The sequence below is a fragment of the Dendrobates tinctorius genome, unplaced genomic scaffold (genome assembly GCF_039654945.1).
Source record: "Dendrobates tinctorius isolate UK_male_01 unplaced genomic scaffold, ASM3965494v1 ptg000011l, whole genome shotgun sequence".
NCBI lineage: Eukaryota > Metazoa > Chordata > Amphibia > Anura > Dendrobatidae > Dendrobates > Dendrobates tinctorius.
Genome location: NW_027361679.1, coordinates 53275488 through 53402967, shown reverse-complemented (window position 1 = coordinate 53402967; position 127480 = coordinate 53275488). Strand labels below are relative to the sequence as shown.

Below are 127480 nucleotides of genomic sequence, written 5' to 3'. Positions count from 1 at the left end.
CTAGCTCTAACCCTAACCCTAATGGGAAAATGGAAATAAATACATTTTTTTTAATTTTATTATTTTTCCCTTACAAAGGGGGTGATAACGGGGGGTGTGATTTACTATTTATGGCGGTTTTTATATTTGGCAGCTGTCATACGCTAAAAGACGCTTTTTATTGTAAAAATAGTTTTTGCATCACCACATATTGAGAGCTATAATTTTTCCGTATTTTGACCCACCGAGTCATGTGAGGTCGTATTTTTTGTGGGACGAGTTGACGGTTTTATTGGTACCATTTTCGGGCACGTGACATTTTTTGATCACTTTTTATTCCGATTTTTGGAACGCAGAATGAACAAAAACCAGCGTTTCATGAATTTCTTTTGGGGGGGTGCGTTTACCGTTCTGCGTGCGGTAAAATTGATAAAGCGGTTTTATTCTTCGGGTCAGTACGGTTACAGCGATACCTCATTTAGGTCGCTTTTTTGTGTTTTGTCGGTTTTATGCAATGAAAACTATTTTATATAAAAAATAATTATTTTTGCATCGCTTTATTCTGCGAGCTATAACTTTTTTATTTTTTCACTGATGATGCTGTGTGGCAGCTCCTTTTTGCGGGACAAGATGACGTTTTCAGCGTTACCATGGATATTTATATGCGTCTTTTTGATCGCGCGTAATTGCACTTTTTGTTTGGCAGTATGATAATAAATCATTATTTTTTGCTTCGTTTTTTATTTTTATTTTTTAAGGGGTTCGCTAAAGGGGTTAACTAATGGGACAGTTTTATAGGGCATGTCGTTACGGAAGCGGCGATACCTAATATGTGTACTTTTATTGTTTTTTTTTTTTTATTTCCAAAAAATGGATTTATTGGGGGAATTTTTTTTTTTTTTTTTTTTAACTTATTTGGCGATTTTTTTTTTTAAATTATTTTAACAATTTTTTTTTTTTTAACTTTATTACATAGTCCCAGGTGGGACATCACTGTCCTGTGACAGATCGCTGATCTGTCACATCACAGGTCACTGTGACAGATCAGCGATCTGTCACAGGCACTGTTGCAGACTTCCTCATGCCTGCGCTTTGCAGGCACTGAGGAAGCCAGCTCCCTGCAGGCCCCTGAAGGCCCCCGTCGCCATCTTGGATTCGGGGGCCTGCAGGGAAGGAGCCCCCCGCAGCAGCGCTGCACATTGCGCTGCCGTGGGGGGCTCAGGGAAGCACGGAGGGAGCCCCCTCCCTGCCGATGCTTCCCTTTAACCCCCGGTACACCGCGATCATGTTTGATCGCGGTGTGCAAGGGGTTAACGTGTCGGGGTTGTCCGTGACCTCCCCTGACACATTGTGCCGGGTGTCAGCTGTGATAATTAGCTGACACCCGGCCGCGATCAGCGGCGCTCACCACGTGGGTGCCGCTTATCGCTGAGACGTACTATCCCGTCCATGGGCATAGGGGCCCGGGTCCCATGGACAAGATAGTACGTCTGATGGCAGGAAGGGGTTAAAAGTCAGACATGACAGATACAAAACCCTGTTGGCTCATAATGAAGCCATGATCTTCCCCACAACAAGCAAATAATGAACAGTTAAAGTGGCTATTTAGTAGATAACATACACAATGAGAAATATATACATATGCACCATATAGAGTACAATATTTGGTGGAACACTCTGTGTTGAGCAGTAAAGACAGCCCATGAATGAAACGCATACAATGCATATACAAGTAAAGAATTTAGCTGAATTTACCCTGATGTTACCAACATCCGTGTATTAAATAAGCAATGGAAAAAGGCCACAACAACATACATGTAGGTCTATCAAGAGTCTGGCATAAACATAGTCCACGGTGAGAATAACACCTGGGGAAACAATTGAAATAGAGCTCAAATATAGGTGAAATACCCAAAAAGATGTAAGATGTTAATACATCATACACAGACCTGATACCATACCAACAATAGAGCCACTAGTTGGGGGAGCTTGTGGAAATGTCCGACGCGTGAAACCACCCAATGGTGGCGACACACGTCGGGCATTTCCCCAGGTGTTATTCTCACCGTGGACTATGCTTATGCCAGACTCTTGATAGACCTACATGTTTGTATTTGTGGCCTTTTTCCGTGGCTTATTTAATACACGGATGTTGGTAACATCAGAGTAAATTCAGCTAAATTATTTACTGATATGTGCATTGTATGCGTTTCATTCTTGGGCTGTCTTTACTGCTCACAGAATCACCAGCCTCTGTTATGAATGGGTCACCGAGGAGAAAAAAGCAAAACAAGCTAAGTCACAGAAAACCAGAGAGGTTGGTAACTATGCAGATTGCAGATCCCTGATCCTACCACACAACTAGCAGCAGCCGTGGAGCGTACCTACGATGTTCCTAGATGCTTCGTCACAGCCGGAGGACTAAATAAGCCTGAAGCATGAAAAGGGGAAAACTAACTGCCCCAGAGCAGACCCCAAAGGAATAGATAGCCCCCACATATGTATTGACGGTGAAATAAGATGAAGGCACAAACACAGGTAGGAAAATAGGCTGAGCAAGCGAGGGGCTCAAACTAACTAGAAAGGAAAGGAAAGGAAAGACACTGTCTGCAACCTGCAAAAAACCCTACAAAAATAATGTCCAACACTTCTGATAGCAAAATTAACCTTGAAGTCACTAGACTTCTCCCACTATATCAGCACTCTGAAATATTCTTCGACAGAGCAAAAATAGACCAAACTAGTTAGGGACAAAAAGCAAATTGGCAAAATACTGATAAATATGAGTGGAAATTCAGCACAGCCCCCAGCCGGGGCTGGCTGACCACACGAAAAACTGAATAGACCAACAAAATCAAGTGTGAACATTAGCAGAAAAACTTAGCTTTAGATGACTGGAACAGAGCTGAAAACCAAGAGCTGACAAGCCAGAAGGAATCACCAGCAGCTGAATAGGGCGTCGGCTGTCTTAAATCCAATCTGAGACTCCTGAGGTCCAATCGTCATCCTCATTCTCAGGTGGCAGATCTCCACCGATCAAATCAGCCTCACTACCTCCTGTTACCACCAGAGGGAGTCTGGAAGGAGAACTCACAACTGGTGAACCAGAGAATGAACTCACAACAGGTGTGTGCAGGGGCTGGCTGGCAAATTTTAGCCTGGGGGCAAGCACAATGCAGTGGCCCACTGTGACGCAGCCCGCGGCCCTTCTGTCCCCCTTTTTTCGAATATGAGCTGCCGGCACCAACATCAGGGGTTTATCTACAGCATTCTGTAATGCTGTAGATAAGCCCCCGATGTAACCTGAAAGATAAGAAAAAAGAATTATATTATACTCACCCAGGGGCGGTCCGGGTCCGGCGCCTCCCATCTTCTAAAGGTGACGGACTTCAGCACCCATCGGACCAAGACCGTCCCCGCCCCCGGTGAGTATAATCTAACCTGTTTTACTTATCTTTCAGGTTACATTCGGGGCTTATCTACAGCATTACAGAACGCTGTAGATAAGCCACTGATGTCGGTGACGGCAGCTCATTTTCGAAAAAAGGGTGGACAGATTCCCTTTAAGGTTTGAGTCTCCTGTAGTAGCACTTGAGTAGAGCACATGTGTGACAGTGGTACACCTAACAACCCATTTCATAAAAATGGTTGAGGAACAATAAATACTTATCAATAGAAAAAAGGCTCTGTTAGTGTATCACCACCGAAAACATAAGTAAGTGCTCAATTAAAAAATTTATTTCTCTCATTTGCTTCATATCAGCGTGTCAGCCAGTGGTCCACAGCATACCATATATTGATATCAGCACAAATCCTGCCATGCTGCAGGTCCAGCTCTCTGAACCCTCGGCACGCTATACCACCACCATCAGTACATGGTAATACTACCGTAATTTAACTAAATTATTGGTAGTGGTTGTAGCAGTGCCTATACAACCAGCCGATATGTCAGTCCCATATTTTCAGCGCAGTGATATATATATTTTTAAAAAAAAATTAAGAGACCACCACATCAAGACCCTGTCATGGGCAGCCCAATCTCCAGACCTGAACCCCATTGAAAACCTCTGGAATTTAATCATGAGGAAGATGGATAGTCACAAGCCATGAAACAAAGAAGAACTGCTTACAAATGTGTACCAGGAGTTGCATAAGTTCACCCAAAAGCAGTGTGAGAGACTGGTGGATAGCATGCCAAGACACATGAAAGCCGTGATTAACAATCATGGTTATTCCACAAAGTATTGATTTTTGAACGCCTCCTAAGATAAAACTTTAGTATTGTTGTTTCTAAAGGATTATGAACTTGTTTTCTTAGCATTATTTGAGGTCTGCAAGCACTGCATTTTTTTTCTTATTTTGACCATTTCTCATTTTCAGAAAAAAATACAAAATTTATTGCTTTGAAATTCAGAGACATGTCAGTAGTTTATAGAATAAAAGAGCAATTTACATTTTACTCAAAAATATAAAGAGAAAAATCAGACAAACTGAAAATTTCAAAGTGGTCTCTTGATTTTTGCCAGAGCTGTACATACTGTATATATATTCTTTACAATCAGCTATAGTGTGCTATGCGCTACAGTACTGAACCACCCTCAGGGATAGCGCCCATTTGTCAAATAGGGATAATATTGGACATGGACCCCACTTACCGCAGGGCGCAGGCACTGGGCAGCAGGGACTGGATTAGGAGTGGGACTCTGGCCTGTGGGCTGTGACACACCGTAACCTAGAGGGTCACATCCACATTACAGAGGGTCACATCCACATTACAGAGCAGACCTGAGCTAAGTGCGACCCGGGGACCACATCTGGAACGAGACGGCTGTGAGTCTGGAAATCAGAGGTCCACGGGCTGCATGATGCCCACGGGCTGCATGATGCCCACCTGGCCTCTCGCTGTTTCCATGTGCGCCGCGGTGCTGCTGACTCCTTTGGTGGAGGAGGGGCCGGCCATTTCCTCCACCAGTGTGTGAAACAGCTGACACAATGAAATGACGTCATCACGTCAGCTGTTTACTCCGTAGAGTCTGCGCACCGGAGGCAGGGAGAGAAGCACAGTGACGGGGAACGGGACGAGGTGAGTATGTGGTGTTTTTTTTCCTTATGTGTATGGGCCATTTGGGTGGGCATGGGGAGGATAGAGGGTGACGACATGGTGCTGCACACCTGGGGTGGGTGATGACATGGTGCTACACTCCTGGGGTGGGTGACGACATGGTGCTGCACTCCTGGGGTGGGTGACGACATGGTGCTGCACACCTGGCGTGGGGGACGACATGGTGCTGCACACCTGAGGTGGGTGACGACATGTTGCTGCACACCTGGGGTGGGTGACGACATGGTGCTGCACACCTGGGGTGGGTGACGACATGGTGCTGCACTCCTGGGGTGGGTGACGACATGGTGCTGCACACCTGGCGTGGGGGACGACATGGTGCTGCACACCTGAGGTGGGTGACGACATGTTGCTGCACACCTGGGGTGGGTGACGACATGGTGCTGCACACCTGGGGTGGGTGACGACATGGTGCTGCACACCTGGGGTGGGTGGCGGCATGGTGCTGCACACATGGGGTGGGTGACATGAGGGGGTGATATGGTGCTGCTGCACATGGTGTTGCATATGGGGGTGACATGCTGCACATGGGGAGCTATGCATATGCACATGCAGTGTATATAGGGAGGCTGTGTGAGGCTCATGCAGTGTATATAGGGAGGCTGTGTGAGGCTCATGCAGTGTATATAGGGAGGCTGTGTGGGGCTCTTGCAGTGTATATAGGGAGGCTGTGTAGGGCTCATACATGTATATAGGGAGGCTGTGTGGGGCTCATGCAGTATATGGGGAGGCTGTGTAGGGCTCATACATGTATATAGGGAGGCTGTGTGGGGCTCATGCAGTGTATATAGGGAGGCTGTGTGGGGCTCATGCAGTGTATATAGGGAGGCTGTTGGGGGCTCATACAGTGTATATAGGGAGGCTGTTGGGGGGCTCATACAATATACAGAAGGGGTTGTGTTCAAACGATATATAGGGGGGTGTCAGCATACTTAATTCTGCTCAATATATTAAATTCTGATACAATTAATATTAATAAAATTATCAATAATATAATAAAATATCAATATTGAGAAGAATTAATTTTGCCCTATTGGTTCGACCTTCCACGACAGTCATGATGTCTCATGTAGCCCCTTTGGAAAATTAATTTCCCACCCGTTATATAGGGTCACAGCCACATTACAGAAGGTCACATCTACATTTTAGAGGCTCACATGATGTGAGCCTCTAAAATGTGGATGTGTCTCTCTACAATATGGATGATGTCACCCACATCCACACCCTGGCCATATCCACATTTTATAGGGTCACATGACTCACATCCACATTTTAGAGGATCACATCCACATTTTAGAGGGTCACATCCACATTACAGAATCTGTAATGTGGATGTGGCCCTCTAAAATGTGGATGTGACCCTCTAAAATGTGGATGTCACCTACATCCACATTTTAGAGGGTCACATGCATATTTTAGAGGGTCACATCCACATTTTAGAGGGCAACATCCACATTACAGAATCTGTAATGTTGATGTGGCCCTCTCAAATGTGGATGTGGCCTTCTAAAATGTTCATGTGACCCTCTAAAATGTGCATGTCACCTACATCCACATTTTTGAAGGTCACATCCACATTTTAGAGGGTCACATTACATCCACATTTTAGAGGGCCACATCACATCCACATTTGAGGCTACTTTCAGATATGCGTTCGGAGGTGCAGCGCAGGGTCGCCGCTAAGCTCCGTCCCCGGCAGCGCCTCCTTCGGTCAGCTCCTCCTCTGATCGCATGACTCTGCATGCGATCAGCCGCATACCCTATAGTTAGCGTTGGTAAAGCTGGTCGTGCGCTGGTACACTTTTGCCGGCGCTTGCTCCCTTTCGGCGCAGCGCTGAGCGCACAAAAATGCAACACGGCGCGTTTTTGTGCGCTCGGCGCAGCTCCAAAAGGGCGCAAGCACTGGCAAAAGTGTACCAGCGCATGACCAGCGTACCCAAAGCTAACTATTGGGTACGCTGATTGCATGCAGCGTCATGTGATCAGAGGAGGAGCTGACTGGAGCAGGCGGGCCGGGGACAGAGCTTAGCGGTGGCCCTGCGCCTCCGAACGCAAATCTGAAAGTAGCCTTAGATGGACACATCACATCAACATTTTAGAGGGCCACATCCACATTATTGATGTCTGAGACTGTGGATAAAACACATTTTCCCATACTTGCTGCTGGAGGAGCCTGCCTGGGCTGGAGGACACACGTCAGGACCCCTGTGTGAGGTAAGCTAAGTAGCAGCAATCGATTCAATCAGCAGTGCACTCAGTGGAGCGAGTGGACTGTGGCCTGGCTGAGGCTCTCACTGTGTGAGCAATGGCGGTTGCTCTCTGCCTCTTTACTCAGATCTGGCTGGGGTTCAGAGACATGCTTATGTAGCACGCTGTACACATGACCCACCCGCCTCTCTAAACCTCGGCCAGATCCTCCAATCACAGCGTGCCGCTGGCTGCCATGTCATTGCTGTCTCAGTCAGCCTGCAGTCTGACTCTGTGCAGTGACTGAGTGCCCCCCCCTGCCCGGCCCCACCCCTCCCCCATGTGTCTGTACTGCTACAGTACTAATGCTATGTGTGCTGCAGCCCGCCCGGCCCCGTCCCGCCCCCCTGTGTCAGTTAATGCTATGTGTGAGGTGGCGCGCCCACCGGCCCAGCCCCCCTGTGTCTCCTAATGCTATGATAATGTCACATAGCATTAGAAGACACAGGGTGGCCGGGTGGGTGGGCGGGCTGCCGCACACACACAGCCTATGTGTGTCTGGCTGCCTGCCCACCCGCCCAGCAGCCCTGTGACATCTAATGTTATGTCTGTGTGGCAGCCTGCACACCCGCATGGCCACCCTCCCCCTGTGTCTCCTAGTGCGGCCGCTCTCCTCCTGTCTCCTCTGACATGGCCGCGGCGGCCATGTTTGCTGTGATGCTGACAGTATTATATGTATGTACAAGCTGGGCGGCCCTGTCTTATGCCAATTAACCGGCCCGGGGGGCAAATGCCTCCCTGCCACCCGGCCCAGCCCGCCCCTGGGTGTGTGCCTTTACAAATCAAGTCCTATCAGTTTAATTAAACACAGCTGGACTCCAATGAAGGAGTAGAACCATCTCAAGGAGGATCACAAGGAAATGGACAGCATTTAACTTATATAGGAGTGTCTGAATAAAGGTCTGAATACTTATGACCGTGTGATATTTTAGTTTTTCTTTTTAAATAAATTTGCAAAAAATTTTTACATTTCTGTTTTTTTTCAGTCAAGATGAAGTGTAGAGTGTACAATAATGAGGAAAAAAAATGTAATAAAAAAGGAGTGAAAATGTAAAGGGGTCTGAATACTTTCCAAACCCACTGGAGATGAAATGTCAAAGCAGTGGACCCTTGTCCGATGGTTACATGGCAACATGGACCTGTTTTTATTTGGGTTGGGTAGTTTAAGGGTTAATGCTGTCTCTAAGTTTCTTCTTTCAGGTTCTGAGGAATTGTTTTATTAATTGGCTGGTTATTAACCAATAAGAAATCGAGTTGTGTGAATTGACCCGGTAACGGGCTTTGATTGGTCTGCCTTTTCGGCGGGAGTAAAGGACTATATATACTGGAACCTGAGGTGATTTCATCACTTTTCAACTTTGAAGTTAAGAAGATGGACGCTCTGCTAGCACAGCTGTTATCTCGTGTGAGGGAAGAAGGAGGGGAGTCATGGTTACGTGACTGCTTATCTCAGCCTGTGTTATCACATACCTCAGCACCTGCGGGGGTTTCTGTGGAGAATGCCTCCGATGTGATTGTTCCTGCAGCTGAAGCCATGGAGAGTGGTGAAAGCAGTAGTGGTTCCAGGAGGCGGAGGCCAAGAGAAGCTTATTCCCCACCGCCCCCTACCCCTCGCAGACACCGTGCTGCAGTGAGGAGGTCCCTTGTGGAGGCTCAGCGGGCCAGGGCCCCATCTAGAAGCAGAAATGACAGGAGGAGAGGATCTCGTTCTCTATCACGGGACTCTGGCGCCATCTTGTGTTCGGCCAGGGATTTGCAACCTCAGGAGAGGTTTATTGAGAGGAGAAGAGATGATTGTGTTCTGCCACAGGCTGAAGCACAAGCCCAGGTTCTGCAAGTACCCGCGGGAAGAGGAGATGTTGGAGTTGATTGTCGCTACGCCCGAGCTCATTCTAGCCAAGGGCAGACTGGGGCTGCCAGAGAATCAGAAGCCCCGGATCTGGCTGCGGTGTGGATGCCTCATGATCTTCAGGCTGAGGTTCAGCCTCCACCTAGGTGCCGGACCTCTTCGACTTCACAGGAACCGAACATGGAACGACCTGCTGCTGGTGGTGAGATTGACGCTTTTTCTTCTCTTAATGCAGATAGGGCTTCTCCTGCTTTTGTTCAGGACTTAGTTAATAGGGTTGTGGCCAGCGTCGGACTGGCCCACCGGGGAACCGGAGGATTCTCCGGTGGGCCCTGGCATCTGGTGGGCCCTGGCACCTGCTGGCATACAGGGCCAGCAGTTGCCTAGGGCCCCCGCTGCTCCAGGGGCCCCAGCCAGTGGTGTGTCGCACACCATGCAGCTGCTATGGGGGCCCCTGCCAGCGGAGCAGCAGCGGGTGTCAGGAGGCAGGAGCCCCTGTCCCCGCTGCTAAAGAGAAATGAATATTCACTGCGAAGCAGTGAATATCATTTCAGGTCTCCACACCCCCAGAGGCCCCGCCCCCAGAGGCCCCGCCCCCAGCCCAGTAAGCCGCTCTGCAGACTACAGCTGTAAATCAGGGCCGGCGCCGCCCTCAGTCCTCTCTGCTCCTGGCTCACAGCCAGTGCGCGATGACGTCACTACATCGCGCACCCGCTGTGTGTCTGGCAGAGGGGGCAGCTCCTGACACTGAAGCCGGGATCAGCGTGGGAGCGAGGAGGAGAGGTGAGTATTGTGTTTTGTTTTGTTTTTTTATATCTCTCGCTCTCTCTATCTGTCTCTCTCTATCTATCTATCTCTATTTCTCTATATATCTCTCTATCTCTCTTATATCTATCTTTCTATCTCTATCTATTATCTATATCTATCTATCTCTATCTATTATCTATATCTATCTATATCTATCTCTATCGCTCTATCTTTATATCTATCTTTCTATCTCTACATCTATCTCTATATCTATCTATCTATCTCTATATCTATCTATATATATATCTCATCTCTATATCTATCTATCTCTATATCTATTATCTCTATATTTATTATCTATCTAGCTACCATCTATATCTATCTATCTTTATCTATATATATCTCTATCTAATATCTATATCTATCTATCTCTATACCTATCTATCTATTTATCTATCCGTTATCTATCTCTATATCTTTTCTCTGTATCTATCTATCTCTATATCTATATCTCTCGCTATCTATCGCTCTATCTCTATATCTATCTCTATATCTATCTTTATATCTATATCTATAAATCTATCTCTATCTATCTCTATATCTATCTCTATTTCTCTCTATATCTATCTCTATATCTCTATAGCTATCTATCTATATATCTCTATCTATCTCTATATCTATCTCTCTGTATATCTATCTATCTATCGCTCTCTTTATCTGTCTTTCTATCTCTATATCTATATATCTATCTATCTTTATCTATTTATCTCTATATCTTTTCTCTGTATCTATCTCTCTCTATATCTATCTATCTCTATATCTATTATCTCTATATCTATATCTATTTCTCTCTATATCTCTCTCTATATCTATCTATTTATCTCTATCTCTATATCTATCTCTCTGTATATCTATCTATCTTTCTATCTCTATATCTATCTCTATATCTATCTATCTTTCTCTATCTATCTATATCTATCGCTCTATCTCTATATCTATCTTTCTATCTCTACATCTATCTCTATATCTATCTTTCTATCTATATCTATCTATATCTACCGTATATCTATCTATTATGTCTATCTATCTAGCTATCTCTATTATCTATATCTACCTATCTCTATATCTTTCTATCTTACTCTCTCTATATCTATCTGTTATCTCTATATTTATTATCTATCTTTATCTATCTATCTCTATCTATTATCTATATCTATCTCTATCTATTTATCGATCTCTGTATCTATCTCTCTCTATATCTATCTCTCTCTCTATCTACCGCTCTCTCTATCTCTATCTATCTCTATATCTATTATCTCTATATCTATCTACCTATCTATCTCTATATCTATCTCTATATATATATATATATATATCTGTTTCTCTCTATATCTATCTCTATATCTCTCTCTCTCTATAGCCATCTATATATTATCTCTATATCTATCTATATATTATCTCTATATCTATCTATCTCTATATCTGTTCTCTATATCCATATCTATCTTTCTATCTAACACTATATTTCTATATCTATCTCTATATCTCATTATCTATCAATCTCTATCTCTATCTCTCGCTCTTTATCTATCTATCTATTGATCTATCCATCTATCTCTATATCTATCTCTATATCTATCTATTATATCTATCTATTATCTCTATTATCTATATCTATCTATCCATCTATCTATCTATCTATCTATCTCTATCTATCTCTTTATCTATCTTTCTAACTCTATATCTATCTATCTCTATACATATCTCTATATCTAGCTATTATCTCTATATCTATCTCTATATCTATCTGTCTCTATATCTATCTCTATATCTATCTATCTATCTCTATATCTATTATCTCTATATCTATCTATCTCTATATATCTCTATATCTATTTTTATTTATAGCCATCTATCTATATATATTTATCTCTATATCTATCTATATGTGTCTATATTATTATTATTATTATTATATCTGTATATCTCTATCTATTATCTATCTCTATCTATTATCTATCTCTATCTATATATCTATCTATCCCTATATCTTTCTATCTATAGCCATCTATCTCTATATCTATCCATTATCTATTTTCTATCTATCTCTATATCTATCTACCTATCGATCTATCTATCTATATTTCTTTCTATATCTATCTTTATATCTATCTCTATCTATCTCTATCTATCTCTATGAATCTTTCTATCTATATCTATCCATTATCTACTTTCTATCTCTATATCTATCTATTTCTACATCTATCTTTCTATCTATATCTATCTAACTCTATATCTATATATCTATATAGCATTATACCCTATGAGGAGGCAGCATTATTCCCTATGAGGGGGGCATTATTATACCCTATGAGGGGGGCATTATTATACCCTATGAGGGGGCAGTATTATACCCTATGAGGAGGCAGCATTATACCCTATGAGGAGGGCAGCATTATACCCTATGAGGGGGTGCATTATTCCCTATGAGGGGGGCAGTATTATACCCTATGAGGGGGGCAGTATTATACCCTATGAGGGGGGCAGTATTATACCCTATGAGGGGGCAGTATTATACCCTATGAGGAGGCAGCATTATACCCTATGAGGGGGTGCATTATTCCCTATGAGGGGGGCAGTATTATACCCTATGAGGGGGGCAGTATTATACCCTATGAGGGGGTGCATTATACCCTATGAGGGGGTGCATTATACCCTATGAGGGGGTGCATTATTCCCTATGAGGGGGGCAGTATTATACCCTATGAGGGGGGCAGTATTATATTCTATGAGATGGCTGCCTTATATTCTATGAGATGGCTGCATTATACTATGTGAGGGGGCTGCTTTATATTCTATGTGGGGGCTACCCCAACTCCTGCTACATAATTAAGACATGTACAACCTTATACCCGGATATTAGCGTGTTTTACCGCATAATTGGTGGTCTGGTATTTAACTCTATGCAGCTACATAGTGGGCCCCAAGAATGATTTTCTCTGGTGGGCCCAAGGTGTTCCAGTCCGACGCTGGTTGTGGCGGAAGTTAGAAGTTCAATGGGGGTTAGTTCTCAGATGTTACCCTCAGCTGTCGGAGCTGTGGGGGTGGATGAATCCCTTTACCGCGAGGCTATGACCTGCGATGTCTCCCCTTTGGGCTTCCATCTCAGTCAGACAGTCAAAGATAAAATATGGAATAAGGAGTATGTTGACATTTTCTCATTGCTGCCTGGTGGGAAGGATTATAGCTCTCGGCTTGAGAGGAAAGAAGCAGACGGCGATGAGATGAAGAAAACTTTTAAATCTTTTCATATGTGGCTTCAGGCCTTCAATATTTTTGCCGCTGTTTTAGGGGAAAAACATCCCTCGCTATGCAGTGGGCTGTTTCAGCACTCAGACTCTATCTTGGAGGCTTACAAAAGCTTTGGAGGGGGTCGCATGGCTTCATTATGACGAAGCGTTTCGTCAGAAATTGGCCGTGCACCCCTCGCTGTCGTGGGGTACTAAGGATGTGGGCCTTTGGCTCAACCTTATGCTGCCTCAGAGGTCCGCAGGACCTAAACAGCAAAGCAGCTTGCCTTTGAAAAAGGGTTTCTGCTTTTCTTTTAATGACTCTATGTGTAAGTGGCAGGCAAACTGTCGGTTTCGCCACGAGTGTTCCTTTTGCGGCGGCAGTCACCCCACCGCAAAATGTTTTAAGAAGGCAAATCAGCTGTCTCAGCAGCCACAAGGTGGTGGGAAGGACTCAATTTTCAAGAGCTCGGACGCCTGTGAAGGTACTAAATATGGTCCCGTGGTTGGACCGTTATCCCGACCGCAAGAAGGCCGAGTTAATCAGTAATGGTTTTTTGTTTGTTTTTTTTGTACCTGGTTTTTCTGGTATTGGTTGTACGGTCTCAGGTAATTTGTCTTCAGTGCGTTCGTTTTCCTCTGAGGTTCGGGCTCATATTGAAAAGGAGTTGTCTTTGGATCGGATCGCGGGGCCGTTTTTAGAGCCTCCGTTTTCGGGTTTTCGGGTATCCCCTTTGGGTGCCGTACCCAAGAGGGATTCGCATGCGGTAAGAGTGATTCATCATCTTTCTTATCCAAAAGGATCGTCATTGAATGATCAAGTCGATCCGTCGGAGTTTCCGGTTTCATACACGCCGTTTGATGTAGCAGTGGACGCTCTGCGTCGGTTTGGCCGTTTCACTCTTTTGGCTAAGGCGGACATCAAGTCGGCTTTTCGTCTTCTCCCGGTCAGTCCAGAGGGTTTTAATTCGCTGGGTTTTTCGTTCGACAATTTGTTTTATTTTGATAAATGCCCTCCGATGGGATTCTCGCTCTCTTGTTTTTACTTTGAATCTTTTTCGACGTTTTTGGAATTGGCGACTTTTGAGGAAGCGCATTGCGGGTTTATTTTACATTATTTGGATGATTTTTTGTTTTTCGGTACGGAGATTTCGGGAGATTGCTTTAAACTGCTGGATACTTTTCAGCGTTTAATGGAGTTTTTTGGTGTTCCTCTGGCGCCTGAGAAAACAGTTGGTCCTTGTACGTGTCTGGAATTCTTAGGTGTGATTTTAGATACTTCCGCGATGGAATTGAGGCTTCCTCAGGACAAAGTTCAGAAACTGGTTTCCCTGATTGATTCCTTGCTGCTTAGGAAAAAAGCTACTTTGAGAGAATTCCAATCTCTTTTGGGATCTTTGAATTTTGCCCTGAGGATCTTGCCAATGGCTAGAGCATTTTCCCGTCGGCTGTATGACAGTATTAAGGGAGTTCATGGTGCAGGCGATCATATTCGGTTAACAGCGGAGCTTCGTTCGGATCTTGGTGTTTGGAGGAAGTTCCTGGTGTCCTTTAATGGGATTAGTGTAATGCAGGAGGATTTTGTGGACTCCGACGCATTGTCGGTTTTTATTCGTTCTTTTCCTTCCTCTGATTTTGTGATCTGTTTTTGTTCCACGTGGGATTCATGGTCGTGGCCGTCGGAATGGGTGTCTTCTGGGATTGTTTCTGGCTCTGCTCTTCTGGAAGTGTTCGCAGTATTGGTATTGTTGACGCGGTGGGGTGAATGTTTAGCTAATAAACGTGTCCGGGTGAGGCTGGAGTTGGTTGGTTCGGTCTTTGCAATTAACACTTTGGCTACTAAATGCAGTTTCATGGCTAGGGTTTTGAGGGAGTTGGTTTTGACCTGTCTTTTGCATAACATTTGGAAAAAGGCTTCTTTGCATCAGGAGCAAGGTCAATTTTTTGGTGGTTTTGTCTCACGACAGCGTTTGGAAGACTTTCTGTGTCAACATCCAAGGATGGAGCGAGAAAGTGTCCCTTGCCCGCAATCCTTGTGGGGTGTGATGGGGATATCATCCAGTCACTGATACGTAATTCTCTGGCTCCTTCGACTTGGTGTTCTTATTCAGCATCTTGGTCTGATTGGAAGATGTTCTGTTCAGTACATAATTATCATTGTTTGTCCTACGACGCTAGTTTAACCCTAGCCTTCTTGCAAGAAAAGGTAAAGTCTGGTGTCAGTTCTTCCGGTCTCCATCGGATTTTGGCTGGGATCTCCTTTTTCATGCAACTTTACGGTCGGACGTCTTTACATGGGATTTTTCCGGTGCGCCAATTTCTAAAGGGTTTAAGGAAAGCGAATTTTCGTCCGGACTGTAGACGGCCTATATCAGTGGACCTGCTGATGCGGTTATGGGACACTTTGCCCAAGGTCTGTTTCGATTCATTCGAAACTTGCGTATTCTGGACGTGCTTCGTTTTTGCATTTTTTGGTGCGTTTCGGGTTTGCGAGCTGGTCGCCTTGAACAAGGTTTCGCCGTCAGGTTTACAGGTCTCTGACGTTACCGTTTATTTTTCGTCGGTCATTATTAGGCTCCGTCGTTCCAAAACAGATCAACTGGGTAAAGGCGTGTTGATTTGGCTTGGGGCCGTTCCAGATTCTCCGCTTTGCCCTAAGGTAAACTTGGTACGTTGGTTTTCTTTCCGCCCTAAAGTCAATGGCCCATGGTTTTACTTAAGAAATGTTTGCTATTTTTGGGTCTGGGACACCTAAGAATTACCCCACATTCTTTTAGGATCGGGGCCGCAACTGAAGCAGCCCGTCTTGGGCTGTCAGAAGACAGGATTAAACGTCTGGGAAGGTCCAAGGACTATATGGATAGTAGGACATTCTTACGTTCATTGGGCTCATCGTAGAGCAAGTTTTCGGCCTTATACAAACAATTTGTCTTTCGATCCGGCTACCGTCCGTATTTTTTGGCATGGCGTTCGTGGCTTGCGCTGGGGGGATCTGTGCCAGCTTATTAGAGAGCTCTCATCCTCCTGTCCTCTTCCCGATCTGTTGATTGTTCATCTCTCGGGGAACGACTTGGGTAAGATCCGGACTTGGGATTTGTTTTGGTTAATGCAGAAGGATATGAATTTACTCCGTTCTATATTTCCCGGGACTTTTCTGTTTTTTTCCGAAGTCGTTCCCCGTTTGATCTGGAATGGTGGCCCGTTAGGTTTTGTGAACGGTATCAGGAAGAGGATTAACAGGAGGATGGAAAGATTCAGGTCTAGTCTAGGTTTTTCTCTTTTCGCCATTTGGATTTGGAAGGCTTTTTGCCGGGCCTATATCGTCCGGATGGTGTTCATCTGGGGGACATAGGCCTCGATATCTTTAATTTGGGCCTCCAGATGGTTGTGGAGCAGTGGCTGGTTGTTTTGGGGGTGGTCAGCCATTCGTGATGTCTGCCCGTTTGGGTACGATTGCTCTTTTCAATGAGCGAATTTTGGTTATCGGATTAATAAAGGAATTATTTATGGAATTATTTATTAAAGAATTAATTATTTGGTGGATTTTGGTTTTTCCCATGGATTTCAGTAACCCTTAATAAAGTTTACATGGCCACTTTTCTCCACATATGTCTGGATGTCTCAATTATTTATTATAGAGTATTTAAGTTTGTTGGGTCCTATGTTGCCATGTCAAAGCAGTGGACCCTTGTCCGATGGTTACATGGCAACATGGACCTGTTTTTATTTGGGTTGGGTAGTTTAAGGGTTAATGCTGTCTCTAAGTTTCTTCTTTCAGGTTCTGAGGAATTGTTTTATTAATTGGCTGGTTATTAACCAATAAGAAATCGAGTTGCGTGAATTGACCCGGTAACGGGCTTTGATTGGTCTGCCTTTTCGGCGGGAGTAAAGGACTATATATACTGGAACCTGAGGTGATTTCATCACTTTTCAACTTTGAAGTTAAGAAGATGCCCGCCCGCCCTCCCCAATTTTATGTATTTCTCTCTTTTTCCGTCATGAAAACTTTATTAGAGTTGGGTACGATTGCTCTTTTCAATGAGCGAATTTTGGTTATCGGATTAATAAAGGAATTATTTATGGAATTATTTATTAAAGAATTAATTATTTGGTGGATTTTGGTTTTTCCCATCGATTTCAGTAACCCTTAATAAAGTTTACATGGCCACTTTTCTCCACATATGTCTGGATGTCTCAATTATTTATTATAGAGTATTTAAGTTTGTTGGGTCCTATGTTGCCATGTCACTGTGGCCTCTACACAACACAGGGCTGTGGGATGGAGGCGGTGGGGGGCACAATGTGAAATATAAGGAATTGTTCCTATTTTCATTTCATGTGCATCACTGTAGATTTGCACCCATCAGCCATAACATAAAACATACCTGTCTAATATTCTTGGTACTCTGGAGACCTGAGTCTCCGATTGTTATTGTAATATGTTTTTCTTCATATATTATTTTAATGACATCATGTCCAGCAATTTTGCATATTGAATAAAGAAACATTTATTTATTTTTTTGTTTATTCATTTTTGTATTTGTTGCTGCATCAGTTCTTGTTTTTTTCTAGGTGTTCACAGTTTTTTAAATAGTTAGATGCAAAACATTTAGGGTACTTCAGTAGGATCTTAAAAAATGCTAAGTATGTTACTATGCAAAACTAAACTTATACTAGATCATCTAATTATGTCAAACTTAGTGCTGCAGCAGCCGATGACATCATCGCTTACACTCTGGCTGATGATGTCACAATGGCGATGATCACAATGGCGATGATCTCACAATACTAGGTGTCTGTTAGGTTAAGGATTCCGATGTCTCTTTTCTTACTTTACCTTGAACTGTTGGAGAGTGAAGGCGACTTTTGCGCACTTAGCAAATTCGTTATTATTGATATTAATTTATCATGGGACGAATAAGGAAGTGTGGTGAAAAGAGATGCATGGAAGAGAGTTTTTCCCAGAGAGGAGAAACTTCTCAGGACATTGTACAGGACGTACCTGTTGAGAAGACAGATGATCCCTGTACATCATTTTCTGGACATCCTCCAGAGAAAAAGACCCTTAAAAAGGGTAAAAAAAGAGGGAACACATCTCCTGAGAAAGGAGATGAAACCCCAAATAAGAGAGGAAGAATGGTGGAATCTGTGAGTGGAAAGGATGTTATCTCTGAAATACGGATTAGCTTAACAGCTAAAACCTGGAGCTCTGACATACATCAGGAGAGAGTTGAAAATCAAAGTTGTAGAGAACAACTTAAGAGAAAGAGGACATCTGACACTGAGACCACCACAAAGAGAAGACGTGAGAGTTACAAATCCATCGATCAAGCTCCAGAAGGTAAAGTCTATAGTTATTTAATCACAGGCCATATCCATGTTTTATATACAGTGTTCATTTATTTTACAAAATGTAACCTAATGACATAATCTTATCCCGTACATCTTACCGTGTATATCAGAGCTCTCCACCTTCTATACTTGTGGCTCTCCTGCCACAACATGGTGGTAACCAGGTTCATCATGGTTCAAACTTCATGATAGATTTTAAAAAATTGCCAAGCTATTGTAGTGTTATATGTGAGTTTGACTGTAAGATTAATTGTTGGTTCTTATATCTGTTTTCCGTTCTAGGTGTAATTGGTGCTCAGACCACCAGCCCTTCAGAGCAAGTGACTGCCTGTCTTTCCCTGGAGAGTTTTAACTTTATCAGGAAGCTTGGAGAAGGCGGTTATGGCAAGGTGATGCTGGCAACACATCAACCCAGCGGACTTCAGCTGGCGCTCAAGATGGTTAAGAAGAGGAGATTGCTGAAGAAACCTAAAGACATCCGCATAGAGAGAGATGTCCTGAAAATCACTGAAGACAGCAGATTCTTCACACATGCCTATGCCACCTTCCAGACAGCGGTAAGAGACTCCTCATGTTCTATAAATTTTCTCCTTTCTCCCCATCTTGTCCATTTGCTTCCATCAGATTGCAAATGTAATCTTTGCTTGTGCAAATGAAGAGACCTGCTGCATGCTTTGTGTGCCTGTATGTCCTGGGCGCCATTACTGATGGCAATCATTAGAGGAGTTTTCACCCTGGACACCTCTCCAGTGTGTGCAGACACAGAGACATGTATTCTGAGCATACAGTATAGGTCCCAGAACCATAGTAAATGTTATCAGGATGGATAAAATCTGCATTATTTACCATCTTTTCCCTTTCTTTCGCACAGGACTATGCATTTTATGCCATGGAATATCTGAGTGGTGGCGACTTGACTGCATTTATCGATTCCAGAGCCCCCCTGGATGTCTGCACAACCAGGTAAGAGAGCAGCTGCTCTGTGATATCTGTGGCCGCTGTCTCCCCTCATAGTTATTAGTGGTTCAGTAGAACAATTAATGCTGATAGGATTTCTTTCTTCCTTATTAGGTTCATTGCAGCAGAAATCTTGAGTGGAATAGAGTTTCTCCACAGTCGTGGGATTATTCACCAGTAATAAGTTATTTCTTGTTTTATACATAGGGAAAGATTTACTATGGGAAATAGTTAAATGTGCCAGAATTGTGGTGTTATTTGTGCCAAAATTCTGGTGAACATGTCATGTACCACATTTCTGAAAAGTTTTAGACACTTTTTGGGGCTCACTTGAAGAGGGGACAAGGCTTTTATGGAAATGGGAATAGTTTGATGGGAATCCATGTGGCTTACAATGTCACAATGTGCAACTAAATTCTAACCAGATTTTTGTGAAAATGATTGGCTCTAAGTAATGAAAACAATAGTGGTGTAACATCAGACAAAAGTCTCTGAAGATGCTCCTAATGTGTGACACAGCCACTGTGATGAATTTGGTGCGTTTTCAGCAAGCCTGGTATATGTCTACACAAGATAGGATTAGTGACTCTGCCCCCCAGTGTTTAGTGAGTGGTCCTGTGAAGCCCCCACAGCAACGCAAGCACTACAGCTGATCTGTCTGACTCACAGAACTATTTTTCTTTCTTTTTTAAGGGATTTAAAACCAGGCAACATTCTTCTGGACGGTGATGGACACGCTAAGATTGCTGATTTCGGCATTGCTGCTATGAATGTATTTGGCTCTCAGAAGATCAGCTCCATTTGCGGCACTCTTCGCTATATGGCTCCTGAGGTGACTATGTGCCTAATAATATCTCTTATTATTCACCTGCAATTCTCACTTAATGTGGAGCTTGTGGAATCACAGATCTATCACCACAGCGCTCACATTTACTAACGTTATCTAATAGATGGACTGTGTAAGGGCCCCCATACATATTAGACTAAAGTCAGCCGAACCGGCCAATATCAGAGGGATCAGCTTAGGGCAGCATGGTGGCTCAGTGGTTAGTACTGCTGCCTTGCAGTTCTGGGGTCAAATCCCACCAAGGACAATACCGTGCTTGTGTGGTTTTCCTCTGGGCTCTCCGGTTTCCTCCCATACTCCAAAGACATACTGATAGGGAAAGCACTGTATGTAACGCACTGCGGAATAAGATAGCACTATATATGAAAAGCATAATAAATTTAAAAAAAAGTTTAATGTGTACTGGGGCTTCTCGACTTGAGAGATAGCCATCAACCAAATGATCTTTTGGCTGACATGTCATATTTTTGGGGGTTTAGGTGTGGAAAAACACAACGAGTAATCATGGACCACGGTAGTTTTCTCTCTCCCAGGATGAACAATGTACTAACTTACTCTTCTAATCTTATATTTCCACAGATGATTCGTCGACAGCCCTTTAATAACACGGTCGACCTGTTTGCTTTTGGGATCATAGTCTTCCAAATGGCCACAGGATCTCACCCGTTTTACTCTGGTCAGTGTCGTCGAAGGATTGCCCTTTCAGTGGCAAATGATAAACCTTGCTATCCGCACACCATGGATTCTCAGATCAGGGATGTCATAAAGAGAGTGAGTAAATAGACACTTATACCTGGAGACATAGGAAGGATAGATCAGTCTTGAGTTTTGATAATACACCGTACATTTCATCACCACTGTGTTGGGTATTTCAGCTTTATCCAATAGAAGGAATTGGGACAATGCTGGTGCCCCGGGACAGCCTCTCCTATATGTACAGTGTTCTTATCTACAGGCCAAATTATACAATAAAGGGGCTGCGGTGCTCACCAAAACCTCTTCACACAGCTAATCATCAGGATTATTAGGTATGGTCCCCCTGACTGATTGACTACTGATGGCCTATCCTGTACTATCCTATCCTGTACCATCCTATCCTGTACCATCCCGTCCTGTATTATCTTATCCTGTACTATCCTATCATATCATGTCCTATCCTGTACCATACTATCCTGTACTATTCTATCTTGTCCTGTCCTATCCTATCCTGTCCTGTACCATCCCATCCTGTACTATCCTATCCTGTCCTATCTTATCCTGTCCTATCCTGTCCTGTACTATCCTGTACCATCCCATTCTGTACTATCCTATCCTGTCCTATCCTGTACCATCCCATTCTGTACTATCCTATCCTGTTCTATCCTGTACCATCCCATCCTGTACTATCCTATCCTATCCTGTCCTGTGCCATACCATTCTGTACTATCCTATCCTGTACTATCCTGTACCATCCCATTCTGTACTATCCTATCCTGTCCTATCCTGTACCATCCCATTCTGTACTATCCTATCCTGTCCTAACTTATCCTGTCCTATCCTGTCCTGTACTATCCTGTCCTGTACTATCCTATCATATCCTGTCCTGTACCATCCTGTCCTGTACTATCCCGTACCATCCCGTCCTGTACCATCCTGTCCTGTACTATCCTGTACCATCCTGTCCTGTACTATCCTATCCTGTCCTGTCCTATCCTGTACTATAATATTTGATTCTAGCAATGGTTGTTTTAAGAAATTCCTCATTCTATAAGAAAGTGAGAAACTAATTCTGTAGCTACTGTTTTTCTGAGAATATTTATATTATTACCTGTGATATAATAATTGTTCTTATATATTTGCAGCTCTTGTGTAAATCACCAAGGAAGAGGCAGGTTGTTTGCAGCAATCTAAAAGGACATCCATTCTTCTCACCCATAAACTGGGAGGAATTAGAGGCGGGAAAGTCCCGTCCTCCATTTACAATGACACCTGTAAGTGCACAGCGTTATTTTATTATAATGTCACCTCCTCGTCTGTGTAATGTGATAATATGTGTAAGAAATACCCAAATAATGAGTAACAATCCTGCATAGTGTAGGCCAGAATGTGTTTATCCTCCCCTGCTGGTAAATGGGTGGAATTACAGTATGGGGCAGAATGGACAGGCTTTTATATATTTATCAAAAGTGTAATTATTGGCCCTAATTCTTCAGAAGGCCTCTTAGTGACTAACTTGGATCTGTTAGGCTGCGTTCACACTGTGCATTTTTTTTTCTACGAAAGAGCCATAATGCTCTGGACATTTTTGGGGAAAAACAACAAAAGTTTGCATTATTGTTGACACTGAGTCAAAGGAACCCAATGTGGTTGCAACGTGTGAACACAGCTTTATGGTGCAGTTGTAGCAGATGTGGATACCGCAGATTGCCAGGCAGCACCAGGAGTTGACTTGTTCTCAAGCTGCAGGTACCAATGCATCGTGGCGATTATCGGCAATCCAAACACTGCTATCACAGCTCATCCACATTCTGTATAGGTGCCCTCGGGAGGGGACAGATATAATTAAATACCTAATGAATTAACTAGACTGATTTGTCTTTCTTCTATAGATCCCAGTTATGGAAACCAGCGAACAAATTGAATTGTACCAAGTGATATCTGGCACTGAAGCTCAGGAACCACCTATAACCCCAGAGGACCAGCGGCTGTTCTGTGGCTTCTCCTACATCAGCAACAGGTGGATGAGCATTAACAGCCGCGGAAATAACAGCAGTGGAAATATAATGTAGTCCCCTCCCCCAATACCTGACTACTGAGTCAGGGAGGCGTGGACCTGGGTGTGGTCTGAAGAAAGAGGAAGAGTCTGTTGGAATCCCACCCCCGAGATCTTCTATCTACTCTGTTACATATCAGGGACCCTACTCTCCTGTATTCTCATCTGGCAGGCAGGCTACTTGGAGATGTAGGACCATCATACAACAGGACGGCACGGTGGCGCAGTGATTAGCACTGTTGGCGAGCAGCGTGGTGGTCCTGGGTGTAAATCTGGAACACCATCTGCACAGAGTTTGTATGTTCTCCCTGTGTCTGTGTGGGTTTTCTCCGGGTACTCCGGTTTCCTCCCACAACTCAAAACATACTGATAGGAGAAAAAAATAAAATTATTAATTATTGAACATCATCATCCTGTATCTCGTGTATTTCTGTATTTATTACCAGTGTGTGATCTATAGAAAGGTGGTAACACTGCACATTGTCATGAGTTTCATATACTGTTACTTATCCTCTAAATTACACATCTGTAAGAATTAATTGATGTCCACAGTGACATAAAACATGTATTTCTAAATAAGTAGGTTTTGGGCCTCTAGTAGTCTGCACAGCTACGCTATAACACGTAAACTCACCGGCTCCTTCCTACAGCCCTCCCTATATGTTGTTATTGCTTATTCCTGAGAATGAGGTTGTGTTGTTACTAGAACTCCGTGTTTTCTGTTACTACGTGTGCTATGAGGAATTTATTTAGCTGTATATGTACAGCGGACGTTAGTTGTGAGTGCATGGAGCAGAGACCGCGTTCTACAAGGCAACAGTGGGTTGGATTCACAACTGACTCGCATCTCTAACTGACTGAGGTGGCATTGTTACCATAGCTCCCAAGAGTCCCGGATATGGTGGGACAGACCCGTTTTTGAAAGAAAGATCCTAAAAAGATACTATAGCAGCCTGGCTCCCATTGTAGTGCCCACCTGAGCCTCCCGATGCAGGACATATCATGATCCGCTCACATGACAGGCATCCCCGATTCCAAGGTGATCCCGCTGTCCGCGTTGTCGGAGGAGGACACGGTTTCTTTCTTTCTCTCTGTTCTTTCTTTCTTTCTCTCGCTCTCTAATCTTTCTTTTTTTTCTCTCTCTTTACTTTCCTTTCTTTCTTTCTTTCTTTCTTTCTTTCTTTCTTTCTTTCTTTCTTTCTTTCTTTCTCTCTGTTCTCTTTCTTTCCCCTCTTTCTTTTGCTCTGTTCATTATTTCTTTCCCCTCTTTCTTTCTTTCTTTCTTTCTTTCTTTCTTTCTTTCTTTCTCTATGTTCATTATTTCTTTCCTTCTTTACCCTCTTTATTTTTCTTTCTTTCTTCTTCTCAGTTCTTTCTTTCCCCTCTTTCTTTCTCTCTGTTCTTTCTTTCCACTCTTTCTTTCTCTCTCCCTCTCTGTTCTTTCTTTTTTCCCCCTCTTTCTTTTTTTCTCTGTCTGTTCTTTCTTTTCTCTGCACTCTGCGCCATTACTTGGTAACGTTCATATTATAATGCTGAAAGCCTTCAATTTTAGGGTCAACAGAAATAAAATAACGACGTTCCCTTTAGAAATCGTCAACAGGTCGAGCCTAGAGGCCAGAGTGCGTATGATTCAAAATTCTCACAGTGAAGTCCTCCTTTTTGTTATTTTTATTTTTTTTTTCTATTTAGTCACAATATTATATTTTAATTAATTTATTTTTTTTTGTTACGCATTTCTTCTCTGCAGCCTTAAAAGATTTTCCCTTCCTATAATCACCACTAGGGGGAGCTCATGAACCTTCTGACTATTGGAAGCTCTGCGCAGTAAGCTCATAAGCTCCCCCTACTGGCAGCTATAGGAAGCCAAATGGTATCATGTGAAGGGACTAAGACCAGGAGGCGAAGTGACTCATAAGTGGAGAAAGAAATATATTTGTCAGATTAGACATATCACAAATGTCTTTTATATTTGCTTCCGCTATTGATTTCTGCAAAGTTTGCTGAAAGGACTATGATCATTTAAATGATAAACTTCTGGCTGACTGCAGACATCTCTAGTGGAAGCTTAGGAGATATATAAAGAAATGTATGCAGTGAGCTACTGAGCTCCTCCTAGTGGTGATTGCAGGAAGTTAGAAGTTTTTCACTTATCTCTGAATATGGAGATGATTTTGAGCTCTGTTTTAGAAAAGCCGAATGCTGACTGCTATAAATATATTTATCTATCTATCTATCTATCTATCTATCTATCCAGTGGGTACGGAAAGTATTCAGACCCCTTTAAATTTTTCACTCTTTGTTTCATTGCAGTCATTTGGTAAATTCAAAAAAAGTTCATTTTTTCTCTCATTAATGTACACTCTGCACCCCATCTTGACTGAAAAAAAACAGAAATGTAGAAATTTTTGCAAATTTATTAAAAAAGAAAAACTGAAATCTCACATGGTCATAAGTATTCAAACCCTTTGCTCAGTATTGAGTAGAAGCACGTTTTGAGCTAGTACAGCCTTGAGTCTTCTTGGGAATGATGCAATAAGTTTTTCACATCTGGATTTGGGGATCCTCTGCCATTCTTCCTTGGAGATCCTCTCCAGTTCCATGAGGTTGGATGGTGAACATTGGTGGACAGCCATTTTCAGGTCTCTCCAGAGATGCTCAATTGGGTTTAGGTCACTCCTTTGTTATTTCAGCTGTTTGCTTAAGGTCATTGTCTTGTTGGAAGGTGAACTTTTGGCCAAGTCTGAGGTCAAGAGCACTCTGGAAGATATTTTCATCCAGGACATCTCTGTACTTAGCCACATTCATGCTACCTTCAATTGCAAATAGTCGTCCTTTCCCTGCAGCTGAAAAACAACCCCATAGAATGATGCTGCCACCACCATGTTTCACTGTTGGGATTGTATTAGGCAGGTGATGAGCAGTGCCTGGAATTCTCTGCACATACCGCTTGCTTAGAATTATCACTAAAAAGTTCTATCGTCGTCTCATCAGACCAGAGAATCGCATTTCTCATAGTCTGGGAGTCGTTCATGTGTTTTTTTTTCACAAACTCTATGAGGGTTTTCATATGTCTTGCACTGAGGAGAGGCTTCCGTCGAGCCACTCTGCCATAAAGGCCCGACTAGTGGAGGGCTGCAGGGATAGTTGACTTTGTGGAATGTTATCCTATCTCCCTACTGCATCTGTGAAGCTCAACCACAGTGATCTTGGGGTTCTTCTTTACCTCTTTCACCAAAGCTCTTCTCCCACAATCGCTCAGATGTAGGAAGACTTCTGGTGGTCCCAAACTTCTTCCATTTAAGGATTATGGAGGCCACTGTGCTCTTAGGAACTTTGAGTACTGCAGAAATTCTTTTGTAACCTTGGCCAGATCTGTGCCTTGTCACAATTCTGTCCCTGAACTCCTTGGCCAGTTCCTTTGACCTCATGATTCTCATTTGGTCTGACATGCACTGTGAGCTGTGAGGTCTTATATAAACAGGTGTGCGCCTTTACAAATCAAGTCCTATCAGTTTAATTACACACAGCTGGATTCCAATGAAGGAGTAGAACCATCTCAAGGAGGATCACAAAGAAATGGACAGCATTTAACTTATATACGAGTATCTGAATAAAGGGTCTGAACAGTTATGACCGTGTGATATTTTAGTTTTTCTTTTTTAATAAACTAGCTGAAGAGCCCAGCGCTGCCCGGGCATAGTAACTAACTGTGGTTAGTTATAGCAAATTATAATTATCCTCCATCCCATAGTCCCGTGCCCATATACCCATCATACATATCCTCCATCCCATAGTCGAGTGCCCATATACCCATCATACATATCCACGATCCCATAGGCCCGCGCCCATATACCCATCATACATGTCCTCCATCCCATAGTCGAGTGCCCATATACCCATCACACATCCTCCATCCCATAGTTCCATGCCCATATACCCATCACACATCCTCCATCCCATAGTCCCATGCCCATATGCGCTGCCCGGGCATAGTAACTAACTGTGGTTAGTTATAGCAAATTATAATTATCCTCCATCCCATAGTCCTGTGCCCATATACCCATCATACATGTCCACGATCCCATAGGCCCGTGCCCATATACCCATCATACATATCCTCCATCCCATAGTTGAGTGCCCATATACCCATCACACATCCTCCATCCCATAGTCCCATGCCCATATACCCATCTCCACAGGAAGCGCCGCAGGAAGCTGACGACGAGAAACAGTCCTGGACGTTCTCGCGTGATCAGCGATAACCAGCGGGGGAGCAGGTCGTTGGTAAGTATCACACACAGCGATGTCGCTAGCAATATCGCTATAACGTCACAAGTTATAGCGATATTGCTAGCGATATCGCTTAGTGTGACAGTACCTTTACAATGTCACAACGTGCAACTAAACTGTAATCAGATTTTTGACTACCCCTGGACATAAGGAGGGGGCTGGGGAGGACAGAAGCTGTACACAAGGAAGGGGATGGGGAGGAGAGGAGGTGGACAAGTCAGTTCCTGTGTGGAGGGCTTCGTGAAGACTGCACCCCAGAGAGAAGGACCCATTTTATCCTCTGGTGCTAGAGTTTTGGAATCTCGTCTCCCTGGACATTTTATCCTGTTACTGGACTGCATTCTTGTTCTGGACTATGGCATCCTCAGTGTGTTCGATTGTTTATGAACCTTCTAATTTTGCCTGGTCTTGGGATTGTTCACACTTCCCTCGCTCTGTTGATTGTGTGGTATCGGAGAAGGACCCCATGACAAATGGTGGCAGCGGTGGGATCAACAGAGCGTAACCCAATGGAGAACAACCCACAGAGTGAGTACAGAAATTGGACTGTATCAAGTGTACAGGAGAGAACCAGAGACCTGGGCCTGAACTGCCAGGGACTGACTAAAGAGGCCTTAATCGATCTACTGGTGGGCGCTAGCCCGGCCACCTCCTCCCTGATGTATGAAGGACGAGCACTGGAGACAGGGATCCCCATCCAGAAAAGCCAGTGGTTGGTGTGGTACGAAGAAGATATGGCGGTTATGGGCCCTGGCCTCTCTCAGGAGTACAAGGAGGAGCCTGCCCGCCAGGCACAGCGGAGACAGGAAGCAATGGAGCTTGAAAGAGGGAGTAACGCAATGTGGAGTGTAACCCCAACGATCTGGGAGCCTGTACGGATCACTCGGACAGAGTTTAAGCCATTTGATGAGGCTTCCGGAGATGTGGAGGGGTTCTTCAAGGACTTTAAGCAGCAGTGTGCTGTGATGGAGGTGTCCTACTATAGCTGGATCCGTTTGTTAGTGGGGCTCCTGAACGGAAGCATGGCGGAGGCTTACCGAACCATTGATACACCGCGGAATCGGGATTATAACATTGTAAAGCGGACTATCCTGGATTACCATGCTATCACCCCAGACTGATATAGGGCCAAATTCCAAGACCTCCCATGCACCACGGGGGGATCGTTTAGGATGTATGCACATAAGATGTCCCAGGCATGTCGGAGATGGCTGGAAGCAGAAAACGCCTTTACTGTGGAAGATGCTATACAGGCGTTCCTTATAGAACAATTTCTTGCCAAGTGCCCTGCAGAGGTACGGGAATGGGTCAGGGAGCGCACGCCGTGTACCGTGGAGAGAGCTGCAGCCCTGGCCGATGAAGCCCTTACTATCCGGCCGCAATGGAGGAGGCTTCTGGACAATGAACCACGGCCTGCTCCCGTGCCCCGTCCACCTCCAATTATATCTGCCCTTCCACCTAGTCATAAGCCGATGACAATCACGCCTCACAATCCTAGGCCCCAACAGTTCCGACCACGACCTGGGGGTATCACAGAGAGGAGGTGTTATGGGTGTGGGCAACCTGGACATTTGCAGTCTGGCTGTCCCTCCAGGATTCGGAGGGAGCCCCACGCAGCCCCACCTCATCCAGTGCATCTTGTGCACTCCACCCGCCTGAGGAAGAGCTACCACCACCCCCACCAGAGTGGACCACCGACCACAGCACCATAGATACTCCTCCTGGAGTGTACGGACTCCGGCCTCTGTCCTTTAGCTACTCAGAGCAACGGCAACGCCACCTGCAGATGTCTTAATTGATAGATACAAAGTATCAGGATTTAGAGACACGGGGGCATTCTTGACTATCGCTGACCCCCGTGTGGTTCGAACCGAGGCAATTTACCAGGGTCCATGAATTCCCATTGTCCTGGCGGGGGGTGCCAGCAAATATATACAGCGAGCTTCTGTGAGTTTGAATTATGGTTGTGGAGAAAAACTGTGTTGGATTGGAGTTATGGGAGGACTTCCTGCAGATATCCTCCTTGGTAATGACATTGGGGAGTTACAGTGCCAATTTGTGGGACCAGTCACCCGACTGCAGGCCCTTCAAGCACTACGTCATCCGGACCTCACCGGGGAGCATCCACCACGAACCACATCAGAGTCGGTAAGCAATACGTTCGCTGCTACTACATTGGGAGAGTCTTGGGACAGAGAGGAATTTAGGAGAGAAATAGAGGGTGACACTACCTTAGCAGCCCTTAGGCGAAAGGCAGAAACTGGGCACATGGGAGATAATGGGGATGGCTTCACTCGAGAAAACGGACTGTATTATCATGTAACAAAGGGCAGTGACCAGGGCAACCCTGACGCAACGACCAGGCAACTCGCTGTCCCTCAGAAATACAAGGCACAGCTACTCCAACTGGCCCATGACATCCCCTTGGCTGGGCATCAAAGGAGAGAAAGGACTGAAAAGAGGCTCACCCTTAGTTTTTACTGGCTGGGCGTCTCGCAGTCGGTAGCCCATTATTGCCGCACCTGCGATGTGTGCCAGTGAATGCGGCATCCAGGAGCTCGACATAAGGTACCCCTGCAATCCCAGCCCATAAATGAGGAACCATTTCAACGTGTAGCTGTCGACATCATAGGTCCTCTGGCCCACCCCAGCCGGTCGGGGAAAAAATATATCCTGACCTTGGTGGACTATGCCACAAGGTTTCCTGAAGCTGTGGCCCTGTCCGGTATTACAGCAGTAAAGGTAGCCGAGGCCCTTGTTACCATCTTTACCCGGGTAGGGTTTCATAGTAAAATATTATTGGATCAAGGCACTCAGTTCATGCCAGATCTGGTCCAGTCCCTATGACATACCTTATGGTGTTCGAGCCATTCGCACCACCCCATACCACCCGCAGACCAACTGACTATGTAAACGCTTTAATGGAACCCTAAAAAATATGCTGAGGGCTTTTGTTGATGTTGATGTTGAAAAAGACTGGGAAAAGTACCTGCCACATCTCCTCTTCGCCTATCGGGAGGTTCCCCAAGAGTCCACAGGGTTCTCTCCCTTCGAACTACTGTTTAGCCGGAAGGTCCGTGGGCCTCTCACTCTTCTGAAAGAACATTTGGCGGGAGACATCTAAGATACCGGAATGCCCATCTTTCCCTATGTTCTAGAGTTCAGAGACCGTCTCTCCCAGCTAGCTACCTTGGCTAAAGAACATCAGCGAATGGCTCAGTCCAGACAAAAAACCTGGCATGACCATAATGCTAGGAGCCGGGAATTTATGGAAGGACAACAAGTGCTCATGATTACTGCTTCCCCTGCCAACAAGCTTCAAGCAGTGTGGGAAGGCCCTTATCAGGTTGTCAAGAAAATTAATGACACTAATTACGTTATTGCCGTGGTCTCTAGTGGTCGACGACAGAAAACCGTCCACATTAACATGCTGAAAGACTACCACGACCAATCTCTGCCTGTTCTAGCTGTCTGCCACCCCCCTAGTGATACCGCCGCCGACGAGTATCTCCCCGATCTCCTCCAGGTTGCCCAAGCGGGAGGATCACTGGATCAAGTGCCCCTGGGCTCCCATTTATTGGATATACAAAAGTACGATATTGTCGCCATACTAAGGCCGAGGGCTGCAGCTTTCTCCTCAAAGCCGGGGAAGACTACTCTCACCAGCCACCATGTGGAAACCCCGGACAACGCCCCATCCAGCAAGCTGCCTACTGGGTTCCAGAGGCTGTTCAAGGCATAATAAAGAATGAACTGGAGGAGATGAAACGACTGGGAGTTATTCAGCCATCTCACAGATCTTGGGCCTCTCTTGTCATCCTGGTCCCCAAGAAGGATGGTACAACACGATTCTGTGTTGATTACAGAGGATTAAATGATGCCACCAAGAGTGATGCTTATCCCATGCCCAGGATTGATGATCGATTGGATCATCTGGCCAGTGCCCAATTTGTGACCACGTTAGACTTGAGCAAGGGGTACTGGCAGATACCCCTAACGGAGGACACTCGGAAGCGCTCGGCCTTCATTACTCCATTTGGGTTTTTTGAGTTCCTGGGAATGCCCTTTGGGATGAAAACTGCCCCCGCTACTTTCCAGAGACTGGTAGATCGACTGTTACAACAATGCCAGGACTTTGCCTGTGCTTAATTAGACGACATTGCCATTTTTAGCACAACCTGGGAGGAACATCTTAAACACTTGGGCATAGTGCTAGACTGTATCCTTACTGCAGGACTGACCATTCACCCTGATAAGTGCCAAATAGGGATGGCATAGAGTAGGGGGTGGGACCCTAAGGCCTGAGCCTGCCAAGGTGGAAGCCATTAGCAACTGGTGTAGACCCCAGACAAAAAAGCAGGTACTTGCATTTTTAGGAACTGCTGGTTACTATTGCAAATTTGTTTCTAACTTCAGCACCTTGGCTAAGCCCCTAACCGACCTGACCCCTAAGAACATGCCTAGGAATGTGACATGGACGACTGCATGCGAGGATGCCTTTTCAGCGTTAAAGACCGCCCTCGTCACTGCTCCTGTCTTCGCTGCCCCTGATTATAAACACAGGTTCCTTGTGCAGACGGATGCATCCACCTTTGGGATTGGGGCAGTACTTAGCCAAGTGAACACCGCCGGAGAAGAACATCCTGTTGCTTTTGCCAGTCGGAAACTACTGGATCGGGAAGTTTCCTATGCCACTATTAAAAAGGAGTGCTTTGCCATCGCATGGGCGCTAAAAAAAATTGCAGCCATACTTGTATGGCAGAGACTTTACAATTGTTACAGACCACAACCCCCTCACATGGCTGAAACGCGTATCAGGGGACAATGGAAGATTGCTGTGGTGGAGCTTGTCCTTACAACCCTACAGCTTCTCCATCCAATGCAAGTGGGGAAGCCAACACCAGAACACCGAAGGTCTGTCTCGACAAGAAGAACCATAGGCTTCCCAGGCCGACCTACCCCTGCCACTGTACAAGAAACTATAAATAACTGAGCAATGTGGACTAAAGTGAGCAGGCCAGAGGTCTCTGTAGACTTCATAGCGTGCTCACTTATTATGGGGGGGAGAGGTTGTGATGGTGTGATATGCTTTGTGGATATCGTTTTGTGTATATTTCTATTTCACTGATTTTCATAGTGTTTTTCTTGTTGCCTTGTATATATATAGCCTGACTGTATCTGTCTCTTGATGAACCCCTGTATTTCCTTAATCCCCAAGGCTCCTTTGTCTCCTCAACCTGTCTGACTACCCATGGACATAAGGAGGGGGCTGGGGAGGACAGAAGCTGTACCCAAGGAAGGGGGTGGGGAGGAGAGGAGGTGGACAAGTCAGTTCCTGTGTGGAGGACTTCATGAAGACTGCACCCCAGAGACCCATTTTATCCTCTGGTGCTAGAGTTTTGGAATCTCGTCTCCCTGGACATTTTATCCTGTTACTGGACTGCATTCTTGTTCTGGACTATTGCATCCTCAGTGTGGTGGATTGTTTATGGACCTTCTAATTTTGCCTGTAAAAAAGGTCTTGGGATTGTTCACACTTCCCTCGCTCTGTTGATTGTGTGGTATCGGAGAAGGACCCCGTGACAGTGATGCTTGTATAAAAGTTATCAACGTACAGATGGTAACCTTTATCAAGCAGAGAGTGGACCAAATCCACACTATTTTCCCACTCACCCCCAGAGCAGGTGGACATTCTGGGGGCTGGATCCTACTGTCCTTTCCTTGGTAAACTCTAAAGCTGAGAGTGTACCCTGAGGTACTCTCACACAGCTTGTAGAGTTTTATCCCGTACCTCACCCTTTTGCTGGGCAGGTACTGACGGAACTGAAGCCTCCCTTTGAAGTGGTTGAGGGATTCATCCACACAAATTTCTCTTTGGGGAATGTACACTTCAGCAAACTTGTTGCTGAAGTGTTCGATGACCGGCCGAATTTTGAACAGTCTATCAAAATTCGGGTCATCGCGGGGAAGGCTGTCGGTATTGTCCCTAAAGTGAAGAAACTTGTGAATCGCCTCAAAACGTTTCCGAGTCATAACCATGCCAAATACTGGAGTTTGATATAAAATATCAGTACTCCAGTATTTGCGAATTTATGGTTTCTTCACAATCCCCATGTGAAGGAACAGTCCCCAATATTTAATCATTTCTACAGAGTCAACGGGACTCCAAGTAGAAAATGATAAAATTGGGTGTTTGGCCAAAAATTGCTGGGCGTACAAGTTTGTTTGCTCCACCATGAGACTGACAATTGACTCTGAGAAAAAGACTTTGAAAAAGTCTATTTCCCTGAAGTTGGCAGTCCCAAACTGGATTCCTGATTGGGGAACAAAATCAGGAATCCGTGGAGCAAAATTTTCAGGGATGGGGGTCCAGGAGGGAGAACTAGTGCTAGGTTGGGCGTGACTAGCACTAGGTTGGGGAAAAATCATTCTTGGCTGTGGGACTTCCTCCAAGGTCTCTGACTCTTCCTCTAAGGCCTCCGACTCTTCCTCCCTGGGCTCCAGACGATTTCTCGTCTTGCGACATCTCGGTGGTGGCAAGTCTGTGTCGCTGGAAGAGGAAGAGTGGGAGGAATAGAGAAAGGTGGGTGCTCATCCTCACTCTCAGTTTCGGAGGCAATAATTTTATATGCCTCCTCAACTGAGTAGACCCTTTGGGACTGGGATGACTGAGATGAGCGGGACATTGTGCGTGTGGTGTGTGTGTGTAAAAAAGCTTTATTATAGTGTGCGAGTGTTTGGTGAAACTTTTTACTGGAGGAATGGGCTGTCAGGAGGAGGCTGTCAGGCGTGCAGGGGACAGGAGGGGACTGTCAGGCATGCGAGGGGCAGGAGGGGGCTGTCAGACGCGCAGGGGGCAGGAGGGGGCTGTCAGGCGCGTGGGGCAAGAGGGGACTGTCAGGCATGCGGGGGGCAGAAGGGGGCTGAGGAGATGGAAGTGGAGATGGAACCAGCGCCAGCAGCAGGAGGGGTGATCGGGGGGGCAGGGGGTGATCAAGGGTGATCACTGGGGCTGGGGGATGATCACCGGGGGCAGAAAGGAGCTGTAAGGTGCAGGGGGTGCAGGAGGGAGCTGAGGAGAATTAGGTGGAGATAGAACCAGTGGCAGCAGCAGCAGGGGGGGTGATCAGGGGTGAAGGGGGATGATCAAGGGTGCAGGGGGATGATCACCAGGGGCAGAAGGAGGCTGTCAGGTGCGGGGGGCAGGAAGTGGCTGAGGAGATGGAGGTGGATATAAAAAACAGCAGTAGCAGGGGTTAATCAGGGGGGAGGGGTTGATCAGGGGGTGATGGGGGTGATCACTGGGGCTGAGGGGTGATCACGGGGGGCAGGAGGGGGCTGTCAGGCACAGGAGGCGGCTGAGGAGCCGGCAGCAGCAGGAGGGATAATCAGGGGTGCTGGGTGGATGATCAGGGGTGCTGGGGGATGATTACCAGGAGCAGAAGGGGGCTGTCAGGCACTGGGGGGCAGGAGGTGGCTGAGGAGATGGAGTTGGAAATAAGAAACAGCAGCAGCAGGGGTTAATCAGGCGGGCAGGTGTTGATCAGGGGGGCAGGGGTTGATGAGGGTGATCGCTGGGGCTGAGGGGTGATCACGGGGGCAGGAGGGGGCTGTCAGGAACAGGAGGCAGCAGGGGGGATGATCAAGGGTGCTGGGGGATGATTAGGGGTGCTGGGGGATGATCACCAGGGGAAGAAGGGGGCTGTCAGGCACGGGGGGGCAGGAGGTGGCTGAGGAGATGAAGATAGAAATAAAAACCTGCAGCAGCAGCAGGGGTTAATCAGGGTGCTGGGGTTGATGGGGGGCAGGGGTTGATGTGGGTGATCACTGGGGCTGAGGGGTGATCATGGTGGGCAGGAGGGGTCTGTCAGGAACAGGAGGCAGCTGAGGAGCCGGTAGCAGCAGGGGGGATGATCAGGGGTGCTGGCGGATGACCGGGGGTGCTTAGGGATGATCAGGGGTGCTGGGGTATGATCACCAGGGGCAGAAGGGGGCTGTCAGGCATGGGGGGGCAGGAGGTGGCTGAGGAGATGAAGTTTGAGGTAATAAACAGCAACAGCAGGGATTAATTAGGGGGGCAGGGGTTGATGGGGGGCAGGGGTTGATGGGGGTGATCACTGGGGCTGAGTGGTGATCACAGGGGCGCAGGAGGGGACTCTCAGGCACAGGAGGCAGGAGGGGGCTGAGGAGCTGGCAGAGCTGGCAGCAGCAGGGGGATGATCAGGGGTGCTGGGGGACGATCAAGGGTGCTGGGGGAGGATCAGGGGTGCAGGAGATGATCAGGAGTGCAGGGGAGAGTGAGCGGAGGTGTGGGGCTGGAGTTAGGCGGCGGGGAGAAGACGGGATTACCAGAAGTCAGTGGTGGCAGCGGCGGTGGCAGCAGCGGCGGCAGCGATCGCAGGTCAGGGCGGCAGTTGGGCACCTCGCTCCTCAACTTCCACAGACTGGATGAAGCTGAAGAAGGAAGCAGCCATCATTTACTCCGCCCCTCCACTTCTGATTGGAGGGCTAGCGTCACATGGACGCTAACTCCAATCAGATCGGAGGGGGGGTGACAAAAAGGTCACCAGGTGTGATCATAGACCCGGGGGGGTGAAGCCACCCCCCTGGGATCAAGTCTAGGTCCCTCTGTAACGGCGGGTCGGGTGAACTTTCATTGAACCCGGTCACCCGACCCGCAGGAAGGAGATCTTTTCATGATGCCACATAGGGGTCATGGGTCATATTGGCACAACTTTTCATGACACCTAAGTGGCGTCAAAGGTCGGGAAGGGGTTAAAGGACTCTGTATTGGGATGTCTTGCAGGAGACTGGAGAAGAGGGAAGTCTAAAGAAACGAGGTGTGGATGAGAAAAGTCATCATGGCGTCTGAACAAGATGGAGACTAAGAGAAAGAAAAGACTCCATCAGAGAAGAGGTCACTTCTAAGGTACCAGTATGTAATTTTTTACTTGTTGATACTAACTGCGTCTCATCAGTACTGTGGTTCCTGTATAGTCTGCAGTCTGATAAAGACTTATAACTCCCAGCATCTCCTTACCATTGTTAAGGACATACTGGGAGTTGTAGGTTCATGAGATACAAATGTATATGGGCCTGACTTAGAAAGATTCAGCTCATCAATTATTAATCACATGATGTCATAGACCTAATGGAAAAGGGAAGAATTAGCTGGGTAGAGATGCAAAATGGGCGCCTTCGGCTTCATCTGCCTTGGGCACCCAAAATACTTTGTTTCGGCCCTGGTAACGGATAAAGCAAAATCCTACATGACCTATCAGTGTTCTACGATTTGGGTTGAGGACACTTATTGTATGTGGGCTGGTGAATTTTGTGTGCCAGGGCTGCTTTTTAGTCCCAACTCGGCCCTGAATCCCCTCGTGTATCTGAATGGGAGGAAGAGTGTGAACTTGTGCTAATTGTGCAGTCACACTTTGTCATCTCTGCTCCGTCCTGTCTTCCAGCGCAGGGTTAAATTGCTCCGACTTCATATCTGGCTTCATGGCTTGATCATAGATGCTGGATCCTGATCCCCAACAAAATCTCACCAACCGAAGATTGTGAAAGAAACACACAAAACACTTTTATTGGATGTTAAATTGACCGAATTTTATTCCAAATCTCATCATTATTATTTCTTTCAGTGTCTGAAATTTAGAATCAGCCAATTACTATGAAAGAGATACTGAAAATGGCAGAACCACCGACTCACGAAGAATCGTCCTTCAGCACTCAGGAGAGGAAAAAACCCCTGTGGTGGAAACCTCTAGGGAACCATGGCTGCAGGACTGCCCTTCCCTTGGGCTTAGAAGGTTAGTGCCAACATGTAACAGCAAATTGTACCTGAATTTGTACATTGTGTCATATTTGTTTTGGAGAAGCCTAATGCGACCTCTCCAGGCCGTACACATAAAGTGAAGGCGGCGAGTACCGGACGTGAGGGAGATCTGGCTGCAACATCTGTCACCCCATTGATCTGGCTGGCTAGGCGCTATGGCTGATCTGACTGGCTAGGCGGTATGGCTGATCTGGCTGGCTAGGCGCTATGGCTGATCTGACTGGCTAGGCGGTATGGCTGATCTGGCTGGCTAGGCGCTATGGCTGATCTGGCTGGCTAGGCGGTATGGCTGATCTGGCTGGCTAGGCGCTATGGCTGATCTGGCTGGCTAGGCGGTATGGCTGATCTGGCTGGCTAGGCGGTATGGCTGATCTGGCTGGCTAGGCGGTGTCCCCTTCCTCCCATTGTGGAGTGATGAAGCTCCAGGTCTCCAGACACATCAAGTATGGCTCCGTCTACGGCTGAATGACTTGTGGTTCTGGAATCTTCTCCTGCATCATAGATGCATGTGTTTATGACATCAGCGCAGTTGCCATAGTTATCACAGGTGTTTTATACTGTGGTTTCATTGGCTAGAAAGTCCCTCTCAGCGTTCCAAAGAATTAACCCTTGAATGACTGGTATTGTGCCTTTCTCCAGAAGCCTAATACAAAGAAAAAGCAACAGACCATAACAGGGATCACCACAAAATACAAAATGTTTTATTTGATACATGCAGACAAAACCGATTAAAAACCATTAAAAGTCATAGACATGACAGATACAAAACCCTGTTGGCTCATAATGAAGCCATGATCTTCCCCACAACAAGCAAATAATGAACAGTTAAAGTGGCTATTTAGTAGATAACATACACAATGAGAAATATATACATATGCACCATATAGAGTACAATATTTGGTGGAACACTCTGTGTTGAGCAGTAAAGACAGCCCATGAATGAAACGCATACAATGCATATATCAGTAAAGAATTTAGCTGAATTTACCCTGATGTTACCAACATCCGTGTATTAAATAAGCCACGGAAAAAAGGCCACAAATACAAACATGTAGGTCTATCAAGAGTCTGGCATAAGCATAGTCCACGGTGAGAATAACACCTGGGGAAACAATTGAAATAGAGCTCAAATATAGGTGAAATACCCAAAAAGATGTAAGATGTTAATACATCATACACAGACCTGATACCATACCAACAATAGAGCCACTAGTTGGGGGAGCTTGTGGAAATGCCCGATGCGTGAAACCACCCAATGGTGGCGACACGTGTCGGGCATTTCCCCAGGTGTTATTCTCACCGTACTATGCTTATGCCAGACTCTTGATAGACCTACATGTTTGTTGTTATGGACTTTTTTCCGTGGCTTATTTAATACACGGATGTTGGTAACATCAGAGTAAATTCAGCTAAATTCTTTACTGATATATGCATTGCATGCATTTCATTCATGGGCTGTCTTTACTGCTCAACATAGAGTGTTCCACCAAAGATTGTACTCTATATGGTGCATATGTACAGTATATACAGTGCTTTGCGAAAGTATTTGGCCCCCTGGAACTTTTCAACCTTTTCCCACATATAATGCTTCAAACATAAAGATAACAAATGTAAATTTTTGGTGAAGAATCAACAACAAGTGGGACACAATTGTGAAGTTGAACTAAATTTATTGGTTATTTTAAATTTTTGTGGAAATTCAAAAACTGAAAAGTGGGGCGTGCAATGTTATTCGGCTCCTTTAACTTAATACTTTGTTGCGCCACCTTTTGCTGCGATTACAGCTGCAAGTCGCTTGGGGTATGTCTCTATCAGTTTTGTACATCGAGAGACTGAAATTCTTGCCCATTCTTCCTTGGCAAACAGCTCGAGCTCAGTGAGGTTTGATGGAGATCGTTTGTGAACAGCAGTTTTCAGCTCTTTCCACAGATTCTCGATTAGATTCAGGTCTGGACTTTGACTTGGTCATTCTAACACCTGGATACGTTTAATTGTGAACAATTCCATTGTAGATTTTGCTTTATGTTTGGGATCATTGTCTTGTTGGAAGACAAATCTCCGTCCCAGTCTCAGGTCTTTTGCAGACTAAAACAGGTTTTCTTCAAGAATGGTCCTGTATTTGGCTCCATCCATCTTCCCATCAATTTTAATCAATCAGGACCCAGATTATATAGGGGATGGGAGTGAATAACCGTGCTCAACTGAGAGCCCTAGCTCCCAGAGCTCCCAACATGGCCGATTAACCCCTGTACTGCCAAAAGAAATTAACAATTTAAAAAAGGTGAAGTGCTTCTTTTCAGCGCAGGAGTTGGAGCAATCAGACGCTGTGGTCTTCTGCCTCCTCTCTTTTGCGGTAACCTCATGACACAAGAATTATGTGTTCCAATTTGTGGTATAATAATATTGTGTTGGGCACAGCTTAGTTTAAGCACAGTGATTTTTTTCATCACTTCATTCTGAAAGTTGTAGGAATTTTAATTTACCCTCTGTGTAGCTGTATGAAGGCATGTTTTTTAATTAATTTTATTCAATGAAAAATGGGAAAAAATATTAAATTTCGCAATTGTTGTTTGAATTTTTTTTTTTTAGGTATAAATTACTTGTTAACATTGCTCCAGTACAATTACAGCCATATTAATTGTACATGTTTGACTTTCTTCTTTTACTTTTTGATGAAAATTTATTTTTTTTGTTTAAAAATATTTTGATGAAAAAATAACAGCCCCAATTCTACAGTCTTCGCCTGTTTCAAAAACTGTTTGACATGTCGCAAAATGTTTGCGCAAGGTGTAATTGTACAACAATTTGCCGACTTTTGTCACCAGTATTGGTAATCTTTGCTTATGTTTCAGGTGCAGCTGTTGGTTGTTTCTGGTATTGCAGCTGCCTCATTCACTTTAGTGAAGCTGACCTGTCATACCAAACACAACCCACAGACACATACTCTGTTTTTGAAACGAGAATTGTAAAGTTTTTGTAATGCTGGACAACCCTTTCGATTGTATTTTTCCTACAATTAAAACTTGCCAAGCACTGGATATGTTTACACTGGATAATAATTGGAAACTTTCCCTTAAAATATCATCAGAATTGTCATCAGGATTTTGATAAGTAAACTAGTAAACTACAGGCATTGTCAGGTTGGCAGTGTTAAACTGACTAAAACGATACCTGGGGGTGAAGAAATCCATCTTGAGGTTCTTGTGTAATGAGTGTAAGAAATTAATTAATTAATTTTCAGTTAATGTCCTGTCACGGAGCATGGGCATATCTGTAGGCAGAGTCTCATCTTCCTGCTCTAAGCCAGAGAAACCAAGGAAAGACCTACCCACAAGCAGTCCTGAAGCACAAACAGTCTGTCTCTCTCTGTCTCTATGATGAGAAACATGTTTGTGCTTTGGGGCGGCCTGTAGGCAGGTCTTTCCTTAGTTTCACTGGCTTAGAGCAGGAAGATAAAACTCTGTCTTCAGTCCTGTCCCGGAGCATGGGCATATCATTACCTGAAAGCTTCTAACACTGATTACACAAGAACTACAAGACTGATTTCTTCACTGCAAGTATCATTGTAGTCAGCTTAACCTGACAATGTCTGTAGTTTACTTAGCAAAATCCTGCTGGTTCGCTTTAATCTATTGATCATTCAGGAAATTGTTGCTCCATGCAGTGGTGTAACTTGAAGCTCATGGGCCCCAATGCCAAAGCTACAATAGGGCCCCCAATTATTGCAAATCTTTAATAGCATTGGTCTTCCTATATAGGCCAAAGAGACTTTTTGAGCCTCCTAGGCTCCAGGTGAGATTGCAACCATTGCTCCTATATATATGTTAATTATATGTGTATGATGGAAAATTGGAAACAAAATTTTCATAACATCACAAGTGATTTATTCAGTATTGAGTGTGAGTGCAGACCTACACACACTTACACGCCTTGACATTTTATCAATGAGGTTTTTAATAGTTGACTGAGGATTGTTCTGCTACACTGAATGCACTTGAGTATGCTAATTATTAAGAGCTTTCAATGGCATTCCAGATGCGCTCGATGGGAGACAAGTCTGAAGATGATGCAAGCCATTGTGGCATGTTTCGGCCATTCCAGCTGCTTACAGTAGCGTGAGTAACATGTAGCCTGGTGTTGTCATGTTTAAAAACAGCTCCTGGGACATGTTGGAGAAATGGCAGTACCTCTGGTTCCACAACCAAATCAATATTATGTCAATCTAGTAGTGTACCTGGGATAACGAGGACAGGGGTACTGCTACCATATATTATATCACCCTACACCATAACCTCTGGAATAGGACTGGTGTCAGTGTTTCCTCATAAAGGCCTCTTTGGCATTGCCCATGTGGTCTTAAGACCAATCTACGGCTATTGCGTCCAAGACAAAAGGACTCATCGCTGATGAGACCAGACCTCCATTAGAGTCTCTATTGCTGTCTTCCTCTAATAGACATGGAGAGCGGATGCACTTTGTAGTGGTTTGTGTGGACTCTGTTTGATGTCTTGGTATGTGACAACCAATTTTCCTTGCAGTTCAGAATGGATCACTACATGCCATTTTTCTAATCTGGCGATCCATCCTTGTAGAGGTTTTCTCTATGTACCTCTTGGTTTTATTCCAATTAGCTGTTGCTCTCCCAACCACTGGAACACTGCTGTTGAACAGTGCTGACATCTTAGCCTATATCTAAGGGATTGAGTACAATATCCCTTTAATGCTACCTCCCTTTTAAAGAATTCTAATAGTAATGTGTATTGTAAATTAATGTATAGTTTTGATGATGTTTCGGTACTGTTACACTACTGTGTATTACTTCCTGTTCATTGGTACTGCCACATTATGTATTACCTCGTATTATGTTGCATGCCATATTATGCCTTTTTATTTCTGTATAGATTAGGGGAAAGTTTGTGTATCCTTTGGGAACATTATAGGAGGGCACTTATAGTATATAGTATTCATAGACTGGGTAAGTGTAGTTTTGTAAAGGGCCACTAGATGGGGGTACATTAGTGTGCCTTGTTAGGTACAGTTGATAGATAGTTCATATAGGGTTAACTGTAGGAGGAGCTGCTGTGGGTTAAGTTAGTGTAGGTTGTAGGAATAGTTCAGAAGGACGAGCACAAATCCACAAGGGCTCTAGGCCCAAGACACCACAGCAGCTGCATAACGTTGTGGAGAAGCAGAGAAGTACGGGCACAGGCAGTCGGGTGCTGTATAAGAGCGGAGCACCCGTGGAAATTACAGTTTGAGACAGCAGTGGAGACAGAAAGGAAAGAGTGGTCCAAGAGTCATGCAGGGCGCAGAGGATTCACTATGTGGAAGATCATAAATAGGGCTGAGGCCTGCAAGTCTGAGGTGAAGCGGATGAACAGGTTCCCCTATGTATTGAGGTCTCACTGGAGTGATGCTGCGGTACCACCTGGGGCAGTACTACCCCGGACTGTGCGTGAGGATGTAGAAACTAAGCAAGGAAAAGTGCAGTGTGTATAGTACCTATATGAGCAGGATTCAGACAGGTAATGTCCGATGTGGACACGCTGCACTTGCTGTTTACTGTTACATTTTTACAACAGAGTATTTTTACACGTTTTATTGTGTTTTTCTGTGTTTCAGTCTTTTGGTAGTGTGAACACTGTCCTACAGACTTGTTCACTGTGTGCACGGCCCATTTGTTTATATTTAATTGGTTTCTTATTTTTACAAGATTAGGGAGGTTTCCACCCCTTCCTTGTGGGCCATGCACATAAAAAGCCGTTCTCTGCAGCGTGTCCACATTGGACATTACCTGTCTGAATCCTGCTCATATAGGTACTATACACATGATCAGGTTTTTAAATAAATCAGTTAGGGACTGCTATGATGAGGGTTACCTTGACATTTGGTAGAGCGGCTTAGTATACATTTTTTGCAAAAAACGTATCAACAAAATACCCTGTTTTTTTATTATCTTTTTACTAGCAGTTGCTGTTTACTGTTACTTTTTTACAACAGAGTATTTTTACACATTTTATTGTGTTTTTCTGTGTTTCAGTCTTTTGGTAGTGTGAACACTGTCCTACAGACTTGTTCACTGTGTGCACGGCCCATTTGTTTATATTTAATTGGTTTCTTATTTTTACAAGATTAGGGAGGTTTCCACCCCTTCCTTGTGGGCCATGCACATAAAAAGCCGTTCTCTGCAGCGTGTCCACATTGGACATTACCTGTCTGAATCCTGCTCATATAGGTACTATACACATGATCAGGTTTTTAAATAAATCAGTTAGGGACTGCTATGATGAGGGTTACCTTGACATTTGGTAGAGCGGCTTAGTATACATTTTTTGCAAAAAACGTATCAACAAAATACCCTGTTTTTTTATTATCTTTTTACTAGCAGTTGCTGTTTACTGTTACTTTTTTACAACAGAGTATTTTTACACATTTTATTGTGTTTTTCTGTGTTACTTCCTCAGTTTGTATAATCTTACATCTTGTCCTTGGAGTTACAATTCCAACGTTGAGGCGTGTGTGTCTTTCTAACTACATACATTTGTAATATTTTACCATTTTCCTATATAATATATATAAAATATAGCCCATGTACAAAACACTTGAAAACAACCATAAAATGAACAGATTGATGTTACAAAGGTTAGGAGAACCTGCCTGTAGCTCATAACACTGAGACATACATTTGTTTGACAGTGGATCTCCAAATTAAATAGAACTGGCGGAGTATAACATAACACATTGATTGCTACAAAGTGAGGCTGACGTGACAAGGCTACAGCTGTCAGCAGTGATCGGCCTGGAGTAGTCTGACGTACATCATATGATGTGAGAAGATTACACCTTGTAGCTATTCAGCCACATCTGTAGTGCAGGGGTGAAAATTAAAACAGAGCCTGTGATGGACACAGAGAGGAAGAGCCAGAGAAAGATTCGATCAAGAACCTGAGCCACAAATTTCCAGTCCTGCACAACCTAAGAGAAAGGAAATGTAAATTAATAGAGATCTCTGATCAGTTGTAAAAAGACAAAAAACAGAATGAGCAAATACTCGTACCTTGCAGTAAATAACAAACAGCAAAAGTGCATGAAAATAATAGAGTTAACATAATTTTGATAAAGAAAACTTAAACGCCATCCCACTGCACCAAGGCGACCCCATTTGTTTATATAGCTCCCTACTGCTGGGTGTCCATTAGGCTGGAGTCACACTGGCGAGGAATACGGGAGAGTGAGAGGCGCAAAAAGCACGCATTAGACACGGACCAATGATTCTCTATGGGGTCCCTCGCACCAGGCGTATATTTCTCCTCAGTATCCTACGCTCCGTGCCACTCGCAGCATGCTGCGATTGTCAGCGTACTACGCCCGTAATACGCCAATGCAAGTCTATGGGTGCGCAAAAAATACGGATTGCACACGGACCACACATGTGACTTGCGAGAAATACGCACCAGGTGTCTTTTAGCAAAGCCGGCAATTCAGTGCGCTATACAGTAAACTCACACTGACAGGTTTAATAAAGACATGAAAGAATAGATATAGACACATAGAATACATATATATATATATATATATATATATATATATATATATATATATATGCATTCTATGGGTCTATATCTATTCTTTCATTTCTTTATTAAAACTGTCATAGGGCTCCATTATATGTCCATTTTGCAAGCCTGCGAGAAAATCTCGTCATACGGATGCCATACGGATTACATACGGATGCTTACATGCGCAAAATACGCGACCACACTTTGATTACGGATGACATACGGAGCACTGTTTAGGGGTCTGTCATCTGTATTACGCATGTAAAATACTGACCGTATTTTGCGCAGGTTAGTGTGACTCCAGCCTTAGTCTGAGTCTCTGTTCTGCTCGACCCTTATTACATTTCCTAACAAACAGGCAATCCCCATATGTATTCAGGCTGTCTAGCAGCCGCAAATCATGCAGCTGCAGTGACAGAAACTAAATCTCCGAGCACAGCCAAATACTCAGAGATCACCGGAGCATGCTCAGTAAATCTCGAGTAATGAGTATACTCGCTCATCACTAATGGCAACATGGGACAAACATGAAATGCATTATGTAATCTGTCTGAATTCTGTGAATTATCTAACCCTAATCCTTACCATGAAAGGGCTATTCCCATCCCATAAACTGCTGCCATATCAACAAAGTAAGCCATCACTTTATAAAGTTATTTACGATGAAAAAAGACATAGGTCAACCTTTCTCCACCACTTATTCATTCTCTAGATTATTTATAACCCACATACCCAGTGTCGGACTGGGGTGTCAAGGGCCCACCAGTAACATTGACTTTGGGGGCCCACTTTCACCTGCATTCAAATATTACAATACCTCGTTCACAAATTTACCTATATCTCTATATAATAATAAACAGGGTAGTTTGGTTAATGAATTATGAGATGCTGTTTTTTTCTGTACAGAGTAAATCAAGTGAATTATGCCAAGTACTGCACATACAATTGGCTTGGGGGCCCAGATCTGCACAGGGGCCCACCGGGGGATTTCCCTGTTACCCTATGGACCAGTCCGACCCTGCACATACCATTTGTTGTGAGAAAAGCATCCAGTCCTTTTTAAACACTGATATAGTGTTTGCCATTACTACCTCTGCTCTAACTGTAGCCGGCACTATTCTCTGCGATAAGCCGGGATGTTGTGTTGGATGGAAAGACTGTGAAGCCAATTCATCATCTGCAAGTTTTTTAGTCACTTTTCGATCGTTGACTTGTGATATTCGCTGACTTTTCTTACACCAAATTATTCAAAATGGTGGTTCATGAGTCACAAATTAATCACCGTGGTTCAGATATATAAAATAACTTCAAAAAAAGCAAAAATGTAAATAAAAATAATAATGTAAATCAAAAACAAGCTAAAAACAACAAAAGCTAAACAAAAAAAGGAAGTAATGTAATAATGAATCGGGCCATGTGAATAGCAGAGGTTGGACCGCCACAAATCATAAAGTCATGGCATATCCTAGTGATGTGCTATAACTATGAGTCAGAAAACCATTTTCTCAAATTTTGGGCTGTATTGATCATTTGTGTGGAGTCCCTTTTATTGTCTTGTGGTATTCGTTGACTTTTTTTTTGCACCAAGTTTTTCGAAATGGTTCACGCGGCTTACGAATTTTGCACAAAATTATAAGATGCTATTTTTTTTTCCCTTGACCTGTTTTTGTGACTTTTTAGTCTTATGTTCTACAAAAATGTTGCAAAATTTCTGAAAAAATTTGTGGTGTACATACATTTTCTCCAGGTATAAGACTAGAGTATATTTGTGAAAAATGTTGAGACTTTTTTTTAAAAAAAGTCGCAATTAATAAATCATCTGAAAATTGTGGAAACCCCGAACCCCTCACACAATAGCCAACGTAAAAAAAAGGGCTGACACATTTAAAATAGATATTTTAAAAAATGCTCAAATTAAAACAAGAATAAGGCGCAAATGAAAAACAGACTGAGAAAACAAAAACTAGACAAAAAGGCACAAATGCGATAATGAATCGGACCCTTCAGCTATCTTATTTACCTTATTTTGTATAACCTGTCCACACGTCTTTTCATATACGCTTGGCACTCATAGGATAGTAAAGCATTTTTACATGTTTTACCAGAAGGGGGCACGGTTGTACAGAAAATGTGGTTCTTGGATTTATTTTGTTTTTTTTTTTGTTTTTTCTTATAGGAATAAATGGGCTTTTTTTTTTTTTACCAGGTCAGCTACTGTATAAATGAGAAACTGGGTCTGAGCAGAAAAAGTAAATTAATGTGCATGCAAAATGTAATTGCATATGAACACATGACCTTTACACAGAGAAAACCAAAAGCAAAACACAAAACAAATATCCTGGAATAAAAAAGTAAAAAAATATTGCAAAAATTGCATGAAGGTAGTAATAATAGTAATAATAAGGGTATTTAGTTAACATAATTTTGATCAAAATAATGTAGAAGCCATCCCGCCACGTCACGGCAACCCTTGTGGGACAGTCCTAACTCTTGTATTTAAAACCTTTCCACTTGTCAAGTGACGTAAATGTGAACAAGGACAGAGGGACTGAACCACCAGTAATAGTATAGGCCAGACAGGATGGATTTTCCAACTCAGAAACAGGGCGGTCACACCCTTATATGCACAGAATGCACAATGAAACAAATGAGAAACTGGGTCTGAGCAGAAAAAGTAAATTAATGTGCATGCAAAATGTAATTGCATATGAACACATGACCTTTACACAGAGAAAACCAAAAGCAAAACACAAAACAAATATCCTGGAATAAAAAAGTAAAAAAATATTGCAAAAATTGCATGAAGGTAGTAATAATAGTAATAATAAGGGTATTTAGTTAACATAATTTTGATCAAAATAATGTAGAAGCCATCCCGCCACGTCACGGCAACCCTTGTGGGACAGTCCTAACTCTTGTATTTAAAACCTTTCCACTTGTCAAGTGACGTAAATGTGAACAAGGACAGAGGGACTGAACCACCAGTAATAGTATAGGCCAGACAGGATGGATTTTCCAACTCAGAAACAGGGCGGTCACACCCTTATATGCACAGAATGCACAATGAAACAAATGAGAAACTGGGTCTGAGCAGAAAAAGTAAATTAATGTGCATGCAAAATGTAATTGCATATGAACACATGACCTTTACACAGAGAAAACCAAAAGCAAAACACAAAACAAATATCCTGGAATAAAAAAGTAAAAAAATATTGCAAAAATTGCATGAAGGTAGTAATAATAGTAATAATAAGGGTATTTAGTTAACATAATTTTGATCAAAATAATGTAGAAGCCATCCCGCCACGTCACGGCAACCCTTGTGGGACAGTCCTAACTCTTGTATTTAAAACCTTTCCACTTGTCAAGTGACGTAAATGTGAACAAGGACAGAGGGACTGAACCACCAGTAATAGTATAGGCCAGACAGGATTCTGAGTTGGAAAATCCATCCTGTCTGGCCTATACTATTACTGGTGGTTCAGTCCCTCTGTCCTTGTTCACATTTACGTCACTTGACAAGTGGAAAGGTTTTAAATACAAGAGTTAGGACTGTCCCACAAGGGTTGCCGTGACGTGGCGGGATGGCTTCTACATTATTTTGATCAAAATTATGTTAACTAAATACCCTTATTATTACTATTATTACTACCTTCATGCAATTTTTGCAATATTTTTTTACTTTTTTATTCCAGGATATTTGTTTTGTGTTTTGCTTTTGGTTTTCTCTGTGTAAAGGTCATGTGTTCATATGCAATTACATTTTGCATGCACATTAATTTACTTTTTCTGCTCAGACCCAGTTTCTCATTTGTTTCATTGTGCATTCTGTGCATATAAGGGTGTGACCGCCCTGTTTCTGAGTTGGAAAATCCATCCTGTCTGGCCTATACTATTACTGGTGGTTCAGTCCCTCTGTCCTTGTTCACATTTACGTCACTTGACAAGTGGAAAGGTTTTAAATACAAGAGTTAGGACTGTCCCACAAGGGTTGCCGTGACGTGGCGGGATGGCTTCTACATTATTTTGATCAAAATTATGTTAACTAAATACCCTTATTATTACTATTATTACTACCTTCATGCAATTTTTGCAATATTTTTTTACTTTTTTATTCCAGGATATTTGTTTTGTGTTTTGCTTTTGGTTTTCTCTGTGTAAAGGTCATGTGTTCATATGCAATTACATTTTGCATGCACATTAATTTACTTTTTCTGCTCAGACCCAGTTTCTCATTTGTTTCATTGTGCATTCTGTGCATATAAGGGTGTGACCGCCCTGTTTCTGAGTTGGAAAATCCATCCTGTCTGGCCTATACTATTACTGGTGGTTCAGTCCCTCTGTCCTTGTTCACATTTACGTCACTTGACAAGTGGAAAGGTTTTAAATACAAGAGTTAGGACTGTCCCACAAGGGTTGCCGTGACGTGGCGGGATGGCTTCTACATTATTTTGATCAAAATTATGTTAACTAAATACCCTTATTATTACTATTATTACTACCTTCATGCAATTTTTGCAATATTTTTTTACTTTTTTATTCCAGGATATTTGTTTTGTGTTTTGCTTTTGGTTTTTTCAGCTACTGTATAAGCAAATTTTCTTTTCATGTTAAATACTGTATGCGCACCCCCATAACTGTCACTGAATTCACCATGTACTCCAAAGCTTTTTACAGTGAAAAAAAAAAAAGTTGTGATTCTCATAGACCTTTAAAGGGGTTGTCAAGATTTAGGATTGTGACGTCTGCAGTCACACAGAGTGACTGCAGATTTTTCATTTTAGACCGGACAACCCCTTTAATGAACCAGGCGCATCCGATATCAAGTGTTGGGAGCTGGCGTACATTTCTAGAGTAAGTTATGTCACTTTAGTGGGATAGCATATGATGAATTAGCCAGGCAGGTGTCACCATGCCCCATTCCGCTCCTGCTACCCCCATATTGCCATAGCTGGCCAGGACTGGCGTGTAAATGCCAAAAGTCGCAATATTTTTGCACGATTGTCATGTTGCACAAAAATATTGCGACTTAAGCTGTTTATTGCATATCTCTCAATGAATTGCCCCCTTTGGGTTTCCATTCTTCGTTCAAGAGCACCGCTTACTGTCAGTGAACAGAAACATTAGGCGATGTGCACACATTGCGGATTGGGCTGTGGATTTTTCCGCGCAGATTAGGCAAAATCCACAGGTAAATCCGTAGGTCAAAAGACCTGCGGTTTACCTGCGGATTAGCCTGCGGTTTAGCCCTGCGGTTTCACACCTCTACAATGTTAAAGGTGTGAAACCGCTGCGGATTCCGCACAAACAATTGACATGCTGCGGATTGTAACCCATTGGCAGCAAATCCGCGCGGAAAAAACCGCAGTGTGGGCACAGCGGATTTTAAAACCCATAGGCTAACATGGTACTGTACCATGTCTGCGGAACTGCTGCGGATCCGCAGGGCCAAAACCGCAGCGTGTGCACATAGCCTTATAGCAGCCATTCAAGGAATTACAAAGAAGTCACGATCATGTCCAAATGACTCAGTGGCTAATCTTATTAATAGTGTCAGAGCTCCCTCGTCTAACAAACACAGCACCTGTGCCTTTTGATGGATGACAGAATATTTCCTGCCAATGGCAGCAAGCAGATGTCTTGAAAATTATTAGAATGTTAAATCTTCGATTACAAAAAAATTAAGACAATTCTTTTAGGTGATGCTCACATATTCAGTATTTGATGAGTTTTTTACCTCAGTATCTGTAAGCCAAAACCAGAAGTGGAACAGTCAGAGGAAAAGTAAAATAGAAACCTGTCACCACTTCTGTATTTGTCACCCACTCCTGGTTTTGGCTTACAGATACTGAGGTAAAATACTGACCACTCCTTCATGACATATGATGTAAACTTACCTTATATGTTGTGTTCCTGCCTTTGGTGCAGGCTCACATGCAGAGCCTGCATCTTTCTCCACACATGATGGCTAATTTAAAGGCAATCTGCAAGCATCTTTTTGGCATGTAATCTGAGAACAGCATGATATAGCGGTTAAAACACTGAGTTCAACGCTGTATCACATGTCCAGTTGTGTGTTGCTGTTTACTTAGACTGGAGGTTTAATCACCTGGTGATTAACATTGTTGTGACTAACAGACATTGACTTACAAGTTCTACTCCGCCCTCTTCTGTGATAAGCACCTCACTGTCTATAGATATGTTCGCAGGAAGCCTGGTATGAGCAGGGGCAGCTTTCTTTGCGCTGCTGTATTGTTAAACCTAAAAACTCAGTAAATTAAGTGATACATCATTGGATTCAGGGTCTCTTTGCCTACATCAGGCTGCTCTCAGATGGTGTAGCAAAAACCTGCTGACAGATTCCCTTTAATCAGCCATTATGTGCCTTTAACAGCCACAGGTGCAGCTGAGCTGGTTGGTGCACCAGGGACGTGATCACAGGGTGCCGATGGGTTGTCATGACAACCGGGGGGTCTGCTGTAGACCCTCATTCTTTTTCATTACCATCCTCCTGTGAAAGCAGCCTGTAGCTTGCTTTCATAGGAGATTGTGATTTTAGCAAAACCTAGCAGTGCTGATACACTGCTATGCATAGTATAAGTGATTGGATGACTGAAGCTTTAAAATACAATAAAAAGTGAAAAAAAGTTTTTAAAAATCTGAAAAAAATAAAACAAACCACAAAACTTCAAATCACCCGCCTTTTGCTAAATTACCGTATATACTTGTGTATAAGCCTAGATTTTCAGCACTTTTTTTTTGCTGAAAACGCCCCCCTCAGCTTATACACAAGTCATTGTCCAGAAAGCCAGCGGGGGAGGGGTAGCGGTGGAGCAGCGGCAGGAGCCGGCGGCTGTGACATCATACTCCCCCTACTTACGCCATCGCTGAACATCACTGCATCTACGTTGTCCCGGTGCGGCAGCTCTTCTCCTGTGCAGAGTGGTCACATGGTACCGCTCATTAAGGTAATGAATATGCACTAATCTCCACTCCCATAGGCGTGGAGCGCATATTCATTACCTTAATGAGCGGTACCACGTGACCGCTGAGCACAGGAAAAGCTGCCGCTCCGGGACAACGGAGATGCAGGAGTGTGCAGCAATGGAACGAGGAGGACGGGGGGAGCTGAGCCATGCATACAAGGATGGGATGCGGGAGCCCAGCCATGCATATAACGATGGGCGGAGGGAGCCGAACCATGCATACAAGATGGAATGGAGGAGGGAGCCATGCATACAATGAGGGGGTCGGGGGAGGCCTGCATACAACAGGGGGAGCCAAACATAGCAGGACAGGATAGGGGGAGCCATACATAACAGGACAGGGATGAGGGGGCAATGCATACCTAGTTTATACTCAAGTCAATAAGCTTACCCAATTTTCAGTGGCAAAATTAGGTGCCTCGGCTTATACTCGGGTCGGCTTATACTCGAGTATATATGGTAAAAATAAAACAATGAAAAAAAAAATAAAAAAATTACTCATATTTGGTATCGTTGTGTTCGTAAAAATTAGATGTATCAAAAAATAAAGTAAATTTTTCCGATCTGTAAACGGTGTAAAGAGAGTAAAAATAATTGCCCAAATTACGTTTTTTGGCCACTCAAACATTGCAATAAAATACAATAAGAGACAATAAAAACACTGTATCTACCACAAAATGGTATCAGTAAGAACATCAGCATATCCTGAAAAATGAAAATGTTATGGGTTTCAGAAAAGGTCACAAAAGCAAAAAAAATGTACCAAATTTTCCAAAATGTTTTTCACCACTTAAATAAAAAAAAGTACATGTTTGGTATCTGCGTACTTGTACTGACCTGGAGAATCATATTTCCTGGTCAGTTTTACCATATAGTGAATATGTTAAATAAAATAAACCCAAAAAACAATTGTGAAATTGCACTTTTTTTGCAATTTCTACCAACCTGGAATTTTTTTTCCTGTTTTCTAGTACACTAAATGGTAGGATGAATGGTGACATTCAAAAGTACATCTCATGCCACATAAAACAAACCCCATACGGCTATGGGGATGGAAACGGGGAGGAAAAAAACAAAACCGAAAATGGCCATGTAATGAAGGGGTTAAAGTTCAAGTCAGTCTCACTGTGTTATTTTACATGAATTATAGTCCACCTTGCTGTACACTTGCCTGTCTAATGAAATGTTCCTTTTTGACATGAGTTGAAATATATTTAATAGAATCGGATGCCTTTTCCAGGAAAGCAATTAGGATCCTTTCTCCATCACTTGCTTGGATGTGTTTTCTTTTCCCGGATATTTTAGCTTTGGCAGCTGGGGCAGTACTTTCTGATTCCAAAAAGGAGAAACGATCGACATGCCCCTTCATACACAACAGTCTTGGAAGCTTCTGCAAGAAAAGTCCTTTTACCCATGGGGCCATTGGATGATACGTCGCAGAGGACCGGTGGTGGACATTAATAACAAACACAGTTACAATTATAGACAATGTTACGAAGATCATGATAAATAAGAGATATTCTCCTATCAAAGGAATGACCTTAGAGGAGGAAGGAATGATCTCTTCAATAACAAGAAGAAAAACCGTAAGTGACACTAGGACAGACGTGGAAAGGGACAATTTTTCTCCTTCATCGGAAGGAAGGTAGAACACAAGGACAGTTAGGAAAGACAGTCCCAAACAAGGGACGATAAGGAACAATGTATAAAATAGTGGCAACCGCCTCAATACGAAAGAATATGTGATGTATGGATACGAGTACAGCCCATCCTTCCTCATCCCTTTCAGACCAGTGGCATTTAAAATATCCCACTCTCCATTATCAAAGAAGTCCTTTCTGTCCACATTTGCATCTAGAAGAATAAGATCGACCATGTTCCCATCATAGGTCCACGATCCAAATTTCATTGAGCAGTTCTGGCGATCAAATGGGAAAAAAGTGACATCCATGGTGCAGGAACTTTTATAGCTTGCAGGTGGAGTCCATGTTACTGTCCCATCATATTTTATTATTGCTTTTGTCATTAGAGATCCCTCAAAACGTCCATCTGCACTGAAAAAGAAGAGTCAAAATAGTAAATGAACCATGTAATGTAATGCAGAGGCCTTCAAAGTGTTAAAGGAAAGCACAAAATACTGTACTATACAATCAAGTACAAATAAGATTCTGACACAAAAGAGGTTGTCACAAGGTGCAGCCTTAGGAGCTCACCTCTCTCTGCCCTCAGGCTTCCTGCTTCATCGGGGTCAGGGCGCTCCTGAGGATTGACAGCTCAGACCAGCGGCAAAGTTGCAAAAGGTAACTTTACCTCGGCAGAACAGCAGAAGTGTCCGGGCACTGCGGCTGTCTGGATCCTGCAATCCATCCAGCTTCAGAGCGGAGCATTTCATGCGTAGAGCCTAGTAGCGCTGCATGCTCCTTTTCTAGGTAACCAGCCAAAGACTGCAGGGTGGTCGGTAACCCAGACAATTAGCTGTGTGCTATAAATTGAAAATCCCTCCGTTCTTGAGAATGAAGAACATTTTTAAGAAGGAGGTAAACTGCAATGGTGCTTGTTTTTACAAGCACTTTGTATTTTTACACATTTCTGAACTTAAGACAGCTGCTTTAACTTCATACCTACCACTCCAGGCACTTTTTCACCTTGCTGTCATATGTATGCACATGAGAACTTAAAACCTGCAATTTTCATCAGTTTTCCCCTATATAGGCTCTGTCTCTAATGTTCTCATAGTGGTGACTTTAGAATTGAGCCCTCATACTCAGGAGTTAAACGATTGCAGTCGCAAGGGTCACAATAGCAACCAGGCCCGTGCGGGTAGGAGGCCTACTGACACCAGCGCAAACTTCAGCTGCATGTGTGTTGTCTGACGCCCATTCAGCTGAAATGTATTCCAAGGCAGAAACCCATCTGCCATCTGGTCAGGTCCTTGAGCGGCAATACACGCTGACAGCTAATCAAAGGTTAGCAGCTGACATCGACGTGCATGAACTGGGGGCGCATGGCAGTGACATCATGTGCTCCCGTCGCTTGTACACTGAATTCAGTTGCCGGCTTCAGAAGAGGACACAGCGGGGGAGTTGAAGGAAGATGAGCATAATTATTTTTTTCTGTGTAACAAAAGAGAAGTGCATACATGTCCATTATAAAAAAAATATATATATTTTACTAAGTAAAAGGTGCTGAAAATATTAAAAACAAATAATTAAAAACTCGGAAAAGGTGCTGAAAATGGAGGAACATGGGAAATAATGCTCTGTAATGTAAATAATAACATCAATTTATGTTACCATACCGGAAATAAATAAAGAGGCAATATGAAAAAGACAGTGATCAAAATAAAATTATTTATTGACTACACAAACCAAACAAGAAAGTATTAAAAACAATTCAAAGGCATAATGAGCTATGCCAATACACAGGACCCAAAGGCTGTAATATTTTAGGCCAAATCCTAAATCTGTAAGATGGGTCAGGAAACAAAAAGTCCATAAAGTCCCAAAAATGCACTTTCACTTCCTAGAGATGCAGGCCAAAATCAATCTAAAACATGTATGCAAGCACAGGAAAAAATAGATTGTATATTAGACATACAGGAGGTAAATGAAATGCACTAAACAGAGGATGCATCAAAAATGTAAGACAGGCTAAACACAATTAGCATAATAACAAAAACAGTGCATGTGCAAAAAATTCAAATGCATGCAATATAATACATATCTACTAATAACCTGTGATGTAACCTGCCTGTCTTGCCATTTGCTGCTGGCACAATAGTGGAGAGGACAAGAAAGGACGTGAAGACTAAAAAATGACCCATACCAAAGAACAGATAAGGATACAGCAATCCCCATGCGTATCGCCGCTCAGGAGGCAGCTTCATCAGAGGAGATGTTGTGAATGAATGGTCTGTTCAGTCATATATACAGATGCTTCTCACAAAATTAGAATATCATCAAAAAATTAACTTACTTCATTTCCTCAATACAAAAAGTGAAACCCATATATTAGATAGTCATTACAAACAGAGTGATCCATTTCAAGTGTTAATGTTGATGATTATGGCTTACAGCCAGTTAAAACTCCAAAGTCATTATCTCAGTAAATTAGAATAATTTACAAAAAACACCTGCAAAGGCTTCCTAAGAATTTAAAAAACTCTTGAACACTTGAACTTTTTGATGATATTCTAATTTCGTGAGAGGCACCTGTATATCTAGATGTAGCAATTACCGGAATTGGTGACAGCCGAACGGTGGCACGCCGAACACCACAGAGCCAGAGCAGTGTGCAGCCGCGCACTGGAAGCAGAGGAAGCGGAAACGCCGTGGAAAACAATCTGCGTTCCGGATGTGGTTGCCAAGAAAAGCGCAGACGCATAAAAAGTCTATCGAGGGGTTTGTAAGATCCGGTTAGTGCGCACCGGAAGTGGAGGAGACAAGTTTACTGCCTTTTTCATGTTGCCTTTCTCTTTTTATATTTTCTGTGCTTTTTGCATTATGTGTCATGTAGATCCCTTGGCTATTTAAAGGGTGGTGCCCTCTTTTCTCAGTCTTCAGTATTACAAAACCAGGGCAATTCATATAATGGGAAACATGCAGCTATGGTGTTACAGTATGGGGAGAGTGCATCTAGTCATGCTAACCTATAAATCCTGCAGTTAAACCTAATAGCTACAGTATGATCAATATGCGTTATACTGTAATCAATTTATGACAGCAGATACTTAACATTTACCTGCCACCGGATGTCAGATTGTAGTGATGGGGTGAATTAGCACCATGTCCCTCTGCCCCGACGTGCGTTTCACCAAGCTTCTTCAGGGCAGAGAGACGAGGTACTAATTCAACCCATCACTACAATCGACATCCCTCAATTTTCAGCACCTTTTCTGAGTTATTAATTATTTGTTTTATATTACTTAATAAAATATATTTTTTAGTATGGACATGTATTCACTTCTCTTCTGTTACTGAGCAACACCTGGTAAGGGCTTGGTTATAGTACATACTGTGGTGTAATGACCACTGGGTCCGCTAGGGGGTGCTGTGTGGGTGTCCCAGGACAGACGGATAGCCATGTCCAGAGTGGTAACAGGAGCAGGGTACTAAAGGATCGTTATGTATCCCAAGTGGGTGGCCTTGGGATGAAGGCTTGATAATGTGCTGATCAGCAGAGCTGATCTTTCGTGCCAATGTGTTAGGGAGAAGCCTTCAGGTGATTGGTGAGACGGGTGGGATCAATCACCTACAAACCCACCTAGGGGTGGGTGTCTAGAATGCCATAGTAAAGTATATGTGTATGAATGCTTGAAGGACCTGTGATGAGGTCATAGCCATGTGATCTGGTGGGCGTGGCTATGGACAATATAAGGTGGCCAGGGTAGGTCACATCAGTGAATGCTTGGACCTGGTTGTTCCGTATGGAAGGTCTCGTCTGGGCTGATGTGAGACCCACTGAGGAAGATGTGTTTGCCTTCCTGAATGCAGGTGGAGACGTGTGTGAGAATTCCCTGGAGGGAATGAACGTCTGCGCTGAGAAGCAGCTATGAGGTAATCCGGACACGGGATATAACTATGAGGCTAGAGAGCCTGTGTGCTGGACACTGCACAACCTGTGTGACCACAGGATTAACAGAGTGAAGGTTTTTCATGGACGCTATGCTGTTTATATGAACTTTATGTTCCTGTTGATGGTTTATGCTGAATAATAAACCGCATGGACTGAGTTATGTTTCAGAAACCCGTGCCGGACCTGGTCATTTGGCTGCCTAGTGAGTATCCCCTACCTGAATGACAAGCGCTACCTAACAATTGGTGGAGAATGCTATGGGCAGTGTTGTAGCCTTGTTGCTAGGGGCAATGGACGAGGACTGCAAAATTCGGTTGCTAAGGGCAACGGTTCCAACAGCACATGTTGAGGGCTGGCGGTCTTGAAAGCCGTGTGATATGCTGACCGGAGTCATTGGAAGAGACTTATAGGACACCTCTGCGGTAGAGGGTTCAGAGAACCTGCATGGCCAGTAGGTGATGGTCATGAAAGTCGTGTGGTATGCTGACCGGGGTCAGAGAAAGAGACTCTGGATTGAAATAGGGTGCCTCTGTGGATAAGAGAACCTGTGTGGCTGACACAGGTAACAGACAGGTGTCCGTGTTGTACTGATCGGGGTCAGTGAGAAAGACTGTGTACCTGGAGGGTTCAGTGTGCAAGGTCCTAGAGGGTCAGTGTTGGGAGGTTCTGGGAGAAGAATCGGATCCCTGGAGCACATGCTATGACCTTGGACCTGGTGAGGCGTGAGTGTTGGACAGTCTCAGGCGGAGACGGATGTCCTGAATAGCACCCACTAAGCCCCTGGACCTGGTGAGGCCAGTGTGTTGGGAAACTCTGGGAGGAGGGTCGGCTCCCTGAATAGCACCCGATGCACCCTGTGTGTTGGACGGTCTCGGGAGGAGACGGACGTCCTGAATTGCACACAGACAGGATACGTGAGTTTTGTGTTGTGTTTTTTTTTTTATTTTCCCTCTCAAGTCAGCTTGTGGTGGCTCAGTGGGGTCAAGAAGGTGACAATCGGCTTGCTATAACTCGGCGGGGTTATGAAGGTCACAAGCGACTTGCTGTAACTCGGCGGAGTTACGAGGGTGACACCAACAGCTGTGTGTGAGCGGCAGCCGGAGGTGTCGGTGAACGGTGACAGCAGGAGCTGTGGCAGTGCCATCAGGAGCTGGTGTATCGTAAAAGACATAAACTGTTTTGGTGTGAACTGTGGTCTAAGGAGACCTGTAGAAAGTACATCGGGAAATCCCAAAAGGGATAGTAACTCAGAGAGGGGTGGAGTCCCGGAGGGGGGCGGTGACCCAAATCGGGGTGGTAACCCAAAAAGGGTGGAGTCCCAGAGGGGGACGGCAACCCAATCGGGGTGGTCAAGAAAAGGGCCATGTTTCCAGAAGGGGCAGTACTGGTTACCTCAGTGGACATGTCTGAGGAACCGCAGTGTGAGTGTATGACTTTTTCAGAATGTGGGACATTCTTTCCTGATAACGACGAGCCACAGGTGTATACCGTGATGTTGTATCGGGAAGGAATCTCGGGACAGTTGGACTCAAAGAGTCAGGTGACTCTGACAGGAACTCCTCTCATTTTCTGTCTGACCGAGAGAAAGGTCCAAGTTCGCTGTAAGCATGGGGTCACTGTGAACTATGCGGTAGACAGAGTAATGTTTGAGGGGTCCAAAAGCGTTGAGTGCCAACGTGGCGGTATACCTCCAGATTTAGTGTATGCCTTTGAGAGGGGCCGGGACTTAGGTTGTTTGATGATGTATGGCAGGATGATGGAGACATTTCTACTGCTGGACTAGCAGACGTTGAGACGGTGACACTTGCTAAAGTGGACAGGTCTGATATAGAAGTGACCGGAAGAAGGGATACATCTGCCCAACTTACGGACCTGACGTCTTGTGACATGCTGGATAGTGGGCTGGGAGATGAGACAACTGGAGCGGACACATGGTCAGAGGGTAACTGGAGTGTTCACTTGGATGATCGGGGTGACTGTGGCTGTGAGAGAGAAAGGGAGCACAGACTAGAAGAGCTAGAGAAGGAAGTCTCCGAGCTCAAAGGTCACCTGGCAACGTGGCAAGGTCTGAATAAGTCCCTCAGAGAAGAGGTACGAGTACTAACAGAAACGGTAAGAGGTCTTCTGTGGGGGAAGAACTGGGACGAAGGCTTACAGAGGCCAGGCCCAAGTGGTGAACAGAGTGAAGATAAGAAGAAACTGAGAAGTATGGACGCAGAGATGATCCAGATGCAGGAGGAGCTTGCTGCTGCAGAGCATGCTAAGAGGCAAGCACAGCAGGAAAGAGATGAACTGGCTGATGTAATTGCCAACAACAGTGGTAAAGATGCTCTGGCGTTGGAAGAAAAGAGGCGTTTAGAGTCTCACATTGCTCAGCTTGAAGAAGAAGTGGAGGAAGAACAAGGCAACGTTAAGTTAGCCAATGACAGGCTGAGAAAGGCCACAATTCAGGTTGACCAGATGAATGCTGATCTAAAGACGGAATGTAGTAATGCTCAGAAGAACGAGAATGCCCGTCAGCAGTTAGATCTCCAGAATAAGGAGTTAAAAGCAAAGGTTGCATAACTGGAGGAACAGCTGAAGGCTGAAACTAAAGAGCGACAATCTGCAAGCAAACAAGTATGTCGTGCTGAGAAAAATCTGAAGGATGTACTAATGCAAATGAATGATGAAAGGCGTAATTCTGAGCAGTACAAATGCCAGGCGGAGGAAAATAATGTTCGTCTGAAACAGCTGAAGCGCCAGGTGGAAGAAGCAGAGAAAGAGGCTCAACATGCCAATGTGTTGCACCGTAGATTACAGTGTGAACTGGAGGATGCTACAGAAACAGCACATGCAATGAACCGTGAGGTTAATGCACTGGAAAGTGAACTTAGACATAGTGATGTGTCATTTGTTACCAGATGCATAGACAGAAAAGGAGGTGACGGAGCGCATTGGAGTGTGATGACTAAACAGTGTCTGATGACGCAGACAGACTGTGACTGGAGGGCCAAAGATCAAGGCCGATATTCTGACCGCTGGGGGTGGGGGAGGCCTAACGTAGAGATGAGGCCATATGACAGAAAAAACAGACGGAGACGGTTCTCTCGACCTGTTGGGCAAGGTGACATGGGTGCCCGGTCTCGAGATCCCGGGGTGATGCTTTGTGTTCAACCCCACAAGCTTGAACAGAGGGGGGACGTATGTGGTGTAGTGACCACTGTGTCCCCTAGAGGGTGCTGTGTGGGTGTCCCAGGACGGACAGATAGCCATGTCCAGAGTGGTAACAGGAGCAGGGTGCTAAAGGATCGTTATGTATCCCAAGGTGGGTGGCTTTGGGATGAAGGTTTGATTATGTGCTGATCAGCAGAGCTGATCTTTCGTGCCAATGTGTTAGGGAGAAGCCTTCAGGTGATTGGTGAGACGGGTGGGATCAATCACCTACAAACCCACCTAGGGGCGGGTGTCTAGAATTCCCTAGTAAAGTATATGTGTATGAATGCTTGAAGGACCTGTGATGAGGTCATAGCCATGTGATCTGGTGAGCGTGACTACGGACCATAGAAGGTGGCCAGGGTAGGTCACATGAGTGAATGCTTGGACCCGGTTGGTCCATATGGAAGGTCTCGTCTGGGCTGACATGAGACCGACTGAGGAAGATGTGTTTGCATTCCTGAATGCACGTGGAGACGTGTGTGAGAGTTCCCTGGAGGTAATGAACGTCTGCACTGAGAAGCAGCTATATGAGGTAATCCGGACACAGGGGATATAACTATGAGGCTAGAGAGCCTGTGTGCTGGACATTGCACAACCTGTGTAACCAGAGGGTTAACAGAGTGAAGCTCTGTCATGGACACTATGCTGTTTATATGAACTTTATGTAGCTGTTGATGGTCTATGCTGAATAATAAACTGCATGGACTGAGTTATGTTTGAGAAACCCGTGCCGCACCTGGTTATTTGGCTGCCTAGCGAGTATCCCCTACCTGAAATGCAAGCACTACCTTACAATAAACTGCCGTGTAGAAGTTTAGGGTCACTTAGAAATTTCTTTATTTTTGAAAGAAAAACACACTTTTTCCAATGAAGCTAACAATAAATAATTCAGAAATACACTCTATACATTGTTAATGTGGTAAATGACTATTCTAGCTGCAAACGTCTGGTTTGTAATGCAATATGTTCATAGGTGTATAGAGGCCCATTCCCAACAACCATCACTCCAGTGTTCTTATGGTACTTTGTGTTTGCTAACTGTGTAAGAAGGCTAATGGATGGTTTGAATACCCTTGAAAACCCTTGTGCAAGTATGTTAGCACAGCTGAAAACAGTTTGGCTGATTAGAGAAGCTATAAACCTGACCTTCCTTTGAGCTAGTTGAGAACCTGGAGCATTACATTTGTTGAATCCATTAAACTCTCAAAATGGCCAGAAAAAAGGAACTTTCATGTGAAACTCGAAAGTCTATTCTTGTTCTTAGAAATGTAGGCTATTCCATGTGAGAAATTGCCAAAAAACTGAAGATTTCCTACAATGGTGTGTACTACTCCCTTCAGAGGGGAGCACAAACAGACTCTAACCAGAGTAGAAAGAGAAGTGGGAGGCCCCACTGCACAACTGAGCAACAAGACAAGTACATTAGAGTTTGTAGTTTGAGAAATCGACACCTCACAGGTCATCAACTGGCAGCTTCATTAAACAGTACAAGCAAAACGCCAGTGTCAAGGTCTACAGTGAAGAGGCGACTCTAGGATGCTGGCCTTCAGGGCAGAGTGGCAAAGAAAAAGCCATATCTGAGACTGGCTAATAAAAGGAAAAGATTAATTTGGGCAAAAGAACACATTGGACAGAGGAAGATTGGAAAAAAGTGTTATGGACAGACGAATCCAAGTTTGAGGTGTTTGGATCACACAGAAGAACATTTGTGAGATGCAGAACAACTGAAAAGATGCTGGAAGAGTGCCTAACACCATCTGTCAAGCATGGTGGAGGTAATGTGATGGTCTGGGGTTGTTTGGTGCTGGTAAAGTGGGAGATTTGGACGAGGTAAAAGGGATTTTGAATAAGGAAGGCTATCACTCCATTTTGCAACGCCATGCCATACCCTGTGGACAGCGCATGATTGGAGCCAATTTCATCCTACAACATGACAATGACCCAAAGCACACCTCCATATTATGCAAGAACTATTTAGGGAAGAAGCAGGCAGCTGGTATTCTATCTGTAATAGAGTAACCAGCGCAGTCACCAGATCTCAAACCCATTGAGCTTTTGTGAGAGCAGCTTGACCGTATGGTATGCAGAAAGTGCCCTTCAAGCCAAACCAACTTGTGGAAGGGGCATCCTGAAGCATGGGGTGAAATTTCTCCAGATTACCTAAGCAAATTAACTGATAGAATGCCAAAGGTCTGCAATGCTGCAAAGTCATCCACAAGCTTTCCCCTCCCTATATCTCTGAACTAATTTCCCAATATCTTCCCTCACATAATCTCCGATCCTCCCAAGACCTCCTTCTCTCCTCCACACTTATTCGTTCCAATCCTCACACAACCGCCTCCAAGATTTCTCCCGAATATCCCCTATCCTCTGGAATTCCATGCCTCAACACATCCACCACCCTCGCATCCTTCAAACGGAACCTGAAAACCCATCTTTTCAGGAAAGCTTACAGTCTGCAATAACCATCGCCAGAGCTGCTGCATCCCCGACCTTCTGTCTCTTCCCCACTATCCCGTAGAATGTAAGTCCGCAAGGACTGGGTCCTCTCCCCTCTGTACCAGTCTCTCATTGTAAATTTGTTTACTGTTAACAATATCTGTAATTTGTATGTAGCCCCCCTTCTCATGTACAGCACCATGGAATTAATGGCGCTATATATATAAATAAATATAAAATTAATAAAAAAAATGCTGTAATTGCTGCAAAGGGAGCATTCTTTGACGAAAGCAAAGTTTGAAGGAGAAAATTATTATTTCAAATAAAAGTCATTTTTTCGAACCTTGTCAATGCCTGGACTAGATATTAAATTCATTTGGCAACTCATTTGATTAATAAAGTATGAGTTTTCATGGAAAACACAAAATTGTCTGGGTGACCCCAAAATTTGAAACGGTAGTGTAGGTATTGAAGTGGTTTCCTCATGAGGTTTTTTTAATATAAGGATTTTTTTGTGATAAATATTTTTTTCTATAGAAATGAGGGAGAATCGGGGACATATACCATTTATCCCCCAATCTTGTATATATATCTATACTAGGGTGGGGGATATATATGAGGATGGGGGATATATATCAGGATGGGGTATATAAGTACCAAGATAGAGCCCAGGATAAGGGACATATATACCAGGATGGGGGCTATATACCAGGATGTGGCCAGGAAGGGGAACATATACAGTATACCAGGATGAAGGACATATATATATTTATACCAGGGTGGGGACCACGATTAGGAACATACATACCAGGATGGAAGACACATACAGTCATTGCTGAAAGTGTTGGCACACTTGAAATTATTCCAGAAAATTAAGTATTTCTCCCAGAAAATTATTGCAATTACACATGATTTGTTATGCACATGTTTATTTCCTTTGTGTGTGTTGGAAAAAAAACAAAAAACATGAGAAAAAAGGCAAATTGGACATAATTTCACACAAAACCCCCAAAATGGTCTGGACAAAATAGTTGGCACCCTTAACTTAATATTTAGTTGCACACCCTTTGGAATAAATAACTGCAATCAATCACTTCCTATATCCAACAACAAGCTTCATATAACTCTTAACTGGAATTCTGGAGCACTCTTCTTTTGTAAACTGCTCCAGGCCTCTCATATTTGAAAGGAGTCTTCTCCCTACAGCAATTTTAAGATCTCTCCACAGGTGTTCAATGGGATGTAGATCCAGACTCATTACTGGCCACTTCAGAACTCTCCAGTAGTTTGTTTCCATCCATTTCTTGGTGCTTGTTAAAGTATGTTTGGGGTGAGTGTCCTTCTCGAAGACCCATGACGTAGGATACAAACCTAGCTTTCTGACTCTGGGCACTATATTGCATCCCAAAATACTTTGGTAATCTTTAGAGTTCATGATGCCTTGCACACAGTCAAGGCACCCAGTGCCAGAGGCAGCAAAACCACCCCAAAACATATTTTAACGTACACCATATATGACTGTAGGTACTGTGTTCTTTTCTTTGTAGGCCTCATGCTGTTTTCGGTAAGCAGTAGAATGATGTGCTTTAATAAAAAGCTCTATCTTGGTTTCATCTATCCACAGGACGCTTTCACAGAAGGAGATTGGCTTACTGACGTACATTTTGGCAAACTGCAGTCTAGCTTTTTATGTCTTTGTGTCAGCAGTGGGGTCCTCTTGGGTCTCCTGCCATAGGGTTTCATTTCATTTCATTCAAATGTCGACTGATAGTTCGTGCTGACATTGATAAACCCTGAGCCTGCAGGACAGTTTGAATTTCTTTGGAATTTTATTGAGGTCGCTTATCAACTATCCATACTGTCCTTCATTGCAGTCTTTCATCAATTTTTCTTTGACGTCGATTTCAGGGAGATTAGCTACAGTGCCATGGCTTGTAAACTTCTTGATTATGTTGCGCATTGGGACAAAGGAACATCAAGAGCTCTGGAGAAGGACTTGTTACCTTGAGATTGGTGATATTTTTCAACAATTTTGGTTCTCAAGTCCTCAGACAGTTCTCTTCTCCTCTTTCTATTCTCCATGCTCTTTCTATCTGATTTCAGGTGTGATTTTCATATTACCCCACCTGTTACTTGCCACAGATGAGTTTGAAAGAGCATCACGTTTGAAACAAAGTTGATTACCCACATTTTTGGAAAGGTGCCAACAATTTTATCTGGCCTATTTATGTTTTTTTGTGTACAATTTGCTTTTTTTTCTCTGGTTTTTGTATTGTTCCAATACATACAAAGGAAACAATCATGTGTACAACAAACATGTGTAATTTCAATAATTTTCCGGGAGAAACACTTCATTTTCTGGAATAATTTCAAGGGCTCCAACACTTTCGCTATGGCTGTATATATTCCAGGATGGGGCCAGGATAATGGACATAAATACCAAGATGCAGGGTATATATAACTACCAGGATGAGGGGGGTCTAAATCTTTCACTGGGCCCCATCAGACTCTAGTTACGCCAATGCTCATACTGATCCTTTTCACTGTCCCCATAGATATACATTATATCCCTGTACTTCATAGTGATTACTAGTTCTGCTATGATGGGAGAGACAAATTCTTAGTAGAGAACACATGACACTAATAAAATCAAGAGATATTGAGCCATGTCTCTTGCTTCCTTTACCCTTGGTACCCTGAATATGACACATGATTTGATGTATATTCTTCTTACTTTTCAAACAGGACAATATCAGGAAGCCACAAAGATTCCGAAGGTACTCGGATGTAATTAATTCCCCCATAGTCTTTAGGATTCCATCGCAATTTTAAATCCATCCATTCCTATGGCAAAGACAAAAGTAATAATCGTGGGCAACACAATGCAAAATAGTAATGTCATCCTTGATACAACTTCTGAATGAGCAGAATATGCTTCTAATAATTTGTATGTAAATGAAAAATAAAATCACTAGTTGCTTCCTTAATCTAATCGAGGGTATCTGATATCTGGAGTCTGGTTGGTAGATCCAGTAGTTTGTATCAGTTCCATATTTATGTAGTTTTATTTTTTGGTCTTTAAAGCGGTAATCCAGTTCTCAAAAATTCATGGCATCTCCTTAAAGGCGTTTTCCACTTTTAGAAAACTGAACCCAATACCTAAAAAATAGTAAAAAAAAATTGAAATAGTATTCACCCTGCCCTGGTCCAGTGTCAGTTCCTTCGCTAGCATTCCTGTGTCTCTTTTGGCTGCAGCGGTGATGTCACAACTTCAGTCCACATCACCGCTGCAGCCAGTCACTGAGCTTAAAGTGACATCACTTGAAAAAAATCGCTTGTTTTTTTCATTTGAAAAAGGTGCATAAATGGAAATAAAAAATGTTTTATCTTATCTTGGTCCTGTGGATTCTTCATTACATCAGCCCAGCTGATGTCCAAATTGGTCTACTCGCTCTTTGTTTCTGGGGCTGGGGTTCACTTTTCAAAAGTTTAAACCCCCTTTAAAGTCTGCAAGGATCTGATCCTCTTCAAGAAAATGTTATAACACTGCAATTCTAAGCCAAGTCACCACTAAAAGAATATTGTTGTGAAGTACAAGGCGTTGTAATTATTGTTGCTTATAAAATGCCAAGTAGTACGATATTCTGTAAAAAAAAATGTGCCCCTTTATTTATTCCCTTTTTAAATATTTGCCACGTTTATAGTTCTAGGTATCAAAAAAATCAATACACGAGAACAGCAATTTGTGTAAGACCATATTCACACATTCAGTCTTTGGTGAGTTTATTACCTCAGTATGTGTAAGCCAAAACCAGGAGTGGAACAGTCAGAGGAAAAGTATAATAGAAACACGTCACCACTTCTGGATTTATCACCCACTCCTGGCTTGGGCTTAGAAATACTGATGTAAAATACTGACCATACTGACCAAAGACTGAATGTGTGAACATAACCTAAATCTAAAATACAGTTTTTAAATGGTCATATAATTTACTGGAGGAAATAAGTTAGATAATGTTTGGTTCACTCTAAAGTTTGAAGTTTTTCTGTTTTCAAATGGGTTATGGTCTGGGGTTTGTCCACAGGGCTAGAGAGGAGCTTGAGATCAGTGTAACACAGGATACAGCCTGTATAAATGGAAGAAATTTATTTTTTTCTCCCCATCGTAGAAACTGTGCTGGTTCCATCATGCTATAGGCAAGGCCTGCAGTATTAAAGGGAATCTGTCAGCAGGCTTTTGCTATGTATTCTATAACTTTGTATGTAACCCCTTCTCATGTACAGCACCATGGACTTAATGGTGCTATATAAATAATGATAATACTCTGAGGACATCATGAGGTAAAGGCTGAGACACTGATTTCAGTGATGTGTCACTTATTAGGCTATGTGCTGTTGTTTCAATCATTGCTTTATCAGCAGGAGATTATCACTGCTACTAGTAGTCCATGTACCTCCTAGTCCAACCCCGCCCCCAGCACTGATAAGCAGCTCATTGTCAATAAACAATGTACACAGAAAGCTGTGGTGTGGGTGGGGTCACCTTTCGAATCTCTGCTAATCTACAGTAGAGAAAACTCTGATTGTGTCACAACTGCTGAACCCAGTAAACTAAGTGATACATCTGTAACATGGCACAGGGCGGTAGCTGTGGGCGAGGTACTCATCTTCTACACCCCAGCAAGCTACAGAAAAACAGGATCCTGAATTGATGTGTGTGTGCAGTCGTGTCTCCGCACTTTGAGCAGCGCCAGACCCCTTTGACCCCACGATAAGGAAACCATACCAAGTTGGAAAACAAAGTCCTTTTTACTGACAACCTAACTAATACAGTGGGTATGGAAAGTATTCAGACCCCTTTAATTTTTTCCCTCGTGGTTTCATTGCAGCAATTTGGTAAATTCAAAAAAATTTCATTTTTCTTCTTGCCACGACAGCACCCACATGAGAGAGGGGCCCCGCCCATAGGAACAGGAAACCTACAGATAAATATGGGTGACTCCCCTCACCTCCTCAGTTGGTTTCCTGTTCTTTTGGGAACCTGCAGGTTAAAGAAGTACTTGGGCCAAATTGGAGCCACCTGTGTGGTCTCCGTGGAAACGGCAGGGTCTGTGGCTCCAGGCTCAGGGTCCAGGAGAGGTCTCCCTGGCTCACGAAGAACATGGTGTGGTCAGGAACAGGCCGGCACTCATCCAGTCATCCAAGGGAGCATGGTGCGAGCATCAGCCGCCCGGCTCCTCCATCGGGCCGTACTTCCGGGTTTCGGCCCCTGCGAATGCGCAGTGGCCATTCAGCATTCCTCAACCGGAAGTGCATGGTATTCACTTCCGGGGGTCCGGGGAGGCGTATTCCAGTATGGAGAGTGGATGGTGGTCTGTATTTATAAGACCTGGCGGCCTCCTGCTGCTGGTGTGCCCACAAGATATATTCTCCAGGGGAATCCAAGGTGCACCCACAAGTGGTGGAAGTGCAGATACACAGCAATCCTAAGAACAGCAGTGGGAGCTCCTGAGATGGCAACTCCACTGATAAGAATATATGGAGTAAGAGACCTGAGCTGTACCTCCGCCTCCAGAACTGATACAACATTGACAAGCTTCACTGGGTGATTGTTACATGACTCTGCCTACTAAGCTGATTTCCCTTTCTTTCTGTGTACCTCCCTTCCAGGCTAAGAAAGCTAAAAAATCCAAACACAAAGAATGTGCCTTGTGCGCGCAGCCCCTTCCTGACACCTACATTAAAAGACTGTCAGAAATGTATCAGCCAAGTTTTAGAGGAGGAATCATCTGTAAGCTCCGCTGATATACGGAGAATCATACGAGAAGAGTTCCAGTCCCTAGGACGTTCAAGCAAACCTAAGAAGCATAGGTCCAGAGCAAGAAGTGTTACCCCTGTCTCCAGTTCCACTTCTGGTAGTGACCAGACTAGGTCCTCTTGTTCTTCTGATTCGTTGTCATCTTTTGATGAGAAGGGGCAATCCTATTAACCCATAGAGAGCATTGATAACCTGGTCAAATCAGTTACAAATACCATGGGGAATCAGAGGCAAAAGAAGCCAGGTCTACGCAGGAGATCATGTTTGCAGGTCTCTCGCAAACAAAAGAGATGAGCATTCCCGATTATTCCAGCGGTGAAAGATTTGGTCAGGAGGGAGTGGGACAAGCATTATCCCTTTGATGATGATAACTTGACAATTTGGTCTAAGGTTCTCAAGGTAGAAACTGCAGTGGATTCAACTTCTAAACCTTTTGACCTACCTGTAGAGGACTCAGGGATTCTATCTGAACGTCTAGATCGCAAGGCGTGGACACTACTCAAAAGGTCATGGGAATCCTGTACTAGAGCCTTTAGACCGGCTATATCTAGCACGTGCACAGCAAGGTGAATGTTGGTTTGGGTTGGCTAGTTGGAAAAGCAGATCAAGAAAGGAGTGTCTAGAGAGAAGCTGTTGTCCTCTATTCTATTGATCAGGGGAGCTACAGCATATCTAGCTGATGCTTCTGCGGACTCCCTACGCCTGGTGGCTAGATCAGCTGATCTCGTAAATTCTGCTCGCCGTGCCTTATGGCTAAAAAGCTGGAGGGGTAATGCACAATCAAAGGCTAAGTTGTGCGCAATTCCGTGCCAGGGTGAGTTCCTGTTTGGCGAGGTGCTCGATGCAGATTCTCACCAAGGCGGGAGAGAAAGAAGAGGTTCTCTAACTAATTTGTTCCATTCTGCAGGAGGAATGGCTGCAATGAAACAAAGAGTAAAAAATTTAAAGGGGTCTGAATACTATCTGTACCCACTGTATACAGAGAATAGCAGGAAATGAGCTAGCTGTGATTTTCTGTACAATACAGAGGCACATTCCCAAAGGTTATGGACTGTGTTACAATTGGTGAAATAGAGATTACACTGTGTGCAGAATTATTAGGCAAATGAGTATTTTGATCACATCATCCTTTTTATACATGTTGTCCTACTCCAAGCTGTATAGGCTTGAAAGCCAACTGCCAATTATATAAATCAGGTGATTTGCATCTCTGTAATGAGGAGGGGTGTGGTCTAATGACATCACTACCCTATATAAGATGTGCTTAATTATTAGGCAACTTCCTTTCCTTTGACAAAATGGGTCAGAAGAGAGATTTGACGGACTCTGAAAAGTAAAAAATTGTGAGATGTCTTGCAGAGGGATTCAGAAGTTTTGAAATTGCTATCCTTTTGAAGCGTGATCACCGAACAATCAAGCGTTTCATGGCAAATATCCAACAGGGTCGCAAGAAGCGTGTTGATAAAAAAAGGCGCAAAATAACTGCCCATGAATTGAGGAAAATCAAGCGTGAAGCTGCCAAGATGCCATTTGCCACCAGTTTTGCCATATTTTAGAGCTGCAACGTTACTGGAGTATCAAAAAGCACAAGGTGTGCCATACTCAGGGACATGGCTAAGGTAAGGAAGGCTGAAAAACGACCACCTTTGAATAAGAAACATAAGATAAAATGTCAAGACTGGGCCAAGAAATATCTTAACACTGATTTTTCTAAGGTTTTATGGACTGATGAAATGAGAGTGACTCTTGATGGGCCAGATGGATGGGCCCGAGGCTGGATCATTAAAGGGCAGAGAGCTCCACTCCGACTCAGATGCCAGCAAGGTGGAGGTGGGGTACTAGTATGGGCTGGTATCATCAAAGATGAACTTGTGGGACCTTTTCGAGTTGAGGATGGAGTGAAGCTCAACTCCCAGACCTACTGCCAGTTTCTGGAATACACCTTCTTCAAGCTGTCTTACAGGAAAAGAAGTCAGTATCGTTCAAGAAAAACATGATTTTCATGCAGGACAATGTTCCATCACATGCATCCAAATACTCCACAGCGTGGCTGGCCAGTAAAGGTCTAAAAGAAGAAAAAATAATGACATGACCCCCTTGTTCACCTGATCTGAACCCCATAGAGAACCTGTGGTCCCTCATAAAATGTGAGATCTACAGAGAGGGAAAACAGTACACCTCCCGGAACAGTGTCTGGGAGGCTGTGGTGGCTGCTGCACGCAATGTTGATTGTAAACAGATCAAGCAACTGACAGAATCTATGGATGGAAGACTTTTGAGTGTCATCGTAAAGAAAGGTGGCTATATTGGTCACTGATTTTTTTGTTTTGTTTTTGAATGTCAGAAATGTTTATTTCTAAATTTTGTGTTGTTATATTGGTTTACCTGATGAAAATAAACACGTGAGATGGGTATATATTTGTTTTTTATTAAGTTGCCTAATAAATCTGCACAGTTATAGTTATCTCCACAAACAGATATCCTCCTAAGATAGCCAAATCTAAAAAAAAAAACACTCCAACTACCAAAAATATTAAGCCTTGATATCTATGAGTCTTTTGGGTTGATTGAGAACTTAGTTGATGTTCAATAATAAAAAGAATCCTCTCAAATACAACTTGCCTAATAATTCTGCACGTGGTGTCCTGTAGAACTACAGATTAAGTTGAGGATCTCCATCTTTTCCCAGTATAGCACCACACTTCAGCTACACTTCTTTAGAACCACATGAGGACACACCTCTGGCTGTCACCTTCCTCTCCGGGTGTCCTTTCTCCTTCTACTCTCTGTCATTTACTACTCAAACAGGAAATGCTAAACTGGCCCTTAATACTCCTATCCGACCATGGGCTGGCCCTATAGTTGACTCTGTGGCGCCCCTGAGGCTCAGTCGCCACAGGGGTACTGCACCTCCTCCTGAGGTGTGGTACCCCACCATCCAGGTAAGTTGGAGGCTCCTGACCACACTCCAACACCTGCATCCCACACAACACGGTAGTTCAGCAAAGCCACATTGCGGCTCCCTGCTTGGAGTGTAGCAGAGCACCTTTGGTGGCTCCCTGCTGGGAGCACGAAATGTGCTGGGAGGTGGGTGAAGTTAGAATATATAAAAGAGCGGGAGGGTTTAGGATTAGAGGTCAGTCAGTCAGTGAGTCACTCAGAGAGGAGTGAGGAGAGAAGATCCCTGGGAGACGGATGGAGCAAGGAGGTGCTGCCGCAGATCTGAGTGACCTGGGTCTGCTGGCATTGGAAAGGAAAGAAGGAGAAAGACATTGAACCGAAACCTGAGCTTCTATAAGAAGGAAAGACTAGTACGGAACGTAGGAGAAAAAGGGAACAGAGGATGTGGGTTAGAAGAGAACCCTGCGTAGAAGTTCTAAGCGCAAGGCCGGGGCCCGGTCCCCGAGGTTGTATGGACACTAATGGTTCTACAGCAGACACCGGTGGAGTAGTGGGCTGTAAATGCACTACTCCCATCTAAGACTTGGGGGCACAACAGCAACATTGATAGTGAGCCGGGACTCAGGAGTAAGGAGTCCCTGAAGCAGGCTACAGCTGTCTGCTGTACAAGTAGAGTTCTTGGGAACATCTGTCAGGAGGCACTCCAGTGTAACTCAGTACTAGGAGTGCTTCACACTTAAAGGTGCTATAAGAGGAGACGTTCAGAAAGGCACATGTTGGCGGAGTGTTGGAAGGGAGCATTCCATCTGGCCTGGAGGTTGATTGAGTCCCTGACCCAGAGGACACGGCATGGAGGCAGGCACCTATGTGTACTACAGACTGTGAGTAAAGCTTTGGAACTACAAGCCCTGGTGTCCTCCATTCATTCTTGCGCCAACGCACCCAGCACCGCTACATCTGGGTACCAGCTTCTACACCGCTTGTGCCTCTCCTCTCCCCCTACATCTACACTGCCCTGGGGCTATGGCTCCATCTGTGGGGAGCTTCACCATCTTGGCTGCAACACACCACCAGCCCCAGAGGATCTGCATGCAGCGTCGGCTCAACATCTCACTTGCCGAACACCACAGGTGGCGTCACGAACTATTCATTTATATTCCACAATTTGCAATTTCCCCTTTTTACATTGGGCGCCCAGGGCCACGGACCGGGTCACCGCTGCTGTGACACATCCCGCTGACACCGGCCCAGTACCGAGTACCCCACAGCCCTGGGAGGGCGACCCAACTCTATCACGCCTGACTAGCAGGAACTGCAGCCTCCAGGAGGATAACACATAAAATACAATACATTTTCATACATAATAACAAGGGTTTCCAGAGGGGTGCAACTTCATCCTCTCCACCCATACACATCATTGGAATCAGTATCTCTTTTCCTACATTATACTTCTCTCAGATGAGGTAGCAAAAACCTGCTGACAGATTCCTTTTAAATGAGGTATGTCAGTCTATCATCCAAGTGTCCATGTCATGAAATCACAACATACATGTCATGCATTGCCATGTGATTTCTCTGACTTCTCTTTAGTGGGATTGTGGTGTGGTTCTCAATGCCATAAAATATGAGCAGTGTGATAAAAATTGCACCCCATTTTCCCTCAGATAATTTTAGTAAATTTGGCTAAGGTCTGTATATAAGGAATTATTTCCATTACCTGTCTCAGCCACACATTTGTAGTCATCAGTTGCTTTTTTTCATCCTGCAAGAAACATGAATGAAATTCGGTGTTATTGGACCAAAAAGGTGCACAGTGTTTGCTATTAACTGTATGACATGTCCTATGCATTAAGTTGAATCCCTTAGTGTTAGAGCCAATTTGCTACTTAATAACCAAGCCAATTTTTACAATTCTGACCACTGTCATTTTATTAGGTTATAACTTTGAAATGCTTTAATGGATTAATTCTGAGAATGTTTTTTCGTGACATATTGTACTTCATGTTAGTGGTAAAATTTCTTCGATATGACTGAAATATAGCGAAAATTTTTACAATTTTGCAATTTTCAAACTTTTAGTTTTTATGCCCTTAAATCAGAGAGATATGTCACACAAAATACTTAATAAATAACATTTGTCACATGTCTACTTTTGAAAACAATTCTTTTTGTTAGGAAGTTATAAGGGTTAAAAATTGACCAGCGATTTCTCATTTTTACAACAAAAAAACATTTTTTAGGGACCACATCACATTTGAAGTCACTTTGAACCACAAAATTTGTTGTGCAATTTCTCCTGAGTATACCGATACCCCATATGTGGGGAAAAGCCACTGTTTGGGTGCATGGCAGGGCTCAGAAGGGAGGGAGCCTCGTTTGACTTTATAAACGCAAAATTGGCTGGAATCAATGGTGGCGCCATGCCACATTTGGAGACCCCCCTGAAGTACCTAAACAGTGGAAACCCCCCAATTCTAACTCTGACCCAACACACCACTAACCCTAATCCCAACCTTAACCATAACCCTAACCACAAACCTAATCCTAATCCCAACCCTAACCATAATCCCAACCCTAGCCTCAACCCTAACCATAACTTTAGCCCCAACCCTAACCCTAACTTTAGCCCCAACCCTAACGCTAACTTTAGACCAACTCACTTTATCCCAACTCTAACCCTAATGGGAAAATGCAAATGAATACATTTTTTTCATTTTATTATTTTTACCTAACTAAGGGGGTGATAAAGGGGGATTTAAGTTACTATTTTTTCACTTTGATCACTGTGATAGGGTGTATGATACTCCTTCCATTTTAATATGATCGCGTGCACAGTGCTCCTTGGGATGTTTAAAGTTTTGGAAATCATTTTGTAAATCCGGCTTTAAACTTCTCCACAACAGTATCACAGACCTGCCTGTTGTGTTCCTTGGTCTTCATGATGCTCTCTGTGCATCAAACAGAACCCTGAGACTATCACAGAGCAGATGCATTTATACAGAGACTTGATTACACACAGGTGGATTATTTATCATCATTAGTCATTTAGGACAACATTGGATCATTCAGAGATCCACAATGAACTTCTGGAGTGAGTTTGCTGCACTGAAAGTACAGGGGCCGAATAATATTGCACGCCTCACTTTTCAGTTTTTGACTTTCCACAAAAAATTAAAATAACCAATAAATTTCGTTCAACTTCACAACTGTGTTCCACTTGTTGTTGATTCGTCACCAAAAATTTACATTTGGTATCTTTATGTTTGAAGCATGATATGTGGGAAAAGGTTGAAAAGTTCCAGGGGGCCGAATAGTTTCGCAAGGCACTGTATCATGGGAGTCTAATAATACAAATGGTTCAACCACCAAAATCTTACTTCTCTGGAGCCATAGAAGGTCACTTGTACACAGTTTTCTTTTTAATTTATCATTCTCCAGAGGGCAATAGAAACCAGTGTACATTGTGCTATTGAACAGGCAAAAAACAGGTCTGTGGATTTCTGACCTATTTCACTTTGTCTTACAGTTTTAGAGCTTTCCGTTTCACCTCAGTAAATTTCAATGGACTCTGTAACCACTGCTCTATTATAGATGCATTGTACCTGTAAAATATGCACTATTTCTTTTAATACTTCTTTTAGTATCATGTATGCCTCAGTAGAAAATCGGAGGCATATCCCTGATAAAGCATAGTCCTAAGCACCACTATGGGTGCCCTGGTACAAATAAGTTGCAAACTTGTAGGGGAGAAAACCCCGAAAAAGGGGCCCGCTGTGTATCCGGGCCGGAACAAGGGACGCTGTCACCCGGGTCCCAAGGGGGGAACGTTCCCAGGGGAAATGATTGCAGGACAGGACCAGCGAGACCCACGGCCGCCAGTGCCCCGCTCCATACCGCGGCTGCGGCCTGTACAGCGAGACCTGCGGCCACCACTGCCACTCTCCATACCGCGGCTGTGGCCTGTACAGCGAGACTCGCGGCCGCCACTGCCCCGCTCCATACCGTGGCTGCGGCCTGTACAACGAGACCCGCGTCCACCACTGCCCCGCTCCATACCGCGACTGCGGACTGTACAGCGAGACTCGCGGCCACCTCTGCCTCGCCTCCTAACGAGGCAACAGCTATTCTTTGGCTGGACCCGGCGGCTGAGGCGCCGACCAGACATCTCCTGGACAACAACTCTGCAGGACGTCAGAGATCGATAAGTGACACTTTGTTTTCGTTTATATTTAGTCCAAGGACCTGTAGCTGGCCATAGCGTGGCCATATAGTTACCGTCTCTCGCCATACTGTTTAGCATTGTGTACCTGTGTATTTGTGTCTGGCTTCCCTGCGTGGAAAACAGTTGTTAGCTTTACTCTCTATCCATAAATAAAAGTTAAGTTTAACCCTTGCTCTGTCTCCGGCTCGTCACTGCATCCTGCGTACCTGCGAGTACCACAAACTAATCCATTAAAAAGATATCCAGAAGTCCACAATTTAATTATTTTTCCAAATGAAGATTCAGCAGCCAATTAATTAAGATTGGCATCAAGCGCAATAGTCTTAATGAAGGACTCACTGTTGAATGTTATCACTTAGTGAATTTGATGCATCTTCTCAGGTACTGGAGTTGCCTTTCTGGCAGATGAAATGTCAGCACTTTTGTTGAAATTGAAGACTGGGTGTAGCCGGGTGTAGCCAGTTCTGTTTTGAGCAAAAATTGGCGATTCTTCAAAATTTTTTACTCCAGTTTTTAGCCGTTATAGCTTTGATGAATTGAAACATCAGTCTTTACCCCATACCTTTTACAAGGTGTTATGTATACATGAGGGTTCCAGTCAGGACACCCACTGCTGTGTATGGACCGTGACGTACAGCCATCGGAGACAAGCCTTAGTCATAGTTTTCATAATCAACACTAACAGAAATAAACACATCAAATAGATCATTCTGCTTGTAATGACTCTATATAATATGAGTTTCACTGTTTGTATTGAAGAACTGAAGTAATTTAACTTTTTGATGGAATTCTAATTTTGTGAGAAGCACCTGTACATCACAGATCTGCACTGCCACATAGCATAACATTGGGCTGAGTGTTGTCTGATAAAATCTCACATATCATTCCGCCGTGTTATACGCTCGTGTGAGTGAGCCCTAATCCTGTTCCTTAGCAAGGAGAATGAAAACGTTTTGTTTGGACATATGAATTCCTTGTAATATTCCTGTAATATATCTGGTTTCCAAGCCAATGACAAAAGTAGTAGGATTTTCTGTATTGAATTGATCTTAGTGGCACGGGAATGACGCACATGTTGCAGTAATGACTTTGTGCTGCTATTTTGTCAGTACACTCCAGATGATACAATCCTTTCACCTCAATATATTGAAGTGGTTCTATTCTTCCTTTGACCTGTGTCTTGCAACATCTTCCCAGAACTGGCTCAAATATCCTAATTATGGGAAAATAGTAACCATACATGTTGCAATACTCTTGTCACATGTTTACTAATAAAAGAATTTATGTGCTATGTAATCCAGTCTGTTTTATTTTTGATATTTTATTCATTTTCAGAGTTTTCAGTTTGCATTATGTATTAATAATCCAGTGTTTAATAAAGTTTGTTGGCAACAAAGTAAGCATACTGTCAAGTGACTACTGCCATTAAGCAGCTAGGACTGGCATCAGGGGTGGCATCAGGGGTGGCAAATTCAGCATTTGTTAAGGGCAATCTCTTTGATACTGTCCCTGCGAATAGAGTATAGATTGTTTATGTATATTATTACTGTGCGTACAGTGTGAGGAGGTGGCGGAGACCCTCATGTGCCTCCTCTCCCCTGGCCATTGTTCACATTTAGCATGTGGCACCTCATGGTGTATGAATGAGAGATGTGACGTTTATATGTGTTTACTGATGTTTGTGTGCTTTAATGTGATGCATTTGTTATATGCTGTGTGTAACCTTAGGGACAGCATAGGACCATAGGGGGATTATAATAGAGGAGGCATTATGGAGTTAAAGACTAAAGATAGAGCAGAATAGAGGAGAAAGATATAGGAAAGGCACTTCCTGTTTAGTCTCAGACACCCTGGCAGTCTGCCCATTTTGCAGAATGCATACAGTGAGATAGTTACAGGCTGTGGGGCATAAGTCTGCAGCTGGCAGTAAGGGGCCCCCGGGTGAAGAATAGTACAGTCGAGCACCGGCTCAACAGGACCGTTCCCAAGAAGGATCCAGGGTCTGCGACCAGGGTGGGAGCAGCTGAGATGGTGTTTCCTGCACCTTTCCCTACTGGAGCTGGACAAGGGGCTGATAGGGAGCTGGTGATGCTGAAGGTACAGATGAGACACAACCTGTCCAAAGATGCTGCCCCGATGGCAGAGGAAAGGAAAGTACAGGAAATGTTGCCCTGTGTGAACTGTGCTGCTGATGTGAGGAATGCAAATAAGAAGATGTCTCTGTGTTTGAACTGTGCTGTCTGTGAGATGAATATGCTGCTGTCTAGTAAAGTTCAACTGTTGGAAAAGAACTGTGACTTTGTGGTGTTTCAAAGAACCTGGGAGCCAGAGGCTGGAGTAACAGAGGTAACTAACTGTATAGGAGTACCAGGACTTTGTATATGTTTTCATATACAAGGTGCTGAGATGCTCACTGACTATGCCTTAGTGGACTCGCCCACGACTACCACCCCTTGCCACCTTGTTACATACAGCATAGATTATATATATTATTTACTTTGCGTACAGCATAGATTGTATATATTATGTGGTAGCTCAACTCATATGGCGGTACACAGAGGTAGAAAACAGAAACACTGTCTCTTTAAATCTTTGGTTGGTTTATTATGTAGTGGCATAAACCAACAAGAAGGGGAAAGCAAACACATCCCTTCAGGCAAAAACAGGAAAACAGCAAAGAAAACAAAACGCTGTAACACAGTCCACACGAATGCAGGTAGCTGCCCGCTCTAGAGCAGCACAGGTTCAGTCTTTCCTCCACAAGACACAAAACCACTAGAGATCCTCTTTGCAGCCTTGCTGAACAAAGATTGCCTGTGCAGCCCAGCTATTTAAGCCCCAGACCACACCCTGGGGTGAAGATAAGGCCAGTCCATTATGAAAATTAGCTTAACCAGCCCACTGAGCCCAGCACCACCTGTATATATATCATCACCATCTGACTTGCTGCCACTGCAGCCAAGCAGCACCTGTATACACCAGCCAGCCAGCCACCCCACTGCAGCCCAGCAGCACCTGTATACACCAGCCATCCAGCCACCCCACTGCAGCCCAGCAGCACCTGTATACACCAGCCATCCAGCCACCCCACTGCAGCCCAGCAGCACCTGTATACACCAGCCATCCAGCCACCCTACTGCAGCCCAGCAGCACCTGTATATAGCAGCTAGCCACCCCACAGCAGCCCAGCAGCACGTGTATACACCAGCCAGCCACCCCACTGCATCCCAGCACCTGTATTCACTCACTCACTCACCAGGTCCCAGACCCATCTGTCACTCCAATCCTGGCAGGCATCCAGTGATTATTGCAGACGTGCGAAGGTAGGCCGTATGTCCTGAGTCTCTCCTGATACGTCAGCTCTGCAGCCTGGAGCAGTGGAGCAGAGCGGCTCTCTTCACCCACAAAGAACGTCCTGACTGCAACGTCAGATGTTCTTAACCCCCTCCTGTGCCACTGACTGGTGGTGAGTGATGATGCAGCTGCTGCTGCCAGCGTGAGCACGCGTACCTGTGTAAAACCGCCGGGCCCGCATATTTAAAGGGTCGGTGGCAAAAATTTAAAATGGGCCGGTGACCGCATTGGTGGCGGCCAGATGAGCGGGTGCTGCCACTCCAGCGGCCCTCAGAGTCACACATATCGCGGCCCAGCGGGAAAATGCCCAGTTGGGCAGATTATCAATCGGGGCCTGGTACTGGGGTACAACATGAACATGGGGGAAGTTGATCTCTCTGATCAAGTCCTTTAGCCATTTAGTGCCATGAAAAAGGCCAAGCTGTGGTACAAGAAGATGGCTGTGCACATTGTACAGATGGCAATGTACAACACTTTCATGCTATCACGATGTGCAGGCCAGATCAGTACATTGTATCTTCAGTTCCAGGAGGTACTGATGAAGGCCCTGATATTTGGCAATCAGGAAAAAACAGGTCCAAGTACTTCCAGAACTCAAAATGCTCATATCGTACCAGGCCAACAGTTTGTTGGTGAGGTCCCTTAAACCACAAAGAAAGGAAGGTCGCAAAAAATGTGCCTAGTCTGTTTCAAAAAGGGAATAAACAAGGACACTATTTGGCAATGTGACACCTACCCCAACAAGACTGGCCTGTGTATAAAAGAATGCTTCAGACTGTACCACAGATCCATGGACAACTAAATTCATTTCTGACTTACACAACTCATGTATGCCAACCTGATGTACACTAAACAACTCACGTATGCCAAACTGATGCACTCTACAAAATTTACGTATATGCCACCACATTATAAAATTCACAAACAATAGGTCAATTCCAACATAGGATGACTTGTGGGGAGTTTCCACTGTTTAGGCACATCAGGGACTCTCCAAACACAACATGGTGTCCGCTCTCAATTCCAGCCAATTTTTCGTTCTAAAAGTCAAATGGTGACCCTTCCCTTCGGAGCCCTGCCATGTGCTCAAACAGAGGGTTTCCCCCACATATGGATTATCATCTTACTCAGGAGAAATTGTGCAACAACTTTTGTAGTCCAATTCTCCTGATACCCTTGTGAAAATAAAAAATTTGGGGCTAAAAGATAATTTTTGTGGAAAAAAATTGATTTTTTATTTTCACGGCTCTACGTTATAAACTTTTGTAAAGAACTTGTGGGTTCAAAGTGCTCACCACACATCTAGATAGGTTCCTTGAGGGGTCTAGTTTCCAAAATTGGGTCACTTGTGGGGGTTTATACTGCTTAGACACTTCAGGGGCTCTCCAAACGCGACATGGCATCCGCTAATGATTCTGGGAAATTTTGCATTAAAAAAAGTCAAAAGGGGCACCTTTCCTTCCAAGCCCTGTCATTCACAGTGTTTTTTCCCCATATATGGGGTAGCGGCATGTTCAGGAGAAAATTCACTACTTATTTTGTGGTCCATTTTTTCTTGTTACCATTGTGAAAATAAAAAAATTTGGGTCTAAAGTAAACATCTTGTGAAAAAAAGTTAAATGTTAATTTTTTCCTTCCACATTCCATTAATTCCTGTGAAGCACCTGAATATGAACTTCTTGAATATGCTTTTGAACACCTTGAGGGGTTCAGTTTATAGAATGGTGTCACCCTGGGGTATTTTCTGTCATATATACCCCTCAATGTCACTTCAAATGTGATGTGAACCCTAAAAAAATGGCTTTGTAAATTTTTTGGGAAAAATGAGAAATCGCTGGTCAATTTTTAACCTTTATAACTTCCTAACGAAAAAAAAAATTGGGTTTCAAAAATTGTGCTGATGTAAAGTAGAGATGTGGAAAATATAATTTATTAACTATTTGTGTGATATAACTCTGATTTAAGGGCATAAGAATTCAAAATTTGAAAATTGCAAAATTTTCCTCAAATTTCTGTGTTTTTTTTCACAAATAAACACAAGTCATATTGAAGAAATTTTACCACCATCATGAAGTACAATATGTCACTAAAATCACAATCAATGGGATCCGTTGAAGCAATCCAGAGTTATTACCTCATAAAGTGACAGTGGTCAGAATTGTAAGATTTGGCTTTTTCAAGAAGGTGAAAACAGCCTTGGGGTATAAAGGGGTTAAGATTAAGATTTTTTCCTAAGATTCTGTCTCTCAGTCCGGGGTCACACTAACCGACGCAAAATACGGTCCGTATTTTACATGCGTAATACGGAGAAATGTCCCCTAAATAGTGCTCTGTATGTCATCCGTAAGCAAGGTGTGGTCGCGTATTTTGCGCATGTAAGTATCCGTATGGCATCCGTATGGCAAGATTTTCTCGCAGGCTTGCAAAATGGACATTTAACGGTTTTGTGGCCTGCTAACTATTTAAATCATTAGCCTGCACCCTATTTATTGGCTCTGGAACAGGTGGCTGCCTCCATTCTGTCCATTTGTGACCTTGCCTTGACTAGGTGTGTTGGTATTTTATGTGCAACATGGCAGACAGTCTGAGTTTCAGCACAATTGAGCAGGTTCTCTTCAACTGGCTTTTGTCACGCTGCTTTGGTCACCCATACCCAGTGATCGTGGATCCGCAGAGGAGACAGTGCGCACTAGGATATTTAGAAAATTAGGAAGGGGAAAGGGAAATTTGTGCTCACCAAAATAGTCCTGTAAGCCGGTCGTGCCTAGGGATCAAATGGCTGACCACCATGTGTTGCAAACATGAAGAGAGAAGGAAGATCCGGCACTGGAGACTTGATAAAATCCACGATAAGTTATTATTCACATAATTTCATGATAAAACCATAAAGGGGAAAACAGACCCCCCACGCCTGACGCGTTTCGAACCTTACACCAGGTTCTTCCTCAGAGACATGAAACAAAACAGTTCACGAAATGATTATAAACATTCCTAATCAGCAGAGGGACTCCACACATGTGTATAATCAAAGAGGCAGACAACTAAGCCCTCAAATCACTGGTGGAGTCACTCCCTTGCAAGAAGAAAGAAAAAAAAAAAAAGGAAAAGACCAATACAACAATGGACAAGACATAGAATAAATAAAAACATGTGCAATACACACGTATAAATGCATAAATACATAGCAACTATCAAATGACAAACAACATTTTTTTTTTTTTTTTTTTTTTTACATATTTTTTTTTTTTTTGTTGTTTGTCATTTGATAGTTGCTATGTATTTATGCATTCATACGTGTGTATTGCACATGTTTTTATTTATTCTATGTCTTGTCCATTGTTGTATTGGTCTTTTCCTTTTTTTTTTTTTCTTTCTTCTTGCAAGGGAGTGACTCCACCAGTGATTTGAGGGCTTAGTTGTCTGCCTCTTTGATTATACACATGTGTGGAGTCCCTCTGCTGATTAGGAATGTTTATAATCATTTTGTGAACTGTTTTGTTTCATGTCTCTGAGGAAGAACCTGGTGTAAGGTTCGAAACGCGTCAGGCGTGGGGGGTCTGTTTTCCCCTTTATGGTTTTATCATGAAATTATGTGAATAATAACTTATCGTGGATTTTATCAAGTCTCCAGTGCCGGATCTTCCTTCTCTCTTCATGTGCGCACTAGGATAACCTTTCAGGGCACAAGGATGCGCAAAGCTATATCTGCAGAGGAGCGACTTCTACTCAAATTACAGTATGTATTACACAACCACATTCTCTATGTTCATGATGTGTTGTCCAAAGTATGTGTAATTTTGTTTTTTGAATAATTTTTTGGCCCTCATCTTACTCCAGATATATTAAAAATTACATACCAGAATGCTATGTGTAATATGTACTGAATATCACGTAGTCATTATGCTAGAAAAAATATGTGTGTTAGTAGATATGAAACAATAAAAAGTTTGGTATGTCTGTAGCTGGTCTTTTTATCATTTTTGCCTTCTAAAATGTTCCATTTATGTTGTTATTCAGCTTCCTGTCCACTGGCCTGTCTTATGCCGCCTTCCACCATGAGTTTCTCATTGGAAGATCTACCATTTCTGGCATAGTCAGGTCGACTTGTAGTGAAATATGGTCAAGACTCCATCAACTCGTCATGCACGAGCCCAGGATGGAAGACTGGTTGAGGATCTCAAGGGACTTTGAGGAGGAATGCCAGTTTCCTAATTGTATTGGGGCCTTGGATGGGAAACATATCCGGGTGCGTAAGCCGCCGGACTCTGGCTCCCAATTCTTCAATTATAAGCAATACTTTTCTGTTGTATTGTTGGCTCTGGCCGATCCTCAATACAAGTTTATAATTGTTGACATTGGGGCCTATGAAAGGACGGGAGACTCTAGAGTCTTCAATACTTCCATTATGGGTGGGCGGCTACGCACCAACCAGTTGGATCTGTCCCCACCATGCCAGCTACCAGGCTCCACTCAAGAATCAGTCCCTTATGTCCTTGTGGCAGATGAGGCGTTTCAGTTAACGCGCAATGTCATGAGGCCATATCCCCGGCGCAACCTGGACCACCGGCGCAGAATTTTTAACTTGCACCTATCACGTGCTCGGCGACTGATGGAGTGTTCCTTTGGCATTCTTTGTGCCAAATGGCGGGTCCTACAGTCTGCCATTCTGCTGAGTGAACAAAATGTGAATGAAGTTATCAAAGCATGTGTCATTCTTCATAACTTCACCAGGATACATGATTGTTCCTCCTCTGCTGGTGTTGTGTGTGGGTCGGACAATGTGCGTAGGGCGAGACCACTTATCAACCCTCAACGTAGACCGCTCTCTGGGCTCAAAGTGCATGATATTTTCACAAATTATTTTATGTCACCTGAGAGGGAAACTTTTTGGCAAGAGCATGATGTGTCTATGTTATAAATTTTTGATTTCTGTCTGTGTAAATATATATATTTCAACCCCTTATGATTCACTGACTGTTTAATTGCCTTGGTAAGCGTATGTTAGTATGCTGATAACTTTTCATAATTGAGACAGAGACGTAAAATGTAGTAGACAAATTTTTACTTTTGTCCTTTTTTTTTTTAAACACATATTATTGCCATATGGTAAATGTGGCAATGGCCCAAAGTGGCCTTTTTGCAGATTTGCAAAATTACAAGCAAAACATTTTCAGAAAAAAACAAACAATTATGCAAGACCGATATTCCTACATGACAAATGTTGGTAGGTCGGGGGAGGAGAAGGTGGAAGACCAGCCTGTGTTTGCTGCTGGCTACTTTGGCCAACTTGGCCATTGCCCTGTGTGGGGGCATACTGTTGCCCATGATGAGGGTAGTGTACTGCCACCTGTGATTCTGGTGGGTACTGGGCTGACTGAAATTGGAGAAGGGCCTCTTGTTGGGGCTGGTAGGCCCGTGGCTCATACCCACCAAAATAGCCATGTCGTCCCCAACCAGGTTGGGACCAGCCTCCAACACTGAGTGGGAACAAGTGGCCATATTGGTGAGGTTGGCTAGAGGCAGACATATGTGGCTGCTGTGTGCAAGGTTGAGTAGGGGGAGGAAGGGGGTGAGGTGTAGGCCCACGTGTTTGAGGATCCTCAGAGCCTGCTTGAGCAAGCATGTGTGTGGGGTGTCTAAGGCGCATCAGATTCCTTGGGGAAAGCTGCCACCTCTTCAGATATTCAAATAACTCATATGGGGTATTGGGGTGTGTGCTTGCATCAAGCAGGATCTGAAAACATCCTCGAATACGTAGCCTCACCTCACGGGAAAGGGCCCGAAGATAACGGGCCAGGCTGCGTGAGTACGCCTCCTCCCCATCATCATTATTGACTCGAGCAAGGGAGTTCAGTACCCCTGTGTCAACATTGGTACGGGTATCTTGGGCAGGGATCTGGCACCTTCTTCTTCTTCGCCGGGATGGTCCAGCAGGCTGTGGGGAGTCCTGTATCTGGGCAATTGGGCTGCTGCTGATGTTGCCCTGCTCCTCCTGTATGGCGGACGGTGCTGCAGTAGACGGTCCTGCTTGTGGATGTGCTCCTGGTGGTGGGGTTTGTGGTGCAGGTACTGGGTTTTCAGGAGAGGAAACTTCACCCATGCTTCTTGGAAGGGGAGAAGATGGGCCAGCCACCTATTCTCCTCCAGTCACAGGATGAATGATAGGCTCTGTATCTGAGCCAGTTTCCCTTTCGGTAAGGTTTGACTGAGTTCTGTTATGAAATAGAACATAGCCAAAATTCCAAACATTAGTTTTGTCCCTGTAAAGTATCTGTGTAATGTGGTGTGAGGTATCTACTTACGGTCTCAGATCCAAAATAGGAGCGAGGAAGGAGAGGCGATCATAATAAATATATTTTCTCTTTGTGTGGCCTGCATCACCACTCCTGGCCCGCTGCTGACGTTCCCGCCTGTATTGGTCGTGGATGCTGCGCCAGCGTCTCATCACATCTTCCACTGCAATGTGACAGGAAATATTCCAAATTTCACATATTTGCTACCTAAAATTTGCAAAAAGTAGCCTAGTCATGTGGCCTTCTAGGGTGTGCTTTCTCCCCAGGGTGGCATATATAATTGTGGCATCCAGGCCAGATACACAGGGTCACAATAGTTCAGGGGTCAAGTAACTACTCTTAACTTGGTTGCCAAGGAGGATAAGGAGCTTGTGGCCAGGGACAAATTATGTCAGTGTAAAACAATGGTTCAAATAAAAATCTACACGCCTCATGAGGCAAAAAGGCCAAGCACAGGAAGGGGGGGTGGGGGCTTATTCTAAATGCCTTTTTTGATGTGAGGTAATTTTAAACACTTTTTTGGTTGTACTTACTCATTTGCTGCTGCTCCTCATGTGGCGGATCACCAAAATCGTGGAACATCTGGCGACATATGTGCCTCCATGATGCCTCCTTTCTTGCCGGTTGGCATAATGGGCATCACGTTGGTCCCAGATTTACGGGCGCTCCTGCACTAAGACAATAAGCATCTCCACATTGAGGTAGTAGGGTGCCATGATGCTCTACTCCGTGGAGGCGTACTTCCTGGATGTCTGGAGCGCTTTTTGAGCTAATTAGCATTTCTAAGCTTCCTGATGATGGATTGGCCCATTTCCTGTCACCTGCCAAAGACCTGCGTATTTCTCGCAAGTCACACGTGTGGTCCGTGTGTAATGCATATTTTTTGCGCACCCCTAGACTTGCATTGGCGTACTATGGGCGTAGTACGCTGACAATCTGGCACGGACCGTAGAATACGGCTGAGAAATATATGGCTGATGGGAGCTACCCCATAGAGAATCATTTGTCCGTGTGCAATGCATGGTTTTTACGCCTCTCACTCGTCCATATTTCACTCTAGTGTGAACCCAGCCTCACAGTTGAAGTGTGTCTACAATAAAAATTACAGACCTCTCCATTCCTTCTCACCAAGCTACTTGCCTATTTTCCTTTTAGCAAATGTGTCCACAGTCACATCACAAAAGCACAAATACACAAATGGGTATGTCAGAATAAACATTTCGCATGAACAAACTAGAAGGTTCAATACATAGAGAAACATAGATCATATAAAGAAAGAATGTACAAGAGAACCACATTTGTAAATAATGATGTCAAAATGTTATTATAAATAGAAAAATAATAAAACTGATTAAAAACAAGTAAAAGAAGTGGGAAACCACTAAGTAGCACCACAACGCTACATACAAAATTCACTATCTATTTATGTATATCTACATACATAGTATTATCTAAGTTACCCATTTATCTAAGTCAATACTTACAATCACATTAATTATATATAGTTAGTCTTAAATTCATCATTTAAAGAAGTATAGACAAATCAAAACAGGGTCAGAGCAGGATTAGGCAAAATACCTGTGCAGGACCGTGGTGCCAAAACCAGGCAAAAAAAACGACGTACGCTTTGGCGCCTGCATTCTTCTGGGAGTGGCCTATTGTCCTGTAGCCCAACCCAGCCTTGTGCAGGTCGACAATTTTGTCCCTGGTGTCCTTAGAAAGCTATGATTTGCAGCTGCTGGTCAGGCTGAATACATGTTAGGAATGCCTGTTTGTTAGGGAATCCCCACATGTATTCAATTTGCCTAGCAGCCGCAAATCATGCAGATGCTTCGGCACAAACTAAATCTCCGAGCATGCCGAAATACTCGGAGGACACTCGAGCATGCTCGGGAAAATGAGTATACTCGCTCATCACTAGTAACAAGTTTAAACAGATGCAATTAATACAGGTAGTGAGTGCAGAGTAGGAGGGCTTCTTAAAGAAAAACTAACTGGTCTGTGAGAGCCAGAATTCTTGTTGGTTGGTAGGTGATCAAATACTTATTTCATGCAATAGAATGCAATTTATTTAAAAATCATATAATGTGATTTTCTGTTTATTATTTTTAGATTCTATCACAGTTGAAGTGTACCTACGATAAAAAATTACAAACCTCTCTATTCTTTCTACAGTCATGGCCAAAAGTTTAGAGAATGACACAAATAATATATTTTCACATGATCTGCTGCCCTCTGGTTTTTATGTGTGTTTGTCAGATGTTTTTATCACATACAGAAATATAATTGCAATCATATTATGAGTAGCAAAAGGTTATATTGACAGTTAGAATGAGTTAATGCAGCAAGTCAATATTTGCAGTGTTGACCCTTCTTCTTCAGGACCTCAGCAATTCTCCCTGCCATGCTCTCAATCAACTTCTGGATCAAATCCTGACTGATAGCAGTCCATTCTTGCAAAATCAATGCTTTTATTTTGTCTGAATTTGAAGGTTTTTGTTTGTCCACCCGTCTCTTGATGATTGACCACAAGTTCTCAATGGGATTAAGATCTGGGGAGTTTCCAGGCCATGGTCCCAAAATCTCTATGTTTTGTTCCCTGAGCCATTTAGCTATCACCTTTGCTTTATGGCAAGGTGCTCCATCATGTTGAAAAAGGCATTGTTGATCGCCAAACTGCTCTTGGACGGTTGGGAGAAGTTGCTCTTGGAGGACATTCTGGTACCATTCTTTATTCATGGCTGTGTTTTTAGGCGAGACTGAGAGAGAGCCCATTCCCTTGGCTGAGAAGCAACCCCACACATGAATGGTTTCAGGATGCTTGACAGTTGGCATGAGACAAGACTGGTGGTAGTGCTCACCTGGTCTTCTCCGAATAAGCCGTTTTCCAGATGTCCCAAACAATCGAAAAGGGGATTCATCAGAGAAAATGACTTTACCCCAGTCCTCAGCAGTCCACTCCCTGTACCTCTCGCAGAATATCAGTCTGTCCTTGATGTTTTTTCTGGAGAGAAGTGGCTTCTTTGCTGCCCTCCTTGAGACCAGGCCTTGCTCCAAGAGTCTCCGCCTCACAGTGCGTGCAGATGCACTCACACCTGCCTGTTGCCATTCCTGAGCAAGCTCTGCACTGCTGGTAGCCCGATCCCGCAGCTGAAGCACTTTTAAGAGACGGTCCTGGCGCTTGCTGGTCTTTCTTGGGCGCCCTGGAGCCTTTTTGGCAACAAGGGAACCTCTCTCCTTGAAGTTCTTGATGATGCGATAGATTGTTGACTGAGGTGCAATCTTTCTAGCTGCGATACTCTTCCCTGTTAGGCCATTTTTGTGCAGTGCAATGATGACTGCACGTGTTTCTTTAGAGATAACCATGGTTAACAGAAGAGAAACAATGATGCCAAGCACCAGCCTCCTTTTAAAGTGTCCAGTGGTGTCATGCTTACTTAATCATGACAGATTGATCTCCAGCCCTGTCCCTCATCAACACCCACACCTGTGTTAATGGAGCAATCACTGAAAGATGTTAGCTGGTCCTTTTAAGGCAGGCCTGCAATGATGTTGACATGTGTTTTGGGGGATAAAATTCATTTTCTAGGCAAATATTGATTTTGCAAGTAATTGCTGTTAAGCTGATCACTCTTTATAACATTCTGGAGTATATACAAATTGCCATTAGAAAAAATGAAGCAGTAGACTTTGTAAAAATTAATATTTGTGTTATTCTCTAAACTTTTGGCCATGACTGTAGGTGGGAAATCTTGCAAAATCCCCAGTGTATCAAATACTTATTTTCCCAACTGTATGACTGTGTATATATACAAAGCTTCGGACTGGAGCACCTTGGGCCCACCAAGGAAAATCATTCTTGGGGCCCAATATGTAGCTACATAGAAATAAATACAAGACCACTAATTGTGTGGTAAAACACGCTAATATCAGGCTTTAATATAAGGTAGTACATGTCTTAATGATATAGCAGGGGTTGGGATAGCCCCCCTCATAGAATATAATGCAGGCCTCATATAATATGTAGCCCCCCACACAGAATATAATGCAATCCTCATATAGTATAATTCAGCCCCCCTTCATAGAATATTATGCAGTCCTACAGTATTATGGCCACCGTGTACTCACTCACTCACTGATATATACCATATGACGCACTGGACCATAAGACGCACCAAGGATTAAGAGGAGGAAAATAGAAAAAACATTGAAGTAAAAAATGTGGTCGATTCTGTACTAATATCCCCCATCTTAGTATGTATATATATATATATATATATTTATATATGGTGATGCAATGACCCCTGTTACAGCTAGGGGGCGCTGTATGTGCTCCTCAGGATATGCATGTAGGCGCTTCCTTGATTGTGATGGTTAAACAGTGTCCGGCATGATTGTAAATGGCCGGTATGTGTCGCAGAGGTCCTCTGCGCTGTAAGTCCAAAAATGATGTTGTTGTGCTGGGACTTGTAGTTCCATGAGTTTATTTACCTATAAGGGGAGCTTATAGGGCTAGTCGGATCGACTAGCCACACATACACCACCAACATATGGGGGTGGTTTGGGATAAATAATGTGACTGAGGTCTGGTCACATGGTGATGTGTTTTGAACCTGAGTGGTCAAAGTGCAAGGTCCTGGAAGGCCTGTGTATTGGGAGCTGCTAACTTGAAGAGCACAAGGTGAGGCCTTGGACCTAGAGGCCGGTGTGTTGTGAGGTCTTGGCCATAGGATCAGATCCCTGAATAGCACTCAGTGAGGTCTGTGTGTTGGACGGTCCTAGGGGGGGACGGATGTCTTGAATAGCACCCAGTGAGGCCATGTGTGAGCTGAGTCTGTAACGGCCCTGTGTTGGTGGAGCTACCAACCTTCTGCGGGTCTGGACTGTCAAGAGTGCCCTGGTCACAAGGATGGTGATCCCAGCAAGGCAGCTTCCCCGGGAGAGCGAGAACTGACAAGGAGTCGGCGTCTGGAGCAGGAGCTCCTGTAAGGTACCTCCACAGACTGTTGGTGCTTACATTGTCCTATTACCGTTAAGGAACTGTTTGGCATGCGGTCGCCCATGCTCACTGGACAGAGAGGTCCAGCATGTTTAGGGACTGCAAGGAAAAGCCATATTTCGAAATGGACGGTAGTAGGCCTGTGATGTGCAACAGGGCCTACTATGTGGCTTATGCTGTATAAAATAAACCTCATAAACTGTTTATGTGAGCAAAAACCGTGCTTGTCTACGTTAATCCTGTGCCAATCGAGTGTCCCCCAACACAAGCAGTAGGTGCTGTACTACATGTCCCCAATCCAGGTGTACATAGCCCCCTCATCACCATCCTGGTATGCATGGCCCCATCCCCATCCTGGTATGTATGGCACCCTCATTCCCAGGGCTGGCTCCAGGTTTTCATGGGCCCCGGACGAAAGAGTCTCAGATGGCCCCTTTACCACATACCACAATTCATGATGCACGGATATGGCAGAGAAATATAGGTATAGTACAATGTCAAAAAGTTCACATACTTCTTACATTACATGAGTGATATCTATTGTACATTTTACAATAGGTCAAAAACCAGATAGTATAGTCCTCCATACAGTATTATGGGCACCACATACAGTAGTGCTCCATACAGAATAATGAACCCCATATATTGCTCAGTACAGTATAATGAGCCATATATATTATTCCATACAGAATAATGAGCCCAATATATTGCTCCATACAGTATATAAAAGCCCCCATATATTGCTCCATACTGTTTAATGGGCCCCATATAATGCTTCATAAAGAATAATAAGCCTCATATATTGCTCCATACAGTATAATGAGCCCCATATAATGCTCTTAACAGTATGCCCACGGGCAAGAAATGCTGTGAATATTCATGTCTCTTTAGCAGCGGGCACAGGCTTTAGCTGCTTTCTGCCTCCTGTCACCTGCTGCTCTGCTGACGCTGAGCGGGCTCTCCTGACTCATGGTGTGCCACTGGCTGGGGGCCCCTGGGGCAGTTGGGGCCCTAGGCATGTTCCAGCCTTGTTTGTCAACAGATGTCAGTGTCTGGGCCCACTTGTTGCATCATTCCCAAGAAGACTCATGGCTGTACTAGCTCAAAAGGGTGCTTCTACTCAATAATGATCAAAGGGTCTGAATACTTATGACCATGTGATATTTTAGTTTTCCTTTTTTAATATATTTATTTTTTCAGTCAAGATGGGGTGCAGAGTGTACATTAATGAGAAAAAAGATGAACTTTTTTGAATTTACCAAATGGCTGCAATGAAACAAAGAGTGAAAAATTTAAAGGGGTCTGAATACTTTCCGTACCCACTGTATATTATATCTTTATGTATGTATATATATATATATATATATATCTCTATCTATACACACATACACAGTGTATGGCGCGCCCAGTCAGGGCTGTGGGGTACTCGGTACCGGGCCGGTTTCTTAAAAGGACAGTGTCACAGCGGCTGTAAACCGGTCCATGGCCCTGGGCATCTAATGAAAGGGGTATATTTACAGGGGATGAAAGAAAGAGTTTTTGCAAAGAGTTTGTGATGCCACTCCACCCGTGCCTCTGGAAAATCCCTTTCCCCTTCAGGGAGCTTCCTTCAATCCTTGAGTCCATACTAGCAGCCCCTCAGACCATGGGTCTGCTGCACGATTGTATCTCTTCCCTCCTTCCCCTATGAGAAGGTTGCCTATGCCCGTCCTTCCCTTTCTTCCCCTACGGGAAGACTGATCCTAACTTCCCTTCTATTTTCCCGCTTTGAACCCAAGCTCCACCCACCTTCTAACACCCTTTCCTAGCCAGCAGGGATTAGCAGCACCTGCTGCCCTAATGTATGGTGGATGTAAGTGTTGTGTCAGAGCCAGGTCAGGTGTCTCCATCTTACCTGAAAGGTGGGATACTACACCTCTGGGTGAGGGGCAGTACCTCTGTGGTGAGTGGACCCTCAGGAGCGCCATATGTGTGTATATATATAAAGACGTAATTAAATTATAATTAATTTGTCGGTCATGCCCAGCTATGGCTCTTCCCTGCTAAGCTCTACCCTTTGTTCAAAAACTCAGAGGTGCTGGCCAACACTGGTAAGAAAAAAATGCCAAAACTCGAACAACGTCTGCACATTTATGAATTGCTCCAAAAATTTGGTGACATTACAAACATTTGTAGACCAGAAAACTGGTGAAAATTGCTTGATGAATTCGGGCCTATGTGTATGTAAGCAAGTTTTGGGATGCAGTGAAGCAAGGGAGGCAGAGCAAGGGTTAACAATTTAATTAGAACAATAGAGAAACTCCTCGCAGGGAGAAAACAGTTAAAGTTAAAACGGGAAATTGCAAAGTAACAACAGTCCAGTAATCAAACTTATCTTGTCTTTAAGGTCCTCTGCCACAAGTGATCCGATGGGGGTGTGGTAGGGGCCGGGATTGCGGGGTGGACCACTGCTTACCCTGTCCGGATGACACAGACACCAGGCGATGCAAGGACGAGGCGGAGACAGATTTCAATAGTAACAGTTCCTGATTTATTCATCGTCTTCCTGACGACCACAACCACGCACCACAGCTTCTGTACAGTTCTCTGTCTCCAGGCCCGGGTACCTGCACCTTTGCTCCAGTCGAAGTAACGTCCCTCGCGGAACTTTCGCTGGGGCTGTCCTAGACCAATCTACCTCCAGCGCTTCACCTGCCTGAGGTCGTCGTCCAATCGGCACCCCCCTGACTGTCTCCTTGCTGTCCGTCCCCTGGTCGAGCTTTTCTCTCTTCACCATCTTCTACCGAGCTCCTCCCGGGACTAGACTGTCTGGAACCCTAACCAGTCCTATTTATCCCCTCTCTCACCGGGAATTCCCCTCATGGGTTCCTATCTCCCCGCCCCCCATGACTAAGCGTTTCTCAAGCCGTAAGCTGATGTTAAGTCCTAAGCTACTCCCCCTGCCATCTTGTGGTCATTTCTAGGTACTGCACTCTCCTATCCACCTTTCCCAGCTGTCACCCTTCTATCCTGTCAATCTCCGTCTCTAGTGCACAAATCGTCCCCTCCTACTACCAGTCATGCCCGTCCGTCAAGTCACCTTCCCCACACTCCCCCTCCCTTTGTCCATTGTCGTCCCGACAATCGTACTCTCTACCTACATCATCCTGAAGCTTGTCCACAGTCTATTGTCGGACCGGTCGTTAGGCCAAACCCGCTGCCCCACTGGGGCCGAACTAAACCGGAAGCACCATGCTCGAGAAGCCTACTGCTACTCGCCAGCGTGCACGCCACGTGACAACTTCTTTCGGGTTGGTGAGGTCCACCCGGACTACTCTACGGCATGAACCTCCCACTACTCTCCCCTTCCCCTACCTTCAGCTGTCCGGAACGCCATGACCGAGGCCTTTCGCCTACCAGATCATCATTGGCGCCCGCCTATCCTTTAAGGGTGTCCGTGGTGTTGGGGACCTGACTGACGGACCACTGTCTGGTGCCATGTTCTTCGTCACTTCGTTCTTCAGCTAAAAAGAGTCATGGTCGGCGTCTTCGTCACATCTGCCTCGTACCCGGAACCTGTTACACACATTTTTTTTTGTTACACACTATTCACTAAATCAACTCTTAACATACTGTTACTTTTACTTTAATAACCGTAGGAGTTACTCAACCGGAGTAACCCCTTTTTCTCTTTTTTTCTTTTTTTTTTTTCTCTTTTTTTTTCAAACACGTTAACATTATTTCCAACACGATATTTTCCGCACAGAATCTTTGAAATAAAGACTCCCCCTCCCTTTAACATTAATACTCCCTTTTCTGCATCCCCGCTATGTCAGGAAAACAAATCAAACAACATAAAAACATTCTTTGTAACCTGGACGAAAAACTGTCCTCATGGCCTGCACAACGGTACAACGAAATCCCGACAGTCTGGGCCATCTCCTGATAGCCGGTAGCAAGGGGCCCCACAGCCGTGGAGCTCCCGGGATGCAGGGAGTGTCTCTAGGGGTCCTTTTTACGGGGGGGGGGCTCATGACCTTCGGGTTCAGCAATTATGGCTATTGCGTAGTAGCCGCGGGGACAGTACTCTTTCTAGTACGATACCAAGGCCCACTCTCGCAACGCTCAGCCGTGACGAATGGAGGTCACGTTGATGTACACTTTCTGGCCGGTTGTGAGGTCCCGAATGAACCCATATCCCTTCTCCAGGTTGGTGTACACGAGCCGCCCCATAGATCGTGAAGCAGCCATGCCAGCCTCCCCTCTCTCATGGAGCAGGTTCCAGACCTCCTGCTCCCTGGCCTTTTTCTTCCGGATGACCTTCGCGACCCAAACGGAGGGTCCGGTGTAGGCCTCAGAGTCCGGTGGGCGGGACACGGTCATGGTTGAGAGTGGGGCAGAGGTGACCGCAGAATCCGGCAATGCAGCAGCGGCTGGGTCCGGGCGGCGGGCAGGGGCAGCCCCGGGTCCCGGTGGATAGGTCGCAGGGCCCGACAAGCAGGCCGCGGCCGACTCCGGGGGTGACGCAGATGCGGCCGCGGGGCAGGCCGCAAACGGAGTCGTGGACGGGGCCGGAGTGGCGGCCGGCTTCAGGGGATAGGCCGCTGCTGGCAGGTGGAACGCAGCAGCGTCGGCCGCAGGCTGGTCCCGCACCGGCGACACCGGACGTGGCACCACCGGGCGGGGACATGGACAGAGGCGTCGCTCAGCCTGGCGGAGGCCGCAGAGCCCTCTGCAGCCGGGTCTACAGCAATGCAGGAGGCCGTGTGGGGAGGCCGGGTGGTGGGGGCTGGCCGTGGAGCCGCCGGCTGGGTCGGGGGACCTCTCACCTTCCCCGGTGCCGCGGTCTCCGACAGGCCACCCCACGACTCCTCCCGCAACTTCCTATCTTCACCCCGCCACAGAGAGGCTCCCAGGCGATGTCTTCGGCGGCTGCTCCCGCAGGGCCCTCAGTCGCTCCTCCTGTCCATCCAGAATAACTGCAAACACCAGGGCCTCTTCCTGGTGTTGGAGTACCACAGCCATGTTGTTCGGCTTCTGGTACCGCCCCGGATCCTCTGATGACAAGCGATGATCCGGAACAAAGTCTCCAAATTATAATCCACAGGTGAGCAGTCTTGTAATCCACAGGTATTTGTAATCCACAGGTGAACAGTTCTTTTTTGGAGTCCTCCTGGCGCAGGCCTGCCGCGGAAGATGTCGTATTAGCGGCGGTGATCCTGCCGACTACGCCAAAATGTGGTAGGGGCCGCGATTGGGGGGTGGACCACTGCTTACCCTGTCCGGATGACACAGACTCCAGGCGATGCAAGGACGAGGTGGAGACAGATTTCAATTGTAACAGTTCTGGATTTATTCGTCGTCTTCCTGACGACCACAACCACGCACCGCAGCTTCTGTGCAGTTCTCTGTCTCCAGGCCCGGGTACCTGCACCTTTGCTCTAGTCGAAGTAACGTCCCTCGCGGATCTTTCGCTGGGGCTGTCCTAGACCAATCTACCGCCAGCGCTTCACCTGCCTGAGGTCGTCGTCCAATCGGTACCCCCGGGGCCTCGTCTGTCCTGCGGTTCGTCGGGTCATGGTCACCCCCTGACTGTCTCCTTGCTGTCCGTCCCCTGGTCGAGCTCTTCTCTCTTCACCATCTTCTACCAAGCTCCTCCCGAGACTAGACTTTCTGGAACCCTAACCAGTTCTATTTATCCCCTCTCTCACCGGGAATTCCCCTCATGGGTTCCTATCTCCCCGCCCCCCATGACTAAGCGTTTCTCAAGCCGTAAGCTGATGTTAAGTCCTAAGCTACTCCCCCCTGCCATCTTGTGGTCATTTCTAGGTACTGCACTCTCCTATCCACCTTTCCCAGCTGTCACCCTTCTATCCTGTCAATCTCCATCTCTAGTGCACAAACCGTCCCCTCCTACTACCAGTCACGTCCGTCCATCAAGTCATCTTCCCCACAGGGGTTGTAGTCGCAAACATGGCCGGTTGGGTGTCCTGAGATGAGGTCCAAAAGATAACAATCCGTCTTCTGACGGGAGCGGGCGGTCACCAGTTTTACCCGCTGAGCCCCTAGTCCATAATCCTGTGCATCTGAAGCAAAGAGAGCTGCAAAAGTCCCGGTGTCAAGTGTGGGTTGCTGTACCCTGGCCGGCTGAGAAGATTGCAACTTAATGTTCTGCAGCCGTCTCTCACCTCTCTGCGCAAGCACGGTCTCACTTTCAGCCAGACGCGCGGTGCTCTCATATCTCACCGTTCTGCCCGAGTGTCAAATCGAAGCCGGCCACGGCACATCACGGTGCTGATGCTCGAAGTGCAGAGCATGCTGTTCACCCTGCTGCGCACTCCCCAACGGCGGTAAACTGACTCGCTTTGAACGCTTTCGGCTCTGCTTCCGGTTTAACCACGCCCCCTCACCCCGAGCCATGGGGCCTGTCCGGTCTCACCCCGGGCCATGGGACGCAGCCTCGACAGTTCTGGACCCGGCTCAAGACAGGTACCTGCAGCCCGGTCTGCCTCCTTACATGTACATAATAGATTACATATAGCATAGATTGTGTTGCAATATCCAATCTATGTTAAAAAAAATTCTCATTTTTCAGGTGAATGGCTTAATTATGCCAGCATAAAACTATTCGTATTCAGCTGCACATCATCTTTTGTAAACCAGTGATTTGCTGTTGTTAATTTGAAGCAGCGTGGGGACAATATGATCATATTATCCATACTTCTGTCCACATCTTTGTTCATCAGACTGCGTCAACAGTTCAGTAAAGGAGTCACAAGTGATTTGTATAGTCTTTGTACAAGTTAATCACTTTGCCTTAAAATCGGCCATGCATGTCTTCTTCTACAACATATCACACACAGGGAACATTCCAAAAGTAGCCAAGCAAAGAGGTGCCATATGCACCCAGCACCTCCGAGGCAGGACCAGAACAAGTATGCTCATCAGGCTTGTCCCAGGCATGGAGGGACGAGGTGTAACAGATAATATTGAGTGGCATGTTAAACCACTGCATCGTAACCTTTATGGCTCCTTCCACTACAGTCTACACAGAGCGAGCATTCCAATATGAGACACAATGTTCAGCCCAAGCAGCTAAACAGAGAGCAAGCAGATAAACTCATAACCTTTCAAGCATGGCCAGAGCAAACAGGAACTTCAGTCTTGTATCTGGAAGGCAGGATGTGGTGGAACATAATCAAGGATACGTGGGATGATAGGCCCTGTGTAACCTGCCTTGTACTACAGATCACAGATGCCATTGTCGAGAGCCATCAGGTGGACCCAGCACCTCCCACACAGTAAAAGCAGGATAATGCGGTGGAGGCTTTGTTTAACATGTATGGTGGTGCATGGCATAATAGGCCACATGTAACCTTTCCTGCATGTGAGATAGTGGTGAATAGACTCCATTATAGGTCTCATGGTGTTTTTCAGAACTAGGAGAGAAGACTAATGAGAGAGAGATCCACCATCATCCACAGAGTTCTCAGTGATCTAGAAACTGGCCACAGTACTGGAGAAATGTGTACCTGTTCCCTTAACGCCTGTTAGAGGGAGAAAATTCGTTTGGCGGATGACTACAGTTGGATGCAGAGTCAGACTCCACCCAAGCCATCTGCTGTGATGTGGAGGTCCACCTGCTTGTTTATTGGGATAAAGCCATGCTCCAAGCGACAAGTCCACCAGTCACTCCTTGGCATCCCAATTAACAGCTAAGTGAACGATCAACTGCCCTCCTTCACAACCATGCTAGAGTTGGTAAGTCAAGAACTCCGGCCCCACCACTGGGAACACAGTGTGAGCATGCACGCTGACCTTGGGAGAGAGTTTGGTGCCAAACATAGATTCTCAGACAGAGAGATTGTTTGCTAGTAGAACTGTATGAACTCGAGTTGATTGCTCATGGTGTTAGAGAGACTCATATATACACACTTTGGACAAAACCCTCCTAGCAGAGAATCATCTGTGGGTGGGAGAAAAGGATGAGTTTACAAAATCATTCAGTTTATGAACCATTGTGCTGCACCACTGCTGAGTCGCCACTAATCTCATTGTTTTCCTGGGTTAACTCCTCAGCTCCCGCATGAGGCGCAGTTCAGGAAAATTATAGTGTATTTGGTACAACAATCTGGGCCTATAGATTGTGCAGCAGAGGGGTCCTAGTCAACTTTAACTAGGTGTGTGAAACTTTACAGTTTTTGCCTTTCTGTTGTTAGAGGAACTCAGTCTCCGTTTGCAGTAAATAATAGTTCCTTCACGAGTTGTCTGGTCATTTTCTTTGTTCACAGCCCGCTGTATCCTGGGGGGACCACCCCAGTGCACAGTCTACAACTTAACTTAGTCGGCGGCATACAGTGATTACCATGAATGGGAATGATCCCTTACTGCCTGTGGCCCTGGTTCAGGTGCCAAACCTGCCTGACACTCTCCGTACCGGCAGAGTACCTTTGGCTGGGGTATTGCTGCATTTGACAAAATACAATGGTAAAAACATGATGTTGCAAGACTGGACATAAAGGGTACGGAGTGTTATTAAAATGTTGAATTTGACCCCAGAATTGCGAGCAGAGTTAGCAGTGATTGCCCTAGAAGGCAACACCAGACAGACAGTAATGGAACAGCCCAAGTTTGAAAGGAACATCTTAGACAAAACACACGCGCTGCTGAAAAAAATCCACGGAGTGTATGCCGAAGTGATTCAACTATGAAGTTTCTTTTTCAACCATCCACAGGAGGAAGATGAGATTGTAATGAAATACTCCAATGCCTTGCAAGAATCATTGAATGAAGTACAGCAGCGGGACTTTCCGAGAAGTGGATAGGCTGGATCAGTTCATATCTGGGTTAGCCAACAAATTCCTACAGGACAAGTTGCAAGAGATGACCCGGATGACAGCAGACCTGACGTTTTACAATGTCTATCTTGCCACAATAGAGCAGGAGGAGGAGTCCACGCCTGTGGTTGAGAAAGTAGTGAGTAGTGCTCAGGTGACGAGAAGCCGGGTGGAGTCCAAAGACACTGAGACTTTAAAAGATGTGATTCAGGCTCTGCGAGCAGAACTGAAAGATCTTCAACTGGGAATGTTCCAGATGCAAAGGAAACCAGTCCAACCTCAAAAGACAGCTCCGACTCTTCGAGCACTCCGATGCAGAGGCGAAACGGAGGAAACGAGTCTGGTGCTCAGAGACTAAGGAGGCCCCTCTACAGGAATTGTCAACAATTTGGCCAGCTTGCCAGGGATACTGACACAGGGACTAACCTCGAGATGATGGCGCCAGCTTTAAACTACCAGCTGCTGCATTAGCTGATTTGCAAAACCCACGACATGGAGAACACGATTTGTATTCACACAGTCCTGTGCTAGAAGCTGATTTTGAAGTGAAGAAAGTGAGATGTTTGGTGGATACCGGATTGGAATGCACCATTATGCCCTAGAGATCTTTGAGAGCTATCTCAGTATACGGTCTACAACTACTGTACATGCCTGCTTGTACTACAGGTCACAAAGAGCAACAGTTCAACAAGAGATCCTCCATTCAACAGATACATCCATATGGAGAGCCAACAGGTGAACCCAGAAGCATCCTGTCAAGGCTAGAGGAGGCATACTTGTCGGAAGGAAAGCAGAACCAGAGCCAAGGTTGATCCTGAAGAAAGTGCTACCATCCACAAAACAGAACAGTTATCATGAGAATTGGGACAAATCCAAATGTGTGTTATGTTCAAATCCCTATCTTGCATGTGGGTCCTCCATCTTATGGACTTTGCTAGCGTACAGTTTTCAGAGATTAGCTACATTTCCTACTTTTATAGCCAGGAAAGCATTTGCTTTGCATTGAAATGTAACATGTACATCCACTGTCCACATAATACACTCACACAATGGTGCCCAATTTACCATACAATGATCGCTTGTGTGTAGCAGAAATGCTCACTTCCTATGTTCTTCATGGAAAACACAGGGACTGATGCTAATGCTGTGGTGAAACTTATAAAATTCATCCTCACCTACAATTACTTTGAATTTGACAACAGGATCTATCTACAGGAGACTGGCACAGCTATGGGAAGTAAAATGGCTCCACAGTATGCAAATCTTTTCATGGCCAAGCTTGAAAGCGATTTTTTGTCCTCATGCCCCATCAGGCCACTGGCCTACTACCGCTTCATTGATGATATTTTAATCATCTGGACGGAGTCTGAGCAACAGCTAAAGACGTTCCACGAACAGTTTAATCAATTTCATCCCACCATCAATTTAACACTCAACTACTCCAGTACCGAGATTAATTTTTTGGACACCATCATTAAGCTAAAAAACAATGAAATAGAGACATCCCTGTATCAGAAGCCAATCGACCGTCCAACATACCTTAAATGGGACAGTTTCCATCCAAAACACATAAAGAACTCTATTATCTATAGCCAAGATATCAGATACAATCGTATATGTTCCAACCCCATGGATAGAGACAAACACCTTGGTCGCCTCAAAAAGACCTTTTTGAATCAGGGTTACCATCCAAGAACAATTGAAAACCAAATTACAAGAGCCACCAGATTGTCAAGGAATCACCTGCTACATTACAAAGCTAAAGAAGAAAATAACCGAGTGCCTCTAGTAGTCACCTACAACCCAAATCTGGAGGTGCTAAGGGGAGCTGCACGGAAATTACAACCTTTACTACAAAAAGATGCCTGATTAAAATCCATTTTTCCAGACCCCCCACTGCTGTGTTTTAGGCAGGCCCCAAATTTAAGAAGCATCATTGTCAGAAGCTCCCTGTCCTCTCCAACAGCTGCAGGAACCTTTCCGTGCAACCGGAAAAAATGTAAAACCTGTCCATTTATAATGACCACGGACAAGATAAAGATCCCCAACTCACATCAGGACTACAAGATCCCAGGTACTTTCACCTGCATTACATCTAATGTGGTATACTTAATTATTTGTACTAAATGTCCAACTGGGGGTCTGTATGTGGGGGAGACAGGGCAAAAGCTTAGAACAAGGATGAATGCTCATCGTCACACAATAAGAGAAAAAAGAATGGATCTACCTGTGGCAAAACATTTCTGTATCCCTGATCACAGCAGCATGGATATGAAATTACTGGTATTGAAAGGTAACTTCACATCTGAGAGAGAGAGCCGAGTTTGGGAGTACAAATTTATGACGAACTTTGACACTCTCAGTGCTGGAATGAATGTGTCGCATGCAGGGCCGGACTGGGACTAAAATTCAGCCCTGGCATTTGAAGTTACACAGGCCCACTAGTCACATGGTGACTATATAATATCTTTGTACACTTGTAGTTTACAAGAAGTGAGAGGAGATTAACACGACTATATAACATGTAGTCACAGCTGTGCCCAGTATTTCAGCTCAGTCCTATTTATTGCTTTTAGGTACAGTACTCCTCCCAAAGCTCTGTCCCCTTTTGTATGCATGATTACAGAATTCCTCCTGGCAGAACTGCTCTTTATTGGGCAACCAGACCCCCTGGTCATAGCTGCCCCTATCATACCTCCCAACTTTTGAAGAAGGGAAAGATGGACAAAGACTGCGGTGCGCGCAGCTGCAAATTTTGGCCACGCCCAGCCACACCCGTTTCACAACTAGTCACACCCATGTCCACACCTAATCGCACCCATTTAGCACTGCTGATCACACTGACTGGTACTGAGGGCACAGTGGCTGGCATTATGGGCACACTGACTGGCACTAAGGAAGAGAGAAAACAGAGAGAGAGAGAAAAAAGAAAACAGAGAGAGCGAGAAAGAAAGGGGAAAGAAAGAACAGAGAGAGACAGAGAAAGAACAGTGAGAGACAGAGAAAGAACAGAGAGAGAAAGAAAGAAGTAAAGAAAAGAAAGAAAGAACAGAGAGAAAGAAAGAGAGGAAAGATTAGAGAGAGAAAGAACAGAGAGAGAAAGAAAATGAGGGAAAGACAGAACAGAGAATGAAAGAACAGAGAAAGAAAGAAAAAGAGAGAAAGAAATAAAGAAAGATTCTACAAAGATACTATAGCAGCCCAGCTCCCATTGTAGTGCCCACCTGAGCCTCCCGATGCAGGACATATCATGATCCGCTCACATGGCCGGCATCCCCGATTCCAAGGCGATCCTGCTGTCTGCGCTGTCGGAGGAGGACACGGTGATGGATCTGAAGCATTCCTGGTTCCGTCACAATCTCCTCAAGAAATTATCTCATTTCCGGTCAGCTTCCAGCACATCACTTCAGGTGGAACGTCATGTGTGTGTTTTAAAATGCTCCTCGGGGCTCCGCCGTGTACTCCTGTGTCCGTGGGAAAAGCCCGCTTTGTATGCTTTGTACACACTTGGCTCCGCTCCGTACATCCCGTACACATATGGCTCCACTCCATACACACGGCTCCACTCCGTCCACCTCGTACACGCGTGGCTCCTCTCCGTCCACCTCGTACACGCGTGGCTCCTCTCCGTACACCTCGTACACGCGCGGCTCCTCTCCGTACACCTCGTTCACACGCGGCTCCTCTCCGTACACCTCGTACACACGCGGCTCCTCTCCGTACACCTCGTACACACGCGGCTCCTCTCCGTACACCTCGTACACACGCGGCTCCGCTCCGTACACCTCGTACACACGCGGCTCCGCTCCGTACACCTCGTACACACGCGGCTCCGCTCAGTACACCTCGTACACACGCGGCTCCGCTCAGTACACCTCGTACACACGCGGCTCCGCTCAGTACACCTCGTACACACGCGGCTCCGCTCAGTACACCTCGTACACACGCGGCTCCGCTCCGTACACCTAGTACACGCGTGGCTCCGCTCCGTACACCTCGTACACACACGGCTCCGCTCCGTACACCTCGTACACACACGGCTCCGCTCCGTACACCTCGTACACACGGCTCCGCTCCGTACACCTCGTACACGCGTAGCTCCTCTCCGTACACCTCGTACACACGCGGCTCCGCTCCGTATACCTCGTACACACGGCTCCGCTCCGTACACCTCGTACACGCGTGGCTCCTCTCCGTACACCTCGTACACACGCGGCTCCGCTCCGTACACCTCGTACACACGGCTCCGCTCCGTACACCTCGTACACGCGTGGCTCCTCTCCGTACACCTCGTTCACACACGGCTCCGCTCCGTACACCTCGTTCACACACGGCTCCGCTCCGTACACCTCGTACACACACGGCTCCGCTCCGTACACCTCGTACACACGGCTCCGCTCCGTACACCTCGTACACACGGCTCCGCTCCGTACACCTCATACACACACAGCTCTGCTACTACATCCACACTGTAAATCCTGACCCCACACATACTTACCTCAACCAGCACCATGACAACAGCAAAGCAGAGTCTTGCAGACGGTAGAGGCAAGGCTGAGCGCACAGGACCTGTGATGAGGTCACAGGAGGGGCGGAGTAAGGGGTGACATGATCGGGGGTCTGGACAAAGGCTCCTGATCATGTGACCCCGACTCCTCCCCTCCTGTGACCTCATCACAGGTCCTGCGAACAGAGCGAGCAGGCAAGCGAGTGCGACACTGTGAGTGGCTGCGGGGGGAGGGGGTCTCATGCTAAGGCGAGGATGGGGTGCGAGGATGGGGTGCGTGGGGGGGCGTGGCGGCTTATCTCCCTGCAGTGCGGGAGGAACTTGGAAACTATCACCGCATGCCCGCAGAGGGCCGGCGGCAGGAGCAACAGTGGCCGCAGCAGCTGGCAAGCGGCCAGATGATCGGGCGCTGCCGCCTGCGGCCCACGTGACAGCGGCCCAGCGGGAAAATGCCCGGTTGGTTATATTGCCAATCCGGGCCTGGTCGCATGGATTTATGTCTTTTTACATCAATTAAGGAATTTCCTTTTAAAACCTTGCGGGGCAACACAGAACTAGACCCCAATCAGAGGACCATAAAACATCCAGACTCCTTATCTATGAACTGGTCCAATGTTTATATTTATGTTTCTCCCTCTCCCATATTGATAGTTCTGCTTCACGTCACTTGTCTTATCTATTGCATTTTTTCTAGGCTGTATTGTGCATAAATATGTGACTTCAGATTTTGTATTAGTCTAGCCTGATGAAGAGACCTGAGTAGTCTCGAAAGCTTGCAATGTATTACCATCTTTTCAGTTAGCCATTAAAAGGTATCAACTACTGAGGACTCTCAATCCTGAATATTTTTCACTTCCTATTAGCACCGACCACAGGGCGGCACTCATAGCAATATGGCAACGACAACCACAGAGGTCTGCCACAGACCTCTGGTTGTCATGCCGTCATGGGTGACATTAGTGACGTGCTTCCTGTAAGCACGAGTTAAATGCATTTAACTAGTTAACAGCCATCCATGTAGTGGAAACCCCTTTAAGAAATAGTAATGCATTAATAAAATATGCTTTTTTTCATGAAACAGAACTTTATACAATGCTTTCTTACCACATCCACGAGCTGTGATATTTTCAGGCCAAAATTTACTTTTATTGTTTTATTAGGATTCTGCACAGGCCTCACCCATTTTTGGTAACCCATGAAAAGATTTCGCAGGAGAGCATCTTCTATTTCTGCCTGAGGATGGATACTGCAAAATACTAAACACAAGGAAGAACACATAAAGTCAATAAATATAGGATTGCTGAGGAGGCAAATCAGAACCCCCGTTTGACTGCAAAAGATCTTCAGAAAGACTTGGCAGACTCTGGAGTTGTGGTACATTGATCTACTGTTCAGAGACACCGCACAAATATGGACTTCATGGAAGAGTCATCAGAAGAAAACCTCTTCTGTGTCCTCACCATAATCTGCACAAATCAAATGAGCAATGTGTTTGCATAATTATGAACACCCTTTTATAATTGGGGATGTGGTTGTGTTCAGAATTAGCCAATCACATTTAAACTCATGCTAAATTGTAGCCAGTACACAGCTGCCATCATTTCAAGTGATTATGATTAACCCCATATAAAGTTAAGCTATTCTAGTAGGATTTTCCTCACATTTTCTTAGTGGCATTTAAAAAAACAAATAAAAAAAACAAGGTCCATAAACAGCTTACAATGCAACAAAAGGATCTCATTGTTAATCGTTATAATTCAGGAGAAGGGTACAAAAAACGTCCAAGCCTTAAAATATACCAAGGAATCAGAAGCATAGCTACCGGGGCCAGAGGGGGCGGTCGCCCTGGGCCCTATGCTCTGAAGGGCCGACCTGGACCTACGCTACTGTTAACTGTATGGGCTTCCACGGCGTGCCCATACAGATACACTCTGTAGCAGAGCAGGGTGACTCGATCTCCCTGCACTGCCACCCAGTTTCTATGGAGCCATTGAGCAGGATGGGGGACCCTGTGCCCTCCGCCCATCATTGCAAGTTTACTGTATTGGCTAGAGGCTGATACAGTTGAAAGCACTGATGAGACAGGAAACTCATGCTCCCTCTCCCATCATTTCCCCTCTTAGCGTGTGACGTCCCTGATGCAGACACTGAAAGCGGGTGCGATGACATCATTACTTGACACCTGCTGTCCTGAGATCAGCGGGTGCTCGGAGCAGCGGGAAAATGAGGTGGAGAGGTGAGTATTGTATTTATTTTTTATAGGGAGTGCATTTTATTATTATTATAGAGTCTGCCTATGGGGGGTGCATTATACTAAATAGAATCTGACTATGGGGGTGCATTATACTATATTGAGTGTGCCTATGGGGAGTGCATTACACTATATAGAGTCTGCCTATGGGAGTGCTTTATACTATAGAGGCCTATGGGGTGCATTATACTATATAGAGTCTGCCTATGTATTGTGCATTATACTCTATAGAGGCCTATGGTAAGTGCATTATACTATATAGAGTCTGCCTACGGGGAATGCATTATACTATATAGAATATGCGTATGGGAACGCATTATACTAATTAGAGTTTGCCTATGGAGAGTGCATTATACTGAATGAAGGCCTATGGGCAATGCATTATACTATATAGAGTCTGCCTATGAGGAGTGCATTATACTATATACAGTCTACCTATGTGGAGGGCATTATACTTTATAGAATCTGCCTATGGGGATTGCAGTAATACTATATGGAGTCTGCCTTTGAGGAGTGTATTATACTTTAGAGTCTGCATATAGGAACTGCATTATATTATATAGAGTCTGCATAAGGTAGAGTGCATTATACTGTATAGAGGCCTATGGGGACTACACTATGCTATAGAGGATTATGGGGTGCTTTATACTATATGGAGGCCTATGGGGACCGCATTATACTATCTGGAGGCCTAAGGGGAGTGAATTTTACTTTATGGAGGCCTATGGGTAGTGGATTTTGAGGACTATCTGGTGCATTATACTATATCGAGGCTATTTAGGGGGCCATCATACAGTGTGGGGATTACAGTAAGGGGGCCATCATACAGTGTGGGAAATAATGTGGGGTCTTTGTATAGAGTGGAAGCCAACATACAGTGCTGGAGCCATCAAACTTGTTTTGGCAAGAAATGGTCTTTTAATGTGTGATAGCAGCCAAACAAAAAACCCCCAATATAAATCTGGTATCGCTATAATTGCACCAATCTGAAGAATAAAGTCGTCTAATCACTTATACAGCATGAGGAACGGTGTAAAAAATAAATAGAACCAATTCTTCACCTGCTGTTGATTTGTTCATTCTGCCTTTCAAAGATCACAGAAAGGCTCGGCTCACATTTATCCTGCTCTGTTATGAGCTTTTACACCAGCACCAGGGTTTCCTATTTAAATCTCTGAAATACGAGATTCAGAAGGAAAGCTCTGGTGGAAGATTCCTATTAATGAGGCAGATCGAGACACTGTGGAAGTCGTCTGGCTGCCTATGATTAAACAGTCTCCATCTTTTAAGGTGTGCATAAAAGTGCGGTCCGCCACAGTTTTCTGCATCTCTGAAAAGAAGGATAATGCTGAACAGACACCAGATGGAGTAACTCTGCTGTTTCATTATAGTGAATGGATCCTTTGGGGGTTTAGTCTGAATCACGTCACTTTAGATTTTAGAAGAGTGCCGGATAAATGTGATCCTAAATGTTATGTAAAATGTTCCCAACAAAAGCTTCATGTCAATGCACAAAAAAGCAAGTCCTAGCTCAGCTCTGTCATCTGTTAATGGAAATATAGGGGGTTTCCACGTTACTGGAAATACAAATCCAAATGCCCCCTCTCTTCTGAGCCCCAGTGTGCCTAAACCACATTTAGCGTCCACATGCTTGGCATTTCTGTAGCAATGACAGCCCACCTAATTTGCATATGCGTGTCTCCAGAAGCATGAGCTGGACACCACAACGTACTGGGCACTACAACGTACTGGTGACTAAAACACACTGGTGACTGCAACGTACTGGGCACTACAATGGCAGATTGCAATTTTCACTCCGCAACATCCACTGCTCCTTTTTTCTGGAAAACACTCATGGAGGAACTATACCTGAAGATAAATTCCCAAAGGGGTATTATTTCCAAAATGGGGTCACATGAGGGGCGATTTTGCTCTCCTAGGACTAATGGGCTCTGTATATGGCGTCTGCATACTATTCTAGGAAAATCTGTGCTGCAGGAAACAAATAGTGCTCAGTCCCTCTCGAGTCTCGCCCTATGGCTAAGCGGTACTGTACAGCCACATACCGAGTATTTCCACAGGCAGCAGAAATTGTGGTACAAGTTTTGGTGCCATTTTTACACTTCCCAGTGTAAAAATATAAAATCTGGTTCTCAAACTCTAATATGGCGTTTCTTTCATTGTGAGCTTTGCACTGTACCTCAAAAGTAGTTTTAAACCACATATGGGGGTATCAGAGTATTCAGGAAAAACTGCACAACAATTTTGGGGTCCATTTTCTCCTGTTAATCTTGTGAAAAAAAAATATTTGGGGCTAAAAGAAAATTTTTGTGTGGAAAAATGTAATTTTTTATAGCGTTATAAACTTCTGGGTGTTCAAGGTGCTCACCACACATCTAAATACATTTCTTGAGGGGTCTAGTAATCAAAATTGGGTCACTTGTAGGGGTTTGTTTGGGCACATCAGGGGCTCTCTGAAATCTATATGGTGTCCGCTAATGATTTCAGCAAATTTTGCATTCAAAAAGTCAAATGACACTCCTCCTCTTCCGAGCCCTGACTTGTGCCCAAACAGTAACTTTCCTCCACATATTGGGTATCTGCACACTCTGGAGAAATTGCGCAACAAATTGTATGGTGCATTTTCTCTGCGCTCCCAAACGTTGCTCCATCCTTTCTGAGCCCTGCCACGTGCCCAAACAGTAGTTTCCACTCAAATATGGATTATCATCATACTCAGGAGAAATTTCACAACAAAGTTTGGGGTCCATGTTCTCCTGTTACCCTTGTGAAAGTGAAAATAAAAAAAATTTGGTGCTAAAAAACATTTTTGTGAGGAAAATGGTTTTTTTTATTTTTACAACTCAAAGTTTTAAACTTCTGTGAAGCACCAGGGGGTTCAAGGTACTTAACACACATCTAGATATGTTTCCTGAGGGGGTCTAGTTTCTAAAATAAGGTCATTTGTGGGGGTTTCCACTCTTTAGGCACATCAGGAGCTCTTCGAAAGTGACATTGTGTCCGCTAATGATTGCAGCAAATTTTGCATTCAAGAAGTCAAATGGTGTGATTTCCCTTCCGAGCCATGACGTGTGCCCAAACAGTAACTTTCCTCCACATATTGGGTATCTGCGTACTCTGGAGAAATTGCACAACAACTTGTATGGTGCATTTTCTCCTGTTACCCTTGTAAAAATGAAAAAATTGGGGCTAAAAGAACATTTCTTTGGGAAACCTGTGAATTTTTATTTTTATCGCTCCACATAATAAACTTCTGTGAAGCATCTGCGGGTTCATGGTGCTCACCACACATCTAGATAAGTTCCTTGAGGAGTCTAGTTTCTAAAATGGGGTCAATTTATTAACTATTTTGTGAGACATAACTCTGGTTAAAGGGCATAAAAAATAAAAGTTTGAAAATTACTACATTTTCCAAATTTTCGCCAAATTCTTAATATTTTCACAAATAAATGCAAGTCATATCAAACAAATTTTACCACTATCATGAAGTACAATATGTCACGAGAAAATATTCTCGGAATCATTGGGATCCATTCAAGCATTCAAGAGTTATTACCACATAAAGTGACACTGGTCAGAATTGTAAAATTTGGCCTGGTCAGGAAGGTGAAAACAGGTTTTGGGGTACTATGGTTAAAAGGTACTACAACAAAGTATTAGTTTTAGGGCTCATACCCATATGCCCAAAATATGGACTCAGACAAATGTTATTCAATGGGTGACATCTCATCTGCGATTTTTTTCTCAGCTGAAATCGGACAGGAAAAAAATTGCAGCATGCTGCGTATTGCTGCATATCTCGGACAAGACTTGCCAATACAAGTCAATGGGTGCGAGAAAAAAAATCACACAGCACTCGCACCACGCGAGTGTAGTCCGATTTTTACGCACCGGTGTCCTTTGAAAAGCCGGCAATTCATGTCCAGCTACTGTAAAATCGCTCTGACAGCTCTCAAAACAATAGATATATACACATAGAATACATATATATATATACTCACACACATATATCTATTTATATATAATCTCCAGTTTGCCACTGTCCCCAAATCCCATAAGGCACCACGGCAGTCAGCCGCTATTCCAAAGCAGGCACAGTAACAGCTGCGTCGTTACTACACATGCGGGAATAGCGGTGACGTGTATGTCACTTGCGCAGACGCAGTTCGTGGCCACAAGTGACATCCACGTCATTGCTATTCCTGCGCATGCGCAGTAACAGCCATAACTGCGCACTCTACCCATTTATGCGCCTGCATGGGGAACACCGCACTCCCGATGCGATAGACTATTTCTAGTCTATATATATATCATTTCCAGTTGGCCGTTGTCGCCGAATCCCATAAGGCACTACAGCAGTCAGTTACGCCTGTGCAAGTGACATACACGTCTCCGCCATTCCCACGCAGGTGCAGTAACAGCCACGTCATTACTATTCATGCACGGGAATAGCGGTGACATATATGTCACTTGTGCAGGCACAGTTCATAGCCGCAATGTAAGCGCAGCTCTTACGCTGTGCCATCAGCATGTCCTGTAACAGCTTCGCCAGCTTTGTGCCTGGCGCCCCGATCGCCAGTAATGCTCCATCAGTGCTGCTCTCTGTGATGCTCCCACCAGGAAGTCTGCACTCTACTCATTCATGTGATTGGTTGCCGAATGCCTGTGTGTCAACTCCCCCGGAAGAAGGAAGCTGCTCTTGGAGCTCGCACGGCCGAGGGGGGGGCAGATAACGGAGAATATCCCCTGCGCATACGGGAGAAGCTGGGACGTTACTGCCAGTGTGAGCTGAGGTGCCGGGAGTGTCGGGTCCTGCTGTCAGGATGCTGCCGTTATCTATTAAGGACGATGCGTACAAGCCACCCAAATACAACATGGTGCGGAAAGAGTCCAGTTGGATCAGGTACGTGAGTGCACTGGAACCTGTGTGTGATCTATATCTATGTTTTAGCCTGGGTTCCAATTGCGTTATGGCCATGCATTTAACGCATCCGTTACTTAGCGGGACTAAGGGGGAATCTCAAGCCACATCCTCTGCGGTCTCCCATTCCTCTGTGGCCGCAGAGATTCCTGCTCAGCAGAGATGTTGGTCCAGGCGTCTTGCCTAGGCTAATGCTAGGCATCTGGTTGCTCCTTCAGGCTCTGCTGTAACATGTTTGAGTCAGCAGCAAGCAGGCGCTCCAGGGACAAAGTCCTGTATTTTTGCTTACTGAGCATGCCTGTGGGACGACCTCTCATTGGAGGTCGGAGGTCACATGTGCAGGTCCCGTTTCTGCTCTGATTGGTCCACTGGGAAGGTCCTGGAAGGACGCCGCTATAAAAGTCGCATGGCTAGTATAGACTGATGGCAAGTAGTGTGTGTGATGACGGATGTATGAGACTGGTGACTGACTCATTATGAAACCCCTACCCTCCGTTGAGAATGAGTTAGGGTTTAGGGTGACAGAGTTAGCGCCAGTAGTGGCATAAGCTATGTGCCACAGAGCATGCTGCTCTCCACACGAGCGTTAGTGCCAGATAGTGCCATTCAGCACAAGGCACAACTGTACCACAAGAGCAGCAAGCGTTCCTCGCAGCAGCGCCGTGCGCAAGTCAAGCGCTTACCTCCCTGCTCAGGGTGGTTAGTGGCATCCGCTGAACCAGTGCAGTGCGTACGTGGTGCAATTAAATTATTAGTTCTGGCATCGCAGTTGCGGTGTCGAACGCTAGTGGGACTAGAGGGACTCTAACCCTGTGTCCTTGGGGCAGAGTCATGTGTCTCAGAGCTAGTGTTCACCTTGCCGAGTCCTGTGAGGTTAACAGGCTCCGGCATTTACGTTGAGTGGTAGTGCAGCTCTGTGAGGTAACAGAGTCCGCTTCCTTTCACACTGGGCTAGTGGTTACCCACTGGTGTTAGTTAGTACTACTCCATTTAGCGTCCGCCATTACCGAGCAGCAGTTTGTCATCTCTGCACGGTGGACCCCGGGCTGCGAACGCAACTTATTCCATCTTTATTATTTGGTGCGTTCCGCAAGCCCGTAACACCAATTTCAAATTGTCAGTTTGTCTGATTTTTCTCTTTATAGGTATATTTTTGAGAAAAATGTAAATTGTTCTTTTAGTCTATAAACTACTGCCAACATGTCTCCAAATTTCCAAGCAATACATTTTGTATTTTTTTTTCGGTAAATGAGAAATGGTCAAAATTAGAAAAAAAATGCAGTGCTTTTAGACCTCAAATAATGCAAAGAAAACAAGTTCATAACCATTTAGAAACAACAATATTTTAACCCAGGAAGAGTTCAGAAATCAATATTTTGTGGAATAACCATGATTTTTAATCACAACTTTCATGCACCTTGGCATGCTTTCCACCAGTCTTTCACACTGCTCCTGTTGCAAAAATTTAAATTCTTCTTTGTTTGATGGCTTGTGTGACTATCCAACATCCTATTGATTACATTCCAGAAGTTTTTCAATGGGGTTCAGGTCTGGAGATTGGACTGCCCATGACAGCGTTTTGATCTGGTGGTCTCTTAATTTTTGCCAGAGCTGTAGATATATATATATATACACACACACATGTCAGTGACAAATACAATTAGTATAGTGTGTGCGCAAATTCTGGACATGTATTTAATTAATTGGAAAAAAATGGCGTGGGGTCCCCCTGAAATTTGTAGCCAGCAATAGCTATGCAGACAGCTGAGAGCTGATATTTATAACCAAGGAAGGGGTCATGGATAGTGGCCCCCCTGGCTACAAACACCAGCTTTCAGCCATCCCAGAAAAGGCGCATCTGTAAGATGCGCCAATTCTGGCACATAGCCTTGCTCTACCCACTGCCCTGTAGCTGTGGCATATGGGCTAAGGGAAGGGATATTGATGTCACCTTTGTGACATCAAGCCGCGAGGTTAGTAATGAAGATGCATCAATTAGACGCCCCCATTACTAACCCCAAATGGTCAAATAGTAAATAAAACACAGACACCCATTAAAAAATCCTTTATTTTAATAAACACATAGACTCCTTTACAACCTCTGCTAATTCCCTGAAGCCCTCATTCTTCTGTAATAAACATAAAATAATAAACCAACAATACACCATACCTGTCCGTCGTTCTGTCCCACGCCGTAATCCATATCCGAGGAATATACCGTTTGTAACCAGGACAGTTGCTAAGATGCGACTGTCCCGGCTGCAAGCTACTGGTGAATTAATGAAATGCTGCCAGCGCAGACTCAGTGACTAGCGGTGATGTCACTCAGTCTGCGCTCCCCTACTGCCTGAACTGCAATGAACTCTTAAGCGTGGGAAAATACCAGTTGATTTTCTCACGCTCAAGAGTTCACATGCATTTATTTGCAATATGCAACAATGTCTAAATCATTCCCTAATGAAGTAATTGCGAAACATGCATGGTATGTGTTTCTTGTAAACAAGCATATGTTTTCCCCTGTGTGTACATTTAGTTGCTTACTCTTACAGTTAGGTCCAGAAATATTTGGACAGTGACCTTACCTTTATGATTTAGACTGTGCGATACTATTTAAAATGAAACAACTGAGATGAAATTGAAGTGTAGACCTTCAGGTTTAATTAAAGAGTCTGAATAAAATATTCTATATTGACTACATATTAGATAATTTTGAAAACCAATGGCATCTAAAATGCCTCAGAATCACTAACTCAACGGCTTGTTGAAAGTAATATAAGGCTGTATTCAAACCGTCTTTTTCTGCCATTTAAAATTCGCATTTGGTTATACTGAAGCAAATTTTAACATATTTTGGGGGGGTTTCAGAAGCATTTTTTTCATCATGTTCTTTTTTTTAAGCTAGCATTTTTGGGGGGACTTTTTCCAGAGGTTTTGTGAGCTCTAATATGCAATGAAGGTAAGGCTAACATTTTAGTGTATCCTTCCCTTCGACTTGTACAGTAAGTATTTGCTAAAAAAAAAACCACTCTAAAGAATGAACATATTAATTTCTGTGCAAAATGTGTTGCTGTTCATAATATCTTATATGTTCAGGCTTTTTGAAGTTTTTTAAACTCTGAGGCTTTCAGAAGATGCCAAGCGTTTACAAGACAGTACATGTATATTTTTTTTTAAAGATGGAAACACTCAGTTTTTTTGGAGCAGAAAAAAATTGGAGTTTATGCTTCAAAAACATCTTGTAAATCTCTGTGTGCTTATAGTCAGTTATTGGACAATGTCCAGTTGGAGTGGTTTTCATCATGATCCATTACAAAGAAGTGACATGCACTTCACTTTCTTTTTTTTCCCCATGAGGTGTTTTTCGCAACCCCTTCAGGAAAAAAGTAAAAAAAAACAACAATTCCTCAGACGTAATTTCTTTCAAGCAGATCCTTAAGGAAACATCTACACAGTAAGTACTGTCAAATCAAAAGGATGAAAATAATTCTGTAGGAAAAGAACCCTTCCAAAACTCTTCAAAACCACTTTAGCAAACACCTCAAGAAATGATAAACTTCTCTAAAATCTTGTCCAGAAAACATAACTTTGTAGTTTCTGCTTTCTGGAGTTCAGAAAGCAGTTCAGGAAAAGAAAAACTCCTTTAAAAACTCCCACAAAAAAAGACATTTTTTGAAGTGGTTTCGGCATGAAAACATGCTCTGTTTTTCTTTTTTTTTATTCATAAAACTTTTTTGAAGTGGTCAAAACCAAGTTTTTTTTTGCGGTATGTTCACACTGGATTCTTTTTTTTTGCCTGAAGCTTTTATTGGTTTTTTTAAGCACTATGGAAGCATTTTTCCTAAAGTATTTTTTAAGTGTTTTTGAAGACTATTACTAAAACCTTGTTGCAATGTTTTGATTTGTGATCAGATTCTTTGCGGTGGATTCCATTCTGAGCCGCATTAATAAAGTGACGTGTACAGTGACTTTTTTTTTTCAAGCATTTTTCAAAACCTGAAATCCAACAAAATCCTCTAAACACTGAACATATGAACAGGAAAGTAGTTTTACAACATAAATTAATAGAAAAAGTCTTTCAGGCATTTTTTAAGAGATATTTCAGCCATTCTTTTTGAGTGGATACATTCCAAAATGCTCATCAAAAAGCTTTGTATGCACAGATCCTTAGATAACGCTCAATTGAGTGGACATGGGTAAAATGCACAGGAAGATAATGGCTGGAATCTGTGTAACCATACAAGTGCTTCTCACTAAATTAGAATGCCATCAAAAAGTTAATTTATTTCAGTTCTTCAATACAAAAGTGAAACTCATATTATACAGAGTCATTACAAACAGAGTGATCTATTTCAAGTGTTTATTTCTGTTAATGTTGATGATTATGGCTTACAGCCAATGAAAACCCAAAAGTCATTATCTCAGTAAAGTAGAATAATTAACAAAAATATCTGCAAAGGCTTCCTAAGTGTTTAAAAAGGTCCCGTAGTCTGTTTCAATAGGCTACACAATCATGGGGAAGACTTGACAAATGTCCAGAAGGCAGTCATTGACACGCCACAAGGAGGGTAAGCCATAAAAGGTCATGGCTAATGAAGCTGGCTGTTCACAGTGTGCTGTATCCAAACATATTAATGGAAAGTTGAGTGGAAGGAAAAAGTGTGGTAGAAATAGGTGCTCAAGCAACCGGGATAATTGCAGCCTTGAAAAGATTGTTAAGAAAAGGCCATTCAAAAATTTGGGGGAGATTCACAAGGAGTGGACTGCTGCTGGAGTCATTGCTTCAAGAGCCACCACACAGAGACGTATCCAGGACATGGGCTACAAGTGTCGCATTCATTTTGTCAAGCCACTCATGAACAATAGACAACACCAGAAGCGTCTTCCTGGGAAAAGGAGAAAAAGAACTGTGTTGATGCTCAGTGGTCCAAAGTGTTTTCAGATGAAAGTAAATTTTGCATTTCATTTGGAAATTAAGGTCCCTGAGTCTGGAGGAAATGTGGAGAGGCACATAATCCAAGCTGCTTGAGGTCTAATGTGAAGTTTCCACAATCAGTTATGGTTTGGGGAGCCATATCATCTGCTGGTATAGTAGGTCCACTGTGTTTTATCAAGACCATAGTCAGCACAGCCGCCTACCAGGGAATTTTAAAGCACTTCATGCTTCCCTCTGTCGACAAGCTTTTTGGAGTATCACTGTGCTTGATGATATTCTAATTTAGTGAGAATTACTTGTATGTGCACATGCCATTTATTCAGCAGTAGTGTTGAGCGATACCTTCCGATATCGGGAAATATCGGATCGGATTGGATCGGACCGATACCCCAAAAATATCGGGTATCGCCGATTCCGATACCGGAAACCCATGCAAGTCAATGGGGCACATATATCGGAATGAAAATAAACCCTTTCTTTCCTTGCACATCCAGTTCGGGAGGGGGGAAGAGTGTGGGCGGTGCGTGGGCAGAGACTGTGTGTGTGGGCGGGGTCTGTACGGGCATCTCGGGGGTCTGTGCGGGCCTGCCGGGTGTCTGTGCGGGCTGCCGGGGGTCTGTGCGGGCCTGCCGGGGGTCTGTGCGGGCTGCCAGGGGTCTGTGTGGGCCTGCCGCAGGTCTGTACGGGCCTGCCGGGGGTCTGTGCGGGCTGCCGGGGGTCTGTGTTTTTTTTTTTTTTAACATTCAACACATTAGCCGGATGATGGGACTACTACTGTCCCATCATTGGCTAATGTGTCAATCACTGTCATTGTAGCAGGCATAGCCCGATGGGAGTTGTACAGACCCCCGGCAGCCCGCACAGACCACCGGCAGGCCCGTACAGACCCCCGGCAGGCCCGCACAGACCCCCGGCAGGCCCGCACAGACCGCGCATCATGATGACATCATTTCAGCAGCCAATCACAGCCATGCCATTAGTTAACAAGGCTAACACAACTGGCTCATTGCATTATGGGAACTTCCGATTCCGGTATTCGATATTGTAAAAATATCGGAACTCGGTATCGGAACTCCGATACAGCGAATATCGGCCGATACCCGATATTTGCAGTATCAGAATGCTCAACACTATTCAGCAGATAACATCCAGCTGATTTTATATTTCCATACATTCCTGTAAAAGGTTACTTGCTAGGTTTCCAACCTGGAAATTGCAATAAAAACTTGTCGTCTTGTGCAGTGGTCTTATCATCCAGACACGGGCAGTAATTAATGCAGTTATTGTTTTGTTTAATAGAACAAGTATTGTACTTAAATGAATTACATTTAAAGAAAAAAAGTCAAATTTTGCTCCCAGAAATAGTGCCATATTTGTCTGTGGGTTTTGTCTGGTAGTGTAGCTGGTTTCAGGAAAAATATTGACTGGTATTGAAATTTTAAGAAAACTGTTTAAAGGCTGTCTGTCATTAGGATAAATCTGTCATTAGGAATAAATCCTCCTAAACCGTCTATCTGGTAATGCAGGTCATATGAAGCTGTAATCCAATGTCTTATTTCAGAAAAATCCACATTTTTCTTAACATGTAAATGAGCTGTTAAGATATCTGGGAAGGACATAGATGTCACCAATCTGCCTCCAGACCTTTTTTTTTAAATGAGGAGGAGTTACCAGAGTGAGACATGTAATGACGGAAAGTCTGATCTCTTGATCTCACTGCAGAGCTGAGTATTATTATGGCTAACAAATTACAGCAGAGCTTTAAAAATGTTGCTATTTGAAAGCCATTTAATTAGATTAATGAGATTGTATTAAGAAATTTGCACATAATGCACTCCCCTAATAATATAGATTGTCACTTGTACTTTCATATTTTACACTTACTTAATTGTATCCCAAAGGATACACAAGGTAAGACTTGGTTTCTCAACAACATAAAAAAGTATTAAAGATCTGTAAAAAAATTGGCTGTAAATATCCATTTTTAGAACTCTTGACCTATTTATTTTTGATTTTGTGCATGTCTACTGTTCATGTAATACCTCTAGCAAAATCCGCAGACAGCAAATTGCTTCCCTTCTGTAGGGGTAAGACACTTGAACATTGCTGAAAGTAGCTTATGTGGCATTATTTATTCATGGTATTTAGCAACAGATGAAAACTGAATAAACATCGAGTGCTGTCATACTAAGTCTTTCTGCTCTAAAATGTAATTGAATTACTGGAGCATGCTAAACAGTGCAGCAACCACATTATCGTCCAGAGAACACAAGTATTTAATTGTGATTCATACTCAAGTGCAAGGAAATATCTCAGAACTGTTGTTGAAGGATATGTTATATTATGTATAAGTCCTCAAAAAAAATGTGATAATAAAATTGTCTACTAATTGAGCCCTGCCAATAAAACATACCACGCAAACTGAAAAAAGGATCCTTAAAGCAGTAATGCACAAATTGCTCCAGGACAAGCATTTAACAATTGGTTGCTAATTGCTAAAACTCTATCAAATCTCTACCATGTGTTTTTTTTTGTTATAGGAAGTAAATTGTCTATTTGTTTTGAATGTACATCCTTCATAGAGATACTACCAAAGTGATGTTGTCCAATAGTCCATCAAGAGGCTAATAAACAACGATTAACCATTAATGCTACTCCATACATACTCAGTGATTTCTCAGTCATTTTAAAGAGTACAATGGAAGCATATTATGGCTGTTTCTAGTGTCAGGCAAATCTGGGCAGATGCTCTGGCAAAACTTGATTGAGAACCTCTGTGCCTACTATTTGCCCCTCCAAGATAGCTGTCAGTCAAACAATGGGTCAGACGATCGTTTGGCTGGCTCCTATTGTTAGAGTTAGCAGAACACACTAAATAAAATATTATAATGAAGTGCATTCGCAACCCGGGGTCCACCGTGCAGAGCTGTAAAACTGCAGCTAATGTGAACAATGGCGGAGCTGCACTGCAAGCGTTCACAAAGAGCACACTGGGTTAACTGCACACAGTGTGAGTGGAACGCAAAGGTACTGCTCTCTGTTGCTCCACAGAGTGGCATAATGCTACAGAACACCTAAGGCTAAGCACACTGCATTAAACGTCACGGTGTGCACTGAACATTAAGAACCTGCCCTGTTACTCCACAGAGCGGTATGAAGGAACGTGTCTAAGCACGTGGAAAAACTGTGCTCTAAGTACAGCACGTGCTAACAGGTGCGTACCACAGTGTATGACCCGGATGTGCCCTGTGAACTAAGAGAAGCGTGCACCAGCATGTGGCCTGACTGTGCCCTGAGTACTAACTGATGCATGCCACGGCGCGTGGCCAGACTGTGCCCTGTGTAGAGGATAACTTGCCTCACCAGGAACAACTAATGCATCCACTCACAGACACAGGCCATTAAGGCAGAGCCAAAGCCCAAATCACACATGACACAATAAGAGTGTGAAAACGATACTAGCGCATGGCCATCTGAGAACTTTTTATATGTTCCGGGACCTTGCTAGCAGACCAATCCGGACTTGCCTCAGGACCTGAGCACCTGACGTCCGAGCGCCAATGAGAAGGCTCCTCATGGACATGTTCAGTAAGCTGCCATACCCTAGGAGGCATGGATGCATTTTTGCTGACTGGCTAAAGCTCCAGATGGTACATAGAACTTGCTCGGGGGTATCTGGGCCTTCAAACACAGACTCTCACAAAAACTGCCCCATTTTTGTATACTCCCCGTTGCCCAATCAATCTGGGGAGAATGGAGGCGCAGCCAAGGTAACCCCAAAAGTACCTCATCCATACCCTCAGAGATGGCTAGAAAGGAGATAAGGGGTACAGTCAGATGGGAAATTTGGGCTGGCAAAAGGGTCCCATTAGCTACCCGAAAAGACATGGGCTTAGGTAGCACTATTAATGGTATAGAATGTTAGTGGACATGAAATTGCCCTCAGCCCCAGAGTCCATGCAAGCCTGCGCTGTGAGAGTAGCCAACCCACATGTCAGAGAAACCCCTAAAGTCAACTTGGCAGGATAGAGACATCAGATGGGGCAGGATAGGTGAACATATGGGTAGCAGGATTAGAAAACATATGGGTAGCTGGATTGGAGAACATATGGGGCACAATGAAGACACATGGGACCAGGATGGGAGAACATATGACTGGGGTCAGGAATGAGACACAAGGAGCCAGGAATGAGACACAAGGGGGTCAGGATGGGGGTATTTTCGCTGTAGGGGCTAATTAAGGGATATTATTAATGCTGTGATGTTTCCAATGTGAGAGAGTCCTGTTACTGTGCAGGGTGGTACTATATCGTCTTTTTTCTTCTTCTGATGTAGAGTAGAAGTTGGGAATAATTGGGGAATGTGCTTTAGAAACGATGCTCTACATAACTGTGTTATTTTCTGCAGAGACGAGTCTTGGCTGGAAGAAGTGATGGCGTTCTGTGCTGGATGAAGAAGAAAAGCGAAGATGAAGAACTTCTACTAGATACATCACTGGTGAGTCAATGTGTTACCTGTACACTTACACTATACACTATATACTATATACAAAGTTCCTGTGTATAATCTCACCGGTGATCACTGTATAACATGTACACTCTAAAGTATATGCAGTGCTCCTGTATGTAATGTCACTGATGATCACTGTACTACCTGTACACTTATGCTACATACAGAGCTCCTGTGTAAAAATTCACTGGTGAACCCTGTATTACCTGTACACTGACACTATATACAGAGCTCCTGTGTATAGTAGCAGTTATTGTAATATTAGTATTGTATTTTTTCATTATTAGTATTCTAGTATTTGGTCACTATGTGGTGGTAATGTAACGTGCTGCCGCAGTGTAGTACAGCGCAACCTCCATCAGGGGGTGATGTGAGGGAAAGAGGTTGCACACACACACACAACATACAAACACAGATTAACAGCACAGGTGTCACAGGTAATGAAAGAGTAGTCAGACTAGCCGAAGTCAGCAACTGCCAGGAGCAGAAGTACCAATGGAGACAGCAAGCGATAAATCAGGACCTACCAGGCACGTGGTCTCAGAAACGTAAGACATAAGTCGTTGTTAGGGTACAAGCTAGAGTCAAAACTGGTCAGAGAGCGAGGTATCAGAAACAGAAAACAAGAGGCAGAGTCCAGAGATCAGGCCAAGTCATACATAAGTCGGGAAGTTAAAGGCAGAAGGATCACCAGTATAGGGTCAGAGGTTCTGGCCAGGAAGCATGAACTATAGCTGACACTTGCCCGAAGGCTGAAGAGGACTGAAATAGCCCCACCAGCTCCAGAACGAGGCAGAGGGGATTAACCCCCACAAGACCAGTCCAAAGAGAAGACAGCAGAAAACAAACTCTGTACTGGATCATGACAGGTAATATGTGGCTTGGTCATGGTGTGGCGCTATTTGTTTCTTGTATGTGATATTATTCAGTCATTATCTGGTGGTAATATGTGGTCCGGTCATGGTGTGACAGTATATCTCCCTTGTATGTGGTATTATTCTATCACTATGTGGTAGTAGTAAGTTGTCTGCTCATGGAGTGGCGGTATTTGTTCCTTGTATGTGGTATTATTGGTGGTAATATGTGATCTGGTCACGGGCAGAACAGGGCTGAATGGTTAGCACAGCAAGGAATTTGTATGTTCTTTCCGCGTGCACGTGGGTTTCCTCCAGGTACTCAGTTTTCCTCCCACGTTCCAAAGACATATAGATAGGGAATTTAGATCATGAGCCCCATTGGGGACAGCGATGACAATGTATGTAAAGCGCTTCAGAATATGATAGCATAATAAATAAATGGTGTGGCGGTATTTGTCCCTTGTATGTGGTATTATTCAGTTACTACATGGTGGTAATATGTGGTCTTGCCATGGTGTTACGGTATTTGTCACTTGTATGGGATATTACTGGATATTTAAAAAAATAAAAATTAATAAAAATAAATCTAAAAAGAGTATTAGATATTTTAACAAATGTTTAATAGGTTAGAGTAGAGTAGGGGCCGGCCATAAGAGTCTCCTTGTCATGGTGGAGGCTTAAAAAAATCTTTCAGCCAAAACAAAAGCTGCTGGCTATGTATATGATATGGTGTTCAATGGGAATTGTTAAAGTGCCATTGGTGAGGACATGGTGCAGAAAGATAGTTTTTCCAAGAGTGGGGAGTGAGGCTGTAGAAGGTTTGAGGGGAGGAGGCGGAGCTGGGGTGGAGCCTGGGCGAAGTCTCAAGGGGGTCCGAAAATTTTGTCAGTATGAGGCCCTGAAATTCCTGGTTGCAACCCTTACTGTCAACAACTCCCAGTATCACATTATCATTATCATTGTTAAGGACATGATTGGAATTGTAGGTTCATGTAATACAAATTGCATAAGGAGGTCAGCATAAGGAGCTGACCTGACACTGCAATAGATTGCTGTACTAAGGTTGGTGCTATATTCATGTACTGACAATGGTTCTGGTGATTTATTCTTGTACTGATGGTGGTTTTGACAATATTTTTATGTACTGATGGTGGTTCTAGTTTTGCATTTGTGTACTAATGGTGGTTGTGAGGCTGTATTTTTGTACTGATGGTGGTTGTGATGCTGTACTTCTGTAAGATGGTGGATCTGTTAATGTACTCCTGTACTGTTGGTTGTTCTGTGTTCTGGTCATATATTTCTGCACTGATGGTTGTTTTGCAGATGTTTTCCTGTATTGATGGTGGTTCTGGTGATGTACTTCTGTACTGTTGGTGGTTCTGGTGATGTATTCATATAGTTGGTTCTAAACCTGTACACATGTAGCAATCCATAACTTGTCAGATAACCTTATCACATGACCACTCATATGTGGTTTTCATACTGACGATCACGTGCCAGCTAGCTTCTCTTTCTGCTTTTCTCAATGAAGCAGGATCTGTAGTATTTCACTGAACATTAAGAGAATTAAGAAGAGCAGTTACTTAGCACGTGACTGTACGTATACGGTTTATAGAAGGGGGTGCCAAACTGAGTTTTTGCCTTGTGTGTAGGAAAATCTACATTCACATTAATATTATGTTTGTTTTTTAATTCTTTCAGGGGAGGTCCCTCTATGGGGTACAATAACTAAAACTTACTACATCCTCTATCTTGAGCTGCTTTCTATCCCCTTGACTATTCACATCTGAGTTTTCAATCATGGAATTTCCCCTTGATGGCTAAACTCTTCCTTGCATCTGTATGTAGCTCAGGGACATCATTGGTCACTGTCATCTCACTCCTTACCCCAGATACACAAATACACAATCGTTATAGGAGAACAGCTCAGTGGCTTATATTGCTTCTGTACAATATTGAAAGACTCTAAATAATAACAATATTTTAACAAAGGTAACGATGAAAGTTTAAAGTTCACAACTGGTCTGAAAAGCAACATTTGGCATCCCAGGGCAATGCTATAGATCAGGGGTCCCCAACCGCCGGGCCGCTGCAGTGCCCTTGCCGGTCCGCGGACACAAGGGGAGCCAGGGGCGGTCAGTGGCGTAGCGGGGGCTGGGGCGGCGCGCAGCAGTTCTAGCGGCGGCCAGGGAGCGAACCAAGCAGCTCCGCTGCCTGCAAGAGGGAATAGCAGGAGCGGAGCTGCAAGGACCCGTCCACTGCGTCCAGCTTCCTGCCCGCCGCCTGCGCTTCCTGTCTCTGACTGACACAGAGAGGAGAGCGCGGCCGCTGCTGTGTCAGAGCGAGGTAGCGCGGGCGGCGGGCAGGTGAGAGGAGAGAGGTGGTGTCTGTGTGTATGTATAATGTGTGTGTGTGTATGTATGTCTGTCTGTGTGTGTATGTGTGTATGTATGTATAATGTGTGTATGTATGTCTGTCTGTCTGTGTGTGTGTGTTGGTCTGTGTTTGTGTAGCCTGTCCCTGGAGGAGATGGGGACATGAGGAGAAGGCCATGAGGGGAGTGATGGAGAGACAGCAGTGATGGGGAGAGGGGAGTGATGGGGTGAAGGCAGTGATGGAGAGAAGGGAGTGATGGGGTGAAGGCAATGATGGGGAGAGGGGAGTGATGGGGTGAAGGCAATGATGGTGAGACAGCAGTGATGGGGTGAAGGCAATGATGGGGAGAGGGGAGTGATGGGGTGAAGGCAATGATGGGGAGAAGGGAGTGATGGGGTGAAGGCAATGATGGAGAGATGGCAGTGATGGGGTGAAGGCAATGATGGGGAGAAGGGAGTGATGGGGTGAAGGCAATGATGGAGAGATGGCAGTGATGGGGTGAAGGCAATGATGGGGAGAAGGGAGTGATGGGGTGAAGGCAATGATGGGGAGAGGGGAGTGATGGGGTGAAGGCAATGATGGGGAGAAGGGAGTGATGGGGTGAAGGCAATGATGGAGAGATGGCAGTGATGGGGTGAAGGCAATAATGGGGAGAAGGGAGTGATGGGGTGAAGGCAATGATGGAGAGACAGCAGTGATGGGGTGAAGGCAATGATGGGGAGAAGGGAGTGATGGGGTGAAGGCAATGATGGGGAGAAGGCAATGATGGGGTGAAGGCAATGATGGGGTGAAGGCAATGATGGAGAGATGGCAGTGATGGGGTGAAGGCAATGATGGAGAGATGGCAGTGATGGGGTGAAGGCAATGATGGGGAGAAGGGGGTGATGGAGCACTTATTCAAAACCTATGGTGAGTTGAGTCACATTATAAATGTTATTTAATTATAAGTATGCACTGCTACACTACAACCGTGTCCATAGCCCCGCCCCCTTATGACCAAAGCCCCGCCCCTGCCACACCTCCATCCCCGCCCTGCCGGGCCATGGAAGAATGGTCTTGCTTGAAACCGGTCCCTGGTGCAAAAAAGGTTGGGGACCACTGCTATAGATAGACAAAGAGATCCATTTGGCTCCCACTTTGTACTCTAACTCTCCGATATAATAGGACAGAATAGAAGTTGTGTTAGTTGAATGGCACAGATGTTATTTTCCTTTAGAAGGAATTAGTCATGCGTTGGAGTCTGATGAATGTGTCCTGTAGCCATCCTCCGTATGCACTGCCATCCTCCAGTAATTGTGCATTAGTTGAATTTATACGCAGTACACAATATACAGAAATATAACTACACCCTGGTATGTCAAGGGAATTTCTACATCAATATTTCAATTATCCTCTGACACATTACCTGAGACACTTCCATGATGTAATAATATATTTTTAACGATGTAACTGTAAAGACAATCATCTGTAACAATCTCAGTGTCGATGGTCCTGGAATGATTAACGGTTGTTATTGGAATGAAGATTTAAAGAAGTGTGTATCTTTTTTTGGGTGTGCTTGGATGCATCAGACATAGGAGACTATGAAACCGGGGACGGATGTACTTGTGTACATTGCAGCTGAATATGTGGGTGCCATGTAAGAAGCAGGAAGCCAAAAAGCTCAGAGTTTACCTTTTGTAATAGTATTCCCATTATAGGGGAAATCTCATAAATGTATGTTTCTTTAATGAGAAGCTTCCTAAAAATATAAGGAAGGCTGGTCAAATTATGGGCAATTCTACCCGTTTGTGTCCAGCTTTGTTCTCAACGTAACCCATGTAGATAATGAGATTGTAATTGTGTCTGTGTCTGAATTAAAGTTTCCGATAAATGCTCACGACTGCCCGATAAAAGCCATATTGACAGTACAATACAAGAAACAAGTGTAACAATTACAGATCACTCACCAGAGTTGAGAGAAGACACCGCAATGAGTAGAACAAGGCAATGAGCCCGCAGGATCATATTCACCAAGAGTCCCCTTCAGAGCCAGTCCCAGTGATGTGCTGTCATAGAGCGGATTTATGTGACACCACAAATTAATCCTGGAAAATATAGAGGAAGGATTTAATGCAGTTCCATCAGCACGAGAAATCAGCAGAGCGTACTTTATTCTTTCAGCTGCCTCCTTGTCTGTGCACGGATCCTATCCCCAGATCCTGAGCCCTGCCTCATTTAACCCCACCAATGCCTACTGCTTTTTGAGATACTAAAATATCACAGCAAAAGTATGAATTCAGGAGGCTTCTATGCAACCGAGTCACTAAGAGTTTGGCACATATAGAAAACTGATCACTAATATATTGAGCTATATACTTATATTTAATTGGACATTACTTAACCTTTTTGTTGATACAAATTAAACTGCACATTGGTAACACAAGAAACCTTTCAATGTTTAGCTGAAAAAATGAATAATTCACCACTACTGAGGTTATACACAATTCCAGAAAATACACTTTGAAGATTCGGGACCATAGCCAAACCGGAGCCTAGTCCAACGGCGCACCTGGCTAGTTCTACCGAGCCCCGCTACAGATGATTGACAGGTCTCTGCATATGTAGACACAAGGGAGAGACCACTCAATCACCTGCAGGGGCGCTCGGAAGAGCTGGCCATCAAAGTAAATTCTCTCTAAAATGCCAGGTTGTTCAGAGAATAATATACATGGCTGCAATCATGCATCCAGGCAGCAATTCCTGTCCAGAGTTTGGGCCTGACAGGTCCCCTTTAAAGATGACCTGTCACTTGAGATAAATACTTTTTTTACCTGTTGTTCTCCTGAATCTGACATTATTTTTCTTTTCTTCAGTTACGTCTTTGGTTCCCTGTATATAAATCTACTGATTTTATCCATATGGACGCGCATAGAGAAGAGATGAGGCTGACGCCCACTGCAATATCAAGATTAGATTTACATAGAGGGAAGACAGAGGCATATCTAAAGAACTGAGAGAAATAGGGGCAAAAGAAAAACAATGACAGATCTAAAAGAACAACTCCATTTACAGCTAAAAAATGAAATTTTTTATGGCATTTTGGTTAAATTGCAAAATTAGAAAAACAAGGCTGCTGTATTCTACAAACTGCATTACAACCCTTTGTGGGTGGTTTTCCAACTCAGACCCATCAAAGATGATTTTAACATTGATGGCCTGGAACTCTGCCAATCAGCTGTTCCCGATGTCGGCGGTTAGAGTAACTGCTCATATATGGAGCAGTAGCTTTGTCGACAGAATTGTGGCTGTGGTTGTGTACTGCCCTATTGATTTGAATAGGTGACAAAAGTGCAGTATCTGGCTGCAACCACTATCCAGTCGATGGTGCTGAGCAGCTCCACAACCGATCAATTCTGACTGCCGCCGACACCGGAAATAGCTGAATGGCGGGGGTGTCGGTTGTCCATCCTAAGGGTAGATGACAGCTGACGTGAAGGAAAAAGTCAGGAACAAGATATCAAAAGTTAGGAGCTTATTGAAGCTGGGTATATGGCATGTGAAATCTTTTTGCAGAGTTTTTGGAGCAGAAACTAAAAAGTTTATGAGAAGTTTTGAATTTTTGAGGAGGATTTGGAGAGTGGCGACTCAATGACTATGTGCACACACCACCTTAAAAACTCAGATGATTCAAGTT

General features: G+C 44.3%; 1 protein-coding gene across 3 annotated transcripts; it reads right to left on the bottom strand.

Moving 5' to 3' along the window:
• Positions 1-40745: 40745 nt before the first annotated feature.
• On the bottom strand, positions 40746-125975 carry CHRNB3 (cholinergic receptor nicotinic beta 3 subunit). 3 transcript variants are annotated; one of them, XM_073542278.1, is made up of 6 exons: positions 125754-125975; positions 105041-105192; positions 73463-73507; positions 65761-65870; positions 52987-53869; positions 40746-44245 (listed from the first exon to the last, which is right to left on the bottom strand). In XM_073542278.1, the coding sequence occupies exons 1-6, from the start codon at positions 125809-125811 to the stop codon at positions 44108-44110; spliced, it is 1386 nt and encodes a 461-aa protein (XP_073398379.1). In that variant the 5' UTR covers positions 125812-125975; the 3' UTR covers positions 40746-44107. The 3 variants fall into 3 exon arrangements, with proteins under 3 accessions (XP_073398379.1, XP_073398391.1, XP_073398401.1); XM_073542290.1 differs by having other exon boundaries at positions 105116-105192; XM_073542300.1 differs by lacking the exon at positions 105041-105192.
• Positions 125976-127480: the final 1505 nt, after the last annotated feature.

Coding starts and splice junctions, on each gene's coding strand:
- CHRNB3 (XM_073542278.1), bottom strand. CDS start 125,811: ATGATCCTGCGGGCTCATTGCCTTGTTCTACTCATTGCGGTGTCTTCT. Junction 65,871..73,462: donor CAAATGTGTGGCTGAGACAG/GTAATGGAAATA, acceptor TCTTTGCCATAG/GAATGGATGGATTTAAAATT. Junction 53,870..65,760: donor GATATTGTCCTGTTTGAAAA/GTAAGAAGAATA, acceptor CTTCTTTTTCAG/TGCAGATGGACGTTTTGAGG.